The 144,179-nt window shown below is 39.5% G+C and overlaps 2 protein-coding genes across 4 annotated transcripts; one reads left to right on the top strand and one right to left on the bottom strand.

Annotated features, from left to right (window-relative positions):
* Positions 1-57,238: 57,238 nt before the first annotated feature.
* RALGPS2 (Ral GEF with PH domain and SH3 binding motif 2) lies at positions 57,239-143,944 on the bottom strand. 2 transcript variants are annotated; one of them, XM_070939244.1, is made up of 20 exons: positions 143,776-143,944; positions 127,314-127,448; positions 121,663-121,770; positions 119,974-120,024; positions 111,892-111,975; positions 111,407-111,496; positions 109,974-110,066; positions 107,305-107,431; positions 78,809-78,946; positions 78,166-78,256; positions 76,873-76,940; positions 76,500-76,635; positions 74,902-75,053; positions 73,160-73,214; positions 71,310-71,387; positions 68,892-68,997; positions 67,869-67,961; positions 67,167-67,272; positions 64,957-65,048; positions 57,239-58,526 (listed from the first exon to the last, which is right to left on the bottom strand). In XM_070939244.1, exons 2-20 carry the CDS (start codon positions 127,368-127,370, stop codon positions 58,497-58,499), a joined length of 1,755 nt encoding a protein of 584 aa, XP_070795345.1. In that variant the 5' UTR covers positions 127,371-127,448; positions 143,776-143,944; the 3' UTR covers positions 57,239-58,496. The 2 variants fall into 2 exon arrangements, with proteins under 2 accessions (XP_070795345.1, XP_070795346.1); XM_070939245.1 differs by lacking the exon at positions 71,310-71,387.
* On the top strand, positions 81,921-100,780 carry ANGPTL1 (angiopoietin like 1). Of its 2 annotated transcripts, XM_070939242.1 has the most exons (6): positions 81,921-82,206; positions 83,196-83,310; positions 89,711-90,544; positions 94,580-94,773; positions 98,043-98,313; positions 100,397-100,780. In XM_070939242.1, exons 3-6 carry the CDS (start codon positions 89,722-89,724, stop codon positions 100,582-100,584), a joined length of 1,476 nt encoding a protein of 491 aa, XP_070795343.1. In that variant the 5' UTR covers positions 81,921-82,206; positions 83,196-83,310; positions 89,711-89,721; the 3' UTR covers positions 100,585-100,780. The 2 variants fall into 2 exon arrangements, with proteins under 2 accessions (XP_070795343.1, XP_070795344.1); XM_070939243.1 differs by lacking the exon at positions 83,196-83,310.
* Positions 143,945-144,179: the final 235 nt, after the last annotated feature.

Here is a 144,179-nt window from a genome sequence, read left to right as displayed (position 1 = left end):
ACCCTCGTCTCCCAGGAAACACTATCTGTACATACAAAACTAGGTAAAAGTTCATCTTGTTATGTCAGCGCTGGAAGAGAGCCTAATTTGGAACGCTGACACCTATTGTCATTACTGTGTGAACCCTATTTAATTATCTCCATCTCCATTCATCTCCAAAGCCAGCACCCATCTTCTCTCCTGTGCCATGGAAAAGCTTGATATCTTTTTGCACATTTTTGTATTGTCGCATGTTTTATATTCTATATCTATATACTTCTTTTAGGACATGATTATTTTATTTAAGGATTCTGGACTACGATCATAATCCTAATTAGCTTTAGCCATCTAAAAATTATTCCTGGAGAGTTTTTTAATTTTTTTTTTTTTTACATAAGACAAAGGATCAACACACTAATTGATTTTCCACTCATTTTCATACAGTAGCCAAGGACTCAAAGTCGGGTGCTGGATTATATTATAGGGAGCAAACATAATGCCAAAACAAATAGAATTAAAAGCTAAAAATGGGCTTGATATACTTTTTAAAAAAACATCATATCCCTAGCTCTATGTTTCTCAACCTTGGAAGCTTTAAGACGCATGGATTTCAACACAATATCCCTATGTTGGGATGTGCTGTAGAATTCTGGGAGTTAACATCCACCAAGTTGAGAAAGACTGCCCAAGGCACAGTTTGCAGGGCTTTAAATTTTGGAGAAAACTTTCAAGTAGATTTCCCTAGCGTGGTGGTAGCTTTGAATAGTCTCTTATTATCCTCTACCACACATGGCTATGCAACTAAGCTGTAGTCTGGCCCTCTGGAGTGTATCAGATTGGAGAAGGCAGTGCGTGGTCTGCATTTGTTGCACATTTGAACACTGGGAGCTGAATGTTTGAGCTTTGGCCTCTTAAGAGTAGCTTTTGGGTATGTGGGGAGGTGGGAGGGATGCTGGTCTCAAGGGCAATTCAGTTAGAGTCACTTCTGCAATGAAAGAAATGAGCCCCTTAGGATGGGCCTTAAATTACTTTTTATAAAAACAGACTGATCTGAAAGACCTGGGAAAGACTCCTCCTCCTGTCCCTCCCTCTGCTGCAAACCGTCTTAACCTCACCAAAAATCCAAAGTCTGGCAAGAAAGGAGTTGACTATTATAAACATTTAATTGGAAATATAAGTATCACCCCCCCGCCCCTTGCATGGAGGAAGGGAGGAGGGGGAGAGAGAGGGAGGGAGGGAGGGAGGGAGGGAGGAATAGACTTCCTTCCTAATTTGAAGGCTACATTAAAGATAAAAGACTTGCAGGAAAGCAATTTTAAAGTAAAAAGGGGAGGGAGAGAGAAAAAGTCATTGTTCATATTTCTTTGCCACCTGCTTTTAATCATGGAGAAGCTTGAGGCTTATTGTAATGAGAGCAAATTCTAAAGATTTGTCTGAAGGTACGAAAAAAGAATCCAACTCTAAGAGAACTCTGTATGTATATGCTTATATATATATTCCAAGACCACACTTGGAATATTGTATCCCGTTTTGGTCGCCACGATGTAAAAAAGATGTTGAGACTCTAGAAAGTGTGCAGAGAAGAGCAACGAAGATGATTAGGGGACTGGAGAGTAAACCATATAAAGAACAGTTGCTGGAATTGAGTATGTCTAGTTTAATGAAAAGAAGGACTAGGGGTGACATGATAGCAGTGTTCCAATATCTAAGGGTTTGCCACAAAGAAGAGGAGGTCAACCTATTATCCAAAGCTCCTGAAGGCAGGACATGAAGCAATGGATGGAAGTTAATCAAGGAGCGAAGCAACCTAAAGAGAAATTTCCTAAAGAACAATTAATCAGTGGAACAACTCACCTCCAGAAGTTGTAGGTGCTCCAACAATGGATGTTTTAAAAAGGGATTGGACAATCATTTGTCTGAAATGATATAGGGTTTCCTGCCAGAGCAGGGGGTTGGATTAGAACACCTCCAAGCCCTTTCCAACTCTGTTATTTTGTTATATTCTGTTTATTTTCTCATCTTGGGGGCTTGGATCTATGGATAAGTTTGTCATGTTTTGTACTGTTTTTTGGAAGTCCTCATGCTTGTGTGTATGGGGGGTTTACTTCCCCAGAATTAGCTGCAAGCATCTTCTTTTCTCCCTAATTGATTATTTGTATTGTTCCATGACAATACTGGATCTAAACATCTGGTACCCTTCTTGTACAGTTGCTGATTCTGATCATCCTTCTGGTTCTTGAATGTAATTCACACTTAAGATCCAGGATGCAATTCTGGCAAAGTGTGCACTGAATTGTGGTTATTAAAATGGCAAATGAAGGTTGTTTTTGCATGTGACCCATTAACTTTGTTGTAATGAAGCCAGGATTTCTAGCAGCCAACAGATAATTAACTGTGCCAGGCTATAATTAATGGCATTGCTATACATAATAGAGGTGAAAATAAGTTGGTCCTTTGCTAGAACTCCCTTTGAATTCTTTGCATCTTCATTGATTCATGGAAGTGGGGGGAAGCTGGTTATAAAATATATTTTGGTAAACTGTAAAAACACTTTCCCAGTGAATTGGTGTTATCTGCTATGACTTTCTTTAGGACAGTGTTAAGTATAAATGCCCACCATTCACCATCCCAGGTATGATAAGGGTTAACTCTACATCCACCTAGATCCTCCCCTGACCCCTCCTTACCTTAGCTCCGCCTCCCAGGTACTTAAGACATGGTCCAGGAGTCCAGGGGCCACTTCCAGCCAAATACCTGTAAAAGAAACATTGATCAATAAAGAGCATTGGTTCACTGCATCCTGTGTTTGGAGTTATTGGGTAAGATCCTAGAAATCAGTCACAGGTTGGTAGCAGAGGATGGTTTACCCACAACTCACAGAGATGGCAGAATCAAGAACCCAGACAGAGGCAGAGAAAAGAATGGCCACCAGAGCCTACATCAAGCAGATGAAAGAATTGCAGGCTCTCAAAGGTGCCACAGCAAGGACCACCACAACAGAAGGTGATGGAGACTACAACCCGAGTCCACAACCCAGGGATGAAGGGCCAAGAGAAGAAATCTACTACTGCGAAAGGGCAGAGCCACCAAGCAACGAAGAATTCTGATCCACCATCCTGGAGATGATGGAAGCGACTGCCAGCAAAGAGAAACTCATCGTGAAACTCCAAAGCCTAATGGAGCAGCGATGAGCATCCAGCAACAGAGAAAAGAAATCCCCAGCCCGGCAAGAGGAAGGTATCCCCAAGCTGAAGCTCCGGATGTAGAGGATTTCATTTCCGCGCCATGCTCTCGGTGGCCATCTTGGAATGGCCAACAGCCAATGGGAAGCCGAGATTCAAATCGAATGGCGGGAAACAGCGAGAACCCCAACTTCACTGGGGAAGACCCCCAAAACAACACCCAAGCAAGATCGCAAGCCTACGGGGGCTCACCCATCGAGCCCGAAGCAGACGAATCGATCGGAAACCTGGCTGCAGCACTCGGCTCAACACTCAAGCCCCCAGGAGCCAGGAAGAAACAAACCGACGCTCAGCACTCCCAAAAGAGCAGCAGGGTAGCCACCGGAACACTTGCAGCACATCTCAGACACCACGCGGGACAACGCACCCCAAAAAGTACACCCAAGACCCGGCCGCCTGCAGGACTGAATACCTGCAGGATTCGCACTCGCCACCCGCCGCACCAACTTCCCTAGGCCGCGGAATGAGGAGAAGAAACAACGACTCACCAGCCATGCAGCCTCCACCAGGCTTCCTGACCCATCCGGAGGTCCTCCAGCATCGCCCAGGATCCACCGCCGCCGCCGCTACTGTGCCGCCGAATCCGGGAGATCCTCGACTTACGACCGCCGCCGCCGCCACTGTCTCCAGGGATCCTCGACCTGCGACCGCCTCGCCTCCTCGCCTTCTTCCACTCTTTGCCCAAGATGCAGAGGCCCAGCCATGGTATCCGACGTCCAGGGAGGGCTACGGGCCCATCAGGAGCGAGCCCAGCCGCCCACCAGCAGGCCTAGGCCTAGGCCTGAGAGCAGCAACAAGGAGCTCCTCACCAGACGACCTCCGGCGCGAAATGAGCCTCGCGCATGCTCAGTCGCCACCTACAGGAAGAGAAAGGAACATAGAGATAAGTACAAGGAACATAGAGATAAGTCAGTTCAGACTGGCAACAAGCATTCCCCCAGCATATTGCGAGTTCACTCATATAAAGAACCATGGACAGCACCAGACTGTAAGTAACATAACTTTTACTGCTGACAATCACAAATTGAAATTAGATGGGTCCAATCTTTTGGAATGGAACCACCAACTACAAATTGCTTTTCTGAAAGAAAATATGTTGTACTTATTTGATGACCCACCCAAGAAGCCATGGACTTTTGAGATTGACTGTTTGCACCACAGGGCTTACTATCTGTTAATGTCTAGCTTGTCACCCAGCATTTACCCCAGTCTTAGCCGCCACTTAACCGTGGCAGAGATACTACAAAAAATACTTAATTTATTTTACAGTAAGAGTGCAGCCACTACAACCAAAATATCCAGGGAATTTTACTCAGCCAGGCATAAGGCAGGAACACCCATGGGGGAGCATATACTCAAGCTAAACACCACCAGGGCAGAACTCATACAAAGGGGGGAAACCATTTCTGATGATAGCATGAAAAGCATCATCATAAACTCCCTAGACCACAGTTGGGAGAACTTTATCATTCAGCTGGATAGTCTCAACATAGAGCACCTCTCTTTAGAGACATTATCCAACAGGCTGATAGCGGAGGACAGCCTGAGAAGAGAACGCTCATCAAGCCACAGGGAGAGCAGACCAATAAAAAGGGTAGACTTCCAGACCAGGGACCAAGATAAACCAGAATGTTTTAACTGTGGGTCTAGGAATCACTATAGGAGAGATTGCCCCAGAAACCAGAAGGACAGGGACCACAGCTACCGTAGGGAAAGGCAAGGCCACAAACCAGGTTACTCAGACAGGTGCTCCCCAGAAAGCAGATTCAGGTGCAGGGACTCACCCAACCCCAGGGACAGGAGAGGATATAGGGATAGCTCCAGGGATAGTCAGACTGGGTCACTATATGAACTTAGAGACCACCAACACCCAAACACCCAGGCAAAAGGAAGGAACACATGGCTCATTGACTCAGGAGCCACCAACCACACCACCAACAATAGGAGCATACTGGAGGCATTCACGCCTAAGGAATACCACATCAATGTAGCCAACCAGAACAAGGTATTGGTGAAAGGAGAAGGGAGCGCACACATAGATGGAATAGGGAAGATAGAGGGGGTACTATTCATTCCAGAAATACCCCACAATATATTAGCAACACTCAAACTAAGTAAAGACTTGGGCATTGAGACAGCCTTCAGGGAAGGGAAAGCATATATGACCAAAGGAAAGAGAAGTATAGGAAAGATCATCATAGAAGGGGGACTCACCTACTTAGTACCCCAAGAGCACTCAAACACTAACTCAGAAAGTAACGAGAAAGAGACAAGCACGCCCACAGAACATAGAGGGGGTGAAGGAGAACACACTGCAGGAGGCAAACCCACCACAAACACAACACACAAAGGGAAACCACACATTGGCAAACCCATTCATGATGGGTGCGCCTACTTACTACACAGAAAATTAGGCCACGCTAGTTTTCCAACGGTACAAAAGATGAATGAATGCTCAAATGGCTTGCCATTAAAGAACTGTAAAAATTATTTGGAGTGTTCTGTGTGTAAATGTTCGAAAATCAAAACCAAACCAAGGCCCAAGAAGGCCTCCCGCACCACCAACTCAATATTCCAATTAGTTCACATGGACGTGGTGGGACCATGAGACCCTCTATTAAATACAAGAAGAGGTTCTTCCTAACCATAGTCGATGACTATAGCCGTTACGGATTTGTATACATCCTCAACCACAAAAGTGAGGTGTTCCAAAAATTTAAAGAGTTCTACAAAAGGGTAGAAACTCAACATAACATAAAAATAAAACAAATCATGACAGATAGGGGCTCAGTTCCTATCAAGGGACTTCTCCAATTGGACAAAGAAGCACGGGATACTACACTTCTCCTCTTCTCCATTTTCGCCATTCCAGAACGGAGTATTAGAACACAAAAACGGCGTATTACAAACAATGGTAAGGTGCGTCTTAGAAGACGCCGGACTAGGGCAACACTTTTGGGCAGAGGCACTCACATATTCAAACTACACACTGAACAGAGTATGGTCAAGCGTAGTGAACAAAACTCCCTACGAGGTCATGTACAATAGGAAGCCTCAGATAGCACACCTGCACATATTCAGGGTAACTGCAGATGTACACATACCCAAACAGTTAAGGAGAAAAGGGGACAAAGTGTCAAGGAGACTAAGATTCATGGGGTATGAGTCCGGAACCAAAGGTTACAGGTTCATCGACAAAGACAACAGATTTGTCGTGTCCAGATCAGCTGTGTTCCATGAGAACACAAACTGGTCAAGAATACACCTCAATGAGGTACTGCCTGGGCAAGAAACTGATGACAATGCTAGGACCAATAACAAACCAGACACAACCGAAAGCGAGACACACGAGAAACAAAAACCCAAACACAAAAGGGTAAACACCAAAGAATGGAACGAGAACCATCCCATCCTAAAGGTAAAAGTAGATGCACTCACTGAGAGGGAGGCCCAACACATGCACGACTCAGAAACAATACCCAGCAGGCCCATAAGACACAACAGAAACAAAATACCTAAGAGATTCGACGATTACATACTCTCAATACACACAGGCACCACAACACCCAACTCCTACGAGGACATCCTTAAGTTACCACGAGAGGAAAGGGACAGATGGGAGGAGGCCATAGACAAGGAGATGAACAGCCTGAGGGAGTTGAACATGTATACCCCATCCAGAGTGCCAGAAAACAAAGTAGCCATTGGGACTAAATGGGTTTTCAAAGTCAAAGAGCTAGAGGACAATAAGAAACTGTACAAAGCTAGACTAGTAGCACAAGGGTTTGCCCAGAGATACCCTGAGGACTACACTGACACGTACTCACCCACGGTCAGGGCAGAGAGCGTAAAAAGCGCTCTAGTAATAGCCACAATCCTAGGGTTAGAAGTCTACCAGTTCGACGTGCAGACAGCCTACCTCCACGCGAAGCTAGATAAGGAGATCTTTGTCAGGGCACCCCCAGGGAGAAACACACAAGGGGGGAACACGTGGTTGCTGAACAAAAGTCTGTATGGGTTGAAACAGTCCGGTAAGAGGTGGTACGAGTGCCTAGCGAAGATCCTTAAGGACATGGGGTTCACAGCCACCTCCGCCGACCTATGCTTTTTCACCAAGAGAGAGGGCACATCCATAGAGTACGTACTCATCTACGTGGATGACATTTTATATTGTGGTCAGCATAAACAAAATTGCGATGAGTTTGCCAACCAGTTGGGGAAACATTTCGCACTAAAGACTGGGAAAGGTGAACAAATACCTGGGTGTCCAGATTGACAGAACTCAGAAGGGATTCAAGATCTCTCAAAAGGAGAAAATACTGGATCTGTTAATTAAATGCAACATGAAGGAAGCCAAGCCATGTGACACGCCAATACATATTGACTTCCTGAAACACATGAATGAAGAAAGCGAGACCTTCAAGGACAATACCCTCTATAGCTCTGTTGTTGGGTCACTACTGTATATAGCTAATTGGACTAGACCAGACATCCTCCTGGCTGTCAACCTGCTATCCAGACATGTTAGCGATCCAAAGATGTATCACTGGGAGGGGGTAAAACGTGTGCTCAGATATCTAAAACACAGCATGGACGCATGCCTGAATCTAGAACCAGAGATGTCCAAAGAACCCATACTAACCTCCTATGCAGACGCTGACTGGGCAGGCGACACAAAAAGTAGAAAGAGCACATCCGGCTACGTATTCCTCATTAACGGCTGCCCAGTACACTGGTACACCGGAAAACAAAACTTGGTAGCCACCTCCACAGATGAGGCAGAGTACATCTGCCTCTCCAAAACAGCCAATAATCTGACATGGTTTGACGATCTACTTACCAGTATATGGACCGAACCGGCCTACCTGATAGTAATACATAAGGACAACAAAGCAGCCATAGACATATCCATGGCAGAAGCAGTAGGCCAAAGGTCCAGACATATAGACATTAAGCACAAGCATGTCAGAGAATTAACGAACATTGGTTTTATTAAGGCTGTACATTGTGAGACCGCCGAGCAAGCCGCAGACATCCTGACCAAACCTCTACCCAGCAAACAACATGCTTACCTTACGTCTAAATTAGGGGTACGGGTACAGAACACGCAAGCAGGTCCAACTGTTGGGCATTTAGAGGGGGATTTGTTAAGTATAAATGCCCACCATTCACCATCCCAGGTATGATAAGGGTTAACTCTACATCCACCTAGATCCTCCCCTGACCCCTCCTTACCTTAGCTCCGCCTCCCAGGTACTTAAGACATGGTCCAGGAGTCCAGGGGCCACTTCCAGCCAAATACCTGTAAAAGAAACATTGATCAATAAAGAGCATTGGTTCACTGCATCCTGTGTTTGGAGTTATTGGGTAAGATCCTAGAAATCAGTCACAGACAGCCTCATCTAACTATTATGCTTTGTAAGCAACTAAAGGCAATCAACTTTGTAAAATCAGCCATGTTCAAAATATCTGAATTCATGGAAAAATAATCTATAAGAATTAAGTAATTATGATCTGGAAGTAAAGTATTCCTCCTCTTCTTCCTCCTCCTCCCCCCCTCCTCTCATGGTCACGGGGGTCTAAATACTCTACCTGGATTCACAGCATTTCTGAAGTGAAGAACATCTGCTTCCAATCAGACAATCCCACCAGCCTATTAAAACCAAAACCTTATGGGGAGGAAAATAAAATGCTTTATTAAACCTCAAAACTGCAGGACCTTAGACTTCAAATAGGAATTCCATTTACATTCACAAATCCCAAGTCAGCAGACAATAATAATTTTATTTTTTGCCTATAATTAAGTACATCACAAAGTATGCAAGTTATTATGTATCATATGCAAACTAAAATACACTACACAATGAAAATAAAATTGTATCTCAGAATAACAACCCAGCTAAGGGTCTAACTGGAACAATAAATTCAACTAGATACCATACATTCACTTCTTTTAAGGCAAGCAGCAAGGGTACTTCTGTGTATTTAAAAACCCAATTCAAACTGTCCCATTTCTACTAGTTTCATCAAGGAATAAAAGAAGACCCAGTTATATTGATAAATTACAGCAAAAGAGCTATTGGGTGTCCTCTAGAGAAGAACACTGAAATACACAATTTCCCCCCTTTTAAAAATGTTATTAATTCAATTTCTAATTAACTTTTATGCCTTGTATAAACTGTTACTGCTACTACAACTACTACTATTCCTGCTGATATTATTACTAATGAAATGTTGCAAAACAGCCACTTTTATAAAACTGATGCCGGATGCATGCAAACCTGAAGACGTGTTCTTGCAGTGAACAGAAGCAACAATAAGCCCCAAACTTATTGTCATCCAGGCTATGAGAAGTTAATGTAGCAAGAAGATATACTGGAGTATCTGACTGAAAGAACAGAATGTCAAGATAAAGGAGCCTACTGTAAATCAGTAACATGGCTAACAGAAGCCAATGCACCAAGACAAATTTGAGAAAAATGGCAAGATAACAAAACAAATCTCAGTGTGTTGTTTTGGACCGGACGAGAAAAGGACAAATAGGAGGCCCAAGCAACAAATTGCTAGTAGTCTAGCCATGTAGTATCAAGGCATGAAGTCCTTCTTTGATTTTTCAGGGCTCAAGAACCTGCAGATCTGGGCCACTGTCTTAAGTTGGGTATTACAAAGGTTTCTCCCCATATACAAACTGTATTATGGTGAGTTTATTCTCCACCCCTCACCCACCATATCCCTGGTCGTCATAAACCTAGACAACTAACAACCAACCTGGAAATAAAAGAGAGAAGGCATCAACAGATGAGCAAAGTAATCAGGGTAAAAAGCAAAAACCTCAGGCTTTTCCATATCAAGTTTAAGGTGGCATCATGACATCCAGGCTGAAATGCATATCACATTAACAAACATTTCCACAACGTACATCTAAAACAAGTGCAGGGCTGTATTCCTAGCTACCATAATTGTGATGCTGAAACTAAAAAAATGATTAAGGATCCCAGGGAGGAATATAAAGGGTGAACTAAAAGGGAAGAGCAAAGCTTATCCCAAGGAATGCCGGGGGGAACAGAATCAAACAAGAGTGTAACTATTTCAATCTATTTCAATCAGTGGAAAATGTGTGACCAAAAATACAGTTGAAATCAGAAAAGTGCTGTGTAAGGAAACTAAAGTCCTAGTTTAGAAACTAAAACTAGCAATATTTGTTGGTTCAAGGTCTCAAGGGTTGCCAAAAGATAGAAGAACAATCACAGATGTCAGGTGGTTGGCCTTGAGCATTCACATATTTAAAATATGAGTCACTGCAATTTAAAGTTTCATGCAGAAATCCTGTGGAAGGGGTTCTGTCTTCTTATTGTCAGGAAACAAGGCAGAGGTTAAGCGACGGCAATCCTCTCGAGGTTTGAAAAGAAAAAAAGAAAAGAAAGCTGGAAAAAAAAGTGTAGCGGAAGGGGAGTCTGCTAAACTGTCTGTTGACAACTGATCAGCCAGGTAAAAAAGGATAAGAAAGATGGGGTGGGGAGGGCAGGAGAGTAGGAAACAGTGGTGGGTTTTTATTGGTTCACCCCAGTTCGGGCGAACCGGTAGTGGCGATGGTGGGAGGCTCCACCCACCTGCCCGGACATCATCATGGATGCTCTGCGCATGCAGAGAAGGTTCTGCGCATGTGCAGAAGTGCTGCATGTGAGCGAAGCAAGCAAGCACGCATGCGCCCGGTTCTGAACCAGTAGCGAAGGTAAGTGGAACCCACTATTGGTAGGAAAGCGACAGAAAGTATATGAAACTGACAACAACTGTGGACACATATTGTCTTCTCAACCTGATGTTATGTCTTGGCAAGCCGCGAAGTCCGATCAGACGTGTCCAGATATCTGTGACCAAAGCATCAAACCACGTTAGAGAATTACATGCATCTGAAACACAAGCATATTCAGCTTCGGTAGATGAACAAGAAACAAAATTCTGCTTACGCACTTGCCAATAAACAGGACATCCATTTAAGAACATCATATAACCTGAAGTACTTTTACGTGATTTCTTATCACTCGCCCAATCAGTATGTGTTGGTTCTAACAATAATTTCATATGTTTAGTGTGCTTTAGGTATTTCAATAATTTCTTAACACATTGTTGCAAACGGCTTTGCAACAATTCCAGCACCTTTTAAATCTTCACAATCTTAGAGGTAAAGAAATTGCCAAAATCATCTACAGCTTGAAAAGGAAACATCTCACTGCCATTTAGGGAGGATGGTGATTCAATCTTCTGATACCAAGTTTATTCTTCAAAAACTGACATAAGAATTTCCAATAAGGAGCATTAATTGATTGAGGCTCAGAAAATTTACACTGGATATAGTTCTTAGTTTGCACTTACTAGTAGAAAGAGAACATTCAGTTCCTGCTTCCTTTCTTCATCATGCACTTCTTCCACTTTTTCTTATTGATTTTAATTATTTATTGAAAGCATTTATATGGCCACCCAACTTAACAAATGTGACTCTGGTCAGCAGAAAACGAAAATGAACATCAAACAAAAAACTAAACAAAACTAACCATATGTGTAAAATAATAAACTGAGTAGAATAGATGAAAACGTTAGTCAAAAATCTATAGATAGACCTTAGCTGTAGAGTCTCCTGTGTCTTTGCAATGGACTATGAGCTGGTTCCTGGCTATCTTAGACAAAGATGGGTGTGTGCTGCTTTGTAGAGAGCAGCCCCCATTGAAATGGTCCTGTTTGCAATGGTGTGCTGCAGGCAGCTTGCACCAGCTCATGAAACTCAATTATTAAAATTTTAGGAGTTTTGTGAGCTTGTTGAGAGTAGAATTGAGCCATGATGCCTAACACTCTGATCAGCTGTTTGGTGGCTCATGGTGTGGTTTGGTGGCAGCAGTGGAACAGGCACAAAGAGTGGTTGTACCACCGTTTGGGATGCCGCTCAGTAAAGATAAAAGTTCATAAGGAGGGAGAGAGAAAGTTACTCACCTTTGCTTAGGGCTGAGTTAACTGACTGAGCTGGCACTGCCTAGCTAAAAGCCTTCCCTACCATGGTATATATTTTTTTTACTTCATTTCAGTGTTCAAAAAAATCTCCATCTTCCAACACAATTAGCCTATGGAGATCTGTGCTCTGTGTTTTCTTTGACTTCTTTCATTGGTGAAGTATAAATATCCTCTCGGTAAGCCGTTCTTTTGCAGCACATGCCTTTCTGAGATTTCCTTTAACTGATGCTACAAGAACAAGTTGTTCAGACCAGATTCTGCCCATCAACACAATGTATTGTTGAAGTGTTGAGGGGATTGTTTACAAGAGCTGCCAGTTTCACATGGCTCTTCTGGTAAACCCAATGCAAAATGAGAATGTTGCTTTGCTTTCCAGATTCAGGTCTGGAATTGTGAATAGTCAGTTCAAAGTAGGGATAAAGTTAGAACTACCTGGAAGGAGTTGGCTGGGCTTGCATGATACTCTTACTTATGATGACCTTAACCACTATTTTCTTAATTTATCTAATTTCCTGGGTTCACACAACATACTAGAATATAATCTAACAGACAAGTTTTACACACAGGAGCCCTTTGCCCTTGCGAGAGTAGGCAGTGAACAGTAGCCCATTAAAGTGTATGTGTGGCATTTATGTAGAGACACATTGCTTTTAAGGAGAATTTTTTTTAAAAAATAGTACCTAAAGAGTCATCTAGATCAGTGGTTCTTTCTTCTTTCTTTCTTTCTTTCTTTCTTTCTTTCTTTCTTTCTTTCTTTCTTTCTTTCTTTCTTTCTGGAAAAAAAATCCAATGAAGCAAGAGCAGTGGAAGCTTGAGTTCCAAGTTCAAATCCAGGATGCACAAAAATGTTGTAATTGCCAAGGCCCTATGCAAGCAAGCAAAATGGCTCCTTCCTTAGCAAGTTTCCCATGTGCACAACTGAATCAAAGTGGTTCTTAGAATTCAAGTCCAGCTGGCCTCAGTCCTGGAAATGGACACCTGATCAGAGATTCCCCCAGCAAAATAGGGGCCAGAGCTTCAAAATTCACCCAACGTAAGCCAGCCTTGCTGCTGTTGGATTTTGAAGCCAAAGAAGCATCCAAGAGAAGGATTTGGCTTGCCTACTTTGAAGAAAAGCACAGGCTGGAAAAAACAACTGGATTTCCTCCCAGCTGTCTGGGAGGGAATCTCCCAGACAGCTGGAAGTGAAGAGGGGGGAACAATATAGGAGAAGGTGATTTTTGCTCTTGAAATCACTGTCACAGCACTTCTCAGGCTTACAGGGAGGAGACACAAAATGCAAAAAAAAAAAAAAAAATCAAACCGATATGTGAGTTAACTTCTTTTCTTCTTAGTGTAGCCATTTGCAAGATTTAGGCTTTGTGAGGAGGGGAGCAGAGGACCCCAGCTGAGTCACATACATATTGGGTTGTTGTGTTTTTCTTCTTCTTCGTATTTGTGTATGCCCGGTATATAGGTAAAATCTGTCAGTGCCCTTTAGACAAAGTAATCTCTATTACCAAGTTTTCAAAATGTTCTACTATAGTTGGGCAGCTCAATCTTTGAATTTTTAGGTAATAGCCCTGAGCCTTTAAAAAGACACTGTGGGAAGTCTGCTGGTGAAGGTGACTCAGTTAAGTCCTTAGCTTCATACAGGCATAGAGGCATTGATATTACCCACCTCTGTACTTCACCTTTTCTTTAAACAAAATATCCTTACAGTTAGAGATAACCAGCTAGACATAGATACAGTTACAAGTATACATGTCATCAATTTTAACTTTAAAAATACCTAATTCTCTGCTATAGAGTTTCCCAACCATGGCAACTTTAAGACCTGTGGACTTCAACTCGTGACCCGTGTCCCTCCTGGTTAGTACTGGCTTCCCGGGAGGTTACACGAGGCTGGCTCCAGGGAATTATCAACGCTTCATTGAGTGAGGGTCACTTCCCCACCGCCTTGAAAGAGGCGGTGGTGAGGCCTCTCCTCAAGAAGCCTTCCCTGGACCCGGCAGTATTAGCCAACTATCGTCCTGTCTCCAACCTTCGCTTTGTTGCGAAGGTTGTTGAGAGTGTGGTCGCGCGACAGTTTCCACAATTCCTGGAGGAAACATCTTATCTAGATCCGTTCCAGTTGGGTTTCAGGTCTGGGCACAGCATGGAAACGGCATTGGTCGCGTTGGTAGATGATCTCTGGAGGGCTCGGGACAGGGGTTGCTCCTCTGTTCTGGCCCTGTTAGACCTCTCAGCAGCTTTTGATACCATCGACCATGGTATCATGCTGCACCGGTTGGAAGAGTTGGGGATGGGGGGCACCATGTTACGGTGGTTCTCCTCCTTTCTCTCAGACTGGTTGCAGTTCGTGTTGGCAGGGGGGCAGAGGTCGACCTCGAGGCCTCTCATTTGTGGAATGCCTCAGGAGTCGGTCCTCTCGCCCCTTCTGTTCAACATTTATGTGAAGCTGCTGGGTGAGATCATCCATGGCTTTGGGGTGAAGTACCATCAGTACGCTGATGACACCCAGCTGTACATCTCCACCCCAGGCCACCCCAACGATGCCCTTGAAGTGATGTCCCAGTGCCTGGAGGCCATGCAGATCTGGATGGGGAGGAACAGGCTCAAGCTCAACCCTTCCAAGACTGAGTGGCTGTGGCTCCCGGCATCCCGATATAATCAGTTGACTCCATCACTGACTATTGGGGGCGAGTCTTCCGCCCCCGCAGAGAGGGCACGCAATCTGGGAGTCCTCCTGGATTCGCAGCTGTCCTTGGAGGAACATCTGATGGCTGTAGCCAGGGAGACCTTTTGTCAGGTTCGCCTGATTCGCCAGTTGCGGCCCTTTCTTGATCGGGATTCCCTGTGCACAGTCACTCATGCCCTTGTCACCTCGCGCCTGGACTACTGCAACGCTCTCTACATGGGGCTCCCCTTGAGGAGCACCCGGAGGCTCCAACTGGTCCAGAATGCGGCCGCGTGGGTAATTACAGGAGCCGCTTGGCGGTCCCACATAACACCACTCCTGCGTGAGCTGCACTGGCTCCCAGTGGTCTTTCGGGTGCGCTTCAAGGTGTTGGTTACCACCTTTAAAGCGCTCCATGGCATAGGACCTAGTTATCTTCGAGACCGCCTGCTGCTACCGACGACCTCCCACCGATCTCTGCACTCCCACAGAGAGGGCCTCCTTGGGGTGCCATCAGCCAAACAATGTAGGCTGGTGACCCCCAGCGGGAGGGCCTTCTCTGTGGGTGCACCTACCCTCTGGAATCAGCTGCCCCCAGAGATAAGGAGAATCCAAGACCTCGGTGCCTTCCGCCGTGCCCTTAAAACTTTCTTTTTCCAGCAAGCCGGGCTGGCTTAACATATTTTTAAATATTTTTTAATTTTTAATTGGTCTGTTATCTTAAATTGGGGCCAAATTAATATATATTAATTAATATATATCCTTTTAACTGTTTTTAATGTTAATATTGTATGTTTTTTATCTGGCTGTACACCGCCCTGAATCCCTTGGGAGAAGGTGCAGTATATAGATTCGAGATAAATAAATAAAATAAAATAAAACTCTCAGAATTCCCCAGCCAGCATGACTGCCTGGAGAATTTTGGAAGCTGAAGTCCACAGGTCTTAAAGTTGCCAAGGTTGGGAAACCCTGTTCTACTACAACACAATGGTGATTCAGCCTGAAGACCAGAAAGTAAAGTTCATGTTATCCAAGCCACTGTGGGAAATTATGCACAATTAAAAGTTTTTTTTGTTTTTTTCAAAAACCAGGGTTAGCAACATAGGTGGTACTTTCCTGATCTAACATATCAAGAATGTGGAATCACTGTTAAAGCAGTGTGGGAGAACAGAAATGTTAGCTGTTTCTTCAGAGCTGAATTTGGGCATGAGGCCATTAAGAGTCCTTCCCTTGTAAGAGCAGGAAATTCAGTGCATACAGTTTTCTGTCCCCCTGGACTTCATGTTTCTACAGGTGCTTCCATTCCATTGTGTAGCTCCTGTTTCTTTCAAGGGGGTTTGGCCTAATTAAAAAGCCAACCCAGAGTCACTGTATCAGTGAGATGGGCAGCATAGACATTTAATGAATAAATAATCTATTCTTTGGAAGTGATAGTTTAGCTTTTCAGATAAAGTTTTGTGATTCCAGTACACATTCCCTCAGGTTTGTAAAACCTCTGCAAAGGAGAAAGAGGCCACAACATTCCTGGTGGAATACACTCAAATTGTGGAATTTCCCCCTCCTCTCCAGAGCAGTCTTTATCGGCCAGGTGCTATCCAGATGTGCCTGAGAAAATTTATGAGCTGTAAGTCAACACATCTGGACATATCAGGTTAAGGAAGACTGCTCGGCTCATGTCCTTTGCCTCACTGTTATGTATTTATCTGCTGCCTCTTGCTAGTCAGTGATGTGGAACAGAGATTTGGCAAAATACATGCCGTTATAATGGCCAGGCTTGAGTAAATTGCTTTGCTTTGCGTGTTATGGAAAGAGTAGAGGAAATTAAATGCACACTTACCAGTTTTAATGGCAACCATGTTTTTAAATAACACAGAATTCCATCCTTATAAATGTTTTTCCCCTTAATGATTTGCAGAGAATGAGTTAGCAGTTGAATATTTCCCCTCATTTCTCTTGCTACTAATGCAACGCTCTCCCCAGGGATTTTCATTTTCATTTTTATTTTCATTTTATTAGATTTCTATACCGCCCTACTCCCGAAGGACTCAGGGCGGTGCACAGCCAAACAATAAAAACACATACAATACAAAATTTAAAAAATAGAATAAAATCAAATTAAATAATTTTGGCCCCGACAAATTTAAAACCCCAAACTTTTAAAACCAATTTAAAATTGAATATATAAATACTAAAAGATATTTAAAATTTTAAAAATCTTTATAAAAGAGGGGGAAAATTAGGCCAGGCCGGCCTGGTGAAATAGTAAGGTCTTTAAGGCGCGGCGGAAGGTGCGCAGATCCGGAATCCTCCGTATCTCTGGGGGGAGCTCGTTCCAGATAGTAGGTGCCCCCTCAGAGAAGGCTCTGATGATGGGACATCCACTTCCCTGCTAACCTGGTTTAGCATAATGCTAGCAGAGTGCCTCCAAGTTGCAGCTGAATGGCATTCAAAGGGGTTGTGGCTGGGTTTTGCCCTCTTATGCTTATGCAGAGATTCTAGACTAATTCCCTGTTTGACTCTTCCCCTGGCTCAGAGAGTTTCTCACTGACAGTACAACAATGTTAATTGGTGACAGTTAGGAAGAATCTCACCATACTAAAACAATATATTTTTGAGCAGCAGAACTTGTGTTGCTGTTATTGTTACAACATCTTGTTTGAGAGTTCTATGGCTGATTCTTTATGCATCTTTTTCTCAACTAGATTGTTCTCTAATTAGCATTTTTGGAGAAGTAAATTGATAAATAGACCTCTGATAAATAGACCATTTAAACTGCTTCTCTGCAATGCTCATAACAGCTTAACTCTACCTTGGTTTAAGAAAATCTGGATTGAAACACTTCAGCCACAATGTGCAAGGCATTTGGTTCAGACTGCAAGCTATCCTATCTTCCCATTGGACATTTCCTGCTGCAGTGCCCTTCTTTTGTACACATACATGCACACATATACTCTCTCACACAAACAAAGACATTATAAACAGTTATAAACATAATGTATAATGTTATAAACAGCTCTTTTTTAGCCTTAGACATAATATTACCCCTCTCTTATGGATACCATGTCCACTTCTTTCTCTTTACTTTATTTCAACAACTTCAGAGGCTTGGTTGGAAGCTCTTAGCTTGAGGAATGATGAATCAGCTCATCATATTTCCTATTTTACCCTAAAATATTTAATGTACTAATTAATAATGTATCAGATGCAGGAGTAAGTATGCCTGGAGTAAGAATAAGAATCCCATATATGGGAAACCTGGGATAAGAATTCCATAAGTATATGGAAAACTCCCAACCCCCATTTTCTGAAATACGTTTTCAATACAGCCAAAAAAAGGGGGCATCAGGAGACATCTTGATATGATGGTCTGATCATTCATCAGAAAGGATTCAAGGAACTGGGCAACTCCTTAAAATCAGATGTAGGTAGGTGCGCCAAATCCTTTGTTTAAAACCTTAGATTTTAAACAAAGAAATAGTCCAAGTATGTCTGTATAAAATAACGAAACAAGCCGTGTGTGTAAATAATTGAGAAAAAAGGATTAAAAAACCCCTTCCTCAGTTAGCGACTTAAGACATAAACGTCAAATTAGAAAAATGCATGTTGACAATTACATATTTATAAACATTTAGTTGCAGAAGGAGAATCCAATCCTTCAAAATGAGTGGGGGGGAAAACAGTCTTTGGAGTGCTTCCAATTAGGATTAGCACTCTGCTGTCTCATTCACTAAATTTGATTGGGGGAAATATCACCATTCTCATTTAATTCCTCTTACATCCTCACCTCATCTTTTTCTTACCACAGAAAATTTATTAAGGATGGAATGGCTGCATGATAGCAATAGCACTTAGACTTATATACCACTCCATAGTGCTTTACAACACCTTCTGAGCAGTTTGCAATGTCAGCATATTGTCCCCAACAATCTGGATCCTCATTTTACTGACCTCGGAAGGATGAAAGGCTGAGTTAACCTTGAGCCGGTCAGAATCGAACTCCTGGCAGTGGACAAAGTTACCTTGCAATACTGCATTCTAATCGCTGCACCACCACAAGTCTTTTGACTTTTGCGTCCATCCTTCATCCACTGTCCCTATTGCACAACATGCTTAATTACGGGATTGGACCTATCGTGTGAACTTCCAGATAGGGCCAGTCAACCCAGCCAATGGATCAGGAGAGAACTGTTCCCAAACTCAGACTTTAGTGATTATGGAAATCTCCCCTCTCACCCCAGTGTGGTGTAAATTACTTACCTCAAAGTTAACAGTTTGGTTTGATACCTATAACCATAAAAAGATCCACAGTGGAAACAAACCTTGGAGATTCCCTAAAAAAAGACTTTGTTAGGTGGAGATTTTGGTTTTATATATCTCTAGTAGTGGTTGCAGTATCTGTCCTGGCAGAAATAAAAAACAAAACAAAACAAAGTAATAGTAGAAATAATAACTTCCTGGCCTCCTTCAGAGAGGCAGAGAGGACTAAAACATGACTACCAGCTAACAGAACCAGTTATCCCTGTTGGTGTTCTCTTTCTGTAATAGTAGACTAGAGCCATATTTGCCAGCTGTGTCCCTTCAAAGATGGTCCAGTGGCTTCCACAGCACACAACTGATTTGGTGCAGATTTTTCTCTTCTCTCCGCTACTGAAACATGCTTCTGCATGGATTTTTCTAAGAGATTTCAGAATATCGTAGAGTGTTGTTGGATTGTTTGATCTGAGAAGAAGAACAAATCTGGTCACCCTTTCTCCAGCCCATCAAATGATCTTTCCTCTCTCTTAGATAGAGCACAGACATGAGGTATGGCAACCTAGCATGTATTCACAAATTGTAGGCATGTTAGAATTGGATGGCAGTGTGATCTATCCTCCATTTTGACAAGATTCAGATTTCAGTTATAAGTAATCCCCAATATGTTGTGAAGCCCTATGAAGCTTTGAAAGTACTCTGATCATGACACACAAGCTGTAATGGACTGAAAAGAATGGGTCCCATTTATACATACGGTAATAGACAACCATACACTTGCCTCTGTTACTCTTCTTTCAAGGACATGCAGCTTTCTTACTTATCTACTGACTAAAAATATATTTTAATGAATGGGTAGCAGGGATGTGCAAAACACAGAGTTCTACTTTCAACTTTGAATGCACAGATCCTTATTTTCCAGAAATAACACTTCTGAAACATCATAAACTACTTCCAGAGGATTTACTTCTTACGATCAACCAGCCCAAGAATCACAGAATCAATGCATTTGAAGAAAACCAAAGAACATAGTTGGTTTTACCTATAAGTATAAGGTAGAAAACAGTTGTACATTAATGATTTCTTCACATAGTATTTGCCTGGTGCATGAAAGGCTTTTTATCATTCCTGAATAGGGTATCTCTCTATTCTTTATTTTCTCTGTGCAATTATCTCTTGCTTTATCTTATGTCTATCCTGTTTTTGTCCTTTGGTTCTCATGCCATCATCCCTCCCCCAGCTCCATTGTTTCCTCTTCATGTTTGTAGTTTACTTAATTGATTTTATTGTCCTGATCCTGTGTGTGTGTGTGTGTGGGTATAACACATTTATATACAATATGTACACACACTCACACATATACATAAAAAACACACAGCAGCTAGGAGAAATCTCCAGATTTCCTTTCAGATACAGTTGACAACCGTTGGCTGGTAAGACTGAGAAACTGGATATTCCACTGGATTTTTCTTTGTGTGTCTAATATTCATATTTTCTCTGTTTTGGAAGGCATGGATCATAATCAATTCATCACTCTCTTCCTTTCAGGTACCATTGGCATTCATGTTTGTACCAAGTTAAACAGGGATACTGTATAATAAATAAATGGGAAATCATATTGGATATTTATTATTTATGCCTGCTGGCTCAGTGGTCCTCAACCTTTCTGGCTTGGTTGACCAGTGGGGGTGGGTAGGGAGAGGGGATGGTTCTGTGTGAGCGGCAGGCTCATGCGCTCACATGCCCAGTTCCATTTGCCTAAGCAATGGGGGTGGATGTCCGTTGGTCACACAAATGGAGGTTCATGTGTGTGAGTGTGTGTGCCCACCATGTGTGCAAGTGAAGTTGCATGTTGGAGAGCCCTGTGCTGGATAATAGAGAAAGCCAAAGAATACCACAAAGCAGTCAGTAAGTCATCACTGATTATAGAAAGGCCATTTGTTGTATTAACAATATTAAGCTGTGGACTGTGCTGAGGAAAATGGGAATCTCAGAAAATCATCCTCATGTGAAACCTATACACAGATCGGGAAGTCACAGTATGGACAGTATGTAATGAAATAGAACGGCTCTAGGTTTGTGCAGCTTAGAGAAGCTGCAGTGAGATAAGGCTGTATCCCCGTATTTATTTAACTTGTATGCAGGATATATAGAGAGGGAAGCTGGATCAGAAGATGAGTGTGGTTTTAAAATTGGGCAAAAAAAAAATCAATAACCTATGCTGAGGACAAATTGAAAATGCAAGCTCCAGTAAAGAAAGTCTATGAATACAGTGAAAAAAAATCAGATTAAAATTAAATATATAGAAGACCAAACCAATGACAACAGGCAGAACAACCAAGCCTTGGAACTAACAGTGAAGATAACTTCTGCCTTTAGGTTGACAATCAACAGTGAAGGAAGCAGCAGTCGAGAAATATGCCACAGATTAGCACTTGGCAGAATAGTAACAAAGGCCTGTGAAAAGATGTTCAGATACTGTGAAGTTATGTCTATACTTACAAAGACGATAATCACACAGACTATGACTTCCTCTGCTACATACAATGGAAGCAAAAGCTGAATTTTGAAGAAGCAGGATAGAAGGAATATTTAGTATTGGAGAAGACTCCAGAGAATAGCATGGATAGCCAAGAAAACAAACAAAAGGATCGTCAAACAAATCCACTCAGAGTTCTCACTGTAGACATAATGATCAAGTTCAAATTACTTGGCACATTATATGAAGACTCTCTTTCTTACAGACATAATGCTGGAAAAAGTGGAAGGAAAGAGAAGAGGGATGACTAGCTGCAAGGTGGGGAAGTCCTGAAGGACCAGGCTGTGGATAGATCATCCTGGAGAAAACCTATCTTTCTGGTCACTAAGAGTCAACACCAACTTGATGGCACATAATCAATATTTATATATTTAATAAATTCAATTTTTCATTTCTCTCTTCAAACTATCAGCCTTCCACAACCACCTTATCTCTGGTTTATTTAAGAAATCTCACTTCTCCCACAATAACTAAAACAGGGAAAAAACCAACACCAAATCAGACATCTACACTAGCTTCCCCAGCACAATAAAAAACTATAGACATGATGTTAACCTCAGACAAAGAAAAAGTTTCCACGGCACTTAATATACAAAATATACACTCAATACTAGCTATGATCCAGGAGGGGATGAATAAGACACAGGAAACAATAGCGAACAATCATGAAGAGACGAAGAAGAACCATGAGGAATTGAAATTGGACGTAGGACAAATAAACGATAACATAAAAAAAATGGATGACAAGATCGAGAGAATCCAACAAAACATTGCAAAAAATGAAGAACGGATCCAAAATATAGAAACAAAAATGGACCTAGCGGACAAAAAGATTGATAATATGGAACAAAATCAAATGGAATTAAACAGGGAATTAGAAGAGTCAATTACCCACTTGGAATTAGAAAAGGCAGCATTCTTTTTACGATTTCAAAACATTGAGGAAACTAAGGGAGAAGACTTAAGAGATCTGATGATGAGTATATTAGCGGAGACCACCCAAAAGGAGAAAAACGAGATCAGTAGGGAAATCGATGAAATATACAGGGCCCATACAAATTATGCCCGTAGGAACAGATTACCTAAAGAGATCCATGTCAGATTTGCACGTAAAACAGTAAAGGAAGAGATCTACACACTAATGAGAGAGGAAAAGATTTGTTATAAAGGAAAGAAAATAATCACCCTAAAACAGATCCCAAGACGAATAAGGGAGCACAGAAAAAAATATAATTTCTTAACAGCTCCATTGAATCAACATAAAATAATATTTCGTTGGTTGGTGCCGGAAGGGATTCTAGTATCCTGGGAAGACAAGAAATACAAAATTGATACGATAGAGAAGGCACAAGAATTTTTCGACACTCACTTTACATTAGAGGAGGAACAGGAAACTAGGCATGATTCAGAAAATACGAACCAAGATCACCCAACAGAGGGAACGAAAAAAGAACAGGAAGAGAAGAAACGTATTGAAAGGGAGAAGATGGAGAGAGAAGGGGCCAGGGGGAAAACCCAAATGAAAACAAGGAACAAAGGCAAACTTAAATTGACATACAGATAAGTAAGGAAAAATGGGACAAGAAACAAAATTGATTTCAATCAACATAAACGGACTCAATCTACCAACTAAAAGAACACATATTTTTTTTAAATTACAAAAATTAGACATAGACATTATTAACTTACAAGAAGTACACATTAAAAAACACCATCAACAGTTATTAGAAAACAGAAGATTAGGTACATTATTCACCTCATTATCAGATCAAAAAAAAAAAAGGTATCGCAGTATATATCAAAAATCACATCCAAGCAAAACAAATTTATGCAGACGGAGATGGCAGGATATTAATGATAGATATCAAGAAGGAAGCCCAAAATATACTGCTAATATCAATTTATGCACCGAACGGGAACAAAAAAAAAAATACTTCAAAAAAATACACAACAAAATCAAAGAATTGGATTACGAACACATATGTATGGTAGGGGATTACAACGCGATCGTAGATATGGATTATGACTATCAAAGTAATGAAAAAAATAAATCTAGGAAGAAGACACTCCCCAAGTGTCTTGGGTCATTAAAGACATGACCCAAGAATTTCAATTGAAAGACGCTTGGAGGGAATTGAATAAAACTAAAAAACAATATACCTACTATTCGAATCCCCACCAATCCTGGTCCAGGCTAGACATGGCCTGGATGACCACAGAGTTAAGAGAGAATATCAAAGAGATTGAAATTACACCGAATGTATGGGCAGATCATAGTCCTATAATGATAGTTTGGAAAGGCCAACAAAAAAGGGGAAGATGGATGATGGACAGAGAGATCATTAATGATAAGGAATACATTGAAATGATAAAGAAAGAGATGGACATATTTTTTCAAATAAACAAGAATGAACAAACATCACTGCAAATTTTATGGGACACCACAAAAGCATATATAAGAGGATTAACAATCTCTTACAAAGAGAAGAATAATAGAGAGAAGCAGCAAAGAAGAAATAATTTATTGATAGATCTTGAGAAACATGAAGCAGAATTATAGAAAGATCCTAATAGAAAAGAGGCTAAAGAAAAAATAAACCTCATTAAACATGAAATAAACTTAATAACAACAGCAGAAATAGCGAGGAAAATTAAAATGACAAAACAAAACCAATTTGAATATGCCAATAAAACAGGACGGTGGTTGGCCTATAAATTAAAGAAAGAAAAGGAAAAAAGACTAATATATCAATTACAAGACGAACAAGGGCAAATGCAACATACAAATGAGGAAAAGAAACAAATTGCTAAGAGTTTTTATCAGGAATTATATGCACAGGAAGGAATCCATATAGAGAAAGTTAAAGAGTATATAAATAAAACCAATATTCAAGAAATAAATGAAATCCAAAGAGATCTATTGAACAGACAAATATCGATGTTAAAGTTAATTGAAGCAAGGAAGAAACAGAATAACAATGAAACACCAGGTCCAGATGGCATTCCGGCGGAATTTTACAAAATAGAAAATCAGTCAATAGATAACATCTTACTACTGGTCCTGAATGAAGCAATTCTAGAAGCCAAAATCCCAAAATCATGGACAGACGATTATCACACTGATACCCAAGGAAGACTCAGACTCCACCCAAATTAAAAATTACAGACCCATATTGCTTCTGAACATCGACTATAAACTATTTACATCAATTATGGCACAGAGAATGAAGAATCTTATTGTTGATTATATCCACCCAGATCAAAATGGTTTCATTCCAAATAGACAGATAAAAAACAATACAAGAACAATAACTGACGTTCTGGAATACTTCGAGCAAAAATCAGATGAACAAATGGCCTTACAAAAGGCGTTTGATAACCTTAATTGGACATTCTTAATATTACAATTAGAAAAAATGGGAACAGGCGACAAATTTTTAAATATGATTAAAACAATATACTCCAATCAATTAGTGAAAATATGGATAAACGGAGAGATAACAGACCAATTCAAAATATCTAAGGGGGTGAGACAAGGATGTCCTCTATCCCCTATATTATTTATATTAGCATTGGAAACATTGTTGAACGAAATTAGGAATGATAAGGATATAAAAGGTTTAAGAACAAAAAACCAAGAGTACAAATTACATGCGTTCGCCGACAATGTAGTATTCATTTTAGAACGCCCAAAACAATCAGGAATAAAACTATTAAGGAAAATAGAACAATACGGCGAAGTGGCAGGACTGAAAATTAATAGACAGAAAACAAAATTATTAACAAAAAATTTGACGAAAACACAGGAGAAAGAATTAGAAGAGACGTTAGAAATACAAACAACAACCAAAATAAAATACCTTGGAATTTGGCTCACCAATAAAGTTTCAACTCTTAAAGAAGATAATTACAAGAAACTGGCCAAACAAATTCAAAAGGACTTAGAGGTATGGAGTAAACTGAGACTATCATTTTTAGGTAAAATCGCCTTGATCAAAATGACAGTCCTACCAAAAATATTATATTTATTTAGAACAATACCAATAAATCCAGGAAAATCATATTTCAAAGACCTTGACAAAATGATCTTAAAATACATATGGCAAGGAAAGAGAGCTAGGATTAAATTGAAACATCTGCAAGATACCAGAGAGAGGGGTGGTCTAGGATTACCGGACTAGCTAACTTACTATAATGCAACAGCATTAACTTGGATAAAGGACTGGATAACACTAAAAAACAAACGCATGTTAGCATTAGAAGGATTCGATCTCTTAAAAGGATGGCACGCATTCTTATGGGAGGAAAAACCCAGGTAACATGAACATTTTAGGAGACATTATATTAGAGATGCATTGGCAAAAATCTGGATGGAAATAAGGAGAAAACATTACGACAAAATCCCAAGATGGATATCAACCATGGAAGCCCAAATTTACCCGAATACAATGGATATAGATAAAATGAAAACATATGATGAATTGTTGAATACAAAAGGAGAAATGAAATCAAGAGAAGAGCTCAGATAGCAAGGTACAGACATTGATTGGTGGCCGTACCTACAGATAAAATCAAGATATAAAATGGATAGGGAAAAATTTGGAATCCAAAAAGAATGAAATGAATTAGACAAAATTATACTGCAATCTGACGATAAATTAATAACCAAAATATATAATTATTTATTAAAATACAAATTAGAGGAAGAAGTAGTGAAGGAAAATATGATTACGTGGGCCAAGAATTTTGGATACAATATCAAATTAGAAAATTGGGAGAGAATATGGAAAGTAAACACCAAATTGACAATGTCCGTACCTTACAAAGAAAACACATACAAGATGTTCTACAGGTCATGCAATAGAAAATATAAGTATAGAACAAAAAACAGAGGTGATTACTTATAAAGAGCTTCTTTTTTTGGAAAAGGGGTAAGTTGCAATTGAAATCTTTAGATGTATTAAAAGAAGAAGGGATAATTTATACTTGGTTTCAGTATGGTCAGCTACAAGCTAGATGGAGGGGAGATCAAAAAATTGGTGTCATGCAAAATGAGGAAAATCTGGTGAAACACATTAGAAATCAAAGTTAGATGCATATTAAAAGGTTGTATAACACTTTATTGGAAATAGATTCAGAAACAGAATTGGTTAAGGATTGTATGATAAAATGGGCACAAAATTTTCAGGAACCCGTGATGATGGAAACATGGGAAAAGATTTGGGTTAGAAATGTTAAATTTACGCAAGCACAAAATTTGAGAGAGAATTTTTATAAAATGTTTTATAGATGGCACTTAGATCCTAAAAAATTATCATGTATGTACTCGAATTTGCAAGCTAAATGTTGGAGATGTGAATGTGATGATGCAACCTATTATCATATATGGTGGACTTGTAAGAAAATCAAGGCATTTTGGATAAAAATTTGGTGGGTGATGCAGAACATTTTGAAAAAAAGGTTGAAATTTACTCCTCAATTGTTTTTATTGGGTATAACGACGGATTGTACAGTATTAGAGACTAAATTGGTTTTGAACTTAATATCAGCAGCCAGGCTGTTGGTAGCGCAATACTGGAAGAAGGACTCTCTTCCTACTATTGAAGAGTGGATACTGAAAGTAATGAACTTAGCAGAAATGGAGAAAATTTCAGCGTATTTGAAGGACTATACACAAGAAAGATACATATCGGAATGGAGAAGATGGATTGATTATATTCAAAATAAGTATCAGACAAGAAAATATCAAATAGCTTATGAATGAATGTTAAGTATTAGAAGTATTATGTTATCTATAGTGGAGTTAAGGTTTCAGGAGGGGATATAGTAGTCTAAGGATAGATAGGTTAATTTAGCTTTTGATTGTTAACTGAAATACCTTGTATTTTGCTCTGGGAAGTCTGGGGGGGGGAGGGGGGATGACGGGAGGGAAAGGGTGGGGGGAATATTGGGGGGAAAAATCTTTTTTTTTTTGTAAAACTTTTCAATAATAAAAAAAAAAGATGTTCTACAGGTGGCACCTCCCCCCTGCATGTCTGGCAAAGATGTTCCCAAACACCACACAGAACTGTTGGAAATGTAAAACACACAAAGGGACCTATTACCACATGTGGTGGTCATGGTCAAAGGTTAAAACATTCTGGAAAATGATCCAAAAACAGTTGGAAGAAATTACTACACAGAAAGTGCCTCTTTGACCAGAAACTTATTTATTAAGAATATTGACAAAAGACTACAAAAAAGAAGTATAATATTTGATAATACACATTCTTACAGCAGCCAGAATTACTTTCGCACAAATGTGGAAATTGGAAGACACGCCATCAGAAGAGAGAACAATACAAAAAACATTGGAATGTGCGGAGATGGACAGACTTACCAAAGAAATTCAAGAAAAAGAAGACTCAGATTACTATTTGATTTGGCAAAAATGGTACGATTGGTTAGAGAAAAAGAAGATGAAATAAGGGAATACCACTCAAGGACACAAAAATGAGGAACCAAAATTAATGTCATTACATAAATATTGTTATATAATGAAGGATATATATATATATATATATATATATATATATATATATATATATATATATATATACAGAGAGAGAGAGAGAGAGAGAGAGAGAGAGAGAGAGAGAGAGAGAGAGAGAGAGATGGATATACAAATTACCGATGTAGCTCCATTCACAAAGCTCAAGTTGCATGACTTGATTTTAGTGTACAGTTTGTTTATGTATAGTTTGTTAGGATATTTCCTGAATTTTTGTTGTTGTTGTTTCCATGAACATTGCAGCAAAGGAACTTAGGTCTGAAACTCCAAAACTGGAAGAAACTATATATCACATAGTATATTGTCTCTAAAATGAAGTTCAAAACCAAACTCTTAATTAGCTGAATGAAACATTTAAATACATATAACATTCACAGTCAGTCCTATAAAGCCATTTCTTAAGTTTTCTTACAATGTCTGAGGTATACTTAGCCATAATCTGAAGTCAAGATTTGAGATAGTTAGGAACTACTGTACAAGCGAAGTTGATGTGGTTATCTATAATGCTAAATGAACCACGAATAGCACTTTCTGATTGTTTAGAGAAGCTGAACCAGACTGGTCAAGCAGCAGGCACATGAACTGGGCCATTGTCAGCAAATGCTGACCAGGAGGGAAAGGTCAGTACTTGGTAACAGCATAAATGGTTCTGCTAAATCACATAATCACAGCAATGACATGAAGCCAGCTTCAGCCTGTTACTAATTTCCTATTTACATAAATCATTGCTGGAATATAAAGGAGGCCCAAGTACTGCAATCAGGGAGCAAAGATGAAAAGAGACAAGGAAGCGTAAAAGACCAGCAAGACAGTTCTTGTGTTGTTTCACTCTAATTATGAGCTACCTCTAGGAATTAGCTTTGAATGCTCATTATGCACAGGCAAATAAGTTTACCATTGAACTGTCAACTCTGTCTTGTTTATCTGTCAGCCTGATTCACCACTGATGTGTCAGTGAGCAAACTAAGAGGGTACAGTTAGTTGGCAGTGTAGGGGAAGCGTATGGGTGCCAACTGGCCTGCGGCTTTGAAATCCTCTCAGGGATATGGAGGCAGCCCTTCAGTTCTTAAGAAAAGATGAACAGATCAAGGGAGTCGGTGTTATGTTGGAAGCCCCACCAGCTCATGCTGTAACTTCCATGTAACTTCCACACATCTTAAAGTTGCTGAGATTGAGAAACATGGCCATAGGCAAACAAATCTCAAAAGGTCTCCTCCTCGTCTCTGGGCCACAAACATCTCTCCCTTCTAATTTACTCAAATCCCACTTCCTGCAATAGCCGCTTCATTCTGCCTAATGGCAGGAAGAGCCCTGCATGACACTCCTAAGAACACAGAGGGAGGCAAAAAGAAGAAGAAAAGAGTATGTATTCTTGGCCTCTTTACCAAGCAGTACTGCTAGTATTGCTGTGGACTCTTTCTCAAGTAGAAACAGAGTACATTCACTTGTATTTTTGTATTGTCTCACAGAATGGAAGAAAAGCATATTAAAGTAGTTTTCTGGGTGTACCCTGAGGAAGAGAAGGCAAGCTGAGATTTATCACATCTGGGCTGCAAAACTCCAGTTGACCACTAGGTAGAAGCAAAGTGGCAAAGAGGTACACACCAGCTGTGTGAAAGTTTCTAGCTCCCGTTCGCTAGAATTAGGGGTGCAACTGGAGGAGTGGTCAAATTACATCTGAAGAACTGTTCCAGTGGTGGGTTTCAAATTTTTTTATACTGGTTCTGTGGGCGTGGCTTGGTGGGTGTGGCAGGGGAAGGGTACTGTAAAATCTCCATTCCCTCCCCAATCCAGGGGAAGGTTACTGCAAAATCCCCATTTACTCCTGATTAGCTGGGACTTGGGAGGCAGAGAATAGATGAGGGCGGGGCCAGTCAGAATTTTTACTACCGGTTCTCAACTACTCAACTACTCAAAATCTCTGCTACCAGTTCTCCAGAACTGGTCAGAACCTGCTGAAACCCACCTCTGAACTGTTCGCTTCCTCAGAATGTCCTTTTACCCTTGCTGATATTTTTATATATTTACAAAAAGCAAACACAACAAAGGCTTCTATCAACGAAAGCTTTTTTTCTACCATCTGAACTAAGAATAGGTGATCCTTCCCCTAAAACCTTATACTGATTGAGCAGATGTGAATGCTGTCTGTCAAGGAGTGAGCTTGAGATTTTCGGATGAACCTGTATAACTGATGGTGCTGCTTGAACACAGTCCATTTGGCTGCAGGGGCTGCGGTGCCTGGAAGAAAACTGGATCTGCCACCCTAAGCAAAAGTGGCTGCATATCTTTAGGTAAGTCAGTTAAGATTCAGCACAGGACACTGGAATGCGCTTGTGGAATATAAATCAAGCAGCAGGGAAAGTCTGGAAACATGACAAATCTTTTGGCTGGAGAATCTCCTAATTTTAAAGACCCAGAGAAGAAAAGGCCAGGTTTTGGCATGGGGGTGGTGGAAGAAGGAAACTAAGCAGGCTTTGAAAGGAAAAAGGCAGATGGAATTTAATGTTCTTGGAAGCTAGCCCTGGATCAGGGACTCCCCAGTGTGGGCATTGCTCCCCTGCCTTGAAAGAGCATTGAGAAAAATACTGGAATCAGTTGAGCACGTTGTTCAACCATTTTGTGGACTATTCCAAGCAGAAATTCAACCACAAAACAAAAACAAACCATACAGTATTTTTTTCTTGGCTTGGAACAAGAGGATCAAGGGTGATTTCATGCTGGACTGTAGCTTCAGTGGATATAATGTTAGGCCCAACAAGGGAACGGGGACTTGGAAATGGTTCTAGCTTTGGTGAGGCTTCAGACACTTTGGTCTTATGGGAACCATATACAAAGGACCACAAAGGTTACTAACTTGCTATGGGAAGAGTAGCATTTGTGTATCTGTGTTTACTATATGAAAAGAGAGGACTTCTCCTCTATGGACAGGAGGGAAATCAAAGTGATTTTGGCTGCTAGAAGAACTGTTAACTAACGCCTTCATACTGGAACAGGCTGGTACATTAACATTAACACTCCATAGCCTGCAGACTTAAAAGATTGTCTCCATCAATCACACAAGTATGGACATGTTGGCAGGAAGAGAAAATTGATGTTGGAGATTCTTTATACTGGAGGTGGGCAGCCTTTTGGTGGCTAAAGGTCACATTAATTGCTTCAGGAAAGCTTAGGAGAAATCAGTTATATGGGAAACTCTATCTGGAAAAAGAATCTGTTAAAGTTAGTTTAGGCTTATCCTATAATTTTTATATACTACCCTCCTCAAAATGTCAGAGGCCACATAGGATTTGGGGACTGAGCATTTGTCACTCTTGAAGATTCTCAGTCATCCAGGTCATAGTTATCCCAAAGGTGCTTTTTCAAGAGGCAACTGGACTTTCTGTTTTTTCTTAGAAGACATTTTGCTTCTCATCCAAGAACCTGTCACTCTTGTTGCATTAAAAAGCACCATTATGTCAAACTCACGATGACATGTTGTCATGTGACGTATTGCAACTTTCTCCCCTTCACTAAACTGGGGGTGGGTGTGGCCAGTATGTGACGCATCCGGGCCGCGAGTTTGACACCCCTGCTCTAGATCAACTAATGAACAACTGTAGATAAATTTCATTAACCATATAAGACTTGAACTCCTTGATGTAAAACTATAACTGGGGGGATTCCAGACCACCTTGATCTATTATGGTCTGTCTGGGCCCGATCCCATCTAACTTAATGCACTTAAAGAGTAACATCTGAAAAACTGCATTGCTTTCTCTTCTCACAAATGGATCTCTCTGATGCATTCATATATCAAGTGTCCTTTTAAATTAAATCTGGAGGATTAAAATTCACAAGTGACATTAATATAGTTAAAGCGAAGTTATTTTCATAAAAAACAAGGCATGACAGCTGAAGAGCTTCAGGCATTCTCAAAAAAGAAATTAGCTGGCACTATTGATTTCTTCTAAGCCAGAAGAGAATTTTGAGATTAGTTCAAGAGATCATCATGCTTCTGGAATAAGATTCACACTAAATTCAACCCAATGAGTCTCCAGAATTAGTTCCAGCCTTCATATATATCTGATTTTAAATTGCTGAGCTCCAGGACTGCAATGACTAGCTATTGGCAAATGGTAGAGTTTATTGAAGGTGATTTTGTAAAATAACAATTACATCTAGGGTGCACATTTTTTTCTTTTTATCCTTTAGTGAAATGAGGACGCTGACCTTCTGCATTTATCAGCCAAAAGACTCAAATACAGAAAGCCCCCTATTGGCACTTGCGCAACATCTGCCTGAGAATTTTAACATTGATTTCTTATGGAAAGCTAAATGGATTGCTGAATGCCCAGACATACATAGGAAGACATATAAATGACCCCACAAAAAAGGTGCCAGGCTTTGACCTGTCATACCACCAATGGACAATCCTGAATAGGATTTGCACTTCGCATGGCATCTGCCAGGACTCTCTGTATAAATGGGGCATAATATCCTCCCCTCAGTGTGACTGTGAGGTCCCACATTGAACTGTAGATCACATGGTGATCAGTTGTAAGCTAAGGGCCTATACCAGTCCAATATCTGATTTTTTCTTCTTCATATAAACAATGCTGTGCTTCAATTGTTAGATGGTATTTGAACACAGATCTTTTTAACTTTTATATTTTACTGTGTGTTTATTAATCTATCACTTAGGGGTGTACTCACTATTTTACATTGTAGCCAAGTGTCATTTCTTCAGTGTTGTCACATGAAAAGATATACTTAAATATTTGCAAAATGTAAGGCGGTGTACTCACTTCTGTGACATATTGTATATTGCTAGTCCAGTGGTGGGATTCAATTTTTTTAACAACCGGTTATGTGGGCGTGGCTTAGTTGGGGGTGTGGCTTGGTGGTCATGTGACTGGGTGGGTGTGCTTAGCTGGTCATGTGACTGGGTAGGTGTGGCTAGCTGGTCATGTGACCGGGTGGGCGTGGCTATGTGCATAGGGACTACTCAGAGGGCTGAAAAAAGTCATTTCTGACTGGTCTTTGCACTTTTGACCGGTCCTCGCACTTATGACCATCCTCACATTTATGCCTGTTGCGGCATTCTTAACAACTGTGTCAGTCATTTCACCACTACTTCTCTTCACCATGGTGACAAGATAGGGCGCAAAACGTAAAATGTGAGGACAGTCATAAGTTCAAGGACTGGTCAAAAGTGTGAGGACCGGTCAAAAATAACTTTTTCAGCCCTCTGAGTAGTCCATATGCACATAGGGACTACCAGAGGGCTGAAAAAAGTGATTTCTGACAGGTCCTCGCACTTTTGACCGGTCATCATTTATGCTCATTGCGGCATTCTTAATTAAATTAATTAAATAAAAATGGCCTACTGGAGCAGTCGGATGCAGTCCGAGGCGGGCGTTCGGGCCAGCTGCAGGGCAAGGTGATACAACCGGGGTAGGTAGGCCGCTGCTGCCCAGGTGGGAGATGGGCACAGGCCTACAGGGCTGGCTGCAGGGTGAAGCGATCGGATGGAGTAGGTCAGGGGTCTGCAACCTTAAATACTCAACCTTAAACACATGTAAACACTTAAACACAACCTTAAACCTCGGTGGGCATTGCCAACACCATATCACTTACTCCCACCCAGGTTTTGTGGCTCCCAGTATTTTCTTTTAAACAGGTATCTCTCGGTGTCTCATCTCTCTCATCTTTCTTTCTTCCCTTCATCTCTCTTTCTCCCCCCCTTTCTCTCCTTCATTTTTCTTTCTCCCCCTTTCTCTCCTTCATTTCTTTCTCTCCATCTTTCTCCCTCCCCCTTTCTCCCCTTCATCTCTTTCCCCCTTCTCTCCATTTCTCTTTCTCCCATTTCTCTCCTTCATTTCTCTTTCTCCCCCATCTCTTTTTCCTCTCCCCCTTTCTCCCCTTCATCTCTTTCCCCCCTACTCTCCTTCATTTCTTTTTCGCCCATTTCTCCTTCATTTCTCTTTCTCTCCATCTTTCTCCCTCCCCCTTTCTCCCCTTCATCTTTCCCTCCTACTCTCCTTCATTTCTCTTTCTCCCCCCATTTCTCTCCTTCATTTCACTTTCTTTCTGTTTGGGCAGCGGCGGCAGCGAACCTACCTCACCATCGGGTCGCCCTCGGCTTGGAGGCGGCACCTTAAGGCTGCGCCCCACTGCGTGTGTGCCTGCAGCCGGCTCTTGTTACTCTTACTGAGCTTCACAATGGGGCAGACGGCGCCCCTCCTCCTCCTGGAGCCCATTACGATCCGGAGCTTCAGCTGCAGCCTGGGCAGCCAGTGTTCCATGGCAGAGAAAAGTCGTGTGTCTCCCCCAGCACCTGGATGGGCTAGGGAAGGGGTGGGCAATTGTGGCTCTTTTACAACCTGTGGATTTCAACTCCCAGAATTCCTGAGACAGCCAAACTGTCTCAGGAATTCTGGAAGTTGAAGTCCACAGGTTGTAAAAGAGCCACAATTGCCCATTCCTGGCTAGGGTAGGTTGGCGCCGCGCAGGTGGGAGGCGGGGCGGGGCAAGAGGCGGACGGGCCAGCAATTTAACAAACGGTTCGGTGTGGTGCGAGGCCAATAAAATTACAAAAAAACACCGAACCGTTTGTTAAATTGCTGGCTCACCTGACCCTCTCCCACCACTATTTATTGGCAATAAATAGTGGTGCAGAGGGGCTGGGAAGGGGCAGGGTGAGCCAGCAATTTAACAAACGGTTCAGCCGAACCGCCTAGAACCGGCAGAATCCCACACTGTGCTAGTCCATGTATGATATACCATACACTAAATAAAAAATAGCGAAAAGGGAAAACCTGACAACTAAGCAGAGACTTCAAATCCAGGGTGCTCTTAAGCACCAGTGAGTTCCATTTTGTGGGGCAGTCATCACATGACTTGCACTAGGAATATGGTCAATGAAACATATTGTGTACAAAAAATTAAAAATAATGTTTGCTTAGATGTCGGTCTCAATATTGTCTGATTAAAAAAGCAAAAACTTGGCTGCACTGCCGTCATGCTACAGATTCAACATACAATGAGTGCCCTGCTGAGGGTATGAATAGTATGTGAGGGTTGAGATAGGTCTTTTGTGACCTTATTTGTCCCAATGTCTATTCTGTCTATTCTATATATATTCTATACAATTCCTCTGGGAGGAAAAGACTATGAGGCTCCTATTTTATCCCCAGCAAAAGAGGTCAATATGGATAGCAATGAGGAATGCAGTAACACTTTCTTTCTGGGGGGAGAAGGGAAGGGTGATTGTGAATCTCTTCCCTCCACTTTGTACTCCAAGTGAATGCAGTCTTGAACAGCTGATCAGTGGGTTACAGATAGTCCTCCACCTATTACCACAATTGAGCCCAACATTTCTGTTGCTAGAAAAGACAGTTGTTTAGTGAGTTTTGTCCCATTGTATGATCTTTTCTTTTTGCCACAGTCACAGAATCACTGCAGTTAAGTTAGTAATATAGTTGTTAACAGAATCTGGATTCCCTATTGATTTTGCTTTTCAGAAGGTCGCAAAAGGTAATTACATGACCCCGTGACACTGCAGTCATAATAAATGCATGCTGGTTGCCAAGCATCCAATTTTGATTATGTGACCATGGGGATGCTGCAAAGGTCAAAAAACAGTCATAAGTCACTTTCTCAGTGCCATTGAATTTCAAGTGGTCACTAAATGGATGGTTGCAAGATGAGGGCTACCTGTACATGGAAATATGTAGAAGAAGAAAATGGATGTATTCCTTTTCCTGGCTGTCACCTGAATTTTGGGGGCTGGGAGATTTCTCCCCCTATTTTCCACCATTTCCATCGTTCCCCTTGGCATTATACCTATCTCAGACTGGTTGCCGTTTATGGACTCGCTGGCACTGAAATCCTGGCTCATATTCATCAGAGCCCTTCCCCCTGCCGTGGAGGGGGACTGTAAATTGTGTTGGGAGCTTATGGGGAGCCGGTACACTTCTTCCATCCCACCGGCAGAGGGGACTGTCCATCATACCAGCCACCGTGAGAGGTTGGTCTTGGTTTTTTGTGCCCCTCGAGCGGAGTCGGTATGGTATTATCTGCACGTCACCAGTAAAGGGGACTGAACATCAGACCAACCACCGTGAGAGGGTGGTTGAGGACCATGAGACCAGCCACTGTGAGAGGGTGGCTATGGACTTTAACCCCTTATGCTGAACTGATATTGCAAAGGTTCACTACTTCCATCTCACCAGTAGAGGGGACTGACCATCAGACCAATCACTGTGAGAGGGTGGTTGGATTGTATCCCCCTTGAACTGTGTCGACTTGGCAAGAGATCCTTCCCACTGTGGTGAGGGGACAGTGGACTTTGGACCTCGGATCTTGGATGCCCCCATTTTATTTGCTCCCTTTTGGACCTCTTATTTTCCATCTGACCCTTGGGACATGGTCACTCATCCTCTGTGGCAAGATGTATTCGGCAGCTGAGCTTCTTGTTCTGCGAGACTCCCCCCTCTCGCAGGATTGGCCCTCCACTCTATCAAGGGCCTACCTCGATGACGGATTTTGGAATCCCGAGATGTGGCATGCGGCGAAGAGGGGGTTGAGGGGTTTTTTAAAATTGTCATTTGCCAATCTTTTAAGGGGTTTTGGGAGGGGGAAGGGTTGTTTGGCAAAGGATAGGGAGGGTGATTTGTTGGGGAGGGGACCAGGCCCGGCACAGGGTCGCGCTAGGGGAGGTGCGGAGCGGGGATCGGAGGGGGTTGGTGTTGGTAGGGAAGAGGGCGATGTCATCAGGACCGTGGGTGGGAGGGGCAGGTATGGTGGGAGCAGGGGGCCATATCATGTTGTGGGGGCACGTATCCGCTGTCTCCAAGCGGTGACATGCTCCGGCTCCCAATGCTCTTCTCGTTCCCTGGGTTGTCCGGAGTCTCAGAGCCTGGGTCTTAGGCTGATGCTGTGCAACGCCAGGTCCGTGGTTAATAAAGCCCCCCTCATTTGTGAGCTGATTCAGGAGGGGGGAGCGGACCTGGCGGGTATTACTGAGACCTGGCTGGGCCTGGAGGGGGGGGGTCCCCCTCGTAGAAATGTGCCCACCGGGTTTCCGCGCATTTCATCAGCCGAGGGCCCAGGGTAGGGGTGGGGGGGGTGGCGGTTATTGTAAAGGAAGGTCTTGATCCTAGGGAGGCCACTGTACCTCAGATAGCCGGTTGTGAGTCTCTCCTTGTGAAGTGGGGCCATGAGAGGCAGATGGGCCTGCTGGTTACGTACCTGGCTCCTTGCTACGTGGCAGCGACCCTGCCCGAGCTCCTCAATGTTATAGCCGGGTTGGTGGTTGATACCCCCAGGCTTTTAGTCATGGGAGATTTCAACCTGCCGTCCACCGGCGAAGCATCTGAGGTGGCTCGGGAGTTCATGGCTTCCATGACGGCCATGGACCTGACCCAGTTAATTCAGGGCCCCACTCACATAGGAGGAAACATGCTGGACTTGGTTTTCGTCTCTGATCAGTGGTTGAATGGCTTAGATACAGGGGATATAGTTATTGAACCCTTGTCATGGTCAGACCATTCTCTCCTTAGACTTGACTTCCTGACCGCTATGCCCCACCGCAGGGAGGCAGAACCGATCAGGTGGTTCTGCCGCAGGTGCCTGATGGATCCTGATAGGTTCCGAATGGAGCTTGGGCCATTTCCTGAGACTGTGGCGCACGACTCGACGGAAGACCTGGTGGCCGCCTGGGATAGGGCGGCCGCTGGTGCTTTAGATCGGGTCGTGCCTTTGTGGCCTCTGACCCGGCGCCGAATCTGCCCAGCTCCTTGGTTCTCCGAGGAGCTGAGGGGGATGAAACGCCGGAAAAGACGCCTAGAGAGTGGTTGGAGGGCCAGTCGCTCCGAATCTGACCGTACACTAGTGAGGTCTTATATCAAGACCTACTTAGTGGCGATAAAGGCGGCGAAGTGTCATTACTTTTCCGCTCTTATCGCGTCGGCAGAAAATCGCCCAGCTGCCTTGTTTAGGGTGACTCGCTCCCTTCTCCATCTGGGAGCGCGGGAAGACCCTTGCAAGGTCGTGCTGAGGATTTTGCGCATTATCTGCACGATAAAGTCACTCAAATTTGGGAAGGCTTGGACTCTGACTGGGTAGGTACAGGCGGGTTGTCCGAGGTCTGTCTTGAGACGGTTATCTGGGATGAGTTTGACCCTGTGACTCCCGAGGACGTGGACAGGATGCTGGGGAGGTTGAACGCAACCACATGTTTATTGGACCCGTGTCCCTCCTGGTTGGTGCTGGCTACCCGGGAGGTTACACGAGGCTGGTTCCAGAGGATTATAAATGCTTCCTTGAGTGAGGGGTTCTTGCCTCCCGCCTTGAAAGAGGCAGTGGTGAGGCCCCTCCTCAAGAAGCCCTCTCTGGACCCAGCTGTTTTAGCAAATTATCGTCCAGTTTCCAACCTTCGCTTCTTGGCAAAGGTTGTTGAGAGTGTGGTTGCGCAACAGCTCCCGCAGTACCTGGATGAAACCGTCTATCTAGATCCGTTCCAGTCCGGCTTCAGGCCCGGGTACAGCACGGAAACGGCATTGGTCGCATTGGTTGATGATCTCTGGAGGGCTCGGGACAGAGGTTGCTCCTCTGTTCTGGTCCTATTAGATCTCTCAGCGGCTTTTGATACCATCGACCATAGTATCATGCTGCGCCGGTTGGAGGGGTTGGGAGTGGGAGGCACTGTTTTACGGTGGTTCTCCTCCTATCTCTCCGACTTGTCGCAGTCTGTGTTGGCTGGAGGGCAGAGGTCGACCTCAAGGCACTTGGTTTGTGGGGTGCCACAAGGGTCGGTCCTCTCGCCTCTCCTGTTCAACATTTATGTGAAGCCGCTGGGTGAGATCATCCGTGGTTTTGGGGTGCAGTGCCATCTGTACGCTGATGACACCCAGCTGTACATCTCCACCCCAGACCACCCCAACGATGCCCTTGAAGTGATGTCCCGGTGCCTGGAGGCCGTGTGGGTCTGGATGGGGAGGAAAAGGCTCCGACTCAATCCCTCCAAGACTGAGTGGCTGTGGATGCCGGCGTCCCGATATAGTCAGCTGGTGCCATTGCTGACTATTGGGGGCGAGACATTGGCCCCCACGGGGAGGGCGCGTAAGTTGGGTGTCCTCCTGGACGCACGGCTGTCTTTAGAAGAGCATATGACGGCCGTGGCCAGGGGGGCTTTCTATCAGGTTCGCCTGATACGCCAGTTGCGCCCCTTTCTGGATCGGGACTCCCTATGCACGGTCACTCATGCCCTCGTTACTTCCCGCCTCGACTACTGCAACGCTCTCTACATGGGGCTCCCCTTGAGGAGCACTCGGAGGCTCCAACTGGTGCAGAATGCGGCCGCGTGGGTACTTATGGGGGCGACATGGCGCTCCCACGTGACACCTCTCCTGCGCGAGCTGCATTGGCTTCCAGTGGTCTTCCGAGTGCGCTTCAAGGTGCTGGTTCTCATCTTCAAAGCGCTCCATGGCTTAGGACCCGGTTATTTACGAGACCACCTCCTGCCTCCGATAACCTCCCACCGGCCAACACGCTCCCACAGAGAGGGTCTCCTCAGGGTGCCGTCTGTCAGGCAATGTCGGCTGGCGACCCCCCCGGGGAAGAGCCTTCTCTGTGGGGGCACCCGCCCTCTGGAATGAGCTATCCCCAGGGATACGACTAATCCCGGACCTCCGGACCTTCCGCCGGGCCCTGAAGACTTTTTTATTTCAGCAAGCCGGACTGGGTTAAAAATTTTAATTGGGTGAATTTTATGGGTAAGGGGTTTTAAATTGGAGAAGCTAAAGATAATTTAATTTTGTTTTAATTGTATTTTAATATTTGTATTGTGTGTTTTAATTTTGGCTGTTCACCGCCCCGAGTCCTTCGGGAGAGGGGGCGGTATAAAAATTAAATAAATAAATAAATAAATAATAATAAATAAATAAATTTGAGTTGCCCATAGGCTCTCTGTACCAACCCCAACCCCAATCACCATTTCTTAATCCCCATTGTTGCCATATCTCTTCATTCCTCTATTTCCCTCTCTTCACCACTTCTTCCCTGATGTTCTTGTCTATTCCTTACCATCCTGGCAGGCTCCCCTCTCTCCCCTCATATCTGCAAGAAGTCAATAAACTTCCTTTAGAAAAAACTAGGTTGCTAAAGGTAAGCCTCCAAAGGTAACACTCAGCAGGGACCTACAGAGAGATCTTTATTCCGTTGGGTGTTCTTGACAGAAAATTTTTCAGAGCTTTATTCTTCCACTTTCTAAATCAACAACCAACACCTAAACAAAGCTTGTGTATGACAACGCTTGGAGAAATTGCTGCCAGTAATATATACACCTTTATATTTCATTCTTGGTTAAAGTATTGGACTATTCCAAAAGCTGTTGTAAAATGTTGGACTGGAAAGATAAAAGAGTTGATGGGTATAATATAGGAAACAAAGTCAATTTTAATACCATCTTCAACTTTCCTAATAGTTATTCTTTGACAATTAGTTGAATGCAGGTACCACAAACTAATGGACATTCACAGACACTGAAGAATGACAAGGGGAACACCTTCAGATTTATTCACATATTATTTATATCCTGCATTTATTATTTTTGTAAATAACAAAAGTTATCTAAGCTGCCTAATGCTTCCTCCTCCTTCTCTTACTGTCCCCACAACAATAACTACACTGTGAGGTGATTTGGCTAAGAGAGAGTGACTGGCCCAAAGTCACTAAGCTGGCTTTTGTGCCTAAGGCGGGACTAGAACTCACAGTCTCCCAGTTTCTAGCCTGGAGCTTTAACCACTAGATCCAACTGGCTCTGAACTGATACTGATGCTAAACTGGAGGCCAGCAAATTGTCGGGTTCTGACAATCCTTATGTATCTTTGGCAGATGAAAGAATAGCAGCACAAGCAGCTTGATTTAAGCAAAGCATTGTTTAGGAAATGTTTTCTGGCTTCCATGGCAGCAAACTTGTTTTAATAGGTACCAGACTTCCATGGCTCATCCAGTAATTAATACATTTCTTCTTCACAAAGTGTTATGTTGATCCCCAACCCAGGAGCTAAAACTTCAGTTATGAGTATTAATCTTTCTCATGCTGCGTGGCATCCAAAAGGTACATTGACTGAGCCAAGCATCACTGCTTTAATTTAAGCCCCTACTTTTAATGGCATGTCACTGATTGGCAGTGTAATTAGATGACTAAGTCTTTGGAAATGGCAGAGTGTTTTGTTTTAATCAGTAGCTCGTGTGTCTCTTGGCCAAACTACTGTTCCTTTTGCCTTTGCTCTGTCATATGTAATATGTGGATAATGCAATAAACAAACAACGCTAGCCAGTCTTGCCAGGCCCCGTTCCTTCTGCTGCCTGACAAATACGTCTTTTCCCCCCCTCCCCGCTATATGAAATATTTCAGGGCATGCTACTCTGCCTAGATGGAGGGACAAATGGCTTAATTTACTAACAGCTCTTCCTTGTTTGTGTCAGTTATCAGCCCGTGAAACACTTTTATCTTCTATGAAAATGGTCTGCAGAAGGGATACTGTGAAATGGAATGATGGTGATCTGTGAGATGTTTTATCAGTACTATTCTAATAGGGTGTTTGCACTGCTTTTCATTAAGAGCCATCGCATAGCTCCCCCCTCCCCCCAAAAAAGGTTGACAAAGACACACTGCTCAATTTCAGGATAAAAGTTCTATAGCTAAGTAGGATTTTCAAAGAAGTCACAAAAAGTTAATTATATTGAGAAAGAGGATAGAAGGTTGTTCTTCATTCTCCCAACAGATTATCCTTAATATAAAATTACAATCAGAATAGCATAAGCATGAGAGAAAATTCTCACTTATGGCCATAGCAATGCAGATTTTAATGCAACATTGGTCAGCTATATAATTATGGTTCAATATTATACTATCAGCACAGTTGCATGGAAAATTTTGTAAGACTCTGTACGTAGAAAAATAGTAATACTAAAAAACGACCTCATAAACTCTTGTAAAGAACTATTAATATCTCTTCTAATCTCATTTCCAGGATGAATTGAATTTTATATTCAATTTTTCTTGGACATAAGGATGCTACGATAATTCACCGCTGCAAAGTTTGTTTTTGCAGCTTCTAAAACTTGCACATTGTTGATAGCAAAACAGAGTAAGCATGAATAAGTGTGTGTGTATGAGTATCTGTGCTTAGACTATTCTGTAGGTTTTATTTAGTAAGTCTAATTTTGTGTTTCACTGACCTGTAATGAAAAAATTGATTTGTATAGTAAATAAAAACTAGCCACTAGTAGTGAGATTCTTTGAGATGAGACCAATAGGCCATTTAATATTTGAATCAGGCAAAATTTCAAAAATGCAAGAACCCACAGGCATGGTTGCTCTGTCTAAAAAGTTGGCAGTGTCTGATTGAGACAAATGGGACAAAGGTTGAGTGTGAAAGTTTATGCACTCATTTAGACATTATCATACACAACTTTTTAGTCCGTCTAGCATATTGTCAGTCTTAATAAGCCACTTTGTGAAATTCCAGCCCTGATCTCTGGCATAAGTCAGTAGAGAAGAAAAGAAGGTGTCATAATTTTGGTTGTCAAAACAACTGTGACAAACCAGTCAGTTCTTGTTTAGCAAATTGTGCTGTTTCTGCATGAAGAACCCAGACTATCTGATGCATATTATAACTTTTTGGCTGTTAAACACAGCATATTCATAGTTGGTTTAACTATCAATCTCTACTTAAACCTTTCTATGTTGTTTCCATCCATCTATGCATTGCTTTTTCACATAATCTTATTTTTCTGTATCCTTTTTCTTGACATTCATGACATTTTAACATTGAGACATGGTTCTTGCTTAGAACATATCTTTAACTGTATTTATAAATTCCTTTTAACATTTTCAATTAATCATATTTATCCTTATTCTTTTCCTTAACATTTTAACGTTAAAGCATAGTTCTTGCATCAAGCATATCTTTACATGTATTAATTAATTTCTTTTAACATTCTTAATTTCTATAAAAATCTCCCTTTTATTATTACAATCCATCTTTACTTTATTTCTAATCACATTATCTTCATTTTCTCACCTACAAACATATATTTCCTTCCATTTTCCAAGTTTTTAATTTTGTTCTCCATAAATCAAATTAATTCTCTTTTCTTATTTTTATTCCGGATATGATGTATCAGATCTTTTTCTTTTGAGGCTGCGCTTAATCCTTCTATTCCCGCGCCAGCATTTAAGTTATTTTTATTTCAACTGTAGGAGTTCCATTGTAGATTTCTTTTCTTTTCACCATAATCAAGCCGCCTGCATACAGGAAAGAAAAATCCTCCTCCACAGAGTTCAGTAATTTTTATCTGTAAAGCTCAGTTTCCCATAACAAAGGGAAGTTATAAAGTTCCTCTTTACCCCAGATGGTGTCTCTCTATAATCCATATTTTCCATTAGTCATGCAAGACTCCATTTTATTTATTATTATATAACCATCCAATTTATTTCTTCTTCTTTTAATTAAAAAAGTATCAAATCTTCTTTTTGCTTTTTAAAATCCAAATCCAATTCAAATTTTAAAGTGTTTAGTCTTTTAACCATATCTCCAGATTAATTCTCTTAGTTCTGTTTCAAAATTAGTTGTTTCTTGGGTCTTTGTCTCTTTAAAGTTGTAGTTTTAAAATTTTTTCCAAAGCCCCTTTGTTGCATAGCCGCTGTTTTAGGCTAGGGGTCTTCTAATTATTAGTAATGCTCCAAACGTTGTTGCAAGCCTGGGCTGTTGTCACTCACCCGGCTTCAAAGAGCTCCATTTTTCTCCGCTTTCCTCCAGCACTTTTCTTGCCTGGTTGTCCCAGCTTCGTGGCAACCGCCATGGCTGCCGCCCCCCCCGCCGATTCAGAGAGGGTTCCCTCCGACCTCCGAGAAACTTGCCTGTTTCTCTCGGTCATCCGAGGCGCCTCTCTTCTTCCCCCATCTCTGCAAGATGGGTTCGGTCCAAAGACCCATCGGTGGCGGTTCGGCAGCCGGGTTTTCGCGGGACTCATCAGAGCCCGCTATTTCCCCAACTGTCTCGCTGCATCGCCAAACCGGAAGTGGCCAAATATTTTGTTTGATTTATTCATAAATGAAACAGCGTATCTTTTGTGTATTGTGAATATTCCAGAGTCACATTAGTATCTATCATTTCTATTATCTTATATCCAGGTAGCCCTTGACTTACAACCATTTGTTTAGTGATCGTTCGAGGTTACAACAGAACTGAAAAAAACAACTCATGACCCTTTTTCACATTTACGTTGTAGCATTCCCATAGCCATGTGATCAAAATTCGGATGCTTGACAACTGGTTCATATTTATGACAGTTGCAGTGTCCTGGGGTCATGTTATCACCTTTTGTAACCTTCTGACAAGCAAAGCCAATGAGAAAGCCAGGTTCACTTAACAAACATGTTATTAATTTAACAACTGCAGTGATTCATTTAACAACTGTGCCAAGACAGGTCATTAAATGGGGAAAACTCACTTAACGAGTCTTGCTTAGCAACAGAAATTTGGGGTTCAATTGGGGTTGTAAGTTAAGAACTACCTGTATAAAGTTCTTCCAATTGCTTTATAGACATTTTTTCTCCATTTCCTCCTTGTCCTTCAACTTATTTGTAGGCAGAAGGTTTTTTTCTATTTACTTCCCTTCCTTCAATGGACCAGTGTCATTTATTTTTGAGTTCAATAACTAATAGATAGGAATAACTGCGTAAATATTTTATTTTAAATTTGTGCTAATTCACAGGTGAAAATTTCACTATATAAAACACTCCCCAGAATCTGAACAGAATGGTGATTTTTCCATGTCTTCCACATTCTCTATGCTCTCATAATATATAGCAAATATGGTCTTTCAAATTTTACCTCTGTAATTATGCACAAGGTAGTGATTGAGCGTTGGTCTTACCTGATATGCCACTTCTAGTCACTAGGAAACACCGGTCACTAAAGGGTTACAACCTAGCCAGTAGCTCTAGGACTGAGTCCACCAACAAAAGAAGCCCCGCCTCTTCCTGTATCCAGTTTGAGACGAGGATGAAAGGTAGACTGTCGTGTCTGTAAAAAATAAAGGAAAGGTAAAAAAAATCCAGGACCCACCCCCCTCCGTCAACAGCCAAAAGCCAGCACGAGAGGTGCCGGACCAATTGGGAGGGGGTGACCGGCGTTTCTTAGTGACTAGAAGTGGCGTATCAGGTAAGACCAATGCTCATTCTCAGTCACGGAGGAAACGCCGGTCACTAAAGGGATATACCAAAGCCTGTGTACCTATTGGGAGGGAGAAGGCCGGCGCCTCTCCTGGTCCTGGGAAGATACCCGCTGCAGCACACGTCTTCCAAAGGAGGCTTCCGCCGATGCATAAACATCCAACCGGTAATGCCGGATAAATGGAGATGGAGACGTCCAAGTAGCGGCTCGGCAGACCTCCTCGAGTGAAGCTTGGGTAGACCAGGCAGCTGAAGTAGCCGCACTCCTGGTAGAGTAGGCTGTAACACCACGAGGCACTGGCAACGATTGAGCTTCGTAAGCTAAAGAAATGGAAGCCCTGAGCCATCGACCCAAGGTAGTAGAAGAAACCTTTGACCCCATGGACTGGGGTTGGAAAGACACAAAGATAGCCTTGGAGCGACGAAAGGAAGAAGTCCTGGAGATATAAACCTTGAGAGCCCGACGAACATCAAGCTTGTGCCACACCTTCTCCAAGCGATGACGGGGAGAAGGACAGAAGTTGGGAAGAATGATCTCTTGAGAACGATGAAAAGCTGAATTGGTCTTTGGAATAAAAGCTGGATCCAATCACAAAACTACTCGATCAGCATGAATAATACAGAGATCCTGGCGAACTGAGAGGGCAGCCAACTCCGAGATCCTCCTAGCCGAGGTGATAGCTACTAGAAAGGCTGCCTTAAAAGACAAGAACTTCAGCGAGACTTCCCGGAGAGGTTCAAAAGGAGGACCAGTAAGAGCTAACAGAACCTTATTCAGGTCCCAGGTGGGAAACCGATGAACAGTCGGAGGACGTAGATTGGCCACGCCTCTGAGGAATGAACGGATGAGAGGATGAGTGGACACAGACTCAGCGGTGCTGCAGGTGAGGATAGATGAGATGGCAGAGATTTGCCTCCGGAGGGTATTGGGAAAAAGCCCCGATTTGAAGCCATCTTGAAGGAAGCCCAGGATGTCAAGAATGGAAGTAGCAGTAGGAAGGACCTTCTTACGGCGACACCAGGCAGAGAAGGCCATCCAAGTGGCATTGTAAATATGGTTTGTTGATCCTCGACGAGAGGCTGGATCATAGAAATTATTTCCGAAGGCACCCTGGCTGAGGACAGGAGGAACTGCTCAACCTCCAGACGGTCAGCCGGAGCCACTGAGGGTCTGGATGAGCTAGACGGCCCTGCCACAGAGATATTTTGTTGGCCGGGATCTGCCAATGGGGAGCAACAGAGAGAGCCATCAGATCTGCAAACCACGGTTGTCTGGGCCAGAAGGGAGCCAGAAGGATGAGCTCGGCTTGTTCCTGCAACAGCTTCCTGATGACCTTGGAGATGAGGGGAAGAGGTGGGAAAGCATAGAGAAGAAGACCACAAGGCCACAGGCTGATCAAGGCATCCACAGCTTCAGCTCCCGGGACAGGAAATCTCATGTAAAACCTCGGAAGCTGGTGGTTGGATTCGGACGCGAAGAGGTCCACTGCTGGAAGGCCGAAGCGATGCACGATGTCCTGGAACAGAAGTGGATCGAGGCTCCACTCCATCTGGTCCACCACCGAGCGACTGAGAGCGTCCGCCTGAACATTTGCTGACCTTGAGATGTGAGAGGCGTGAATGGATGCCAAGTGACTCTCCACCCACCTGAAGAGATGAGATGCCTCCCTCATGAGAGCCTTGGAGCGGGTCCCTCCTTGCCGGTTGATGTGGGCCTTGGCAGCTACATTGTCTGTTCTGATCAAGACATCCAGACCTCGAAGGAGAGGAGCGAACTTGCGAAGAGCTCGGAAGATGGCTCCGAGCTCCAAGATGTTGATGTGAAGTCCCCTCTCCTGGACCAACCACTGCCCTTGGGCCAGCTGAGACCCCAGGTGAGCCCCCCCCATCCGAAGAGGCTCGCGTCCGTGGTGATGCTCACGCGCTGAGGCACTCTGAACAGGCATCCCTGAGCAAGAGCCGGAGAGGTCCACCATGCCAAGGACCGGAGAACTTGAGGAGTCAAGGGGACTCTGGCCTCTGACGTGCTCCTGCGAGACCGTTGAAACGGAAGTAAAAACCATTGAAGTTCCCGGCTATGAAACCGAGGCCAGGGAGTGATCCCGAAGGCAGAAACCATTTTCCCTAGCAAGTGGGAAAGCCCCAGGAGGGAAAAAGAGCGAGAGGCCTTAACCTGACCTACCAGCTCAACAATGCTGTCCTGACGATCCTGAGAAAGGGAAACCTGCAACCTGACAGAATCAATAACAGCTCCTAAATGCTGAATGCACGTGGAGGGAACTAGGTTGCTTTTAGAACGATTAACCAAAAAACCATGGGATTGCAGGGTCTGAAGAGTGACCTGAATATCCTCATTACCCCTAACCTCAGAACTAGACAAAATAAGAATATCATCTAGATAAAACAAAACTCTAACAGGAAAAGTTCTCATATGGCCCGATAAGGCAGCCATGATCTTTGTAAAGACCCTAGGAGCTGAGGAAAGGCCAAAGGGAAGGGCTCTATACTGATAATGCCTACCCCGATAACAAAAACGGAGGTATTTCCGATGGTCCGGAAAAATGGGCAGATGGAGATAAGCCTCCGTCAAGTCGATGGAAGACAAAAAATCACCTGGACGGATAGAAAGGAGAATGGTCTGGAGGGATTCCATCTTGAACCGACGATAGACTATATATCGGTTCAAGGATTTAAGATCCAATATGGCCCTCCAGCCTCCTGAAGCCTTGGGAACTAGAAACAAACGGGAATAAAATCCCTGGCCAACTTCCCCTAGGGGAACACATTGAACAGCCCTAATCTCCAAAAGATGTTGAATAGCCTCATCTAGCAGAACCCTCTTGGACCTGACATGTGAGACAGGGCACCTGACAAACAAATCAGGAGGAACAGAAGAGAACTCAAGGGTCAACCCAAACCTAATAGTATGTCTAATCCAGGGGTCTGAAACTGAACAATCCCATTGGTCAGCAAAAAATGCTAACCTACCTCCAATTAAGGAGTCAGGGATAGGTAAAGGAGAACTAACGGGATCTGCGAAAGGGACGCCCCCTACCCTCCCCGAAGGGTCTGCGGGGAGGGAAACGGGACCCCTGCCTGACCTGGAAATCCTGCTGTTGTCCGCCCCTGGGCTGAGAGTACCGCTGAGGCCTGGACTGGAAGGAAGAGAAGTCGGAGCGAAAGGAATGGCTTCGAAAGGAACCCTGCTGACGAGGATCAGATCTTCTCGATAAGGCGGGCAGAATCTTGCGATGATCCTTCGTCTCGATGAGGAGTGGATCCAAGGCTGGGCCGAAGAGATTGTTCCCCGAGAGAGGAGCTGATGCCAGTCTCCACTTGTTCCGAACATCTGCCTGCCACTGACGAAGCCACAGAAGCCTACGAGAAGTGACTGAAGCCCCGATAGCCTTAGCTGAAAACCTTGCCGCATTCAGAGTAGCATCAGCAGAGAACTCAACAGCAGCTAGGATCTTGTTGATGTCCTGGTGAGATCGCATATCAGAAGGAGGCAGCCTTTCCTGTAGTTGGCGAAGCCAAAGGATGGAGGCCCTGTTAAAAAAGGAAGCGGCCGAGGAGGCCTGAATGGACCAAGCTGAGGCCTGGTCCTTGACCAAGGAGCGTTCAAACTTCTTATCTTCAGGGCGCAGGAATTCCTCTGACGGACCAGTAAGAGGAGATGCAGAAGAGAGGGCGACAACGGGAGCATCTACAGAAGGAACTTGAAGAATATTAGCAAAATCAGATGCCATATTATAAAATCTTTTATCTAGACCATTGGGAACAGGGCCAGAACTAGGAGAAGACCACTGTCTTTGAACGACATCAGAAAACAGCTTGGGAGCTGGAACGACCTCTGCACGAATGGAAGGTTCCTAAAATAATAATGATGAAGAGGGATGCTGAGAAGAGGATGTAGAAGCCCCTTGAGAGGAAGGAGTAGAAGAAATTCCCAGGCCACTAACATTTTGAGCTTTAAATAAAAGGGATCTGAATAATTGAGGCTTGAAAAGACCAATGAAGGAAGGCTGGTCTGGTTCAAGGCCTTCATCATCCGAGAGATCTTGATCAGGGGCAATTTCCCCCTCAGACAGGGAACCTTGACTTGCATTTTCTGGGGAAGCCACCCTTTCTTCACATAGCACAGGATCAGCAACGACCTGGGCCCTCACAGAACGACTCTGCTGACTCACATAATTGGAGGCCTCAGAAGAGGCCCTTTGCTGAAGGCCTTCAGCAATACCCTGCCTAATTGAAACAGAAATAAGTTCAGCTAGGGCAGGAGTTAAACTCACAGGAGCCTCAGCCCCCTGAATGCTGGATTGGGCTTGAGCCACAGGAAATTCTTGCCTTGGGGGGGCCTGAATAGAAACAATTGGAGATAGAGGCCTAGCAGCAGGAAAAACTGAAGAAGCATCAGCAGCCACATTCTCACCCAGAGTAGACTGATCAGGAGAAAAATCATGTTCAATTTGAATTTGGGAAGAAGGAACAGCCACATTGGAAATGGGGAGGGCAGGAGATTTAGAAGGCCCCACAGAAGGAGATGAAACTCTAGAGGCCTCTGAAGCAGCTTTTTGAAAGGCCTTTTCCATGGCCTTATGCCTCCTGGTCTCTTCTCTTGATGATGCAGCAATATTAGCATTCTTGGAGTGAGTGGATCTAGTAGAAACTCTGGCTGCCTTGGGAGGAACAGGATCCCCTGAGGAACTTTCTTTAGGATCAGAAGAATGGCCCCTTTTTCCTTTGCTTTGGGATTTATTGCTCCTAGCATCAGCCATGTTAGAGCAGAAATTTACTTTTACAGCTCAGAATAAATGCAAAGGATAGAAATCACCCTTAAATGCACCCACAGGGGATAATTGGTGTTTCAGGTAACTCACTGCGCCAGGAGAGAAGCAGAGTAGAATCCAGGAGCCAGGAAGATTACTCAGGAGGCAGGAAATGGCCGCTAGCCAAAGGGCTTAAAAGTGCGGCAAAATTGGGCGCGGAAAAGCCTTCGCGCCAGAAATCTGCAGCCACAATTCTCCAAACAGCGGCAGGAGGCAGGGAAACCTCTCCAAAAGCCTCAAAATCCTCTGAAAGAGCTGCAAATAGTAGCGGCAGTGCAAAACGCACGTGGGTGCTGCTGCGGCGCTGCTCAGGGCCGCCGGAGCGTTTCTAGCGCTCCCCAGCTGATTCCAATTAAGTTTAGCCGCTTTTGAAGAAAACGCCAGCAATCTGAGCAGAAATGAGCAAACTAAGTAGAAATAAGCCAGCAATGGCCAAATAAACTCCCCCACGAAGAGTTAATGAGAGAGAGACACGACTGTCCTCTACCGGACCGAGTCGAAAAACTGGATACAGGAAGAGGCGGGGCTTCTTTTGTTGGTGGACTCGGTCCTAGAGCTACTGGCTAGGTTGTAACCCTTTAGTGACCGGCATTTCCTCCGTGACTGAGAAGCACCTGAGAGCATTATCACAGCTGAAACTCTTGTGCTGCACCAACAATGCAAACAATGTGTAAAATGTGAACACACCAATGGCTAAGAAACCAAAGAGACTTTACTTAATAAATCATCTACCTTGACAATTAAAAACATGAAACGCTAATAAATTTCCATCAACCCCTTAGTAATAAGAGTTGTGTAGGTCAACTTGGGAGTGGATTTCTGCAAGGCAGTCTACATGGATCTGCCTTTGAAGACCATCTGGAAACTGTATCTGGGTAGAATGTGACAGTGCAGGTAGTTACGGGTGCACCTTGGTACTTCCACGTTAACCTTACTCAGGGAGCTGTACAGGCTTCCAGATGGAATTCAAAATGCTGGTCCTAGAAAGCCTTCCATGGCACAGGGCCAAGTTATTTACAAACTGCCTCTCCCTGGTTGTTTCTATATGTCTCACTAGGTCCAACAAAAGAGGCATGCTGTGAGTCCTTTCAATTGAAAATGTCAGCTTATGGGATTTTGGAAGTGTGCCTCTTGCAGTACCTACCTTCTGGAACACTGGATCTGACCCTGCTGGCCTTCTGAAAAGCACTAAATACCTGGATTGTTCCAGGGTTGGGGATTTAGATGGCCTATTGATTGATGTCTAATTATTGTCTTGCTGAGTTTATCCTTGGGATCACTGTTATTTTTTAATTTTTGCTAATGTTTTTATTGTTTTAGTGTGGTATTATCTTCCCAGACTCACATTTCTGAGATTAACTATCACATAAATTATTTAAATATATTATTAAATAGCTAGTAGAGGAGGGGCCCTTGGTGCTTTCTGAATTTGGTTGCTTTCTTGAAGATGTTTCACTACCCAAACTAAGTAACATCATCAGTGCTGATATTACCAGTTTGGGTAATGAAAACAACCAAACTCAGAGAGTATCAAAGATTCCTCATTTCAACTCTGAGCTACAAATATTCTCCTTTATCGGTAGCTAGTAGATCTTCAACAACCTGTTTCACAAGTTCCACCAAATCTTTGACCAACAAACTCTTTGAAACACTATTGAAATCTGGACAGTTGTTACTTTGTTATAACTCATAGAAACATACAGTAGAACCTCTGGTCATGACCATAATTCGTTCCATAACATTGGTCGCAAACCAATTTGGTCGTGACCTGAACCTAATTTTGGAAATTTGGTGCTTACCAAAAAAATGGGGCGGAAGGGGAAATTGGCTGTGGGGAAAAAAAAGTGAATTTTTTGGTCGGAACCCGATTTGGTTGTGGTCAGAAGCGTTCGTGACCAGGGCTTCTACTGTACATGTTTTTTCAAGATGTGGTATATATGAAAGAAAATGTTACTTGGCAATAGTATAAACTGATAATTGGATCCAGGGCACAAACACATACATCCTCCCCCCACCCCTGATTTAGAATAGTATAATGTAATTTCTTGGGGCTGTTCTTGATGATTATTTGGAACTAAAGGAATACCTCTTTTGTTCTCAACAAGAGTTCTTAGGGGATAACCATATTAAATTAAGATTCTATTTAGAGTAGTTTTTAAATACAATCTCTTTTTTTAAAAACTCCTTTTGTTGGTGGACTTCTTTTTGTTGCAGAGTCCTTTCAAATTGGATACACAGGGTATAAACATTCTGAATAAATACAGTCTGGGATTAATACAGTGGGTTGCTATGATCACTGAAACCCCTTCTTGGAAGAATGCTTTGTTGAAAGACTCTTGTAGCTTCTCTGAACTCTATCTATCCTTTTGGAAACACTACTCTGCCGTTGTTCAAATATCCCAAAATCACACTCTTAAAATCTTGCTTCCAGAGTTTTCAGATTTTATGGCTGCAATACTTTCAGTAGGATTTTATAGACTTTTTCAACCATACTATTATACATGCCAAGTTTTAAAGTGCATTGTTATAAATAAGAATACTTTTTTTCTTCAACAATTGGCAATATTATACTTCCATATTACTTTCCACTGTTCTGAAAACTACCACATGACAGCCAAATTCCAGTTGATCAGACATGTCATGCCATTTGAGAAAATATGGCTCCATCTTTAAGATCTGCTGCAACACAGTATGATTATGCAAAAAACAATGCACAGAAACCAAATTTTAAGTAATTTATTTCAGTAGGAAAAAATCCATTTTAAGTTCATACATTAAGCTATCTTGAAACAGCTTATGTAAACACACAGTTCAAACATACACACGTGGTAAAATATTTAAAAAAACTAGGAAAAAAGGACAAGGAACAGCTAAACTGCACATCACTCATAGAGGTCATAGTGCATTTACCTCCATCAAAATAGTGTTTGAGGTCAAATGGAGGAAAATATACTAAAATGGCTTGTGTGTAGCATAATGTAGACTTTGCATGTTTTTACATATGTGAAGTTCTTAAGGATGTGAATAACTATAAATTATGTTATTATTAAGAGATATAAAAAGACAAGATTTCACTAAAATCCCCCTTTTCCACATCTTCTAATACGTTTATGGTAAAGTAAGCCCATTAAATAGTAATAAAAATAAATATTTTTTTCAGGGAAAGAAGGTGCCGATTTGTCCACTGCAAAAAAGAGGCTTTGGACACATTTCATTTTAGATTTTCAATGACACCCGAACTCAAGAAACATGTTGATATGTCTGCAGCTTTGTTTCAGAAAGTTGTGAAAAATCTTAGACTATAATATACTTTCATACTCTTCACTATAGTCTGTGTATGGTCCAGTATCTTTGCAAAAGACTTAACTCTTGCTATTTAAGTTGCATTCAATTATAAATCCTGTTGTTCAGTTCTCCTCTATCATATATGTGGAAAAATTTAACCTAGAGAGCTAATAGTCATGGCCTTCAGAATTTAAATTCAAAATTCAGATATTACACAGTTTAGAAAGAAATATATTAACTCCTCATGTATAACTGATTCTTAAAAAACTGGTTTCTATCTTGCAGTTTCAAAATGGATTTTTACAAAATTAATTAAATGATTCAGTGAAATTTGCACTTCTAGGGCAAGATCTTGCATTGGTGATGATGGTGAGAGGAGGGTCTGAAGGAATACTTGAGGCATCCGTTGCCTAGTCCTGTTGCCTAGGACACATATAGAGGAGTTTATGCAAAAGTGTGAACTGGCTCACAAATGCACAATATATTCATTGTATAAAACCAATGAACTGAAACTTATTCAAATTATGAGGGTTTTTTACTGGGTCTACTAAAAATAAAGCTTGACTTTCAAAACAGAAATAAGCAAAGAAAAATTAAGCTTTTCTACTGGCTGAACAAATCCAGTTATTTAATTGGAGTTTCTGCAAAGCCTAATTTACATGAGTAGTGGAATGCATAGAAATAATACTTGGTGGACTGCCACCTTGGTCTTTCAAACTGGTAATTAAGGCACTGGCAAAAATCTTATACAGATATAAAAGGCTCATCTCATGATGAGCAGGAAATGTTACACTCCTCTGAATGAATATTCTGTTTGTGTCTTATTTTTAAATGTAAATTTTAAGGTTGGATACAGGCCATTTTTAAATGGGAAAAGAGAGTGACTCAAAACTCCCCAAACCTAGGCAGATAGACTTTTCAGAGAAAGTAAAAATGATTCTTTACTTCAAATTTTAGTGTCTTCAAGTTTTCATAAAATATAATATTCCAAATTAGAAAATTAAGATTTAAGAATGCTAACAACTGAAAAAAGCAATACGCATAAAAATATGAGGAAGAAAGATGCAACTTGAGCCACTTGATGCTTGCATAACAAGGAAACCTAATTTGCCACATATTTGGTTGGACACAAAGGTATAGAAATATGCCACAAAATTAGGAAGAAATCCAAAAAGTCCACTTAACCCTATTTGAAAATAGAATGTCTATAACAATATCTAGAGTAAATGTTTATGATTCAAATACAATTTAGATGAACTTTTCATTTCATCTAATATGTTCTGAAAAGCAGCTTCATCCATGTCTTTAGTGTATATAGAAAAGTGTGTGTGGATCATTTGTGCGTGAAGCAGTGCAAGTTACAATTTCATTACAAGGAAAATCATCTCGGCTGAGATTTGACAAAGTAGTCTGACAGTATTATTCAACCAGCTTCATGTGGGCCAACTGAAATCTGAGAAACTGCTATCAACTTTTCAGAATAATGAGTAGTGAGATATTCAGAACCCATGACCCCTGCATTTTATAAAAATGAGAGGAAATTAGAAAGTTGATTAACTAAGGCTCAGTTGGGCATATGCAATAGAGATTCTTCATTTACAGTATGCAAGATGAAAAAGCACTGTCTGTGTGTGTGTGTGTGTGTGTGTGTGTGTGTGTGTGCATGTGTGTGCATGTATGAAATGAAGACATATAAGGCATTCTACAGTTGAACCGACCAGATTAGTGTTTCTTGTAACAGATCTTGCCTTTTAGAATTAAACATTTCTTGCAACTTGATTTGTATTTAGATGAAATATTAAAATATATTTTAGTGAAATATGTCTTTATATACCAAAAATCCAGTGTTTTTTGTTATAGTAAAAGTGGAACGTTCTATTTTCTATTAATTATTATAAAAACAATCCCTGATAGTATTAGCTCAATTATTTAGAAGAAACTTCTACTACCAAGCAAAATGCTTCATTCATACTCAAACAGCATTTAGATTTTCTGATGCATATTTTAATTATTATTAAAGCATATTATTAATAGTATGAACTGTAAAATTTTACATTACTGAGATTTAACTGATGAATGAAGCAAATTGTTAGAAATTAAATAGATCTTTTTACAAGTGCAACCTTTAAAACTACCATAAAATCTGGAATGGTTCAAGGTTTGAAAGTTATTTTCAAATAGATTAAATCAAAACAAATAAATACAAAAACTGCAAAATGTGTATGAGAAAGCCAAAAGCTGTAAAAGTATGATACTCCTATTTGCTATTTACAGGAAATAGGCTAAGTAAAGCTTTTAAACAGATGTATTTATATTTAAGTTGAAATTTTTACTACTTTTTGCTGTTTTTAGTATTTAGTCTATTGGGCAAAAACAAGTTTCCAACCTGGTTTTGAGCTGATACATGTGCCTACTTTTGTGTGTGTGCTCCCTTTCCAAACCATCCATTTTCTTTTGAGAAACATTTTGACGTAATGAATTAGTTGTGACAATATTATATAAGTTTCAAAAATGATGTATCTCAGAAAATGTGTATGATGTTCAGTGATCTGAATCAAATATTATAAATGTTCAAAAGTACTCATTCCACATGCTAAAGCTAACTATATTAGACATCATATGAAAAACTGGCATGAGTTGACCTTTTCTCTTTCAAAACTCTATACCTAATTAAGTTGTCATTTGCAGTTGCATCTTTCTACTCATAAGAATGGTGATCAATTGTATAAGTCTATCTACACAATTCTTTTTCTTCCGCACTTTTTTAGAACAAATTCCACAGGATTCCATTCCACAACATTAAAAAATGGGATGCTTTTTTTAAACTCTGAAAAGTGGAAATTAAATTGTGCAAACTCTATATAGTAATACTGCTGGCTATAAAGATGTTCCCATGAAACATCCTGTGTCATTTATTGGCAGATGTGTAAACTAAGCAAGTCAAGAACATGCAGGTCTCCTTTTATAACAAATACCACTAGAAGGTCAGAACTGAGTATTAATTCCCCAAGAATCCAAAATTTAAATATGAACTTTTTGGCAGGAACAAAGAAACAAATTTTAAAAGTGGATAATTTTAATGTCCCCATTTTTTTTTCATTGTACTTTGCATAAAAGTTTTATGTCAACCTTATTATTTCCTTCTGTGGACAGCTGCCATGTCTGCCTATCCTACTAGCAGGAAAAAGCCTTTTAGAAAACATATCCTTTAGACACATGAACCAATGACATTCTACACACATATGAATTTGAGTTACTCTTTATAATTTCAGTCTATATATATATATATATATATATATATATGTAGCTCTTTGGTTATTCGGGTCTTCTCCCACGTAAAATTGGAAGTGTCTTGGCGACGTTTCGACGAAGTCTCATTCGTCATCTTCAGGCTGGTGTTCTCGGCTTCGTGCACGAAGCCGAGAACACCAGCCTGAAGATGACGAATGAGACTTCGTCGAAACGTCGCCAAGACACTTCCAATTTTACGTGGGAGAAGACCCGAATAACCAAAGAGCTACATACAAACACCCGCGAAAACCTGAGAAAACATATATATATATATATATATTTATATATATATTCATATTCTTATTAATTGGGCTATAGCACTGAAGCACTGATTCCAACTGACTTTGTTTTCTTGTGATCAAAATTATTACCATGTGAAGGCTCTGAAATTGTCTAGTTCAAAGTATCATGCTATCATAGTAACAAAGACAAATTTCAGAGCATGAGTTTCTTTACAAATTATCTCATGTGGTGGTAGGCTGTTTTTTAAAAGAAATATGTGAAATGACAACCTATCTTTTCTTATACTAAACTAAACCTACTTGTAATTAATCCCACCAGTGGCTTATCTTTTTACTTGCAGATTTTTCTGATTTTGTAGGTGGTGACTTTTGCAAACTATACACAAATAAATTTATGCTACAGAGATATGGTTTCCAGCTCTGATATAACAGAAATGAAAAATTTCTAATCCCAATCATGTGCTTCTTCTACAAAAAGGAAAATATAAGGTTTTCATCTGTAAAACAATATTTAATAGGCAGCAATAAAGATTTTCAGGGGTAAACTTGCTTGTGGAAAAGCATACAATGTGTATGTAAACTGTTTCTTGGAGAAATGAGGGTGTTATGTCTGAAAATATGTTGAGATTAAATTCTCAGTTCTGACCTCCTGATGTTTCCCAGAGCTTCCTTGAAACCAAGGAACCAACCAAGATCTTTCTCTCTCTCTCTCTCTCAAAAAAAGAATGAATATATTGGCTGTTGGGTCACTTGCAGAAAAGAAAAACCTCATGTAGTATCAAATTCTGCAAAGTCAGTGCTTTATAAAAAGAAGATAAATTTGCATATATTACAGTTGTTACATTCTAAGCTAAACTAATTATACCGTGTCCCCAATTAGCTGAGCACAAGAGCTAATACAGAGGGACACAGATATAAGCTGCATATTTTTCAAGAAAACACAGGCTATCCCCTTGCACAAACACCCCTTGAAACACCCTTAAGTTTCAGATATACTCCTTTTACAACAAGAAAAGCTGCAAAAAGCAGGGCTTTAAAATTAAAATGTAACAAAGTAAACACAAATACAAACTAGCTACAACCTACTTAACCTAAGCACAGCACCATCAGAGGTTTTACACACACACACACACACACACAAATTTGGTGTTTCATGTTGGATAACCTTTCATTCTTTAAGGCAGTGGTTTCCACAAGTCAGTTCAGAGAATATTGAATAGCAGCAAGCCTCACGGTAGTTCATGTCACATTCCATTCCCTGAAATCTTAGTGCTTTTATTCAGAACTTCCTAGTCAGAAGTATAGCTGGCATGCCTTCAACAGGACTTCTCAAACCATGAAATAGCATTCAAAAGTGGATGAAGCAAATTCTTGGATCAAATTCTGCAGTAGCTGGTCACTCAAAAGTCATTAAATTGGCAGGAACCTATTAACAGAAGAAATAATTTTGTAAAGAAAATTAGAGGTATAACTTAGGTTCAAGTTTAGAAATAAAATCCTAGTTTCCTGTTATGCAATCAAATAGAGACAAAATTGAGATTCATATGCTGCTTCCAAATGCACTAAATTTATAGAAATACACTTTTTTCACGAATAGCTTGAGAATTAGGCAAGATCGGTAACTAACCTTTGGTTCTTGCTTATTTTCAAACTGCTCTTTTAAAAACAAATTATAGTTCTCATAGTTAAAACCAAAAACAGATGCTTCCAATCTCTTTCCATTAGTACACAAAAGAGGGGAGGTGAATGAGAGAACCCTTGAATGAAGACCTAATGGTTCTTATTTTGTTTGTCATAAAACTATACTCAAATTGCTCTTCAAAGGCTCCTCAGCCAGGCTATGGAAGAAATCAAGCCACAGAATTCAATCCTGGACTTGATATTCAGGAACATTTTTTTATTATCATCCGGAAGATCATTAAACTGGAGGGAATATTTCAGATGTAAATTTGGGAGATTAAGGAGTCAAACTGAAAATAATAAATGGAAATGTAACATTCCTTTCAAAAATAAAATGTACATATATGTATAGGATAGAGAATACTTGGCAATAGTATATGCAAAAAGGGAATTTTGCGAATTAAGTAGATCACAAGTTGAATGCTAGGAGATGATGTGGCTGCAAAAAAGGAAATATAATCTTAGGCTGCATCAATATAGTAAGGTTATTTCCAAAGAGTAGGATATTATAGTTCTATTCTGTTCCATTCTAATCAGATAATTATACCCAATGTTTAGTTACGGACTTTCTGTTTAAATAAGGAAAGCTTTCAGAGAAAGGCAGCAAAAATCAGTAGACTGGAAACTACGTTAAGGAGAGACTGAGATAACTTGATAGTTTTACTGTTAAGAGAATATTAGGGGGATATAATAAACTCAGGTATTTTAGGATATTTCACATAATGGGGGGGGGGAAATCCACTAAGGTCAGAGCCGAGCCTGGCACGGGGCAACGGTTTGGAGGGTGCAGGACGAGGGATTGGGGAGGGGATGGAGGGCTATACCAATGAGGGGTGTACCATCAGCACGGTGGATGGGACGGGCAGATATGGCGGGAGCAGGAGACCAGATCACATGTCGGGGGTGCGCACTCGCTGTTTGAGAGCTATTGCGCGCCCCGGTCTCCAAGGCTCCCCTCGGATACTAGGTGGCTCAGATACTCAGGACCTGGGCCTTCGGCTGATGCTGTGCAATGCCAGGTCCGTGGTAAATAAGGCCCCCCTCATTCACGATCTTATACAGGAGGGGGGAGCGGACCTGGCGGGTATTACGGAGACCTGGTTGGGCCCGGAGGGAGGGGTCCCTCTGGTTGAGATGTGCCCACCAGGCTTCAGAGCATTCCATCAGCCGAGGGCCCAGGGGAGGGGCAGGGGGTGGCGGTTATTATTAACGAAGGTCTTAGTCCGAGGGAGACCACTGTGCCACAGATTGCCGGATGTGAATCCCTCTTTGTGAGATTGGATCATGGGGTTCAGATGGGCTTGTTGCTTGCATACCTGGCTCCCTGCCGCGCGGCAATGGCCCTGCCCGAGCTCCTCGACGTGATAGCCATGGTGGCAGTTGATACACCCAGGCTTATGGTCATGGGTGATTTCAACTTGCCGTCCATCGGTGAAACGTCTGAGACGGCTCGGGAGTTCATGGCTTCCATGACGGCCATGGACGTGACCCAACTAGTTCATGGCCCCACCCACAGGGGGACACACACTCTGGACTTGATTTTTGTCTCTGGCCAGTGGTTGAGTGATCTTATTATAGGGGATATAGACAAGGAACCCTTGTCATGGTCAGATCACTCGCTCCTTCGCCTGGACCTTCGAACCGCTACACCCTGCCGCAGGGAGGCGGAGCCAATAAGATGGGTCCGCCCCAGGCGCCTGATGGATCCTGATAGGTTCCAGATGGAGCTTGGGCCATTTCCTGAGGATCTAGCACATGACTCGGCTGAGGACCTGGTAGCCGCCTGGGATCGGGCGGCTGGTGGGGCCTTGGACCGAGTCGTGCCTTTGCGGCCTCTGACCCGGTGCCGATCCCGCGCAGCTCCTTGGTTTACTGAGGAACTGAGGGAAATGAAGCGCCGGAAAAGACGCCTGGAGAGCGGTTGGAGGGCCAGTCTCGCTGAATCTGATCGAACACTGGTAAGGTCGCATATTAAGACCTACCTAGTGGCGATAAAGACGGCAAAGTTTAATTACTTTTCCGCCTCTATTGCGTCATCAGGGAATCGTCCGGCTGCCCTGTTTAGGGTGACCCGCTCCCTGCTCCATCCGGGAGTGCGGGAGGATCCCCTGGAAGGCAGGGTGGAGGATTTCGGACAATACCTGTATGACAAAATCGCTCAGATCCAGGGGGATTTGGACTCTGACTGGGTAGATCAGGGCAGGGTGACAAGGAATAGTCTTGAGAATGTTATCTGGGAGGAGTTTGATGCTGTGACTCCCGATGATGTGGACAGGATTTTGGGGAGACTTAGTACGGCCACATGTTTACTGGACCCGTGTCCCTCCTGGTTGGTACTGGCTTCCCGGGAGGTTACACGAGGCTGGCTCCAGGGTGTTATCAACGCTTCGTTGAGTGAGGGTTACTTCCCCGCTGCCTTGAAAGAGGCAGTGGTGAGGCCTCTCCTCAAGAAGCCGTCCCTGGATCCGGCAATATTGGCCAACTATCGTCCTGTCTCCAATCTTCGCTTCATGGCGAAGGTTGTTGAGAGTGTGGTCGCGCAACAGTTTCCACAATTCCTGGAGGAAACATCTTATCTAGATCCGTTCCAGTCGGGTTTCAGGTCTGGGCACAGCACGGAAACGGCATTGGTCGCGTTGGTTGATGATCTCTGGAGGGCTCGGGACAGGGGTTGCTCCTCTGTTCTGGTCCTGTTAGACCTCTCAGTGGCTTTTGATACCATCGACCATGGTATCATGCTGCACCGGCTGGAAGAGTTGGGGATGGGGGGCACTGTATTGCGGTGGTTCTCCTCCTTTCTCTCCGACCGGTCGCAGTTTGTGTTGGCAGGGGGACAGAGGTTGACCTCGAGGCCTCTCGTCTGTGGAGTGCCGCAGGGATCGGTCCTCTCGCCCCTTCTGTTCAACATTTATGTGAAGCCGCTGGGCGAGATCATCCGTGGCTTCGGGGTGAGATACCATCAGTACGCTGATGACACCCAGCTGTACATCTCCACCCCAGGCCACCCCAATGATGCCCTTGATGTGACGTCTCAGTGCCTGGAGGCTGTGCGGATCTGGATGGGGAGGAACAGGCTCAAGCTCAACCCTTCCAAGACTGAGTGGCTGTGGCTCCCGGCATCCCGATATAGTCAGTTGACTCCATCACTGACTATTGGGGGCGAGTCCTTGGCCCCCACAGAAACGGCTCGCAATCTGGGAGTCCTCCTGGATATGCAGCTGTCCTTGGAGAAACATCTGACGGCTGTAACCAGGGGGACCTTTTATCAGGTTCGCCTGATTCGCCAGTTGCGGCCCTTTCTTGATCGGGATTCCCTGTGCACAGTCACTCACGCCCTCGTCACCTCTCGTCTTGACTACTGCAACACTCTCTACATGGGGCTCCCCTTGAGGGGCACCCGGAGGCTCCAGCTGGTCCAGAACGCAGCAGCGCGGGTAGTGATGGGAGCAGCATGGCGCTCCCATGTAACACTGCTCCTGCACGAGCTGCACTGGCTCCCGGTGGTCTTCCGGGTGCGCTTCAAGGTGTTGGTTATCACCTTTAAAGCGCTCCATGGCATAGGGCCTAGCTATCTTCGAGAACGCCTGCTGCTACCGACGACCTCCCAGCGACCCGTGCGCTCCCACAGAGAGGGCCTCCTCAGGGTGCCATCAGCCAAACAATGTAGGCTGGTGACCCCCAGGGGGAGAGCCTTCTCTGTGGGGGCACCTACCCTCTGGAATCAGCTGCCCCCAGAGATAAGGAGAATCCAAGACCTCAGTGCCTTCCGCCGTGCCCTTAAAACCCACTTTTTCCAGCAAGCCGGGCTGGCTTAGGAATAAATTTTTTTAAATTTTTAGATGTTTAATTGGTTTGTGGTTTTTTAAATTTTGGGCCAAATTTATATAGATTTTAATTGTTTTTAATATTTGTATTTCATGTTTTTAATTCTGGCTGTGCACCGCCCTGAGTCCTCAGGGAGAAGGGCGGTATATAAATTGAAAAATAAAATAAAATAAAATAAATAAATAAAGTCATAGCCTGTTATCCATCATGCCATTATTCAGGTCACAAGACAGCTATTTTAAATTACAGGAAGGCAGACTCTAGTTGAACGTTAGGAAAATATTCCTGATAATAAGGGCAATTCAAAAGTGGGAAGAGTTATCCATGGAGGTAATAGATTCCCTTTTACTGGATGTATTTAGGCAGAAGCTGGATATTTCTGTTGGGAAAGATTTTGTTTGGAGTCCTACAATTATGCTTCTTTTAATTAAGACAGTAAAAGAGGCAATCAGGTCAATATGATTTCAGAAACTGCTCCAGCTGCATCATCCTATCCATCCTGCACAGAACTATTATTATCAAATATTCTGTGGAAGAGATCTCCAAAAAGAGAGTCCAAAGCTTGCTCCATTTGGACTATTCTATTCCCCACAGAGCCATTTGTCACAATGGAAATTATTATTATTTATTTATTAGGTATCTGAATCTTCCCAGACTTTAGGTGGCTTATAACAATTAAAAATTAAAACACTGATAATGGAATATAAATATGAAACATTCACCTCACTAGATACAATGAATATACAAAATAAATGTAAATGGAATTAACCTATTAAACGTCAAACAGCTTCCAAAAAGGCTGATTTTAATAAACTTTTGGAAGCCATCAACAAAATAGTCAACTAGACTAAAAAGCACCTTTGGGTTAGCCATGATCTGGATCAGGGGTGTCAAACTGGCACCCTGGATGTATCATGCGCAAGCCACACCCACTCCAGCTCTGCAAAGGCAAAAAAGTCACAATATGTCATGTGATGTTATGTGACGCAATAGAGTTTGACATCTGTGATCTGGATGATTGAGAATCTCCAAAGACAACAATATAGTCAGTTTTCTTTCCAGGGGACAGCTGTCATGGCTAAAAAATATTATGGATTCATTTTTTGGGGAGGGAGAGGAAGAGGACAGATTTATCTACCCTCACTTCACTTTAGAGATGTCCATTTCAGATTGAAGAAGGTGATCCTGAAAGTATCTACATGCAAGTTTGTAAGTTAAAGCACACAATTTGAATTGCACTTGGAAACCTATTGTAGCCAACCTAAGGCTTGTGATGTAGATGTAATTTGCCTGTAGCAAATGAGTGCCAACAACTGCAGTTTCTGGGTCCTCTAAAGATGGCCCACATAGAAGAGACTGTAAAACTCTAAATGAGTGTTCATAAGAGCATGTTATTTTAGCTAGATTCTACTGCTTCAGCACATAACCAAAGTGGGCAAAGGCCAACAGCCTCTATCTGTAAATCTAGCAGTAGCCAAGAGGAACTCCAAGTCGAGTGCTTCTCCCTCTAGAGACAACTCTAGAGCAAAAAGAGAAATGCAATGAATAAATAGCAACTTTGTCTTGCATGGATTCAACTATAATCTGTTTTGTTTCCACCCAATTCCAAACATGTTCCAGGAGTTAGATGAAGTGGGATCCCTTGATGAGCCCAGGGTAGCAATATAAATCTCAGTATCATCAGCATATAGATGTTACTGTACCACAAACGAATGAATGATCTCTTCCAGGAGTTTCATATACATGTTGAAGGGGAGAGCCCATTGAACTTTGCTGTATCCCATGTAAGCAATCACTGGATTGACCTTTCTTCCTCCTCAATCATTGATTAGAACTATCTATTCAGGAAAGATAAGAATCTGAAACAATGCCTCCAATCCCCCACCCCCTTTACAGGTAGTCTAGAATACTATAGGTTGATAGTATCAAAGCCTGCTAAGAAACTAAAGGACCAAGAGGTGAGTGGTCACTCATCTAGTCCCCAACAAGGTAATAAATTACAATGACTAATATACGTATCTTGGATTTAAACTGAAACTGAAAGAGTCCTAGAAGCCGCTTCTAAGACATTTGGCAGCTGAATTCCCACCATTCAACAGTCTTCCCTCAAAAGGGAAGGATGGAGACAGGATGATAGATGTAAAACACAGCTGAATCCAAACAGAGATTCTTAAGGAAGCAGTGTGCAATTGCTTGCTAATCCAAAAGAACCCTCAACCCAGCCCTACCACCATTGAGCTGGGACAGAGTAATACAACAATACACACATTTTTTGTATCTTGTGAGGAACCACTTTATATTCAGGTCTTAATGGCAACTAAAGCATCGCTTCATAATTCTTGCTCTCTCACCTGTTGTCTGTTGCTTTGGCAAGCAGCACTCAGATGCTTGAACCACAGCATTGCATTCATTCTGTTACCAGCTTGAAACTTGTATGAATTCCCTGAATGACAAAATGAAGAATTTTCCATTAAAAATTAAAACCATCTCGTACTGTCAATTAAACACTAAAACAAAACCACTAGTGTGTGGAATTCAATCATATGCTTCCACTGACAGAATTTATTGGTTATTTTCACCTGAACACTGTCAAAGTCCCCTTGGCAGAGTCCCCTAACTTTCTGGAGCAAATCTTGTAGCCATTTCTTTGACCTATCATACAAATATATATATCTAGCAACAGGCACTACCAGTATTTTTAATATATGATAAAATATGTACTCATAAAGCCAATCAAGATTTTTTTCTGAGAGAGAAGCAGGGGTGAAATGCTCCCGGTTTGGACCGGATTGCGCGATCCGGTAGCGATGGCGGCGGGTGGTTTGGAGAACTGGTAGCAAAAATCCCTGCCCCCCTCCCCTCTGCATGCCCAGCTGAACTGCGCGATCATCAGAGGCTTTTTTAAAAATACTTTTAAAAGCATTTTTTCTTCGGCCGAAAAAATGCTTTTAAAAGTAAAAAAAAAAAAAAGCTTCTGATGATCGTGTGGCTCAGCTGGGATCATCAGACCCTTTTAAAAGCATTTTTTCTACAACCTCTTTGGCCAAAGAGGTTGTAAAAAAATGCTTTTAAAAGGCTCTGACTATCAGGCAACTCAGCTGGGATCGTCAGAGCCTTTTAAAAGCATTTTTTTAAACAACTTCTTCAGCCGAAGAGGTTGTAGAAAAAATGCTTTTAAAAGTAAAAAAAAAAAAAAAAAAGTTGGCCACGCCCACCCAGTCACATTACTCCCTCCCACCAAGCCACACCCACAGAACTGGTAGTAACAAATTTTACATTTCACCACTGGAGAAAAGTATAGAATTTTAAACATATGTCCAATATTTGTTTCATGGAATGAGCCTAGAAGATTTATTTTATTTGTACAATTTTATTTGCAGTATAAAGTCATCTCCATCACAAATTATTCACTTATAAGATAACTTCTCACTTATCTGCTAAGAAGGCAAAATCCACCTAAGACTCATCTTCCTGGCATATAAAGTTTCTGAGCTGCTATAATAATATTCCAGGCCAGCATTTTTCCATTTTGACCATTTAGGTCAGATGGCTTATTAAACTAAAAACTAACCTCACACTGCTTACATTCTGAATTCCTTTCACCACAACTATGGGGGACTTAAGATAGATGTTTCTTTTCAAAGAAGGTAATTTGATTAAAACATTGAAATGACTTTCCAGCAACAGATTAATAAATATCTATTAATGGTTAATGTAATTCTTTTTAGTCCCATCTTCACGAATTAGAGCCCCATTCACTTTGCTACATCACAGCTCAATAATACAATTAAACCCTGAAGGATTTTGTATTACACTAATATAACTACAGGAATCCTTGATTTATGATAAAAAATGGGACTGAAATTTCCTTTGTAATTCATGGTGGTTGTAATGGAATGATTTTGTGACAATTTTTATGGTGGACATTAAGCAAATCACAGTGATTGAATGAATCACATAGGCGTTTTTAGTTGGCAACAAAGGACACAAATAATGATCACATATTTGCAGGATGTTGCAACTGGTCGTACACATGAGCAGGATGTGAGCCGGATGTCAAGTGTCCGAATTGCAATCATGTAACAGTGGGGGTGCTGCGACAGTTATAAGTGCAAATAAATGTTATAAGTCATTTTTTTCAGAAGCTGTGATAATTTTGAACTATCTTAAAATGAAAATTGAAGACTATAACTGATTTAACAAATAATCGCAGGGAAATTTTCTTTTAACAGTTAATAACAACCACTGATGTCCAATAACAGGTAAGAGGTATCCTTTAAATGCCAAATGATTGTTCAAGCTACAAATGAAAAATCCAGACAATATTCATTGTTCCTCTTCAAAACTGAATTTAGTATTATTAGTAAAATGGGTTAATACTGAATTTCAATTTGGAGGAGAGCATTGAATACTTTCTGGACTGATTTGCTGAACAGACTTTGACCATTTGGGGGGCAAAATCTGCTAATGTCCAATTTGGACGAAGGTGAATACTGCAGTGTTTTTTATTTCTAAAAACAATTAAATCAAGAATTTACTACTAGTAACTAATGTTACTGACCTTTTTCAGAATCTGTGAGTAAGAAAAGATCCGGATGATCTGGATCATCAGCCATCATAACCATCCAACCCACTACTGACACATTCTTACTTGGTGTAGATTTGAACTAAGAGTAGGAGTGGGGGGAACATCAATGAAAAGAAAATAAGAACAAAAAGGGTACAGCAATATTTGCATTAAAAATAATGGCTGCAACAAAAAGAGCAGAATTGACCTGCTGGCTTTTGTAATACAAAACAGATTAAGTAAACTCAAAAGGGATACACTATTTTATATATCCCAGAGTTAATGTGGGACTTGATCCACAAACAGGGGTGTCACATAAGCAAGTTTTATGTCAATTATGGAAAAACCTTTTCTCTTTGAATCTCCTTATCTAGGCAGAAAGTTGCTATTTTTCCATGCACAGAAAAATGGAACTGAATTTATAAAGCTTCTTGTACAGATTCTAGATATGGACCTTTCTGCAGCAATAACAGCAGGAATTTGGAATTAGTTTTAAAAATTGCTACAACTTGCTTGCAGCAAAGCTCAAAGTTAAAACAGAGGAAGCAAATGAATGACATATTTTGACAATATGAAGTTTATAGAACGATGGTAGCTCAGAGCTGCAAAATATGCAGCATTCACACTGAAAGGCTGAAAAAAATCCTTCTGCCAAAAACTATCCCTCTCAGCTAAAAGCAAGAATACAGTACACACATGTTTTCTCTCTGTAGCCTTCAAAGACTTTGCAGCATAGTAGAAAAGCTGTGTTCCACATAGAGCCACCCAGTATTTGGTCCAAGAAGCTACCTATATGATTAGAAAATCACACGGTTAATAAATTCAAAATGTATCTTCCATTGTATCTTAATTTTGTATATATTTAACTCCTATTCATTTTACACATTAACTCAGCAGAATGAGACTTTTAGAATATTGTTAGCTGTAATCCACATTATATACTCTAATATAACATTTTGTGCTGTGATGATGTGGAAGGTTCCCAAACAAATGTAAATCTAACATCCAAGACTCCAAAATTAAAAGCTATTTCCTGGACATGAACTACTGTCAGTCTCAGTATTTTTCAACACCATTCACAGGAAGTACATTAGAGGGGTAGCCGCACAGATTACCATATTTTTTAGAGTATAAAACACTCTGAAAAATTGCACCTACCTTTTTTGGGGAGGAAAACAAGAAAAAAAATTCTGCCTCTATCTCCCAGTAATTAGCCTCCTTGCAGCAAACAGCCCATTTCAATTTCAGCTTCAGCACAGCCTGATTAGCAGAAGCAGCTGATTGTCAGTTGGAGTGGCCTCCCAAAGATCAGTTGTTTCAGGCTGCAAGGATTGCCATAGCCTAATGCTGCCTCTGTGTGCCCAATTTTCTGGGGGGCTGGTGGGTGGGCGGGGCTACATTTGGTGTATATGACGCATCCAAATTTTAAATTCTTACCCTCTTTTATGGGGGGAAAAGTGTGTCTTATACTCCGAAAAATACAGTATTTGAGTAAGTCACAAGATATCTTGCCACAAGATATTGTATTTTATACGTTATATATCCTGTTTTCCGATCAACTGACTTCCAAATACTTACTTAATAACCTACTGATGTGTACGTAATTCAAATACTTGAGCAATCATTGGTGATCTAATTAAAATGAATGATTTAAAATATTTTTTGAAACAGGAAAAGCCAATTTTGAAAACATTTCAAATGATTTATTTAATAACTTACTGTTGGTTTCTTCCCCTCTTTCAACAAAGTTTTTCTTCTAAGAACCCCTTGAATAGTAACGGCTCCTGGATACAAATGAACAGCTAAATCTTCAGACTCTGCAGAACTAAAAAAAAAAAAAAGCAAATGTAAAGTATGGGGAGGTACTGTGTATTTCAACATAAATTCTTGAAGCATCACTAATATTATCTGTGGTTTCCGAAACAAAATACTAACATTTTAATTATTGGATTTAGTTATGGAAAGATATCAACTTTTAGAAAGATTATATATTTTACTTGCACAGTACGACTTTCACTTTAACAATTAATTTATGAATAACTATAACTTTCACTATTATATATTATGACAAGAGCTACAAATAATTTTAATTGACAAAAAAGCTGGAATCAGCTCCACTTTAAAAACTCCTTTCCTTTTATTTTAAATAGTTCTTTCCAGACTTTTCCAGATCTGCTAAAAATATTGATTTTATAGTAGTCACTTGAGTTAATGAAAAAAAATATAAAAAGAAAACAAAGAAAATCAGCAAGAGTTTAATACATGCACAATACCATACCAAGATATTTAAAAGCAATAACAGAAGCAGCAGGAAAGCAGAAAAGCTGGCCCCAGAGCTGTTAAATAAAGCTGTTGTAAGATAGGTTGTGTTCTAACAAGTGAGTAGCTGACCAACTTTTAATGACAGGAAATATTTGACTGCACAAGTGTTTGTGTAACTGCATACCAAGCAACTTATGTGGCATAGCCATCACTCCCTAGAGACAGACTAAGAAAGTAAAAATTTCTGAAACATCTTGGAGAATTTCTTCCATACATCTTTCAACTATTTAGCATATAAACTAAGAAAGATGACAAACTGAACTTTCTAGACCTTCAAAAGTTAACAAATGCGTGTCTACATTACATCAGATTGTAACACTTATTTGACGCTAAATTGTGGATAGGTGCTGAAGAATGTAAAAATGCTTTATTTATTTATTTATTTATTTATTTATTTATTTATTAATTAATTATTTATTTATTTATTTAGATTTTTATATCGCCCTTCTCCCACTGGACTCAGGGTGGTGAACAGCCAAGACTAAAAACATCGCATACAAAATTTAAATTTTTTTTAAAAAGAATTAAATTTTGGCCCAATAAATTTAAAACACCCCAACTAAAATCAATTAACAATTAAAAATATCTAAGGGGGGGGGGGCGTTAAGCCAGCCCGGCTTGATGAAATAAATTTTTAAGGGCACGGTGAAAAGCACGGAGATCTGGGATCCTACGTATCTCCGGGGCTAGGTCGTTCCAGAGGGAAGGTGCTGCCATAGAGAAGGCCTTCCCCCTGGGGGTCGCCAGCCGACATTGTCTGGCCGATGGCACCCTTGATGTGAATGTAAGTGCTTCTCATAAAATGTTATTCAAAGCAACTTTAAGGCAAGGAAATTCTTGCATAGCATTGCTAAGAAACCAAAATGAAGGGAACCCCTATTTATTTTATGATATTATTACTGCAACTTTAAAAAAAAAAAAACAGTCTTTTTTGCTGAAAGGCACTTTGGCACAGAGACTCATCTTCAGTGACATACAGTAGTTTTTGTCTTCTAATAAAAACTGCCAAAGATATTTTGGAGAGGTGTGAGAATAAGCAAGGATGGGGAATGGGAACTGAAATTGGGGGACTTGGCCATACCTGTTACCCCACATCTTTCTGCCTCTCTGGAAATAATGGGCATCTGATTTACAATTTATATGGCTCAGGATAAAAAGAAAAAGCAACATCTTAACTCTCACTCAATCTTCAAAGTTCAAGCATTACTCTTGCTATCCAATTACTTCCAGTACCATCAAGTATCATAAATGATGCTTTAGAGCCGTGATGGTGAACCTGTGGCACGCAGGGCCCTTTCTAATGGCATGCGAGCCATTGCCCCAGTTCAGCTCCTCCGTGCATGCACCTCCCGCTGGCCAGCTGGTCTTTGGGTCTCTGCTGTGCATGTGTGGGGGGTGGAGCATGTGCAGGGGCCGCACGTGCCTATGTGGAGGGGCAGGGTGCATGCGGGAGGTGCATACACATTGCATGTTGGGGGTTTGGGTGCGTGTGTGCACTTTAAGCACTCGGTCCGGAAAAGGTTAGCCATCACTGCTTTAGAGGGTTTTTTTTTAAAGTAGAGAGCCAAGTATTTTTACATTTTTAAATGTTTAAAATAACATTAATAAATTAGATATGCAGATTAAAATGAGCAGTCATAGACTGTGAAGATATGATTAAATTTTAAGATAGAAATCCTGTTTTGATAGATGTGATATGTCAAGAGAGTATCAAGATAGTTAGAAAGAACAGGAGTGTCAGATTAGATCCACTTCACAAATCAGTCACCAACACCAGAGGAAAGTGTCTGGCCCTTGAATACAAGGGATTGGTACCTGCTGCCCTTCATGTGGCTCCAATAGCCATTTCGTGCTATTCTTGTCACCGGACCAAGAGAATGGTATAATCTGTTCCTGTTGGATTCCATTATAAATGGTATGGGTTACATTTTTTAAATTCATAGTCATCATTTGTTAGAACACTATAACAAGCTTTCCTTCCTGCTACATTGCTACTTCTTCTTGTTCATGTATTTCATGTTTTCAAAAGATCTCTTATTTGAACACCACATGTTCTCGGTGTGAACACATATAACAATAGAATATTCTTCCTGGCATCCCAATGAATGATTAGACAATTAACATCAGCAGTTAAAACAAGACATTTCTAAAAGCCAAGTGATCAGGAGCAATATAATATGAGAACATTAACATAATATGTTAATGTCATAATATGAGAGCAATTAGAATATGAGAACATTCACTCTTATAGTGGTTTAGCAGTGTATCTTGGCTTTTTCTTCTGAATAAATGTAGGGATTATATGGTGCATACAGGGATGTGTGAGTGGCTGATGCGGCATGAGTGCAGAACTACTGGATGTGAGAATTGGGGGGGGCGCTTATTCCAGTGATTTACAATATTCTCTGCTGGCTTCCCCAATAACTTTCTGGGGAAGTCAGCAGGGAAGGTTGCAAATGGTGATTATATATGACAGTGGGGTACTTGGCTATTGTAAGTGCAAATGAGTTGCCATGCACCCAGATTGTGATGATGTTCTGGAACACCCAGAACTCTGAGGATCGATTGTAACTCCATTCATTCAGAACCGTCATAACTTGGATTTGTCACTGACCAAATGATTGTACGTCAAGAACTACCTCTATTTATGTGTGTTTCTGGTGAGACCAGTCTATCAGGGCAACCTGCTCTACCCAAATATGGGACGAAGCATACTGCTTCTGCTTTCACCTTTCAGCCCCAATCCAGGAGCCTTCGCAGGCACTCTATTTTGTGTGAAATTTAAATTTACCTTTATTTCTTTGTTGGTAAATGTATACCTCTATTTATATTCATGGAACTATTGTTTTATGCATATTATTGAGCAAAATGCATTAAGTTACTGGCCTGAAAACAGACAATCTAAGCCATGGAAGAAAAAGAATATGAACAGTTCATCCTGCAGAAGAAAAACCTTTAGTTTTATAAAATCAACTATGATTCTATTAGCTTGTTATGTCTACTAGTACTTCATTTGTACTGAACTGGGACCTGCATAAGCACCTCAAATCATTAGTAGTGCTTTATCAAATGATCAATGTATTTCACCTGAAAGCTGCTGCAATGATATACTGTACAAAATAAAAGTAATTTTATAAAAACAATACTAGATTTATAGCATGTTTTTATATAAGTCAAATATATACATTCATTAAGACAGAAAAGTCAGTGGTCTACTGTTCTAAATTGGTCAGGTTGATGAACAGTCTTGCTGTTCTAGGAGCAGCTCAGGACAACTGTCACTTGGGTTTTACTCTAAGCCTAGACTATAAATAGGAGCTTCAGCTTTGGGAAGCTTATTTCAACATTCTCCCAGCTAGTTATAAGTTGATGATAAACCACTCATATAAGGTGCATATGTTCCCTCTGAGCAAATTTGTTACAAAACAGGATTCTTGGACCACTGCTAAATTATTAATGATAATACACTCTCCAGAAAACTTGCATGATTGAACTATTTTAGCCATTATTTTGTCTTACATATATAATCCATGTGTAGGAAAAGCAGAGCCTTCATTAAAAGCATTATACCAGAAATATTTGGTATGCTTTTCTATGTGGAAATGTAAAACTGTCATATGTTAAATACACATTTGAACAATATAAAATATATTGACTTCTCTTACCTTTCAAATGCTGGCCAAGAAGTTTCTTCACTAAGCTCTGAACCATCACTGCTACCTAAAATTGGAATAAGTGAATCAATTTAAAAACACCATAATTCTATGATTTGCCAAGCCTGAAAAATGTTTCTTAAAAACTTGTAAAAATTACCCATAATAAAACTGTCTCAAATGCAATGACATTAGTTTAAAAAGAAAACACCTTATTTCGGGGAGCTTTGTTTATGACATTATTTTAACTGTGTATACTAGTTTTTATGTTCAATTTCTCTCTCCCCGCTTAACTGTTAGAACTCGCTTAAATATGAATAGTTTAATTGCCTAATATAATTTAATTGCATTATATTAAATGAATATGTATATAGTATTTGTTCTTTGTTTAGTACATTTGTGCTTCTTCTTTCATTATGTTTGTGTCTCTGTATGTATGAAAGAAATGAAGTAGAACAATAACAATTTAGCACCATCTTCTGGAATTAGCCAACCAAACACAAGAAAAACCTCTAAAAAGCAGTGCCACCATCTCCCTTTTCTGAGCAGATGGCCCAGAAGGATAGCATGAAATTTGTCACAGTGGAATGAGTGAGATTATATTGGTGAACATCCTGGTCTGAAAGGAAGCAGGTTGTCTTAAAAAGTGCTGCTGGGTGGCATTCAGCATGTAGATAAGGGAGGCAAAAGACTTCAATTTTGCCACCTGAATCACCATTGTGTGAACTAACTTAGGCTTGTACTAGGATTCAGCCATTCAAGATTGTTCTTTCTCCAGCTGTCTCTTAGGCATCTTTTCTACTGGTTCACCACCCTAAATTCTTCAGTGTTTTAAAAAGCTGCACCACATCTGCATGCAAGGGCAGACAGCTATGATGCAATCTATCTACGGCATTGAATGTCCTATTAAACAAATGTGTAACCAGTGACTTGGATGAACTGATTACCAGATCCCTGTGAAATTTCCCAGGAGCCTCTGAATACCCATAGGTAGATGCTGGGGTGGAAAGTTAAATGAGTCCTTTCCCAGCACAGGAAGAGAATGCTATACATAACTCTGTAGCAATCAGAAAGTGATCTGTCCTTGACAAAAGATGAGTTCAACATCTTCACACTTTCATATCACAATGAATTTGTGTTGAAACAAAAACTAGATCTAATGTGTGTCCTTTCACGTCCTTGAAAATGTTGCTTTGTTCTCGTTTGTAATAAAGATTGCTACAAATATCTGAAAGACTCTAGCCAAATGAAAATTAGTAGCCTAGCTAAGCCATGCTAAGTCAATTTGTAAGTAAGTAAGTCAATGGACTGATATTTATGCCAAGTTATGATCAGTGAACCTGTCAGTTGATGGGCATTTTAGTTAACTTTCACTGCAAAGGATACTGCGAAACTGGCCATTCCTTTCCCACTTGCTTTTTCTAAGCATTTTTATTCCCTCCTCATACTTTTATGTGGGTGTGGAAAATGTAGACCTAACCCAGAGACTCTTTTTGCATGAGGCTTTTATAGAACTTTATACTAGACATTGAAAAGATAGTAAATCCTGAGTAATTTTACAACATGGGAGGTTTTAATCCCCAAATCACCAGGACACTAACTCTGTAGTGTGCAGTGTAGTGTAGTTTATTTGGGGATAAGGCCTATGCATGACCCTTAAATAATATGGAAGAGAGGTAGCATATAAATATAATGAAGAAAATACAAGTTTGAATTTCAAGACACTTTTTTTACTGATTGAGATAAAATCTCACCTATTGAAATTCCGCTGGAAAGGGTGGAGCTCTCTGCCTGCCCCCGTAATGGAGCATGTGGTTCCATGACACTATCATCTAAAAGATGTCTTGGTCCTGCATTTGGGAATGTTGCACTTTTAAATTCTGCTGTGTTCATTTTATGAATGAAACTAGAAAAATAGTAAAATACATAATAATTGATCACATTTTTAAAGCATTAAATATAACATAGTACCAAAAGTATATTTAATAATAGATCAGACCTCAATAATCAAATCCAAAAAAAGACTAAATAAATAAATAAAGGCAAAAAGAGTTTAAAATGTTAAATGTTCACAAGAATATATAATTTTATAATAGATATGAAAGAAACAGGCATAGATGAGTTACATTTAATATTTTTGTACTAAAATTCTACAATGCCTGCTGCTTTTTTCTATGTATATGTACATTATACTTTTATAAACAATGGGCAAATATTTATGAACATGGACAATTAAAGAATGGATTCCAATATTACATTAGAAGTGGACATGGAAGAATGAAAATGTTATTAGGAAATTATGTACACTACCAATGTTTAAGTATTGATTTTTCTTTACCACAAGCAGCCTAAATAGAGATTGCCATCCACATTCACAATCATAAAATGATTTGCAAGCAAGATGGTTTGTACTTTGCAATTTAATTCCTAAATTTTGGGAATGTTTAAATATGAGGATTAACTGCATTTCTTTTTTTTTTTTCTTTTTTCTTTTGCTCAAGGCAAGAGGATGATCACTAGTAAGTGACTGGTGCACCATTGGAAGAACTGAAGGACCAAGTTCATTTTGGAGAAAATCTATCCCTGTGTTTGCTAAAATCTGACATTGAATTGGTGGGGCATAATCAATCAATGTATGAACAATCAGGTTCAGTATATAAATCAATAGGAAACCAGGGTTTTTCAGTTCAATGATTGTAACTATGATTTAGCAAAACATTATTTTGTTAAAATAAACAAACAGAAACGAGCATTTTGTTGCCTTGTACCTAATTTGTTTTGTTTTCTGAAAACAGAAAGGAACCGTTTAGATCACTGAGTTAACCTGCTAATCCAATTTCCTATTCAAAGTTCTAACAATACACAGAGGTATAAAGCAAAGGAAATTAAAACAAAATAGAAAAATATTCTAACCGAACAAGTAATATTACTTTATGATGGTAGCAATTATGTATAGCTCAAGGTTGGCATATTGCATTGTTAGACTCTTCTCTGTTTTTGACAGTTTCTCTGTTTTGGGGTTCCAACAATGCCATGATTGCATTGTCTGTCTGCAAATCTGAGTTTGGCTTGTTTAATAAATTATTTAATAATCCTGAGTTATCATGATGTACAAATTCAGCCATTACTTTATCTATAAGATATATATATCTTTACTTATCTTTATCTTGAATTTACTTGTTTAAAAAAGGTATATGTATAGTAAGCTATATAAACAACCTAATACATGCACTGCATGAAAAGTCAATGGCAAAGAAGATACTTAGTTCATATACATGGATTTTTAAATAACAATAATTCAGAGTATCATGGATTTAAATAAAAGAAACTGAAACTCAAATGAAATGCTAACTTGTATCCCAAACTGTGACACTTTCTATGCCCATGAGGCATCAGTTTTCTAGGAGATGGAGGAGTTGGTGGTAGCAATGCTCCTTCAGCAGTAGCATTCTTTCGCACCGTTTGGGGAGAAACACCCACTTCAGGGCCTGGAAAAAAATACATAAAAAAGAGTAGAGCAAAGAGCAAATTTGTTATTATAATTCTTCAAAATCTTCGAAATAATTTCAGAAGTGCATATACAGATTTTAGCTATTTCTCTGTCTTTTTAGCTTATTTAAAAGTTTGCTTAAATTAGGCTTTCTGTTTAACAGTTTTTATGATTATTAGAAGAAAATAGAAATACTGGGGAGTAGAATCAGAACATTTTATTGTTTAATACTTACCAACTAAATCTTCACGTGATGCAGTGGCACGTGGGGTACTGGTCCCAGGTTCTATTTTTAATGAAAGTCTGTGTTAAGAAACAAAAAAAGATTTTGCTAATAGAAAATTCAGGCTGCTACACTTACTTTCATTTTTTAGGAGTTCCTACTAGGAATCTATCAATAAATCATTTGAGCCAGATTGGTGGTGGCTAATGTGTTGACTAGAAACAAGGAGACTATGACTTTGAAACCTCCCTTAATTATAGAAGTGTCTAGATGACCTTGGGCAGTCACTCTATCTCAGCCCGATACATATCATAGGGTTGTTGTTGTGGGGAAAGTAGAAGGCAGGAGTGTTAGGTATGTTAACCACCTTGAGTTACAGACATACACACAAGAAAAGGTGAGATAAAAATATAATAATTAGCTTCCCAAAGTAGCATCAAACCATGAGTTAGGTGGAGTATAAATTAAGAAAATAAAATAAAATAGTAACCATTATCATAATTTGATAGATTTAAATTATAAAAAACCTCATTAAAGTAAGATACAAAATACCTATTTTTCATTAAAAAAAATACATGTGACGTGCTATTTAAAAACACTGTGATTTCCTGGAAACTTTCTTCCACTCTGTATATTAATTTAAAGAAAAGAACAAAACAGTTGCACATATAACTACTGCATGACAATTAATCTTAGTTTTTAAAAAGGCCAGTATGGATTTATATAATGAATACCAAATACCGCAGTTAATAACAGAATAATTGGGAGGGAAGATGATTAAGAATAGGGGTATATAATAAATAATTCGTAATACATTAAGATTGTCTTAGATCCTGAATAACTATTGATTCTTATTCATCTGTTAGATTTATATCCCATCTTTCCTATTGGAACTCAAAGGTCTTACATGGGAATCTCCTCAAAAACCCCGTATTGCAGGTTGGGTGGAGAGAGTTACTGCTCACCCAGTAAATTTCAATGGATGAGTTTCCTCATTCCTAGTTCAGTGCCTAAACTACTACAGGGGTTTCTGTTTGTTATTCTTTTTATTCATTTGTTTTTAATATTTACAGCCAAGGGTTATGTTCTAGGAAAGAAAGAGAAAGAAAGTAAAAGGAAAAAAAAAAAAAGGAAGAGCAAGAAAGTATTCATGAAAAATGAAAGCCTATAACTAGAAATGTCCTAAAACTTTGAAATATTTATAAAAGAAGACTACAAGTACTTTTTTTTGTTCTTTATGAAAATTGCTCTAAAACAAAAAATTTAATAATGAATACATTGTAATTGACCAGTTTTTATACTTACTTATAATTATCATCTTCCACAAACTTCTGAAGTTCCTCTATATACTGAACAGAATTCAGGTACTTTTGAACATGAGGCAACACAGGAATATCTAAATAGTAATTAATATACATGGAGAGCAATTATTTCATTGGCAGCCATTAAGATCTATGTATTTTTATATGGCATGATTTCATATCAATGTTAACTATTATTATTATATTACCTTCCTCCCCCCACCCCCCAAAAGCAGGCATTTAGATAGTAGATAAATTAATAAAAAGGAAGGTTCTTATTGAGAGATTACTTTATTTGAAATAGGCTTAGTCAAAATTAAGGGGGTGGTTTCAAAGACCTTTTTGAATAATAGAAAGCTTACTGTATCGAAGATTGTTAAATTATTTTTATTTTTAAAAAGTGAATGCTAAATTGAGAAAAGTCCTTTTTTTTCTTTGAAAGAATTTAGTAAACAAATATTACCATTTACATTTGTTGAAAGAGATATATTTTAAGATATACTCTTCATATCTTGAATTATTTTTTAAAGTATCTCATCACCACCTTTAATCAAAGGTGAAATTTGAGCAAGCCTCAATTAATATTCAAGCAATTTTATTCACTGGTTGCACATAATGCTATAATATAAATACATGGTATAACTTACCATATTCACAAGATTGCTGTAAGTCTGAAATTATTCTAAGAATATTATTCATTAAGTTTGATCTCTGCTCATTTTCCAGAATACTTCCTGTTGATGGATATGCTGAGTCAATATATGTCAAGTCTGAGAGATAAATACCTGAAGATGAATTAAATATTTTTTTATCATATAGAGCATTGAAAAAGTTAGATAGATCTTGCTTACTGACTGCCTCATTTAGCGACTGTTACACTTGTGAAGGAAACCCCCAGCTTTGTGATCAATCCTCTCATTTATGATCATTGCGGTATTTTGCAATCATGTGATCATCATTTGGGAGCTTAGCAAAAAGAAGTTGAGAAGTTGAAGTCTTGCAGTCACATGATTTTTAGTTTAGCAGTTATGGCACTTAGTAATGGTTTTGCTGATCCCAACTGTGGTTCTAAGAGAGGACTACCTGTAGTTCAAATCAAATAACATCACAGCCTTCCGGTTCTGCTTCAGATAGCATTTGGACTTTGAAGACATGTCACGAACCTGAAACGTTCAACTCTGGCCTTCCATATAAAAGTTTTATATTTCAAACTGTATCTAAAATATATTTGCAATTCAACAAAATATTTAATTAATGCACCAATTATATTTTAAAATTCAACTGCTAGATGTCTAAATTATTATTATTATTATTATTATTATTATTATTATTATTATTATTATTATTATTATTATTATTATTATTATTATTATTATTTCTATACCGCCCTTCTCCTGCGGGACTCAGGGCGGTGTACAGCCAAGATAAAACATTGCATATAAAATTTAAAAACAATTTAAAAAACAATTAAATAATTTCGGCCCAAGATATTAAAAACAACCCAATTAAAACCAAATTCAATTAAAACTGAGAGGATGGGATCAAGCCAGCCCAGCTAGATGGAATAGGTGTGTTTTCAGGGCCCGACAAAAAGTCCGGAGGTCTGATATCGTGCGTATCTCAGGGGGTAAGTCATTCCAGAGGGCGGGTGCTGCCACAGAGAAGGCTCTCCCCCTGGGGGTCGCCAGCCGACACTGGCCGACGGCACCCTGAGGAGGCCCTCTCTGTGCGAGCGAACCGGTCGGTGGGAGGCTATTGGCGGCAGAAGGCGGTCTCGCAGATAACCCGGCCTGAGCCATGGAGCGCTTTAAAGGTGGTCACCAACACCTTGAAGCGCACCCGGAAGACCACAGGAAGCCAGTGCAGCTCGCGCAGGAGAGGTGTCATATGTGAGCGCCCCGTCGCTCCCATAATCCCCCGCGCGGCCGCATTCTGGACTAACTGTAGCCTCCGGGTGCACCCCAAGGGGAGCCCCATGTAGAGAGCATTGCAGTAGTCCAGGCGGGAAGTGACGAGTGCTTGAGTGACCATGCGTAGGGAGTCCCGATCCAGAAAGGGGCGCAACTGGCGTATCAGGCGAACCTGATAAAAGGCCCCCCTGGCCACGGCCGTCATGTGCTCTTCTAAAGACAGCCGTGGATCGAGGAGGACGCCTAAGTTGCGAGCCCTCTCCGTGGGGGCCAGTGATTCGCCCCCAATAGCCAGCGATGGCACCAGCTGGCTATATCGGGACGCCGGAAGCCACAGCCACTCGGTCTTGGAAGGGTTGAGTCGGAGCCTGTTTCTCCCCATCCAGGCCCGCACGGCCTCCAGGCACTGGGACATCACTTCAAGGGCATCGTTGTGGTGGCCTGGGGTGGAGATGTACAGCTGATGTACATCTCCATAAATGATTATCATTTGTTCTTTGTATTCAATTATATAAACTTTATATTTGTAATAGCATCATGCAAGATTGACAAGGAAAAAATGAAATAGAAATAAGTGGTTCTCTTAAACATATTCTTAGCAAAGGTTTAACTAGTTGTGTTCCCACATTGTTGATAAGATATGCTACCAGATCAATCCTAGGTGTTGTCTGCTCGAGACAAAAAGCTAACTGGCAGAGCATTAAATTGTTTGAAGTTGTAAGTAAGAAATAATTAGATATTATTTATGCTCTCTGTCCCTTAAGAAAAGTATAAAAATGAGACAAAAGCCGTCACCAAACATCAAGTTGATCTAAAATCCTAAGAATAAAAAGTGTCATGAAATGGGCAATTTTAGTGGGTCTGTTTACTGTCATTCCTGGAGTTTCTGGTCAGTCTAAGAGAAATGGGTTGGTGCCGTTCTTTCTCTGTAACTCTCTTAGTATTTATTCAATAAACACCCCCCCCTCTCTTTTGCATTTCAGCCTGGTTTGAGCTAATTAAATCCTAAATAATCTATTGGCTTCTAAATGGCCACTGAGTGACAACAGAATATGTAATCAGGAAAACACTGGCTAGTATTTGTGTTTGCCTGATTGTTGGTAACTGGTGTTATTGAACTGAGATGGGAATAATAAAATAAAATGACCATTTCTCATTCTACTATTAAAAATATCTGGGTTTTTGACTAAATAAATATTTAATAAACAGTTAGAAATCAATACATTATTCACCTACATAAAAAAGTGATTTGATTGTTTTTTTCTTGGACCAATCACAAAGTCTTTTCTTTAATATGCTATGTAACTTAAGAGTTAATAGCTTTAATGTCTTATTTTGTCAATGTTTTTTTAAACATTATTGCTATAACAACTGCTTCTCATTAAATAAACTTAAAAAAGAATTCAATAGGACATTCTGGTTTGCATTCTTCAGAATAATAATTGAACACACATAAATCCACAAATCTTCTGTTCCTTTCCTTCGCGGAAACAGAAAAGTGGATATATCAGTCTGAAAGAATCTCTCCTCTAAAGTAAGCTCACTATGGTAACAGCTAAAGGCAACTTTGAGCAACCAAGTAACAATGCTTTGCAATTACAGTACAGCGCCTAAATTCTTTATAGTTTCCTCATCTGCTGTTTGCTTTCCATTCAACTAGTAAACAGTATCTCCTTGTTCATACTGTGATTCCAACTCTTTATCCTCTCCTAATTTCAATTCTACTCCAAAGGCCTTGGATAGGAAGTCCTTTGGTCTCCCTCTCTCTTTCTTCCCCCCTCCCTTTCTTCAATTACCTCATACATGGGCTGGCAGTTTCTAGTCTAGGCATGCATTTGTTTAAGAAACACACCCAAGTGTAGTGTGCTGTGCTGTATATGGAAGCAAGTTCAGCTGTTGCTGGTTAGTGCAGTTCAGTTCAGAATGAAATGAAGGAGCTAGAAAACCATCTTTTCTGTTGCAGAAGGAAATTATTTAGATAAGTCTTTCTTTAAGCTAAAAGTGAGGGATATGTATTTGGATATAAACAAAATAACATAGAACTGTGCTAGCCAACTGTATTGGCACCAGGAGGAGGAAATATACAGAAAAAGCCTCTGAAGTTTTACCCTCTTTCAGAAAAGAGACATCAGAAGGTTAGTATCTATACATTTTCTTTGCTGTCAATATGCATGCATTTTCCCCCTATATTGGATAAGGATGAGATTGCTGTCACTATATACACATAGTTTAGAATTTATTGTACTCCATTGATTTTTATGATACTCCATTATAGAAAGTCATCAAAATACTATTAGTTGCATGCTGAGGGAAGAAGGTGTGGGGAGAGGATCTTCTTTTACACATTCTTTCCCCAAGCATAATTAGGGGGAAAAGAACCCACTGTAATAAAGCTTCCATGGTGAAATTGTTTTTAATGTTTTTGTTTTAGTTTAATGTTTAAAACTTTTTCTTAATAAAGAAAAAACTAGCAAGTCAGCAACTCTCAAGACTATTTCAGGCATATCTATTATTAGCATGAAAATCTGTAATTTAAATCTTCATTTAATTTTGTTCTATTCATGTACTAATATTGAGCCCCAAATTTTTGATCAAAAAATCATTCCATTTGTACTTGGAATAAACATGTATCCACCATACATGGTAGATTTAGATAATTTTAAGATTCAGTTATCTCTTTGCTGCTATAGGAACTCAAAAATTGCTAAATTAGCTTGCAAAAGAAAGTTAACCCAATATAATGTACTAATTATCTTGGCTCAAAGTTAGAGCCCATGATTGTTGAATACAATAATTTTTATTGTACCTAATAAAGAACAATACAAATACTGAAGTTTTCTTTGGCACAAAACCATTACCTTCTATGTTACACTGAGGTATATTGCTTATACATGTTCAGTTCTAAAAGCATTTTTTGCTCTTTCAGAGAGTAATGTTATATTAGACTAATATATGCACTGAACAGTTATTCTCAAGTTCTAATTTAAAAAGTTTGTTAAGCAAAAAGCAACAAAGTTCAGGATCTTATTAGAACACTTAACTGTGGAATCTAAGTTGCTGGAATCTATGGCACTCTTTTGCAACCTGGTGCGCTCTGGATTTTTTAAACTACATCTTTTGTCAGACCCAGCCAACATAGAAAACAACCAAATTGGAAGGTGGCAAAATATCCAGAGGACATCATTTGAAGCATCTGGTGTAGAATCACTGATATTCATGTATTGTATTTACCACTCTAGGTAAGAACTAAGGCAATAGTATTTCATTTTAACAATGAATGTATCAAAAATAATTTCAGAACTTTAATTTTATCAGTTTTTAACTAACTAAAATAAAGTATTAGATTGTTCTTCTGTACAATATAAAAGTTTTTATTTTGCTAATTATGTAATTTTTTAAAAATGACATTTTTATAAATAAATCTGAGTACTACTATCAGTTCATAGAAATTCTGTAGTTACAGTACACATTTTCAATCTACAATTTATTCAGTTCCGTATTATATGTGATTGTTTTCAAGACAATCAAGAGATGCATCATTTTAATGCTATATAAAAATAATGAGAAATGTACATATGAAATCAAATTGAGTGTTGTTCATCCTTTCGTTTAACATCTTATCCACAACTAAGGTTCTTGTATTTCCAAAGAAAATCAAATAACACATACTTTTTGTGCTGAAGTTGAAATATGTTAATATGTCTCTCATATTTTTTTCATTATCGCACCAACCTATTTTTATTAGGATCAATTTAAATAGAACAATTGTACTATATTAATACATTTTGAACAAATACCTTTTTGCCAACTATTTTAATAAGATTGGGTTGTTGCGTATTACTAACTCAATATTAGCAATGAATGACATTTTTAAAAAAATGGAAAAATAAAATCAATCCAATAAAGTAATTAAAGATACAAAATATTTATGGTATTCTAATCAAAGAGGTACTGAAAATAGCAAAGCATCTGTTTATGTTACTAAATTAAGAAAGTAATACATGTACGCATAAGCAATTGCTTGTTTTGCTTTGTTTTTACATTGTGTTTTAATTATCTCAAGACATAAAGGATGGAAACTTGAGAAACTATTACACATAAATTTCCTCAAACACAAAGAATATCAAAATATCTACAAGCAGTAGATTAAAAATATTTTTTAAAAATAATTCTGGAAAATTTATTCACAAATTGAGAAAATTTGCAATTTCTCTCAAGATGGCATGTTTAAGAAAGACTTTGCTTATGGAGGGCAAAATCACTTTATGTTTAAGGCCATGTGAAAAAAGAGAGCAAAATACCTTTCTTGGGAAAAACTTGTCCCACATACAGGTACTATGGCCAACAAAAAAGCACTGTCTGATAGCTTCTACTTGCAGAGAGATATGGGTTGAAGCCAATGCTGATTTATGCTAATTAAAAGATCACATGAACAAACATTCTTCTGGGTACCAATGAGAGCACAGCTTAAATCTGTGGCATCTATGGTAGCTGAATCTCAGAAATGAATTCAATCTTCAAAATATTTCTTATCTAAAAACAAACTATAAGCATACATTATTTTGTATAACTTGTCTGGAAGCTGGAAATGAGTTTAAATTGTTTCATGCTCAGAGGTAGATTCAATTTTTAATTTCTCAGAGAAAAATACTCAAACTAATATAGGAAATTTTTTAAAAAGCCCATTCTTAAATGATTATTTGTTTTTTTTTACCAATTATTGATTACTAATCTTCATTCACATCTATAGAGTAACTAACAAACTACAATCATTTCAAAGATTTCACTTTGCTACCACTTTAGAAAATAAGGAACACACAGTGGACTCCAGTAAGATATAGAAACAAACAGATTACCAATAATGTGGAACATTATGTTAAGATTCTCTTGCAAACAGTTAGAAATAGGTATCACTCCTTTCCATATCCAATTATTTTAATCATACAAAACATGAAAGCTAAGACAGACTATACACATTAACTCACTGCTTTTAGTAGCTGACCTTTTTAATGTACAGAAGAACATGTTTGCATGTTATGCATATGAATTAAATATTTGGAAAAGCAGACTATTCAATATGAACATTTCCTCTGCATTTGTAGAAAAATGTAATTTTATTGCTTTTAGTACATTGTTCCATGCAAAACTAAACTGTCACTCACAAATAATATTCAGCTGTAATAATATATGTTTCTTATTTAGCCATTTATTCCCCTCTCCCAAAAATGCAGCCCAGATGTTTAAACCAGGCTCTTCTAAGCAGAATTAATAATTACAATAAGGAGGAGATAGACCAGTTAACTCTGGGAAGAAAGTTCAAAAATCATTTTATGGCAAAATGGCTCACATGAAATGAGGTTTCACATGAACCTGAAATAATTGTTTCTGAAACAAATAGCTTTTTAAAAAATAAAAGCCAACGAACAACAAATTACAGCCATAGGATTTGAATTAGTCAGTGCAGTTGTTTCAGTTGCATAATCTCGTACCTGGTTCCAGGAAGCTGCACTATTATTTGATATTAATAAAATTTCTATTTTTACATGAAGTGCATTACACCGTAATACCGTAATTTCTAAATAATGAATCTATGGCACAAATCATTCTGCCAAAGTCTGCTAGAAAGAGAAATACACAAAGCTTAGGTGAGCAGAGTCTTAATGGATACTAAAGACAAGGGTACATTCATTGACATTAGTGGGCTATTATCATGGTTCACAATAATGGAAGGAGAAAGCAGCAGTCTAGGACAGTCACAGAGAATTATCAAATTTAAATGAATTCAATGCTCCAGGGTAGGTGAGTTATATTCCAAGGTATTAACCCCCCCCCACCCAGCAAAACTAATTGCAGAAGTGCTAACTGCAAAACAGATAGTCCTTGACTTATGACTGGTAGTTTAATGACCATAGCCATGACAGCCATGGAATAGGCATAAAACAACACACTGTCCTCCCCCCAGGGTGGTGCATTTTGGGTACCTGGCAATCTGTTTGTATTTATGACTGATTGCCAAATACCCTGTGATTATATGACTGTCATTTGCAATCTTCTCTGCTGGTTTTCCCAGAAAGTCAATGGGGAAGCTAACAGAGAAAGTTGCAAACAGGGGTGGAAGATTTGAGGCCCATTCTCACACTATGCTGACGGATTTCCCCTTCCATCTGTACAAATCTGGAGCTCAAAAACACTACCAAAATCAGCATTCAGAAGGGCCCTTACATTCAGTATTTCCAAAGTGGAGGAGAAAATGCTAACAAATACCATCACTCTCACAATGGTTAGGAAGACCCTTCTCCATACAATTTGAATAATGAGCCTTCTGAACCATAATGAGAATGGGGCCCACATGCAGGATAGAGCAAGTTGAGTGTAAGGCAAGTAGACAAGTATATTGGGGCGGGGAAAAGGTCTCTGTGTTGGTGGGCCTAGCTAGCTGACACCTCGTAACCCAGGGTAACTTTCTATGTGCCAGTGGGCTCTGGATCTCCTAGGAAAAGGGTGTCAAACTCAAGGCCTGCGGGCCAGATCCAGCCTGCGATGAGGTCGGATCTGGCCCATGCGACCATCCTAGAAACTGTAAGGGACTTTTGCCCGGCCCACACCATTCTGGTGTGCATGCACACAAGTGGTGGGTGCACAGGCCCAGTTCTCTGCCGCCGCATGCAGGGCAACAAAAGTAGTCTGTGGGACTATGGTAAAAAAAAAAATAATTCAGATTTGCGAAGCTGGAAGGTCTGAACTATTTTTTTTACCATAGTCCCACAGACTACTTTTGTTGCCCTGAACACAGTGGCGGCGAATGGAACTGGAAAGCAGGTTAGTGAAGAGATGTAGCTGCCCTGGGGTATGTGTGACGGTTTGGCATGGGTGGCCTGGCTGAAGGGCCCTCAAGTAAGTCGGTGTGGGGCAAGTGGGGCAGCTCTGCACTCCCTGCCTTGCTTCATCCTCCACCCCCTTACCGCCTCGCTTCGTTCTTTGCCACTACTTCTCCTTGCTCGCCGCTGTAACAGAGCAGGAGGCTGAGCAACGCACTGGTGCAGTGGCCACAAAGCAAGCTGGTGGGGGGTGGAGGACGAAGCAAGGTGCACCATGCAGCCAGGCCATGAACATCCTGCCTTGTCTTGCAGAAGCTCCAGCAGCCCCGTCCAGGACCCATGTGCGTCGCTCATCCTCTTGCTCCATTGCAGCGGTGAGCAAGGAGAAGTGGCAATGAATGAAGCAAGATGGGGGGTGGAGGACGAAGCAGTGCAGGCTGCTGAGAACAATTTGTTCAAACATCTGCTTTTGGCGCCGCTCAGTTTCCTATCCCACCCCCGCCAAACTGGTCTGGTGGGGGGAGATTGCCTTCAGCCTTCTCCACTACACCGTGAACAGAGGTTGAACATCTCCCAAGCCTCACCGCTGAAGGCAATCCCCCCCCCACCAGACCAGACCAGGTTGGCGAGAGTGGGGTGGGAAACCGAGTGGCGCCAAAAGCAGCTGAAGGCACACCGGCTGTAGCTGCCCCCACCGGAGACCCCTGGATTCCCTCCCCAAACCCACCTGGTCCCCACAGGCACCACCCACACGAGCGATGTCAAGCTGGCCATGCCTCAAGGCCACCCCCAGTTGGCCACGCCCACCCCACCCATGCCCCTCCCCCCCAGAGGACAACCACAATGCTGATCTGGCCCACAATGAAATAGAGTTTGATGCAATTTAGTTGCACTATGACTCCAGTGAACTGAATATAGATACCTGCCTTTCACACATTTTCTTTGCTGTGGTTAGCGTTACTGATAATATCACTACAATGTAAGAGTAATAGGTGAGACCGTTGGCACTGAAAAAAAAGACCAACACTATCTATAGCAAAAAGGAAGGATGAAATGATGTAAGAGAGAAAGGAATTAATTATTGCAAAATCGTTTTTTTCCTTGCTAAAATACTAGTTTTATGCATCAGTATAGGATAATGCTAGGGGTAGGGTGATGAGTATATCTTTACACTGGGTAAACAGTTAAAATACAACTGAATACTAGGAAGAATTTTACTTATGCTGATAGAGATGGAACATTTCACTTAATGTTGTTTGAAGATCATTTCAAAGAACAGCACTTTCACTGGAAAGCAAATCTCCACTATATCTTAAAAGGGAGCTAAATTATATCTTGTGTAAATTTAAATGCAAACAAGCAATTTTCATTTGGCATTACTTTTTGTATACAGAAAAAAAAACTAACAAGAACATAGTCTATTTGCAGTGAAGTTACCGTTTGAAATGTTCATCTGAAGTAGGCAAAATAATATTTAATACTGTTTGAAACTATTTTTACAGTAAAAAACCCCACAATCATTGCCAGATAAAAATAACTTGAATAATTAAGATGTAGAATAATTTATAGACTACATGACAGAATCTAATCTACCATAATTGCAATATCTGAGGTTAATAATTTTAACAATGGTATAAATATAACACAATTTTTACAAGATATTTTGGCATTCATTTTTTTAAATGCACTGCCCTTTAAATACATATAAAAGATCAATTCTTTGAATTCAAATAGTTATTTAGATGAAAATAATTTCAAAAAAGTTACTATGCAAATACCTGTCCATCTCCATATTCCTAAACTCTTCAAATATACAGCCTGTAGTACAGTAACCATTTTATATGGTAATATCCTATTATACACAGCAGCAGTAAAGTTCCTGTACCAAATTAGACAGGAGTTAGTGAAATGTTTTCCCACTGAATTACCTATTGTGTTTGTTCATGTCACTCAGAGTTTTCATACTGTAATATAGGATTACCTCATGCTAATGAGACACAAGTAGGAGAATGGATGGAGGAGGGAGCTTATTTATAACCTGAAAATATTCATGCTTGGTCTTTAATATGGAAACTAAACTTATTTTTTACAAGGTTACATTTTGTCATTCAAGATGAGTATTGCAAAATGTAAGATGATAAATCAATAGAGTTGCTAGTTATGTTATCCAATATTAGTAATTGTATGCATTATATCCTGATACCATCCTATAGTATTCAACTTATCCAACTGTTGTGACTTTAATTGATTTCTAATACTAAGATATTAAATGTTTCTGCTTTCCATACTTCTGCTAATTATAATAGTATAGCGAATAGGAGAGAATTAAAGCCTGAAGGACTGACAAACAATCTTTCTATAATTTTTGACGTGGCTTATTTTTATACTGATGCAGTCTTGGCAATACCTAAAATTGCCCCATTATATCAGCCCATCCTATCTGGACAGGTAGGGAAGGCGTGTCCCAGACCTTGTCAGTTAAAAAACTATGACTGTGACTGGCAAGCTCCTGGATTCAGCATTTTTTTTTGCTATTGCCCCCGCCCTTTGGAACATTCTCCTCTGAGAGGAGAGACAGGCTCCCACTGTCCAGGCCTTTCGGAAATATCTAAAGACCTGACCCTGCTGTCTTGCATGGGGCTCACAAAGGACTATGCAGCTGTGGGGCTAATTAGCACCCTGAAGGTCTTCCCTTTGCCATTTAACTTTTTAATGCTGAATTTTAATTAGTATTTTATTTCTATACCACTCAAGAGTCCCTCTGCAAGGAAGATGGGCAGTTTCTATATTTGATAAATAACATGTATTTTTCTCCATTTAGTTCAATTGAAAATGAAGACAGTCCCATGGATTTGGAGTTTCTTAATAATGCTATTATCAAATGGATATTATACAGTAGAGACTACGCTTAAAAAATCCTTTCCTAAACGAAATCCACGTTCTACAGAACAGGGTGAGGAAGGGAAAAAGTGTGGCTACACATTTATTGTTCCAGAACAAAAAATAACTGGACCAATTTGTGTCAACACTAAAGGCCCAAGTCCAGGAAACAAAAAAGATGAAATTACTAGAATGAATATTGAGAATTTGAAAGAAGTATTATTCAAGCAAAAGCGAGAGATTGATCTCTTGCAATTAGTGGTGGATGTGGATGGAAATATAGTAAATGAAGTAAAATTGCTGAGAAAAGAGAGTCGTAACATGAATTCACGTGTTACTCAGCTGTATATGCAGCTCTTGCATGAGATAATTCGCAAACGAGACAATTCACTAGAGCTTTCCCAGCTGGAAAACAAAATCCTCAATGTTACAACTGAAATGTTGAAGATGGCATCAAGGTACAGAGAGCTTGAAATAAAATACGCAGCGCTAACTGACCTTGTAAATAATCAATCAGTCATAATCACACTTCTGGAAGAACAATGTCTGCGAATATTCTCACGGCAAGATGCACATGGTTCACCGCCACTAGTTCCAGTGGTGCCTCATCACATTCCTAATAATCCACATTACAACCCTACACTGCTCGGAAGTAATGAAATTCAGAGAGATCCAGGTTATCCTAGAGAGAGAGATGTAAGGCCACCCCATGATCCAGTTACTTCTCCTACAAAAAGTCCTTTCAAGATTCCACCATTAACTTTAATAAATGAAGGTAAGCCTTTTCTTTTTAATTTGAACATTTCTAACAAATACATGTTTAAAACCTTTGTGATTTTTACCTAATATATCAAAACTTTTAAAAGCACCATCTATATGAAAACTATATAAGTAGCATTCTGAGCAATGAATCTAACATTTTTTTATAATGTTAAGGGAGACTAAGGAAGGCTCTCGTCTCCTTTATTTCCTTAAACTTGTCTAGCAATTTCAAGCAGTTACTTTTTTGCTGCTCTTAGGCAATACTATTAGTAGATCTGGGCTGTAAAGATCTGACGATCAATAGATGGCAGCAAGTTTATATATATCATTTTACTGTCATCTAACGGTTCTCTGGATTTTTATCAGAACAGCCCTATCCCAGTCTAGTATTTAAGCATTTCCACAAAAATAGAAGGGTTGTGTTTGATATATTTATGTGTGCAGGGAATGCCCTCTTGTGGCTATAAGTTTTTATAACAATTGAATCTTTATTTTGGTATCAGGCTGACATAAAGTAATAATATAGAAACTGTGAAAACAATTACAACATAAAACATATATCTAATACCTGTAAGGACAATAACTATAAAGCTAAAAGATGTAATGGTAACAGCTATTAGTCTTATACAAATCAAACCCTTAGCCTTCTAGAAAGTTAAAGTAGATTTTAGCTTTATGTGGTTATTAACTGCCCAAGGAGCTGCTGATTGTTCTACAGAGGAATTATTGAGTCTGTCATCTGCACCTCTATAACTGTCTGGTTTGGCTCTGCAACCAAACAAGACAGACACAGACTTCAACAGATAATTAGAACTGCAGAAAAAACAATTGCTACCTACCTGCCTTCCATTGAGGACCTGAATACTGCACGAGTCAAAAAGACGGCTGTAAAAATATCTACAGACCCCTCACATCCTGGACATAAATTGTTTCAACTTCTATCCTCAAAACCATATTATGCTTTCAATCTATTTGTTTTCCTACAGTAACAAAAACTAAATTTATTTTAAAGATTAAAGCCACAAATAGAGTAGTTCTTGATGGAAAAAAAAACTGAAATAGTAGCTTAAATCTTATCTAAGTCCTTTATTGCACTATTTGCAAGTTTGTTGTCAATGAAATTATTTTTTCTTGCCTGTTACTTTCTTCTAGAGTGAATCTCTTATTTGTCACAGCTAGCCACTTCGAAAGAATTCAAACAAGAATAAACAACAAACTATTCAAAATAAATAGCTGATATAAAGAATAATTTAGAAGGCAAAATGAATAATAAAATGAAAACAAAGAACCAAATAAAATGCTAGATCTAAAAAACAAAGGAACACAACTAGTAGTCATTTAACTCCATAGTGTTTAGATTTACACAGTAAATATTAATGAATGAGGCTACACAATACAGTATAAATCGTTCAGGCATAGCTGCCACTTCTGTGGGCATAAACCCTACAGAATTTCAGCATACAGAACTTGGTTAACCAATCATATACAAGAGTCATGTTAATGAAAAGGGCACACAATATAGATGTGGTGTCTGAAAACACAAGTAAAGTGATTTTGGAGTGAGTAGAGATATGAAAGGATAAACTAGGAGAAAATGAAGGGGGTAGCAGTTATCAGCAATCTACTGACATGGATCAGAGGCACAATACAAATAAAATTCTCTGTTTTTTGTCATCCTCTAAACCAGGAGTGTCAAACTAGCATCGTAATGTGATGTATTGTGACTTTTTTCCCCTTCGCTAAACCAGGCGTGGGCGGCACATGACACATCTGGCCTGCGGGCTGCAAGTTTGACACCCCTGCTCTTAACTCTTTGTAACTCTATGTGTTAGTATATAGAGTATGTTATATAGTTCATACATTCTTAGGGATGTTAATTAAAACTTTGTAGAAGTGTTTCTTGACAAGCTGATAAAATTATAAAGCAGTAAGCGAAGGGTCTTCCTGATATTTGATATAATTAAATTTGTTGCTGGAAGAATTAAATTTGTTGCTGGATGTTTTTAAAAATAATGTGATTAAAAAGCTGCTCAGGAGTGATTATATAAACATTATAATCACAGTTTATTGATTATACAATAAACACAGTTTATTCTTTTTATAGCACTCAGAATTCATAACAAACCTCTTCAGAGTCGTAACAAAATTTTACAATTCAGATTGAGATCCTTTACAGGGTTATAGGGTATGTTCGACAGAAGGCTAGATAATCCTCTGTTGGGGATAGTTTAAATGGAATTTATGCACTATACAGGAAGGTGGAATCAATAGTGCATATACATCTCAACTCTGATATTTAATCTTAAATTTCTGGAGTAGATCAAATCATTTGTCTTTTTTTTTTTTTTTTTACTTTAGAAGCCAATATATACAATGCTATGCAAATGCTGTGTTCCTATATTGAGTTTTCTATTTTCTCTACAAAGGAATCTTTGTCTTGCTTTGGTGTGATTCTTTGTTTCTTTAATTCTGTTCCACATTATCATAAACTAAAGAATTTTCAAATTCTTCTTCTAAATGTTCCCCTAATACTTTGTCTTCCAAATACTTTTTTTTTAAAAGTTAGAAACCCCTCAACCTGCAACCCCTCGTTGCAGCAATATGCCCCATTTTTAAAATCTTACATCATTTGTGTAATGTTTCAACCTTGCACTCTGGATTTTAGAAATAAAGGGAAAAGTTAACTATCCTTTACCTTTTTTTTTTAAACTAAAGGAAGGTTTTCCATAGTACAGGAGACTGAATAGAATTATCTTCAAGTAATGTTCATGAACTGGACATTCCAATTCTTTATTCCATAACTCCCCTACTCTTATATGTCTAAATCAATATATTCCATCAACTATTGTATTGTATATTTTATTTTGTTTAAAACATTTTGTATATTAGGCGCAGTTGTGTAGCACTAAAGGCTGGTGTTTCAAGTGTATCTGTTAATGTTATAACAATTGGAGCGCTATGTAAGTCCAATACATACATACATACATACATACATACATGATTTTAACTGAACACATTAACAAACTACACATTTTGAAAAATCATATTTGTTACATCTCTTTAAATAATTAATGTCATAATATTAAGTGCTCTAAGATATACATCCCACATTCCATCCACATGCTCAAGAAAAGAATGTTTTTACTGTTTTCAAGTTTAGATTCTCCCAAACAAGAACTGATGTGTACTGCATACAATAATTTCCTAAAAGTAACGTAAAAGAAGAATGCCAATCATTTTTGGACCCCAATACCTGCCTATTTTTGACAACTGTCATATATGCCAATTCCAATATGGCCCATGAAATCAAACTTTCAGTAACTAAAACTCATTCATTCACATAAGAAAGAAAATATACTTTACAGCAGGGATTTTTAAATTGTCAGTTATGACTGCACAAAGTATAGTTTATTTTTAAGCCTATCACATCTGTGCATGCTGTCAAAACTAACTTCTGTTTTGATTGGACAAGTTTACTATGCCTGACCACACAAAGTCCAGAACAAAACTTAGAATGAGTTTTGAGAAATAAGTAAATCCAGAAGTATATACTGTATTTGAAATAAAAAATGGGCAGACTCCCTCTTGTTTGAAACAAATGCAAAATCCTAAAGTAAAGCAGTTATTTTGAGATATCCAAGGTAATAAATAATGATTTAATCTTGGATATATTTTATTATTTAAAATAATAAATGTAATAGAATGAGTCATAGAGTACAGATATAATTATATTAATTTACTAAGCTTGAAATACTGCATATAAATTGTTAATTTTTAAAACACATTTAAGATTATATTTAATTAACAGTTATTTCACTTCTAAATTGTTATGAATGAATATATATATTATTAGCAATCATGTCAATATTAGTAATCTTCAAGAAGTTTGAAAATGCTAATTATACAAGTTGTCAAGGAACAGTATGTAAAAAGGAAACAATGTCTGTTACCAAAGAAAACATAATGGTATTTAATGTCTCTTTTATACATATCAGTATACTAGTGAAAAACAATGGATATTTTAAAAATGCTAAATTGTTTTCAAAAGGCCCATTCAAAGACTGTCATCAAGCCAAACAAACCGGCTATTCCAGCAGTGGGATTTATATGATCAAGACTGAAAACAGTCATGGACCAGTGCAGTTATGGTGTGAGAACAGCCTTGATCCTGGGGGCTGGACAGTTATTCAAAAAAGAACAGATGGTTCAGTGAACTTCTTCACAAACTGGGACAATTATAAGGTAATCATAAAAAAATATCCAGGGGGCAATTTACAATGCACTGTTAGTACAGTTAGTCATTTACTTACAACCACAATTGAGCACAGCATTTCTGTTGTTAAGTGAGACATTTGTTAAATGTATTTTACCCCAATTAATGACCTTTCTTACCACAGTTGTTAAATGAATCACTGCAGTTGATAAATTAGTAATCTGGTTAAGTGACTCTGTCTTCCCCATTGACTTTCTTGTCGGAAGATTGCAAAATGTGATCATATGACCTTGGGACACAGCAAAGGTCATAAATATGAACCAGTTGCCAAGCATCTGAATTTTGATCAAATGATCATGGGGATGCTTCAAAGCAGTGGTGAAATCCAATTTTTTTTACTACTAGTTCTCTGGGCGTGGCTTGGTGGGCATGGTGTGGCTTGGTGGGCGTGGCAGGGGAAGGATACCGCAAAATCTTCATTCCCACCCCACTCTGGGGCCAGCCAGAGGTGGTATTTGCCAGTTCTCTGAACTACTCAAAATTTCCGCTACCGGTTCTCCAGAACCTGTCAGAACCTGCTGGATTTCACCCCTGCTTCAAAGGTTGTAACTGTGAAAAATGGTCATAAATCACTTTTTTCAGTGTTGTTGTAACTTTGAATAGTCACTAAATGAACTGTTGTAAATCGAGGACTACCTGTATAAACTTTCTTCATTTTGTTACTCTCTCAATTTGCTGGATTACAACTTTCCTATTAATGACCACAATTTGTGAGATTCCAATATATATGCAAAGCACCAGGAACCAGACAGCTAGCATATATGTAAAGAAAAATAAAATCTATGTGGAATTATTTAAAGGTATGCCCACATAGGATAATTTTCTGTGCCTAGTTTAGCAATTGCATAGAAAGCATCAAAGATGTGGCACTTCATATAATGTACAAATCATTACTGTATAAACTATTCTTACTTCTCCTTCCTGCTAATTTTATGAAAATCAATATTGTGATTCTTTGAGTAGTGTCTTACTTCTTGATTCTGTTAAGGAGAATTATTTATTGTAAATTTCATACAAATAAATAAAGGATTGGATTTGTTTCAGATCACAATCCTGAACAGAACGATCTGGGAAAATATGCACAGGATTATGTTGTTAACTGGGCATGAGAGTTTTAAATTATCATTAACAAATTATGCTTTTATTTTACAACTCTTCTTTGTCTACAACAGGGGTGTCAAACTGAAGGTCAGATCCAGTCCATGCGGCCATCCTAGAAACTGTAATGGGTGGGCCCACATCACTTCGGCCCGGCCCATGCCACCCCTGCATGCATGTGCACCGGAGGTGGCGGGCGCACACGTGCACAGGCCCAGTTTGCTGCCGCATGCAGGGCACAAAAGTAGTCTGTGGGACTACAGTAAAAAAATAGTTCAGACCTTCCAACATCATGAGGTCTTTTCTTTTTTTTTTCTCGTGTGAAATTGGAAGTTCTGAACTAATTTTTTTACCGCACTTCCACAGACTACTTTTGTTGCTCTGCATGTGGCAGCGGTGAACAGAGCTGGAAAGCAGGTTAGTGAAAGGATGTAGCTTCCCTGGGTGAGGTGGGGGTGACAGTTTGGCATGGATGGCCTGGCTAAAAGGCCCTCAGGTAAGCCGGTGTGGGGCTCCGCACCTCCTGCCTTGCTTCATCCTCCACTACCCCCCACCACCTCACTTTGTTCTTCTTTGTTCTTCGCCACTTCTTCCCTCTTTCTCTCTCCCAACAGAGTTGGATCAGATCACTCTCTTGCTCTCCCTCCCTCTCTGCGGTGGCAGTGGCGGCACTTTAGTGCCTGGCCAGCAGGGCGCTTCTCACTTGGCCGCTTTCCCTATTTCTTCTCCCTGCTCTTCCTCAAGACAAAAGCTGCACTTTTCATCTGTCCATTGCAGCACAGCAGCCAGGATTTACTTTGACAGTGGTGGGGCTTGGGGGATGGTCAATCCCCATTCATGGCACAGTGGAGAAGGTGGAATGCAATCCCCCATACCACATCAGACCAGCCTGGCAGGGGTGGGATTAGAAACCAAGCGACACCAAAAGCAGCTGAAGACATACCGCTATAGCTGCCCCGCTCCCTGCCTTGCTTCACCTCATCCCATGGGATGAGCATCCCGCCCCATTCATCGGAGACCCCTGGATTCCCTCCCCAACCCCGCTCAGCTCCCACTGGTCACTCCCAGGCCACTCCCACCCTAGCCACACAGCTCGTCCCGCCCCTGGAGGACAACCACAATGCTGATCCAGCTCTCAATGAAATTGAGTTTGACACCCCTGGTCTACAACTAACTGTTTAAATGACATTGTGAAAAAGCCTCTTCTCCTTAGAATGGAAAAAGTATTCTTCTAAGAAGGACTTTGTAGTTTGCTATCAAAAAGTAATGTACAAAATGTTGCTAGCATATATACATTAGACATGGGAGAACAAAGGGCAAGTTGTGAAGATGCTACAAGAAATAAACAATTTATCTGGAGCAGAGCATGCTAAGAAATACTCCTAGAAAATGGATTGGCTGCAAGAAAAAAGGAAGTGCAAAGCAAAAATACTGGCTGGATTCTCTTTCATATTCAAATTCACCTTCATTAATTAATAATTTTATCACTATTTTCCATTCATAAATCAAACACAGTGAATTTTCTTCATGATGACTTCCCAATGCTTAATTACAAAAATCATATTTACTATTTAATATAATTTCCCACCCATTTACCTGCTAATCTATTTTAATTTATTAAAATGATTTTAATCAAATCATTTTTCCATGACTGATATAATACAAATATTTTTACTACTACTAATTCTAACAATACTAAGAATTCTCCCTCAACCAGTATGGACAGGCTATAATTTCTCACAATCAGTGGTTACTGGGTGGATGCATAAAAGTTAATTAATTTGCTTTTAGATCTTGAGGTATCTGTTAGTAAATTGGGAGCACGCTGCTTCATTGTCAGAATCCAGTGGTGAACAAAATTCTAGAAACCACACTTAAGTCTCACACTTGCATAATGTTTCACGCCCTCTCTATCTTCACACCCTCTCTATCAAAGAGATGGAGAGAAGATGATAATCAATGTGTCTATCTGTGAACTTTCCCCAAATCAGTATTTATGGTCAAAGGTGAATTAATTATTAGATTTTTCCTTAATACTTTTAGAGCATCAAAGATATATCTATGATATATTGATTATATATTAAAATCTTCTATATGAGAAATGGAAGGCAATTTATTCAACTTTCTGCTTTGTTTACAGAAAGGGTTTGGAAACGTTGCTGGGGAATACTGGCTCGGACTGGAAAATATTTACTTGCTCTCCAATCAGGATAATTATAGACTTCTGATTGAATTAGAAGATTGGAGTAATAAGAAAGTCTATGCAGAATACAGCAGTTTTCGATTGGAGCCAGAGAGTGAATATTATCGACTACGTTTAGGCACATATCAAGGGAATGCTGGTGATTCCATGATATGGCACAATGGAAAACAATTTACAACACTGGACAGAGACAGAGATATGCACACAGGTAAGAATTAGTACTGTTTAGATCTACATACTTATTCTGGTTAAACTGAGGAAATAATTTGATGAAACACTGGGAAGATAAAGGACTTTGCAAAATAGTACTCTGTTTAACATAAAAATATCTTCAATTAGAATGATCCATAGACATGTACAAGTAACTTGTATCCTACTTTTGGCAATAAAAAAAACATATGCTTAGATTTAGGATTTACATTAAAGGTAAATACTGGGTGAAAAAGCCTTTTTCTCATGGGAAAGTAACTGTTCTGACTATGTGAAAAAGGCAAAAGATTCATTTGATCTGTAGAGAAACCAGAGTATTGGATCTCGAAAAAATTTCTGGGTAGGGAGTGTGATTTCTACTTAAAGTTATTTCTTTCAGAAAAGGATTAAAAACTATCTTCCAAGTCTTCAGGTTCCACGTTTTGTGCTACTAATTATACAATGCACTGCACCATTAGGTTTGGAACTTCTTATAACATTTTATTATTATTATATCTGTCCTTGATTTTTTAGAACTTATTTTACTTACTATTTTTCTGTTTTATATGTATGTGTAAGCAACAGTTCTGCCATTGGTTATTTTATTGCATCTAGCTCAGTGGTGAAATCCTCTGCGGATTGCTACCAGTTTGCTGCCCGGGCATGTGCGGTGTGTGCCAAACCCATGCTGCATATGTGCATGCACAGTGCGCACCAAACACATGCTGTGTACACATGCGCAGTGCATGTCAAACACTCTGCACATGCACGCATGTGCAGTGCATGCCAAATGCACACTGTGTGTGCACGCAAGCATAGTGCACGCCAAATGCACACTTTGCACGGAAAAAGGAGACTTAACAAGGTAAGTAGAACAGCGAGTGGGGGGAACAGCTATGCCACATGATTTAGATTTGCTAGAAAGCAGGATTTCCTGCTTTCTAGCAAATATAAATTGCGCAGCACAGCTGATCATCGGAAATACCAGTTCGGATGAACTGGTAGTTTTTTTTTTACTACTTTTATCACTAGCTTTTATCACTACCGGTTCGCCCGAACCAGTGCAAACCGGTAACATTTCACCCCTGATCTAGCTGTAATAAATTGATTGGCTGTGTAAAAGTATATCATACTCAACACAATATATAAAACTATACAGAAAATAAGCTTTCTGGTGATCTGATTTTCCTGAAGATTTGGTTTAATTCTTTGAACTTATAAAGAATTGCAGATGCTTATACAGAATTGCGCTTTGTAATATTGAGTTTAATTCAATAATCAAAAGTAACTTTGCAACTGTTAATAGCCAAAGAATATATTATATGATTTTAATTTTACCTAAATGCTAAAGATACTTTACAGATCATTTAGTTGATCATAAAACTTGCTCTACTTTTAAAGAATTATGGAAAAATAATTCCATTATTTTCTATTTTTATCTAATACTTGTCCTCTATAAGTAGGACAAAACAACTTATAGAGACTGATAGAACAAATACACATGTATTCATTAGGAGCATTCCTTTCTTTTCTCAAAATATAATTACCAGATATAATAAATTCCTCCTTATTTGAAAATGACAATAAGCTTCCATAAAATAAATGGAACATAGGAATCATTATCCCTTAGTACCTATACAATGCATTGGAGAATTCTATTCCAGCACATTCACTAGCTGTTAAGTTCTATTCCATTTCTTGTTTGTGCTACCTCACTAAGTTATTTTACTTAATTGACACAACTGCTTTTTTTCTCTTGCTACTTCTTTTCATTTTAATGGCTCATTCGCCTTCCCTCTATGCTAAATACTATAATGAGAATGATGGAGACAAATATTTGAAGAGGGAATTACTTGAAGGTTTTTTGTAATTGTTTTCCTCATTAAGATAAAAATTACTTCATCTGAACCAACAGGTCTTCATTAAAATTAGGATTTTATAAGTACAGTTGGATGATTCTCTAAAATAGTAACAATAGTGTCCATGGCCAAACACTGGAGATAAATCTGTTAACAAGCTGGCTTTTATATTAAGTAAATTACAAAGAATATGTTTTGTGATGTGATGTGAAATGTATCTTAATGTTTTGCTTTTATCTGCAGGAAATTGTGCCCACTTTCATAAAGGAGGTTGGTGGTACAATGCTTGTGCTCATTCTAATCTCAATGGAGTATGGTATAGAGGAGGACACTACAGAAGCAAACATCAGGATGGGATTTTTTGGGCCGAATACAGAGGAGGTTCATATTCACTGAAAGCAGTTCAGATGATGATTAGACCTATTGATTAAGACTACAAAAATGTTTTTTAAAAAATAATCCTTGAGTTTGATGCAGATGTCATTTTTCAAGATCTTTGGAGAACTCTACCAAGTATTTTTTTTAAATCCTCACTATATTATATATGTTACCATAATTATATACATTTTAATTACAGAGCAAAACTGAAGGCTGCATTTAAAATAATTCTGTATTCATATCAGATATGAATATTAACTGCAGCTATTAAACTTACCAGTTTTTCAAGATCAGGAGGATAAATTAATAGATGTAAAATGACTACATTTTAAAGCTCAAGTATGAAACATTTTTCTTATGTGTTAAATAGCTAAATCAATTCATTCTCATATGATTAAAACTATTTCAGTTTTTATTTCAGAGACCTGAATGTTAAAAAAAAACTGTTTTAGAGATCCTTATAGACGAGACAAAAGAATTGGAGAGAAACTCTAGTTTTGCAAGTGTATTTTGCATCAAATAAAGTACTATCATTTCATTATGGCAATTGTTACTAGATAGTCCTCGAATTACAATGGCAATCGGTTCAGGAATTTCCATCACTAGACGATGCGATAATAAAGTATGGTGTCATGTGACTACATATTTTAAAATGGCAATTCCCGCAGTTCCCTGCCATCATTAAGTGAGGATCATGAGTCCTTAAGCGAGCAGCTCCTTGTAACTTCCTGCTGGCTTACAACAACCAAAGTCAGTGGGAAGTGCTATTAGCCATAATTCAGTGTCTGACTCCAACCATGAATCTGGTAATGTTGTTCCAGCTGGCCTGTGCTTCAGAACCGTCCGACTCAGGAACCAGTAAGCCAAGATTCAATTATGGCTGATGTGTCACAGGTATCTCCTGTTCCCAAGTCCCAGATCTAGGCTCATACAGAAGTGAGCAAAGCAACATTTCTCTATGAGGCTTCTAATGAAACAAAGGGCAAAGCATGAGTAATTGCAGTCAGCAGGTTACAGACAGATTTGATTAGTTCCTGAGCTTGCAAGTCCTTGTTGGAAACAACCATTTGGCTATCCAGCTCTTGAACCATGTTTCTGCTTCTTGCTTGTGACTCTTGGCCTTTGGACTGGCTGACTGCCCAATTTGGCATCCTGGATCTTTTGGAACATCTCTGGACTATGCTGTTATTTCTTTGACTGTATTTGGCTCCCTTCAGGCAAGCATTCTTTATTGGGCATTTGAATTTCATTTCTGTCTGCTACTATCTGCCTAAACAGCAGTGAATATTCCTGCTTCTACAGTACTCTGTTTTTGCCTGTGTGTCAGCAACCTTAAAAAAGAACAGGAAGCTGACCTGAGGTTGCAAATTCCAGGCAGCTTGCAAGCAGATAGGCAGGTAAGTGGCTGCTGCTGGATGGAAGGAGATGTGCGAGTGGTAAGGGAGGCATAGTGCAAGTGTGGAGGGGCTTGGGATGGCAGCTGCTGGAAGAGATGATAAGGGAGCCACAGCAAGGGTGGGGAAGAGCTTGGGGTGGCAGCTGCTGCTTGGGAGAAGGGGCACAAGTGGCAAGGACACACCATATGACGGCTGAGAGTCCCAGGGAGGGTCTGCCAGAGTGTGCAGATGGCTGTTGAGGTGCAAGTACAGAGAGGCTGGGAGACAGTGCACTGGTGAGGCTTACCCAAACAAGTTGTGACCTTCTCTGCCAACTTCCCTGTTGATGTTGCTTATGGGAAGCAGGCAGAAGGTCACATATAAAGATCATATGACCTCAGGGTGCTGCAACTTAACTTTGTTAAGAGCCAATTGGATCCCCTAAATCCGTGATGGCGAACCTGTGGCACACGTGCCACAGGTGGCACGCGGAGCCATAACGGTGGGCACGCGAGCGTTGCCCTAGCTCAGCTCTGGCGCGCATGCACACGCCAGCCAGCTGATTTTTGGGCCTTCCGGGCCCACCAGAAGTTGGGAAACAGGCTGTTTCCAGCCTTTGGAGGGCCTCTGGGGAAGGGAAGGCCCGTTTTTTGCTCTCCCCAGGCTCCGGAGGCTTTCTAGGTCCTACTGGAAGTCAGCAAACAGACTGTTTCCAGCCTCCAGAGGGCTTTCGGGGGGGGGGGGGGAAGGCCGTTTTTGCCCTCCCTAGGCTCCAAGAAAGCCTCTGAAGCCTGGGGAGGGCAAAAAATGGGCCTATCGGGCCGACCATGCCATTGTGTGCCAAAAGTGGGGTGATCTTGGTGGGGTCACGTGGGCATGTGCAGGGGGTGGGGTGCATTGAATTATGGGTGTGGGCACGTGCACGCGTGACCCCCCTGCGCTCCTCCCACTTTTGGCATGCAACAGCAAAAAGGTTAGCCATCATTGCCCTAAATCATGATTCCATTATCAGGAGGGTGCTGGGATGGCCAGACATTAAACGTCTAGTTGTAACCATCATTTTTTCAGTGCTATCATAACTCTGAATAATCACTAAACAAGTGGTCATCGTTAATTGTGGACTATCTGTATTTTACAGCACAATTTTCTTAAGACATGGAAATCCTACTTCCTCTGGATCAGAAAGTACACATTATTTTGAAAGACAAATCCAAAATTGGTAGCACTGGTACAGTGGTGGATTGCTACCGGTTCGCCCCGGATCGGGTGAACTGGTAGCGGTGGCAGTGGGAGGCTCTGCCTACCCGCCCAAATGCTTCTGCACATGCGCAGAAGCATTGCGCACAAGCGCCCACGAGCAAACCGGTAGCGACAGGTTTTGAAACCCGCCCCTGCATTGCTACAACACTGTACATTACTGTACATTAGACAAATGTTATTAATCCTATGTTACAAATTGGAATTAAGATTTAAGAAACAAAGTTATGTAATTAAAGAATGAACTATTTCAGGAGTTACAAACTGCTTAATTTATATTTTTAATAAAGTTCAATGTACTAGACATGTTCTGTGAAATTGATTTCAGTAGTATTTAATGACTGAATAATGTGTTAAAAATATGTTATAGTTAGAATTAAAGTAAACTGAGACACTATGTGACTGGACTAATAACTGTTTTTATGATAGTTGTAAAGAATATACCATCTATTAGTTTTAAAATATTCAAAATAGTCCAGTACTACGTTCCAGGCAATGGGGGACCTCCAAAATAGTATTTCCAATCTCTTAAAAGCTGCTATTTAATTCAGCAAATCACACAGCCAAATAGTTTTTGTAAAAAAAAAATTTTTTTTTGACTCAACTCTCCTAAATATTAAATACCTAAATATTAAATATCATTTGTAATGGTAAGATTGATTACATTAGATGTTTTTATATTCATTTTAGTGTATAGGTAGTTCTTTTACAACCACAACTGGAACCAGTATTTTGGTCGTAAGTTGTTGTGGTTGTAAATTAAGACAAATGTGACCGGACTGAATTTTACAACTGTTTTTATGACAGCTGTAAAATAAGTTACAGCAATGCTGGAAGCATTGTTAGAGACCCCACATACCGACTTCATGGTCTGTTTCTGTTGCTCCCCTCTGGGAGGAGGTTTCCAAGTATTTATAGCAGGTCTACCAGATTCTGTAACAGTTTTGTTCCTTATGCCATCTGCCTTGTAAATTCGCAGGATTCTTTTTTTCGCCATGTATATTTATACATTCGAACTAGACTGTGGTTTTTCTTTGTGTCATATACTAGTATATGTGTGGGTAGGTGAGTATATGCCTAATGGTTATCTTTTGAGAGCTGAATGCAATGAAATTTCATTTTAATGTATGCTAATTAGTGTACATTTAAAGTGACAATAAAGACTATTCTATTCCATTCCACTCCATTCCATTCCTCTCCACTCTATTCCTCTCCTTAATCACATCTGCTCATCCCATCAGCAGGGATGAGCAAATGTGAGTTCTGGGTCCCATCCACAAAGGAATATTATCTTACCTGGCAGGACCCAAGAGGAAAGCCTTTTCTGCCACGGCACCCACCCTTTGGAACATCATTTTCCTTGAGGTCAGGCTGGCCTCAACCTTGCTGGTCTTCCTGAAGGGCCTGAAAACATGATTTTGCCTTCTGGCCTGGGAATTTTGTAATGTGAATATAGAGCCTGCAAAGTCATCCTGATTGTGTAATGGTATGCTACTTAGGGAACATTCAGATAAGAGACAGCATAGTCCACAGCTGAATATGGGCAGAACAAGACCCTGTCCAAGTTCTCAGGACATAAGAGTGACAGTGGGAGATTTTTACTTTTAGAGCGGCTATATATACGTATAAATACTCTCACTCACTAATACTCTTATGGTTGTTCTTCCTGTCCTTCTGTCCTCTATCTTTTCTAGTTCATGGTCAACAAATTCTGATTTTTTCTAGCAATTCCCATTTAATTTGCTTTACAAATAATGTTAAAATGTTACTTATTTAGGGATTTTGTGTAGATACCTTTCACTGTACAATCATCTCTTTGGCAGTCTGCAGACTACATGGCTTACCAAGTTTCATTTAAATCTTAAAGGAAGGCATAAATGAGGGAAAGTCTTGAGGGGGGGTTAGTAGCAATTTTACTATTATTGCTAAGGGCATATCTTTCACTTGAGAATTACTGGAAAATATCTCCTTCTTAGTAAGAAATTCAGAAGAGTTCATCCATCCAATATTTATATACACAATTTGATAATGTATCAAATTATGGCAATTAAATGGCAATTTGAATACCATTTAAACTTATCTCTAATCTTATTTGCTATCCTTTTTTGGTATCTTTTGAAAAGTTTTCCAGATCATGATTAGAGTGAACTATCCATAGATTGAATAAAGCAATGTATCTACTTGACTGAAGCAACTGAGGCAAATATGTGATTGAATCAGTAGTGGGTTCCACTTACCTTCGCTACCAGTTCAAAACTGTGAGCGAGCGCACGCTCGCTTCGCTCATGGTGCTTCTGCACATGTGTAGAATCTTCTGCGCATGCACAGAGCATCCATGATGATATCCAGGCGGGCGGGTGGAGCCTCTCACCACCGCCACTACCGGTTCGCCTGAACCGGGGCGAACCGGTAGAAACCCATCACTGGATTGAATGGTTTTATACTATACTATACTATACTATACTATACTATACTATACTATACTATACTATACTAAATCTATAGATTAATTACTATATTATATGCAACTACCTAAAATACACAATAGTAATATAGTAATACTTTTCTATCTTTATTTTCATGTTTGGCAAATCCATTTATTTCAAGGGTGAAATGCTACCAGTTTGCTCCGGTTCAGGCGAATCGGTAGTGATAAAAATTAATGGTTCGGCTGAACGGGTAGTAAAAGAAAGCTACCAGTTCGGTTGAACCGGTAGTTTAAAAAAGCTACTGGTTCCTCCGAACTGGTATTTCTGATGATCAGCTGTGCCGCGCGGGTTAGCTTTGCTAGAAAGCAGGAAATTCTGCTTTCTAGCAAAGCTAAATCGCGTGGCACAGCTGATCCCCCCCTCGCTGTTCTACTTACCTTCCCAAGCCTCCTTTTGGCATGTACTGCGCATGTGTGCATGCATGTGCGCTTGGCACGCACTGTGCATGCATACACACAGCGTGTGTTTGGCACACAGCGTGCATGCGCGGCCAGCAAACTGGTAGCAAACCAGTGCAGATTTCACCACTGATTTACTTGTTCATCAAAAGTGTAAATATGTCCTCAGCACTGTAGAAAAACATTGCTATTGGAGGCAAGAAGTGTGGCTTCAATGGGAATCCACAGTGTTTCAAGTTCAAAATATTCTGAATTTGAAACACTGTGTACATCCCAAGTATGTTTTGCATTTTCCATATTTACTGAAAGATTTTTCAAGATGTGCCAACGTATTCCTTGACTTATAGTGCCCTGCTAAAGTTCAATTGCAGCAAAACACCTCTCAAGGGCAGAGATCAATAAATTTCATGAATATTGGCTATTTCTCCAAGTAATTTTTGGCTATCCTTGTTGCCAGAAGGAAGAACGATTCAAAAATGTAAGTCCATATGCCCATTTTGCACAGAGGACAAAAATGGTATTTTTGTACAGTTTTTGGTTAGGAAATCTGAAAACAAAGACTGGATGTTTTTATTTTGAGAGTGATTGTTGCTGGTTGCCCCCCCCTCCCCCTTGTTTGAAGCAACATGAAATTTCTAAAATGAGGTAATGAACTAAGCTGGGCTCTTTTAAAATAATCAATGACTGCCAGGATAATAGCAGTAATGATGATGACAACAAGAGGGATGAGGTGAATTGACCTTGTTTTTTTTCTTTTTCAAGTACTGAAATTCAATAAAAATTAAAATATTACTCCTGAATTCTTAGCATGCCCATTGTAATGTACAATTCTTCAAAAGAAAAAGTATTTTGCACATAATTTATATTTTAAAAAAGACTTTAAAAGATATTAAATGCAAATTTATGATAATTATGAAATCGAGACATTTGCAATCACAACCCAAAGCACTCTGTTTGAGAACACAGATTCTGTAAATAACCAAGAAAACCTCAGCTGGCGAGGCTGCCTTAGCCCTCAAGCAGATAGCCTGATCATCAGCAGCCTCTGTAGGCTGGTCAAGGGTCAAATGTCTGACTAAAGCAGCTTTGCAACACAAGCTTTATTATGTTGCTTTATATTGAACAGAGAATGAATTTTAAACTTAAGTCACAAGATATTCTCTTTAAACAGAAACAGCTGTTAAGTTCACAGACTGCAGCCAATATCAGTATTTTAACAGATTAACTAAAAAAATTTAAAGTATTTGTCTTACCTAAATAAGGAATACAAGGAGTCATCTTCAAGCTACTAATATAGTCTCTAAGTCTTTTATAATTGTCCTCTTTGCTCATTATGTATTCCAGTTTGTCAAAAGAAGCTTTGTCTTTTCGGCTCAGTAACTTTTGGGAAAATAAAGAACAGAAAACTATTACTGTAAAAGCTATCCTTTTATATTCATGTGTTTAATAGTTATTTTATATGACAAAATGAGATGCTTAAAAGTCTACAATTGACCAACAAGAAAACGTTTAGAACAGACATTTAATCTGTTAGAAGACAAACATCAAGGCCAAATTACCCTTCATATTAAATCCCTAGTATTCTGATGGTGATTTTTAAAATAAATTAAAAAAGTAGCAATAGATATAAAATTTATCCATTTTTTTAAAAAAATGTTTATTCATTCTCTCTTAATAAAGTAGTCATAACAGAGTCAAAATACAGTGCACACTTCAAAGTCAAAAATCATAAACTGCCATTAGATAATGTGTCAAAGACCCCAAAACATCAAAGTTCAAGGAGGAAAAATTACTGCCTTAGATACTGAATATATCAGAATCTAATGAAGACTCCTAACTGAAGAAAAGGTGGAAGGAAGCCATATGAATTATCTAATAAACAATTATCTAACAATTATGTCTTCTCTTTATAGTCCTCTGCACTGCTTTTCATATATTTCCAGAAAATCTTCCAATCTTTCAAAATGTATTTTCAGAAAGATAGCTTTGTTTTCCTCTAGATAGAAATAGCAATAGCCTTATTTTTTTTTTATTTTTTTTTTTGCTTTAATTTATATGCCGCCCTTCTCTGGAGACTCAGGGAGGCTTACAATGCGTTAAGCAATAGCCTTCATACTTTTTGTATATTTATACAAAGTCAGCTTATTGCCCCCACAATCTGGGTCCTCATTTCACCTACCTTTGAAAGGATGGAAGGCTGAGTCAACCTTGAGCCTGGTGAGATTTGAACTTGCAGTAATTGCAAGCAGATGTTAATAACAGTGCTTTAGTCCACTGTACTACAGGCTCTTATATAGGCTATTATACTAGACAGTATATATTAGATTTATATACTGCTTCATAATTCTTTACAGCACTCTCTAAGTGGTTTTACAGAGTCAGTATATTGCCCCCCAAAATCTGGGTTCTCATTTTATCGACCTCGGCTGAGTCAATCTTCAGCTGGTCAGGATTGAACTGTTGGTACAGTCAGCAGAGTTAGCCTGCAGTACTGCATTCTAACCACTGCGCCACCACTGCTATTGGTATCATCTAGTGCAGGGGTGTCAAACTTGCGGTCCGTGAGCCGGTTGCATCATGTGCTGGCGCCGTCCCCACCCAGTTTAGCGAAGGGGGGAAAAGTCCCGATACATCACGTGATGACGCTATGACGACGTGAGTTTGACACCCCTGATCTAGTGCTAGAGGCCTTTGAAAGAATGGAGTATTTATTTGAGGCTGAAATTATGCCTCAGATAAGCAGCAGAACCATTCACTAAGCACCACTACCTTTCAAGCCTTTAGTTCCTAACCATGTCAATAAACAAGTACCACTTGTAATTTTCCTGTAGGATTTCTGGGGAAGAAATGGCATCTTCAGGATGACTCTGTGAAGAATGGAACTGACAACCTTAGTTGTATGAAAAACCAGCAAGTAGACTGGCTCTTCGATACCTCCTCTCTGGACAAAGAAAGGACTTAAGATCACCTATAAGTGCTCCAGACAGTTGCTTCTCACAAGCAGACTGCAAGCTAGAAGTTTCTGGCAAGTTTAGAGCTCAGGGAGACAAGGGAATAGCCATCTTGCTCAAACCACAGTTGGTGCCTTTCAAAGAATACTTTTTTTTCTAATCACTTTTGCAAACTGCTTGGTAACTCTGTTCAGACACTAGAAACCCTTGGATCAACAGGTTCCAATAGCTGGTGAGTTTCTTCAGTCCTCAGCAAAAAAACTTTTAAATACAAGCTTAAGGACTTTAAAAATTATTATGTTTAATATAGGGTGATTAAAATTTTGACTTTACAAAGTTACAAATGTATTAAGGGTCCAGATTAATTTGAAATAAATTATAAAGATTTTTTTTCCATGGAAAAATATTTTTGATTTGAATCCTAAAAAAAGCGTAAGGTAATTTAAGAATTGGACACTACAGATAACTAAAAATTTCAATTAAAGGAGAACACTCAAACTGGTTTTGGGATGAAGCAAAATATTCTAATATACTGAAGAATACTTTTAAACACTAAACCTAGAAGTTAACTGTAAGAGTGTTTGCCTCTATAGAATGACTATCTAAAAGATGTTATGGAAGTGGAATAAGTTTTACCTGACAAAATGGAGACTGATTTGAAATTGGAATTAAAATAACAGGCTACAAGAATAATACGAAAAAGATGCTACAGTGGATATACAAAAGAAACTGATTAATGTTGCAATAATTAAAAGGGTTAAACAAATAGCAAGTCAAGAAAGTGACCTGGATAATTTTCTTATATTGAATAAACAAAAGAAGCTTGTTAAAGCTTTGAAGAATTTTATAAGAAGGGACGTTTCTTTATACCAAAGATACCTGTAGAATTCACTGGCTATGTCTGCTCCTTGTATAATTAATGTTTTGTTATTTATTAATAAAAAAGCAATTATTTAATGTAATTCACTCACCGCCCATGTTTTAGTCAACCTGAAGATGGGGGCACTTTGCAATCCAGAAACCACAGCCATAAGAGCATGTAAATTATTTAGTTCATAAAGTTTCTGAAGACAAGAATAGAAATGGAAGCTCAATATCAGGTAATTATTTACTATTAAATCATAAACGTCTGAACAATTTTCTAAGAATGCAGTGCAATAAAAAATGGATACAACCAAACAATAACCGATAATTCAGCCAAAATAAAACTGCCAAAGAATTTTAAAACTGAAGTGAATTATAAAGCTTTACAATTATTCTGTTTTATACAATCTAGATTAGGTTGGATCCAAAGCAGAAACTTTCAAATGCTTTCTCTCTTTGCCTGACCTTAGGTTCTATAAATAATATTCTTTTGAGGATTAAGAGAATCTGCTGATATATTTTTTGATAGAGGGGAAAAAGAAGTACAAAAGAAACACTGAGAGCGGAACAGAAAGCAACTCTACTAATTATTCAACAATCACTTCCTCTCCCCTCATCCTTTTGCTGCAACCCATTCTATCACAAGGATTCCCAAAACATTTGAGGGTGTTGGGTCTGGAGAAGTCTAGATTCTTTTTATGTCCCTCTGTAGCTATCTAAATGTGATTTTTGTGTGTAACCTAGCTTGGCCTGGGGCAAAATGAACAACTACCACTTCTTTAACTAGGTTAAGAAATCAGCAACACACTTCTTTAAATATAAAATTAAGGTTAGTATTACTTAGAACAGAGAAACTGGGGAAAAAATTAACACAGAAATATAGTATATAGAAGCATGTGCCTGCCATAGTCCAGCTGTTGACTTAACTACGGTTCCCAGTTTAACATCTCCACCAAATTGTGTCTATTGATAAAATATACATGATATCACTAGAATTAAAATTACATATTTCTATTAGAACCCTGATAAAAATATCTAAATCTGAAATTGTTGCAAATAGAAAATAAATTTTAAAATTCCAGCAAATGAAAGTATAAAACCAAGTAAAATAAAATATTATTTTGGTGACTGATATGAGCAAATGTTAATATTGTTCATGACTTCATCAACAAATATTTGTTGTTTGTACTATGTGCTCAAGAGAAACATGCAACCAGTAAATGAAAACTTTTAATACATTATTCAAAAGATAGGAGCCAGAAAATCTTGTATACTTTTTAACATACACTTATTTACAAAGGTAATTAATTTGTGATTGATTCAACATACGTACTGCCAGTTTCAGAGGAACAGTTTCACTAGCAATATCATAATCTACTTCTGCAACTTTCAAACAATAATGAAGAATCATTACATATGTTGTAATTTCTATAACTGATTAACAATAATAATTTATCATAACTAAATGGAACCAAAATTGTAATAGGTTTTTGAAATGGAGTTTTAAAGTTTAAAACTGTTTCCAAAAATATTTTCTTACCTTAGCAGTTTTGATATAGTGGCTTAGGACTTCAGCTCTTATTTTCAATGTCTGTGCATGAAGAATCTCTCTAACTACCCAAAAGCTTACCTGAAAACAAAAGATCTACATTAAAATATATACAAAATGGAAGTGGTGGTAGAGCTAATAAAAATGTGAATACTGAAATAATCAATCAAAAATTTTCACATTATAAAATCACTTTGTCACTTTAAAAGATGCAAATTACTCCATTAGAGTGAATACTTCACTCCTGTGAATTCAATTAGCATAGATTCATTCTATTCATTCAGATAGATGGGGATGTTTACTCTTATTTTTGTTATGCAACCTCACTGAGGGAAGGGGCAGAGGTGGGAGAGGAGAGTATAGAGATATCCCTGCCTTTAACAGAAGTTAAGATTTTAACAAACAAACAAAAAATCATACGGTTTTATTAATTGCACCATTTAATTATGATGTATACAGTTAGTCTCAAAACTTACATGGTTGAATCTTCTTGTAAAAGCAACTGCGTTTGGTGCTGAACTATATTTTTCCTTTTTATTCCAACCACAGCTTGACAGTTCCTAGATAAACAATGAAAGAAATAATTTAACGTTAGTGTTCAGACTGCAAAGCAAAACATGATTTAAAATTCTATTTATATTCTTCCTTATACACATCCTGATAAGGCTGATGTACTAGATATAAATATTAATTCTGAGTATGGTTTTGTAAAAGTACTATGAATTCTAACATAATTTGAACAACGCTATGCCTTAAGCAATGTGTGAATCTCTGAATCTTCAGAAGCATTTCATTTGCAATTTCTGTTGAATAGTATTCTAAACTGAGATAGGTATATAAATGAAAGTGTGAAATCTGAACTATCTTGTATATCCTTTTTAATGTTTAAATTTGTCTAATTGTATACATTTTCACTAAAATTCGCAAGTTACGAGAACCAGAAATAAGTACCGTATTTTTTGGAGTATAAAATGCACCGGAGTACAAGACGCACCTACCTTTTTTGGTGAGGAAAAGAAGAAAAAGAAATCTCCCTCTGCCTCTGAGCTTTTTTGCCTGGTTGCAACAAACAGCAAACAGCCTGCTTTACTTTTATTTTCGTTTTCAGCATAGCGTGATTAGCACAAGGGGAAAAAAATCTGCTCCAGCAATTTACCTCTTTGCAGCAAGCAGCAGAGCCCGCACAAAACAGCTGAGAGTCGGGAGGCCCATCAAATCAACTTGTGCTAATTAGGCTGTGCTGAAGCTGAAAGGAGCTGTTTTTTCTTGCTGTTTGCTTGCAAGGAGGTAATTGCTGTGAGGCAGAGGCCAAAGGGTGGGGGCCAGTGGGTGGGCGGGACTACATTCGGTGTATAAAATGCACCTAAATTTTCACCCCCTTTTAGGGGGGAAAAAGGTGCATCTTATACCCCGAAAAATACAGTACTATTCTCTAATGTATTCAGGCAAACTATGTTAGTAAATACGCAATATTATTAGTTTGATTCCATTATAACAAGCCACAAATTGCTGCTTTCTGTATGAACCTTGTGTTCTCATTCTTATGATTTTGATTTTAAAAAAAGGGAGTTTTCAGTAACATACTAATTGTGTAAAGATAGCCCCATTCAGACATTATGTAAACTGGAGTATTTACCTGTAGGGACTCCATTGCAGAATCATCCCTTATCAATGTCATTGAAATGATGTTGGCTTTCCTGCAGCATTCATGAATTTAGCACAGATTATTGCACAGACTGTCTGTACCCTAGCTCATGTGAAATATAATGAAAATGCTCTCCTTTGTGCTGAACACATGAATAACTTCAAAGGACCTCAAACATCACTGGAGCAACACTGAGTCGGGAGTTATCCAGTGTGCTCACCTGATCAGTGTTCCAGATTCATAATGCCTGAATGATCTAGAGTTTGTCTGCAATCCAGAACTGGAAACACTCTTCAAACTAGGAAGGACAAGATAAAATAAGGAGAGAATTGGGGGAAAATCTTGAAGAACTGCAAGAAGAGAGTAAGATCACTGAAAGAAGACAGAAGCTTGTTGAAGAACTGTTTATCTGCCAATACTTAAACATGAAGTACCATTACAGGTAGTCTTCGACTTACAACCATTTGTTTAGTGATCATTTCAAGTAATGGCACAGGAAAAAAATGACTTTTGACCATTTTTCACACTTATGACAATTGCAACATCCCCACTGTCACGTGATCAAAATTCAGATGCTTGACAACTGACATATATTTATGACAGTTTCAGTATCTCAGGGTCACATTATCACCTTTTGCAACCTTCTGACAAGTAAAGTCAATGGAGAAGCTAGATTCACTTAACAACCGTGTTGCTAATAACTGCAATGATTCACTGAACAACTGTGGTAAGAAAGGTTGTAAAATGGGGTAAAACTCACCTTATCAATTGTCTTGGTTAGCAATGGAAATTTTGGGCTCAATTGCGGGCACAAGTCGAAGATTACCTGTACTCTTTTAAGTAGCCTATATTAAGTAGCCTATATTATCTCCTGAAGGGTAGAGCATGTAACAAGACTTATCTTATGTGAGAAAGTTATCAGATGTATCCATGAAAAGTTTGAATGTCAAATTAGAATTGTCCTGGTATAGTACCTAAAAGTTACAATTCCATTACACAAAATAATCTGCTTCTATTCTGGTAAAAAGCAACTGTGTACAGTATTAGATTTGAAAATCGAAGACTGGATCCCAAAATCAGCAAGAATTCAAAATATGGTAACATTTTTATGTTTTAGCAAAATGTTTTTTTAAAATATTTGTCTTATGTCAAAAAATCTTAATATCCGATTTTATAATAACTTTTAAGTATCTGTAAATCTGACAAGATTGTTCTTTCTGTTCTCAAATAATTGATAGTGAGTTTCTATAGGCGAAATTTTATATTAGATGTACACAAAGGATAAATTCAGTTTTTTAACATTAATCTCAAGATGAATAGCTATATAAATCAACTGAATAAACAAGCAAACATTCTAAAGAAATAATTTTAATCATTTGCATTGTTTATCAATAGCTTTCAATGGGGAACTACATTATTTCCTGATAGTCTGAATTAATGTTGGAAAATGGCTCAATTCAATATCTTGAACTTCTTAAAAATCAGGAGAATTGCAGAAAGCAAGCTACAAAGTTACGTTCATGCATATCAGATAATGGTATTACCAAATGACATTATTTAAAACACCTAATACAAATATTTTGGAACAATAATTTTTACTTCAGCAGATCTTTGAATGAAGAAAAGAAGCAGGGAAAGTAAGAATCAATTTGTGTTCTCTCTTCAACTGACCAATAGGAAAGAGCAAAAAAGACATTTGATGGGGTTCATAGACAAGCTGGTCCTACTGCAAGAACAAATTCCTTCATCTCCATTGAATGCAAAAAGGAAATAAGGTTGGTAACACTTCAACCTCCCAATCCACTTTTCTAGAATATATTATATCAATTTGTCTGACGTTTGTAAAAATTGTAAGCAGTTGATATAAACAGACAGCAATTTTCCAAACCTGTTCTGTCCCCGTCTCACACATGCACCCCCACAGACAGGCAACAGTTAAAGTACTCAGCCGACAACAGTTTATCTGGTATCAGAATTGGCAGCAACTTAGTGGCTGGGTGCCAGGTATTCTTTACTCACGAGGGGGGAGTTTCTCCCTTCGTCCGGGAACAAAGCCAATACACAATAATCAACAAAGTCCAGTAAATACAAAGAAGGTCGTCCGATATCCGTTTTTTGCTTGTCACAGAGCTGAACCGGCCACCACACCCTCTTTTATACCTTGTGGGGTGTGGTCCAATGACTCAGCCTAATCCCTGGCACGCCTCTTCTTCTGTTGCATGCGCTTATCTCTGCGACGCTGCCGAGGATCCAGCCAAGACTCATCTTCCTCATTACTGTCCACCTGTGGCTGCGTGGACGTGCTTGGCCCCGGGTCTATCTCTTGACCTTCGGCGGACACCGAAGGCATTGCCAGAGAGGAGGGTCCTGGAGAGGGAGGCCTTGCCAACTCCTCTCCTTCACTCTCGGAGTCCTCTTCTGCCGATAACACAGGCTCAGGTAACGGAGCCACAACAAAACCACCATTGCTTGGTTGGTTTAAAAATACTAATGTTAATTGTGATTGCGAAAAGACAAGCATGCCAGCTATTTTATAATCACTTTATAAGCCACTTCCAGTAGCTAAAACCATTGTTGCATATTGCTATAATGGTTTGAGTGGAGAACATGGCAAAATGTCATGTTGGGTACCAGGAATAGGAGGCTGAAAACTGTCTCTGTGTGTGTTAGAGCAGGGGTCCCCAATGTTTCGGACCTCAGGGACCACTAAATTCATAATTTTAAATCCCACGGACCACTAATATCATTTGACTAATGACCGGTTGGGTGGGCGTGGCTAGGTGGTCATGTGACTGGGTGGGCGTGGCCAACTTGATGTCACTTACATTGAGGGGCGCCGCGCTGGCCTCTGCTCACCCCTCTCCTGCCAGCCACTCCTCACCTCCCCATCCAGGCCCCAACAGGAAGCAGTTGTTGGAACTAAGCAGCCACCACGAGAAAAAGTTGGCAAAACAGCTGGCTCAGTTCAAATTGGATCTGACTGAGAAGGAGGCTCAGCAGAAGCACCTCACTGAGGACTATGAACATAGACTTTCCAAGCAGAGGAAAGACCTGCAGGAGTGCCAAGGCCAGATACTGGTGCCTGGAGGCTCAGTGGGCTGAGATGGTCAGCCAGTTCCAAGCCATGATGCAGTCCCACTGGAACAAGGCCCTCCAGCTCTTTGCCACCAGCGGCACTTTCCTCCACTTTTTGCCCAAAGCCCTGCATCAGGAGGCTGAAGCAGACCCCAAGTCGGAATTTCTTCCCCCCCTCCAACCCACACAAAAAGACCCCGAAGGGGGACACTCAATGCAGCAACACAAATGTTCATTGCATGTATCTGTCCCAGTGGCCATAGTTTGAGGACTCCTGATTTAGTGCAATATTAAAAAATGCAAATAATTTTTTTGCGGACCACCAAAATTTTCTCGCGGACCACCAGTGGTCCATGGACCACCAGTTGGTGACCACTGTGTTAGAGAGATAGTCCTGAAGGAGTCAAAAATCACCTAATCCTCCAACTCCACAGAAAAAGAAAAGAAACTACTTGGAGCTCCCTCCAATGCCCAGTCATCACCTGGGTTGCTACAGGAAACATGTCAGAAACATGTTTCAGAAAACAAGAACAGCCCAGATCAACTCTGGGTGTCTTGTAAAGTGGAATCAGCATCATTAAGGTGGTATATATTTTCTTGCCATATGCATAAAGCAAAATAAGTGATTGCTATGAAGGTCTTTGAAGTTGTAAGTCACCTTGTAATTTAAACAGCTATGGATAAAATGCGACATTGGTAAACAATTTCTCATCCTTTGTTTTTATATTAAGATATTCAGTGTTTCTCACCCTACATTAAAAAAATAAACCTCTTGTCAATGTTAACTTTTTTTCTCCCAAAAGTATAAAGAACATGCTAGACTGCAAACTTTGTGGCAGATAAATCCTAAAAGAATTATGTTATTTAGTTTACATCACATCATTTTATATGAAAAGATTCTGAAAAAGATTGGATTAAAATGTATTTTTTTGGATAAATTATGAGATTTGCCTTCTTCATAAAATCCACTTTCAATCTAAAATCACTCCCTAAGATCAACCCTTAGGAAAATTGGCATAAAAGTCTTATCAGTGATCTTGCCTTTTTTTTTTTACATCACTAGAGAAATGGAATTAATAAAACATAGAAAAGAATGTGATTTTAGTAAGAGATGTTTCTGCATGAATCAAGGAATGGATGTAGTAAAAGAAAAATGGTTTGCAAAGATTATAAAGGTATGGAAGGGTATGATGAGTGGGATTGATTTAAATTAAGTTTAGATTCTCTTTTTCTGTTGTGTAATTTCTTTTTCTAACTGTATCTTATTCTTTTGGAGTTCTGCATGCTTTTTATGCTACAAGAGAACATTGTTATGTACATGCATGTATTTATATTGTAAAGAATAGCAAATGTTGTTTACTTGAAAAATTATTTACTGTTACCCACAATTATTTGTCAACTTTTTTATATTGCCTGACTTCCAGCAACTTTGGGCAGTTCACAAAACAGTAAAATAATATTATGAGAAAGAACAAAAGGTAGCACAAACCGGGCAGTTATTTCTGATGCAAGAACAGCAATCTTCAGAATATTAATAACTAATAACTAATTTAATTAATAACTAATTACATTAGCTAAAACTTTTACATAACTGCCCAGGCTCACAACCAAAAAAGAAAACATCTGTCTACATATAACCTGATTCCTTGCCATATAGGGCTTTAAAGGTGCTTGAAATGCAGAAGGTAAAATTTCTGGCAAGGACATAGCATGCTAGATGTGAAATGGCATTACAGCTGAAACTGGTAGCAGTAGGACTTTTAACAGCTTTTTAAATATTAAGAACCTTGGGAACAGCAAGTTTGATGGCATTCTCTGGCTAAGTTTCCTTCTATACTTTTAAGTATGACTTTGAGGATTTTGCAGCTTTGGGAATAAATGGCAAAAAGATTAGGCTAGATATAGATATTATTTCTTATAACCTTTAGTGGACTTTTGCTAATCAGAAGTGAATGATGTTTTAAGAATTTGTCTATAGATAAGTGATGACATATAGGATAAACTGTTGTACTTTAAGAGAAAATGACCAGTTATTCAAATTTATATTTATTGAGTCGAAGGAGGTTATTACATTTTTATACATGTAGTCCTCAACTTACAACAGTTTACTTAGTGACTGAAGTTATGACACTGAAAAAAGTAACTTATGGCCATTTTTCAGACTTATGACTGTTGCAGCATCCTCATGGTTATGTGCCCTTGAAGTGATGTCCCGGTGCCTGGAGGCCGTACGGATCTGGATGGGGAGGAACAGGCTCAGGCTCAACCCATCCAAGACCGAGTGGCTGTGGTTCCGACGTCCCGATATAGCCAGTTGACGCCATCACTGACTATTGGGGGCGAATCATTGGCCCCCACGGAGAGGGCTCGCAACTTGGGCGTCCTCCTGGATTCACGGCTGTCTTTAGAAGAGCACTTGACGGCCGTGACCGGGAGGATTTTTTATCAGGTCCGCCTGATTCGCCAGTTGCGTCCCTTTCTGGATCGGGACTCGTTACGCACGGTCACTCATGCCCTCGTCACCTCCCGCCTGGACTATTGTAATGTTCTCTACATGGGGCTCCCCTTGAGGAGCACCCGGAGGCTCCAACTGGCGCAGAGTGCGGCCGCGCGGGTGGTAATGGGAGCGACATGGCGCTCCCATGTAACACCTCTCCTGCGTGAGCTGCACTGGCTCCTGGTGGTCTTCCGGGTGCGCTTCAAGGTTTTGGTTACCACCTTTAAAGCGCTCCATGGCTTAGGGCCTGGTTATTTACGGGACCGCCTACTACCACCAATAGCCTCCCACCGGCCAGTACGCTCTCATAGAGAGGGACTCCTCCGGGTGCCGTCAGCCAAACAGTGTCGACTGGCGGCCCCTAGGGGGAGAGCCTTCTCTGTGGGGGCACCTACCATCTGGAATGAGCTCCCCCCGGAGATACGGAGGATCCCGGATCTGCGCTCCTTCCGCCGTGCTGTGAAGACCTTTTTATTCCATCAAGCGGGCTTGGCCTGATCTCTTCCCTTTTTAAATATGTAAATTTTAATCTGTTTTTAAATTATTGGGGTATTTTAATTTGTCTGGGCCAAAAAGTTTAATTTGATTTTATCGGGTTTTTAAATTTTGTGTATTTATGTATTTTATTGTTGGCTGTTCACCGCCCTGAGTCCTTCGGGAGTAGGGCGGTATACAAATCAAATAAAATAAATAAATAAATAAATAAATTTACATTAGGATGCTTGACAACTGACTTACATTTATGACTATTGCAGGGTCCCTGGGTCATATGATCACTATTTGCAACCTTCTGAGAAGCAAAGTCAATGGGGAAACCAGATTCACTTAACAATCAGGTTACTATTTACTAATTTAACAACTGCACTGATTCACTTAACAAATGTGTCAAGAAAATCATAAAATGGAGCAAAACCCACCAAATTTCTCACTTAGCAACATAAATGTTGGGCTCAATTGTGGTTGTAAATTGAGGATTTATCTCTATTTCTTTTTTTTTAATATCCTTATTTTCTTTCTTTATTCTTTCTTTAATTATTGCTATAATTATATTTAAAATTAATTTCTGGACTATGCCATGCTAATATTTTCTATACTATACTACCTACCCACCTAATATAATCTATAAGAATATTTAAGAAGCAAAAATACATTTAATTATTACATTATGTTTTACTTATCTAGCCATTCAGATGTCAATCATTAAAACTATTAAAGCAAAAGGAAAGTACATTCTATATGCATCTATCATATATTAAAAGTAAATGAAATATGGAAATCATCATAATAAAACTGGAATTTGTTTTCTATCAAATTATTTTAAGTTTTCTATGAAATACTCACCTCTGGTTGAATAGCTTTAAATACAGGAATATCCATGAGTGTAATCTGGCCCTTAAATCAAAGTTATAAGAAAATTAAAATTATGTTCCTTATTTCACAACTCAGTTCATTTGATTATTTAATGCTAGAACAATTCCTAGCAAAATGATGTTTCCTTACATATATCAGTGATTACAATTACCATTCTAGGGTAAGGAAGAAATCAGAGCAGTACTGAAAAAAAAATTCAGGAAAGCATTCCTTAATAGAAGCAGTTTAGATGCTGACAATTCAAAAAAGAAGGTATAACTTAATTTCACAATATCCATAGTGATCAGCCAGAATTATTAATACTAGTTACTATTAGAATTACTGTACTAAGAATTCTAGTTGATTGGGAACACATTTTGTTGTGGATTGCATTCATTTCCATTCAATTGCTACCACCCGTTAAGACTATAAAGAAATCTAACATATTATAATCAGGAATGTTTGCTTGTAAATTAGAAACACAGAGAGGATTTTGTTCTTATCTTAGAAATCTTGGCATCTTAATTACTACATCAAACCAACTCCCCATTAATATATTAATATATTTCAAAACAATATTTGTATTTTCACTTGGCATTTTCTTTTTCAATTTTACAGGATAGTCACTTTCTGTGAGGAATTAGTTTTGCAGAATAATCCCTCTAAGAATGGAATTGTGATGGGCTTCACCCCAAGTAAATGAATCTGATCACAAACAGTTCCCTTTGGTAAATATTCTTTTATTTGTAGGTAACTACCATAGAAGCTCAAACTGAGCTCCTGTTTATGACACTTACCCTGTGTTCTGAATGCTTTAGACATTGCTCACTAAGAAATCACTATGGACTGCAGTGTTCATAAATAAATGGAAGCAATTATGAATGTATTTACTATTTTGAAGTATATCTGATTTCGGCCACAAAATTCTAAGCTGAAGAAATTAAATTCTCACATGCATATAAGAGAGAATTCTCACAGTAATTTTCCTGCAATATTTTAAATCCTAAAAAAGGAAGCTTGATTTGTAGTTCAAAAAACAAACCCTAAAAGCCACAAATTATTTTTTTTTTCCGGCAAGGTAAAAATATAACATTATTTAAATACAATGCTATAAATAATGCACAAGACCAATTGAAATGGTAGAGATTGAGAATTAGGAATATATTTTACTCAATTCTCAACACAGCAGAAACTATACAAAAATTGTTAGCATCCAGGCTAACATAAAAGAATTTCCCATTCCATTCAGAATGCTCTTTGAATCTCAAAAATACTTTTGGAGAAGAATGGTGTACATTCTGCCTATGTAAATCTGGATACAAGTCATTTTCTTTTTTTAAAAAAAAGGGGGGTGTATATAGTAATGTTGGTATCCTTAAAGTAGTTAATAAAAATAGTTTTAGTTTTGATTTGAAAGTCTATATTAATTTTAATTCTACCTAATAGTCAATTGTGATAGAGAACAGCATTGATAAAGAGAGAAAATTATCTTCCCATATAGAGTATTACTAACAGTTTCTCTTAATGCAGTGTATAGGAGACTTCTGTATGATTCTTCATTCCTCTGATACAGAGTACCCCAAACCCTCTTTTAACTCTCTTGAAGAAACCAATATGTTACAATTTGCTAAAAGTAGGGCAAAAGGATTATTAAATTAGGAACATTAGTTAATTACTTACTGCATATTCCTCAGGTGTAACTTTCAGAACATCAAAAACTACTGCATCAAAACTTTTCTTCAATTCAGTAGAACCTTTGTCACTCAATGATTCTGAGCTGCTACTCTTCTGTCCAAGAAGAAATAAGTTATTTCAGTACAAAAATGTTTTTAAAGGAGTTCCTAAGTGGTTTTTAGGAGAGATTACTTGCATATTATTGTATCTATTCAGTGGCAAATTAAAAATTGCCTAGCAATTTGTTAACTTTTGTCCCCGAAAGAGATATTAAGAACCACTACATGTATAGACTAAAGTGCTAGGCAAAGATCAGAGACCTAGATTCAAGTTCACATTAAGCTAGATAAACTAACTTGATAGCTTTGGGTCAGTCACTATTCTATTTCACACCATTTTTTATATGAACATAACACTGGAAAAATAAATGATACCCAATTAAATCTCTGACCTCAGGCCAGCCATTTGAGATTGTCAAGGTTTGGTCCCAGTGCCTGGAAGTTGTGTAAGTTTGGATGGGGAGGAACAGTTCCTGCTTAAAGAGCATGCAGAAGTCAGCTGTGGTCATGAAGGACTCCATACAATTCAATCTGTGCACTAAATCCAGGGATCCTTCAGATAGTCACTCATGCCCCTGTTAAGTTATGGCTTGACTATGTGATGTATTATATAAGGGGGAAATCCTTGAAGACCATCTGGAAGCTTCAACTAGTTCAGAATGTGGCAATGTTAGTGATGGGCATGCCTTGGTGTGCTCGTATAACAGCTCTGTTTCATGAGCTGCATTGGTTGCCAGTTTCTTTCAAGTTGTGATTCAAGAGTTGGTCATCACCTATAAACTCCTACATGGCATAGAACCTAGTTACAGGTAATCCTCAAGAAACGACAGACCACTTAAATAGGGGTTCAAAGTTACGCACCCAAAACTACACATGACCTGTTTCAAAGTTATGACAGCTGCAATCCCCCCAGTCATTCATATTAAGCCACTTGCTGCAACACATCACCTCACTTCCCCCATCCCACCCTGAGGGGACTCACAGTGCTCGGGCCTGCTTTCTATGCCTCCTGGAAGCAACTGCCATTTTCAGAGCCCTGAGAATTCCTTGGTGGAAATGGCAGCTACTTTTAGAGTTTTCTGCACCAATCAGCTGGCCATTGGGAGGCTGCAAAGCTCTCCTGCCTCTTGCTAGGACTTGGGAAGTCAGCCCCTGAATAAAAAGCGGCAGATTTAGGATGAGCTTCCCCAAATATTTCTCTTACTTAACCCCCCGCTCCCCAGAAAGCCATTTTTTTCAATAAACAAAATGAAACAAAAGAAGCTGGGAGGGACAGATTTGTTGATCTCCCCTCCCCATTTAGGTGCTAAAAATAAAGACTCTGCCTCTGCTTTCCAATCTCTACCCCTTTAAAAAAATTTACCTGGACTCCAACTGAAGAGTAGAGAAACAAAGCAAGCAAGGAAAGAAAATTTTTCTGCAGCTTTTTTTCTTGAACTGGAGAAAAAAAATCATCTCCAAAAGTAAGCTAACTAGTGCAACAAAATAGAGAATACTGGGTCTTTGCAAACTTTAGCTATCTGTCTAACTGCCTCTAGAGCAGCGGTTCTCAACCTGGGGGTCGCGACTCCTTTGGGGGTCGAACGGCCATTTCACAGGGGTCGCCAAAGCCCTCTCTCGTCCCCCCCACGCCTTCACTCACCCTCACTCTCTGCTCTGTTGGATCGCCGGCTGTTCGCTTACCCTGCCCACCCCCAATCTATTGCTGCCTCCTGAGTCCCAGCTGATGGCTAGAGGAAAAAAAACTGTTTAAATTCTTGCCGCGGGGCTTCAAAGGGCCACCCTATAGCCAGTGGTGGGATTCTGCCGGAACCGTTTGTTAAATTGCTGGCTTGCCCCGCCCCTCCACACCACTATTTATTGCCAATAAATAGTGGTGGGCGAGGGGCGGGCGAGCCAGCAATTTAACAAATGGTTCAGTGTTTTTTTGTAATTTTATTGGCCCACGGAGCTTCAGCATAGGCTAATTAGCCCTTGATTAGATCGGCTCCCGACTCTCAGATGATTTGTCTCAGCTGTTTTGCTCAGGGCTCTGCTGCTTCCTTGCAAAGAGTCCTGGAGCAGATTTTTTTTCCCCTAGCTATGCTGAAAAACGAAACTGAAACTGCTTTGCTGTTGCTGCAAAGTTGGAAAATTAGGCAGGCAGATTTCTTTTCTTTTTCCTCACCAAAAAAGGTAGGTGCAAACAATGGGAAATTTAGGGAAAAAGAGGAGAGTTCAAGATTTTAAAACACAAAAGAAAAAAAGCTCTATTTAACTAGGGAATTGTAATAATTGAGATAGTATTAATTGTATATTCCTGAAAGCAGAAATGGTTAAGTTGTGGTTCGGAGGAATATATGGGGGAAATTATTTGGTTTATTATTATTAGTAAATATAATTAATTGATTTGTAAGAAATTGGATTGCATGGAAATAATTGGAATATTCATGTTCATATTGATTAATATACAAAAAAGATAGTTATATAACTAATTAATTTATATTAAAATGTTGAATTTATATTAAACAACTGTAATATTACATAATTAACCAATGTGAGGATGGATATAAAAATAGATGACAATGGGAAGGGGTATAATATAGAATAGAAGGGAAAAATTGAATTTGATTAACATTAGAGATGAGGATGAAGGGTAATATTGGTTTTTTACAAAAATAGATGAGGAATAAATATGGCAAAAAGGAAATATAGAAATTGTAAATTTAATTGAAATGACTAAACACTATTTAAATTTGTGAACCGGCCAAATACTCTGTTCAAAGAAAATACATTGTATGTTTGTATGTGTGTTTCTAATTATTGCTATTTATTCATATTTGTTCTCTTTTATTCTTTAAAGTTTAACAATTCATTCTTTATCTTAATATCTTTATATTTTGGGGGGGTTGGCTTTCTTCCCTTTCATCTTTTTTATTGTACAGCAATCTTTCTCCTCAAACCTACCACCTCTCTCTTTTCTTTCCTTCTTACTTTCTCTTCCTCCCCCTCTTCTTCTCCTCCGTACTTCCTCTTCCTTTCTCCTTCTCCTCCTCTCTTCCTCCCTTTCTTACCCTCACTCCTACTCTAATTTCCCTTCCCTTCCTTCATCCCTCTCTATTGCTGTATGCTTTTATGCATATGGACTACTCAGAGGGCTGAAAAAGTTATTTCTGACTGGTCCTCGCACTTTTGACCAGTCCTCGAACTTACGACTGTCCTCACATTTTACGTTTTTGCCCTATCTTGTCACCATGGTGAAGAGAAGCAGTTGTGAAATGAGTGACACGGTTGTTAAGAATGCTGCACGGGCATAAATGTGAAGATGGTCATAAGTGTGAGGACCAGTCAAAAGTGCGAGGATCTGTTAGAAATGACTTTTTTCAGCCCTCTGAGTAGTCCCTATACACATAGCCATGGCCACCAGGTCACATGACCAGCTAGCCATGCCCACCCAGTCACATGACCTCCAAGCCACGCCCACAAAATAAGCCACACCCACAGACCCCCCTGGTTGGGGGTCACCACAACATGAGGAACTGTATTAATGGGTCGCGGCATTAGGAAGGTTGAGAACCACTGCTCTAGAGGCAATCTACAGTCTAGCCTTTAAGTCCTCCCAGGATCTCCCCCATCCCTGAGCTCCATTGAACAATCTATGCATTCATTTAATAAATGCACTGGAGAGAGCAGGTCTGGCTGGTAGTTTCTTGAGGCAGTTCATTTAATGCTGTCCCAACTTCCAACCCCAATGGGCAGACTGCATTACAGTTGTAACCTGAGGATTACCTATACTTGAGGAACTGCCCATCACCCATAATATTGCTCAGCTGATTTGATCTTTTAGGATTGATATGTTCTGGATTTGTTTGAATTATCTATTGGGACTTTGGAAGTGCATCATCTCTATAGAAGCACCTGTATTATTCTAGAATAATGTTCCCACCAAAGTTTGGATGGCCCCTACTCTGCTGTTGTTTAGAAGAGATGTGAAGACCTGGCTCTTCACCCAGGCCTTAGGCAAAGTAGAGAGAGAGACTTCTTGCTTTATTCTATCTGGTTTGTCATTCTTGCCATCTTTTATCTTTTATTGGTATTATAATTTCTGTGAGCCTCCAAGAGTAATTAAAAGTTGGGCAGCATATAAATTTAATAAATTGTTAAAGAAATGCTATAGATGCCGTCTTGAAGGTAGAACTGAATTCTACTGAATGTACAGAAATGTAAAATGCAATACTAAAAATCAAATTAGTGGAATTAAACTAGTAAAAACCTTTTGAAATCTCTAATTCTTTTATCAAGCTAATCAAAACATATTATACAAGTCTTATAAAACAGCAGTCCCAACTTTTCTGGCTTTGCGGACCGGCGGGGTGGGGGTGGGGAAAGGGGATAGTTCTGCATAAATGGTGGGTGAGCGTGTGTGTGCAGCTCCATTCATTTGTGCAAGTGGCAGGCACACATGCCAAATGGAGCTGTGTGTTCTTGCTTGAATGTTCGCCCAGGCCATGGCCTGGTAGTAAGCTGCAGCCTGGGGGCTGGGGATCCTTGTTATAAAAGAGCCATGCTCTTCTCTCCTCTCTTTCCCTTCACATAAATTGCAAATTCAACTTGCACAAAGAATCAAATCAATAACAACACTCCTTTTTGGTAAAAAACCATTAACATGCAGACATATTATTGATACAATCACTGTCTCTTGATTGTTGAGATAGTTTTCCTATTAGTGACTATTGTGTCACATTTTTACTATTTTTGATTATCAATGGGCAAATTATTCACCTAAATTGTCAAATGCTATCTGATAACTTCTAGTAGGTAACTCTGAATATTTCAAAATAAAATAATGTTTCAAATGGGATCAAACAATATTTTCAGTTATGTAATTTTCATTTTATTATATACATCCCCCCAAATCTAATCAGTGAAATAACAAGAGGTACAGTCAGAAGACATGGCTCTCTTAGTTGCAAAGAACAGTACTGTATAATCATTTTAAAAACAAAACAAAGATGTCCATATAGGTAATCCTTGGTTAACAACTGGTTGCCTGGCAACTATTTCAAGTTACAATGGACCTGCCAAAACATACTTATGATCTGGTTCTGGAGTTCTGGTCGCTGTACTCCTCCTATGGTCGCATGAATGAATTTTTGGCGCTTGGCAAAACCAGTTCATGTTTATGGCTGTTTGTAGCGCTTCATGTCATTTGTCCATGATTTTGGGCATTTTTTGCCACTTTATGGTGTTTATTTCCAGTTACTGACAAAAATGCCCATTGGATAAAATGGATTTAACAACTACAGATTTCACTTAATGACCATTGCAAAAAAAGTATAAAACTGGGCATAGTCACATGGTTTAATTTTTGAACCACTGTCAAAATTTACAACCATAATTTTAGTTTCAATTACGGCCATATTCAAGGACTACCTGGATTGTTCTTTGCTTACATATTTTATACTGTAAATATGCCTTATAGTTTTCTAGCATATAGGAATTCTCTACATAACATAATATTTAAATTTCCCCCCCTTCTGTACTGCATTATATATGATTATTAAGGACTTATTCTGTTATTGTTTAAGTTGACTGCATAAGACATTATTTCTTCCTTACCTCTGAAGCAGTAGCTACAATATTAATATTACTGGTCTGTCCGTTCATTAGGGCCATACTGTTTGCACCATTGGCCTTCTGCCCTACATTTGCAGAAGTGGCTTTATTCGTTCACGTTCACCCAAGTTATCATTCCTTAAAAGAGAAAAGTAATGTTAAGGATGCATATGCCTCATAATACAGCTCAACATACTTTTGCTAATAGCAAAACTATCAAAAAAATCTAATTTAATGCAAAATACAATGGAATAAAAATTTTACATTGTATCATTATATCAACTATAATTCATTTAAATCCTTGGGAACTTTAATCAGAACAAACAGCAGCAAATTCAAACTAACAGTACATTACTTTAATGACCATCTGAGTCCAGTAAACAAGAAAAATATTACATGTCTAGTTGGTGCTGTTATTACAAATGCTAATATATTTTATTTATCTACATTTGATGTTTATACTGTTTAAGAGACTTAAATATCTACAGCATTAGTGCTTCTGAGTATTTAATTAATTTATTTTAAAATAGTTCTTCAGCACTATATTACTCAAACATATTCTTTGTCTTGTCTTGAGCATTTTCTCCATCTTTTCTACAGTGGAATTTCTATAGCAAGTGGCTATCAAGGAGGACAAATACGGAAAATGCTTCTCTGTACTACAAAGTTTATTAGCATTTTTCATATTGGACACAGTAGATTTGATCAGGTTAAAACTCATTTTAGAGCTGAGGATTCAGTTTTGGAGAATGTAGTACTTCCAACTGTTTCTAGTATTAGATCTAGTTTCTTTCCATTTTGGATAAGTGGGCTGGATAAGATATTGATGGATATCTTGACTCTACAGGAGCAGTACTAGGCATTGGAGATATGGAAGTAAATAGAAGACAGGACATGATAGGAGAACTGTACAAAATGAGAGTAAATGCAGTGGTCCTTAAAAGTTTGTAAACTGAATTTTCAATATTTCTACACTCAGGTAGTCATCAACTTACAACCATAATGGAACCTACCAATCATAGTCATAAGTCGTGACAGTCAAGTTGGGTCACTCATGTAACCTGATTTTTTGCAGTGGTCATTAAATGAATGCCATGGTTATTAAGTGAATCAAAGGTCTACAGTAGATAGGTTTTGCTGAAAGCCAGAATTAATGCTGCTTTTTGGAAAAAAACTGTTGTAAAACACTGCCATGTAACTGCAGGACTCTACTAACTGCTGAAAATGCAGGCCGGGGGAGGGAGCTGACAGAACTTTGGGACTAAGCCTTAAGTACCCCTAGAGAGGTCTGCGGTAATTTGAACAGTCGTTAAGCAACCAGTCATAAGTCAGGGACTACCTGTAAATATGACTGAAAAATGTGATTTGTTCTTTACACAAGACTTAAAATTAGATAAAGAGAATCTATTTAAACAAATAAAAAAAACTTATTCATTTATTTATTGACAAAAATGAACCAAACCACATACTTAAAACAATATAATATAATGAGAAACTTACAATTTAAAACAACTTAATATAAACAGAAATTTAAAATTCAATAAATGTTGGAGCAGAAAGAACTTTGTGCCAAAGCAATGGCCTAAGCAATGAAACTCATTAAAAAAGTTTGGGAGGTGCAGGATGGACATTTGCCATTTTTTTCCTAGCAGTTTTTCCGTTATACAGTAGCTGCAAGGGGAAGACAACTACGCGTAATCAGAAGTGCTAGCTTCCAGATTTATGAAATTTAAAGACTATTAAGGATATAAAGGAATGAAAGTTAAGGATCTGTTTTGCCCTCTCTTGATTTTACAGTATTGTACAGGTAGTCCTTGACTTACAACCATTTGTTTAGTGATCATTCAAAGATACAACAGCACTAAAACAGTGACTTATGACCAATTCTCACACTTTTAATCATTGCATCATCTCCATGGTCACATGATCAAAATTTGGGTGCTTGGCAACTGGCATATAGTTACGACGTTTGCAGCATCCAGGACAGAGGTGGGTTTCAGCAGGTTCTGACCAGTTCTGGAGAACCGGTAGCGGAAATTTTGAATAGTTCAGAGAACTGGTAGTAAAAATTCTGACTGGCCCCACCCTCATCTATTCTCTGCCTCCCAAATCCCAGGTGATCGGGAGGAAATGGGGATTTTGCAGTATCCTTCCCCTGGTGTGGGATGGGAATGGAGATTTTACAGTTTGTTCCCCTGCCACACCCACCAAGCCACACCCACCAAGCCATGCTACGCCCACCAAGCCATACCTACAGAACTGGTAGTAAAAATTTTTGAAACCCACCACTGATCCAGGTGTCATGTGATCAACATTTGCAGCCTTCCCAGTTGGTTTCTGACTAGTTAGAGTTAAAGTTAAAGGGGGGAAACAATTTGCTTAACCACCACATGATTCACTTAACTGCAGTGATTCGCTTAACAATCTTGGCATGATTCACTTAACAACTGCTTTATTTAGCAGTGGATATGTTGGGCTCAATTGTGGTCATAAGTCGAGGACTATGTGTATTGTTATCAACTTTCAAACATATTTTTACATATATGTATATTGCACACTAATCTCTATTCTGAAGGAAGAATAATTCCAAAATATTCAACATAAATATACTATTAAATTAATAGCAAGTAATTCTTTAAGACTGGGAAAGTCTGATTATATGCAAAGTTCAAAATAAAAATATCTCCCATTAATGATGTATACCGCATCTTGAACCCTTGACAATTCAGGGAGCTTAATTTAGCAGATTTTTCTTAAGTTTTAAAAAAATCTGTAATGTTTGATACAGGGGAGGAAGCTATGATTCCAACGCCTCCAAAGGCGTTGAAAGTTACAAGGTATGTGTTTGGTGAAAGAATGACGCTAGTGAGGATAAGATAAAAATGTATTTTTGCTTTCTGAGACATAGTTCTAAGGCATAAAATAGTTTTTCAATTGTTTATTGCAAAAAGACAAAAGAAATTGGCATGAACATTGACAACTTGCTAACAATGTAGACTGAGCATTATGGGTAGCCCATCCTTGCATCTTGAAATGTTGCAATAAACATGAAAGAAACAAACATGAAGCTGCTTTTAATAAGGGAAAGAATATGGAGCATATCTAAATAATATGTCTGGATGTAAATCCTATAATCAAGCTCTCTGGTTCAAGAATAAAGGAATTTAATCAATCAGCACTAACAATAGAAGATTAAATTAATATACAAAATGTTAGTTATACAGATAATCCTTGGTTAACTACAGTAACTGGGACTGGTTTTCCCATTACTGAGCTATGCTTGTAAAGTGTATAAGGCATACAGTTGTAAATCAGCCCAAAAGAAGGTGGCACAAAAGGCCCCAACTGGGCATGTAGGGCCAGGTGGTAGGGGCAGCTAGCATCAGCAGGCAGCCAAAAGGGGAGATATTAGGGAAAGATGGGCAGATGGTGGGATTCAACAAGAGGCACTCCTTTATTTTACTGAGACTTGGGACTGGGAGATACCAAGCTAGGATTTACTTGAATTGGGATGGGTCCTTACCTAATGGCTAGTAGGATTTGGTTAATGACAGTAATGGGGACTGCTGAGATTACCATCACTAAGTGATGGGGAATAAGAATCTGTTCATAAAGCCTTAAAATAAAATAGAATTAGTTCATCTAGTAGTGTTTCCTATCTAGTTAATCTGGGACGGCTGACGTCAGTATTGCAAGTCTGAAAGTACAAATTTCCTGCAAGTGCTTTTAATTCCTTGATCCACTAAGTCAGGTTACCTATCTGAAACAGAAATCAAACGGAAATGGCTGTTTGATGACTTGTCGGGAAACGGGCTGTTTCCGGCCTCCGGAGGGCTTGCAGGGGGGTGGGAAAGGCCATTTTTGCCCTTCCCAGGCTCCTAGAAAGGCTCTGGAGCCTGGAGAGAGCGAAAAACGGGCCTTCTGGTTCCACCGGAAGTCGGAAAACAGGCCGTTTCCATCTTCTGGAGGGCTTCCGGGGGTGTGGGGAAGGCGGTTTTCACCCTCCCCAGGCTCCTAGAAAGGCTCTGGAGCCTGGAGAGAGCGAAAAACGGGCCTTCTGGTCCCACCGGAAGTCAGAAAACAGGCCGTTTCCATCTTCTGGAGGGCTTCCGGGGATGTGGGGAAGGCGGTTTTCACCCTCCCCAGGCTCCTAGAAAGGCTCTGGAGCCTGGAGAGAGCGAAAAACGGGCCTTCTGGACCCACCGGAAGTCGGAAAACAGGCCGTTTCCATCTTCTGGAGGGCTTCCGGGGGTGTGGGGAAGGCGGTTTTCACCCTCCCCAGGCTCCTAGAAAGCCTCTGGAACCTGGGGAGAGCGAAAAACAGGCCTTTCCCACCACCCCCCGGGGCCCTCTGGAGGCCGGAAACAGCCTGTTTCCTAACTTCCAGTGGGCCTGGAAGGCCAGAAAATCAGGTAGCTGGCGCCAGAGCTGAACTAGGGTAACACTTGTATGCCCATCGATATGGCTCCACGTGCCACCTGTGGCACGTGTGCCATAGGTTTGCCATCATGGCACTAGACCAAACTGGCCCTCCATTAAGATTATTTGGGACCACAAACATTGAAATTTATCCAACAAAATGGGTGGAATTTGTCCAAATAGAAAATAGTAGAATTCTATCTATTGGTCAAATTATTAACTTGACCTTTTTTGGCTAAACTCAAGCCATAAAATCACATTGGATACAATCCTTGGGCATATAAAATGCTCTGATAAATTTACTTTGCATCACTTCCATTGACCTATAGATAGGGACCTAACCAAGTATCATAAAGTAGCTGAGCTGGAGATTTAGCTGTGAATACTTTGAAAATTGCAATGATATATTCTCCACCTTTAACATGAAAAGAAAAACTATTTGAGCTTTTACCAAAGAATCACTCCCTGACCTCATTACACCTAGATGATCAAAATGGATAGGCCCATATTAAAACCATGTTCGTTAGCTCACCAAGCTTTGATCTAAGATGGTTAGATCAAATCATCAAGCAAAGAATCTGTTCTTGCCTCATTCATTTTTTGGGTATAACAGCGGAATGTAATTAATTCGTAACACATAATTCAGGGACTAAATATAGAAGGTTCACAAAACATAAATGTTTGATACTGTACATCAAGTTGCTTCTCTTCATTCTACTTTACTTTAAATATCCTGCTTTGTACTTTAGTTTTATAAATGTTTTACCATAACAATCTATTTTTTATTCTAAGCTGTGAGGAAAGTATGACCATATTTACTTAGTTAAAGGAGAATGACTTGGCTTAAAAAATGCATCTCAAATGCATTTTAAAAAAGATTGAGCTAAATAACCTTGCTGTATTGGAGGCATCAAACTTTGGAGAAAAAAGGCATGTGCTTAAGTATTCCTAAAAGAAAGATGTAAAAGTTTGTTTCTGGCATTCATATAAATTGTGACAGGGAAAAAATGTACTGCAAATACTAAGTCTGATCAATATTGCATATTGATATTTGGATTTAAGTTGTGTGTAAAAGTCCTGGACCCTTAAAGGCTTCTAAAAGTGCATTAATCCATTGTAATTCTGCTTTTCATATTTACATTCTAATACATAAAGAAGAAAATCTATTAAGCCCTTTTCAGTTAAGATTCTGTCAGTGTATGAGAGTTCATGAATTGGAATCGACATGGTAACAGGTCAGCCAATGGGGTCTGTTTGGTGATCCAGATGGCTCGGAGCCCGGGTGTGGTTTAGCTTGACTGATTTGTATATAAGAGTCGCTTTGTCCTTGAATATAGCCTCTGTATTATATAGCTTCTGTATATTGATTCTGTACTTCTGGGTTCTGAGTTCTGGTTCTGGCTTCTACTGCATGGGTATTGTATACATGCATCATGCTTTATATTACTGTATATAAAGAAGTTTCTTTTATACATGAATCCTGCTGAATTATTTGCTTGTGTGCTGGTTGGATTGCTGCAAACACTAACAGATTCTTCTTTGTTATTTTCATCTCTCCAGAAATGTTGATCAGTCCTTTGAATTTAACTACTTGAATGCCAAAACAAGACTACTCTCCAAAGGCTTTTTGGTATTTTTAAAAGGATTTCACTTAGAGTTTCTATCCCTAGGATACTGGGCAAGTTCTACAACTTCAATTGAGTTCTTATTTTATGCTATAATTTTATCTCAGTTATTTTGCAATTACAAGTTTTTATTAAAATGTTTTGCACTCGTGCTTTGAAATGTCATTTGGTTATTAATTTTGAAGATACCAACTGTGCTTTCAAGAGTAGAAAACAAGTTTCAGTATTAAAAAAAACACTAAATCTAGTGTGAGGTGATGTAGAGCTAATTTTGAGAATGCAAAAGAATGAGTGGGACTTTGTGAAAAGAATCCTGAGAAGAGCGTGAGGATAAACTAATATAAACCTGTGGACTGGCAATATGGAAAACTATTGTAGTCTAAGGATTATACAGACATGTTTTGTTTTCTCCTTCATATTAAGAAAATTCTAGAAATTTAGATCTCATTCTCAGCTAATCTGTTTGCTTTTCTCTCTTGCTTGCTGAATAAAGAGAAAGGGGGAGGGGGGAATCTTCACACAGCTGCAAAGCTTTCCTTATCTGGAAAGTTCTCAGATTTTTGTTCCCATCCCAGATCAGTCAAGGTCAGATCCTGCAGCCTTGTGACCACAGAAGGAGAGCCTTCTGGAGTCTTTTTAATATAAACCCTGAAATTGCCTTCTGCATAGGCTTGAGTGTTCATTGTTGTGTACTAGGGCCTTTGGAATGTCTCTGCTACTGTCAAAAGAGGGCTCCAAGCAGCTGAAGGGAGAGCATCCTGTTTGAAGTGTTATGCTTTTATATTTCTGATAATATCTAGCTGCTAAAGTTATTAATAAAGTTTAAAATCTCCTTACTTTTGTTCATTATCTCTGGATCCTCAAAGCACCAATTGTCTGGCCGCTTCCTAACACTTGGCAAAACACCCTACTTCGATTTTGGTTAGATTCTGTTACCTCTGCTGTGTCTGTATCTTGATCTTGATTACCTCAAATGGCTAACATTTTCTAATAAACACTATACTCTTTATATACTCATTCTTCAGATAAATAGTATCTAACTTTCATCACCATTTAATGTCAAATATTCAGTGGGAACCGTCTATTTCATAGTGTAACCTCTCTCACGCTTACATGGTGATTTGCAACCAGGAAATTCAAGTAACAAGTTTAAACATATGCACCCAGAGCTAAATTTTAAAAAGTATTGTTAGACAACAATAATGTACTATTAAAAGACATAAATCGAAAGGAGATCGTATCATCAATAATATGTACTGCTGTACAGGTGGCCCTTTGCTAACAGCTTCTTCAGGGACTGTTCTAACTAACGACAGCATTGAATGAGTGATACTTGTGACCATTCTGCAAAAGTTCCAGCTATTGCAGCAAACTTGCAGTCATATAATTGTGATCTGGCACTTGGGCAACTGATAGTTGCAGTATCCTGCAATCACTGATTGAGATTTGTGACCTTCCCTGCAGGTTTCCCACAAACAAAGTCAATGGGGAACTGGCAGGAAGTCAGAAGTCCCAGTAATGTAAGGTCCTCACTTAGTGACCAATGGTAATTTGCTTAACAATGGTAAACTGCTATTGGAACTGCTGTGGTTAAGCAGCATGGTCACATATCATCACATTTTACATCTGTATTGCTTAGCCACAGAAATTCTGATACCATATTATGCGAGGACGAAAACAATTTAGATATACTCAATATATAAATGTATTTCATGGAAGTTTTGTTTTTTTAAAAAACTAGATTTGGGCTCTTTTCTATTTGAAGCTTATAATGTATAATAGTAGAGTTGGGATAAAATGGGAAACCTCTGTACTCAGAAGCCTACAGACAACTATTGCAGTGGCCATAATGTAAATTCATATATTTTAATGGAACTGGTTAGATACAACCAGACTCCTATTTTTTTTACCACTGTAGACTAATCTAGTTCTCCCTCTTACATAGTTCAATATATTTTATTTCTTATGGCCAGAATTCTGAATTTTAAATAAGAGTACAAAACAAAACAAAAAAATCACTCCCCAAGTTACCTAGGACCTTAAAGATCAAATAAGAAAATGCTACAGAAATGCTAATATAAAGCTAGTGAGAAACATTTGCTATTCAGTCATGGTTTGTACATAGCATTACATTTCAAAAAGATTCTGAGTAATTTAAAGTATAATCGATAAGAATGAAAGTGGTACAGAACACTAAAAACCATTTTTTCTCTATGAGAAAAAGATGCCTATAAATGCATATAGAAAAAATGTTACAAAAATGAGAAGAGAAAAAAATACTGCATATGTATTTAAAGTAAAATATAGCTTCTATGAATGTAGCCAAAGAATGCAAGAAATAATTAAACTTCAAAGAGACAGAAGAAATGTGATTTTGATGAAAAGTTTAAAAAAAAATGGTAATGAGTTACTAAGTAAGGAGCCTATAATAGAATGGAACAGATGTGATGAAAAGATCTGGAATGAAAGTGAATCGATGGAATGCTGGAAGAAATTTTGGAGCTTTCTATTATATCAATTGTTAATATGTTTAATACTAGTTTCAAAGAAAAAAAATGGAAAGTCCTAAATGCTGTGAAAATGTTTGTTAAATTATCAAAGACCAAAGAACAGCAAAACTACAATGTAAACCAAGAAAAATTAACAGATTAGGAAAATGGAATTGACAAACAATAAACACTGGTAACATTATACATAGTAAAAATGTTAAAAATGGAAAAATGGCGAATATAGATAGTAAAATTGGAGATATGCTAATACATGAACATGATTTGTTCAGGGAGTAGCTGGGCGATGGTTTAATATGTGCATGAAGACTGCAATTCTTTTTGAAATCTGAAGAATGTTACTTTTCTCCTACACTAAGGGAAAGTTAGTAAAAGTGAAAGCAAAAAAACCCCAATTTAGGGGAATTAAAATGTGCCTGAAAAATATTTAGCAGAAATTTGAAAGAGAATAGAAAATAATGAGCAAAAATTGGGAAGAACATAATTAGTATGTTTTATCCAAGACAGGATGCTTTCCAAACAAATAGTTTAGAATTTTTATAATCCCTTATTGCTGACTTGTTTGGGTTGAATTTACAAAAAATACAATTAAAATGTCTAGAAAAGTCAGGTGTTATTTATCCATTAAGTACAACTGTTCAATGAAGGAATACAAAGAAAAATACTGATAATCCACGTTCTAGTGAAGAGGAGCTCACCATTATTTTGCATTAATATAAATGTGAAATTCTTGGTGCTCTCCAAGTTTGGTTGCTTGCTTATAGATGTTTTCATTATCCACTGTAAGCATTATACATAATCTATGTAAGCAAAGAATCAAGCTTAGAGAGTATAAAGAACTTTATAGGCCAATCATGGAATGGAATCAGGGTGGATAAAAATCAATGATTTTTTTAAAAAAATCAAAAAAATCAGATTTTTTAAAAATTTAAATCGGATTTTTTTGATTTAAATCGGATTTTTTAAAATAAAATGCTTTTTGAGGAAAATATATTACCATCCAAAGGTTATTCCATCATGAAATAAAGATTAGTTTTTTAATTATGTAGAATAAGGCTGTATATGTTTAATTTTTTTGGTAAATAAATCCCATTAATCCATTCACAAGATCATGTTCTTCCAGAGGTTTTTGTAAGATTATTGGGCAGTTTCTCTGCCTACAAGATATTATCATAGATGCTTGGTTTACTTTTGCAGTTCTCAAAACTGAATTTGACTCAGCAGAGATCACATGCCTCTTCTTCACAGCAAAAATGTTATAACATGAACAGAGTTGAGAAAAAGACCTCATTTGCTGAACCTCTTAGCCAAAGACTTAAGTGTTCCAGAAATAAAGACTAATGTTGTTGAAATTGCTAAATACTTCCGTAACAATCATTTTGCTGCAGCAGCTCTGAAAAGGATGGGTGGAACCAAGCTTCTCTTGAGGACTCAGGACGGTGTACAGCCAAGATAAAAAACATAGAATACAAATATTAAAAAACATTTAAAAATATATATAAATTTTGGCCTGAAAGTTAAGAAATCACAGACTGATTAAAAGAATTTAAAAATTTCTTAAGCCAACCCAGCTTGCTGGAAAAGATGGGTTTTAAGGGAGCGACGGAAGGCATTGAGGTCATGGATTCTCCTTATCTCCGGGGGCAACTGATTCCAGAGGGTGGGAGCCCCCACCAAGAAGGCCCTCCCCCTGGGGGTCACCAGCCTACATTGTTTGGCTGATAGCACCCTGAGGAGGCCCTCTCTGTGGGAGCGCATGGGTCGATGGGAGGTCGTCGGTAGCAGCAGGCGGTCTCGCAGATAGCTAGGCCCTATGCCATGGAGCGCTTTAAAGGTGATAACCAACACCTTGAAGCGCACCCGGAAGACCACTGGGAGCCAGTGCAGCTCGCGCAGGAGCGGTGTTACATGGAAGCGCCATGTTGCTCCCATCACTACCCGCACTGCTGCATTCTGGACCAGCTGGAGCCTCCGGGTGCTCTTCAAGGGGAGCCCCATGTAGAGAGCATTGCAGTAGTCAAGACGAGAGGTGACGAGGGCGTGAGTGACTGTGCACAAGGAATCCCGATCGAGAAAGGGCCGCAACTGGCGAATCAGGCGAACCTGATAAAATGTCCCCCTGGTAACAGCCGTCAGATGTTCCTCCAAAGACAGCTGCCTATCCAGGACGACTCCCAGATTGCGAGCCCTTTCAGTGGGGGCCAAAGACTCGCCCCCAATAGTCAGTGATGGAGTCAACTGACTATATCGGGATGCCGGGAGCCACAGCCACTCAGTCTTTGAAGGGTTGAGCTTGAGCCTGTTCCTCCCCATCCAGATCCGCACAGCCTCCAGGCACTGGGACATCACTTCAAGGGTATCGTTGGGGTGGCCTGGGGTGGAGATGTACAGCTGGGTGTCATCAGCGTACTGATGGTATCTCACTCCAAAGCCACGGATGATCTCACCCAGCGGCTTCACATAAATGTTGAACAGAAGGGGCGAGAGGACCGATCCCTGCGGCACTCCACAGATGAGAGGCCTCGAGGTCGACCTCTGCCCCCCTGCCAACACAAACTGCAACCGGTCGGAGAGAAAGGAGAAGAACCACCGCAACACAGTGCCTCCCACCCCCAACTCTTCCAGCCGGTGCAGCATAATACCATGGTCGATGGTATCAAAAGCCGCTGAGAGATCTAATAACAACCCCTGTCCCGAGCCCTCCAGAGATCATCCACCAACGCGACCAATGCCGTTTCCGTGCTGTGCCCAGACCTGAAACCCGACTGGAACGGATCTAGATAGGATGTTTCCTCCAGGAATTGCGGAAACTGTTGCGTGACCACACTCTCAACAACCTTCGCAATGAAGCGAAGGTTGGAGACAGGAGGATAGTTAGCCAATATTGCCGGATCCAGGGACGGCTTCTTGAGGAGAGGCCTCACCACTGCCTCTTTCAGGGCAGCGGGGAAGTGACCCTCACTCAACGAAGCATTAATGACGCCCTGGAGCCAGCCTCGTGTAACCTCCCGTAACCTCCCGCCAGTACCAACCAGGAGGGACACGGGTCCAATAAACATGTGGCCGCACTAAGTCTCCCCAAAATCCTGTCCACATCATCGGGAGTCATAGCATCAAACTCCTCCCAGATAACATTCTCAAGACTGTTCCTCGTCACCCTGCCCTGATCTACCCAGTCAGAGTCCAAATCCCCCCGGATCTGAGCGATTTTGTCATACAGGTATTGTCCGAAATCCTCCACCCTGCCTTCTAAGGGATCCTCCTGCACTCCCGGATGGAGCAGGGAGCGGGTCACCCTAAACAGGGCGGCCGGATGATTCCCTGATGACGCAATAGAGGCGGAAAAGTAGTTAGACTTTGCCGTCTTTATCGTCACTAGGTAGGCCTTAATATGCGACCTTACCAGTGTTCGGTCAGATTCAGCGAGACTGGCCCTCCAACCGCTCAAGATGTTAGATGGAACTCTGTGGTGGACTGTTTTGAGCAGTATATCAAGAACTGGCCTATTCTGATGACAGTTTGTGAAGAAAATCGAGATCAAATAGATGGCACTGTCACGGCCAAAATCCTCAACATTGGGCTTAAGAGAAATGTTGAACATATGCTGAGCATCCTGAAACCCATCTCTGAAGCTTTAAACAAAATACAGAAAAATAGCTGTTTTATTGCTGATGCTGTTGAAATTTGGAAGGAACTGAGTGAACACTTAAAAACAGAACTACACATGGACAGAATTAAATTACAAGCATTAAAAAAACGAATGGGACAAGTACTGTCTCCAGCTCATTTTTTGGCAAATATTGTCAATATCCAGTATCAGGGTCAAAACTTAAGTGCTGAGGAAGAGGAGTTAGCTATGACATGGGTATCCAGCAATCATCCATCTGTAATGCCAACTATAATAAACTTCAAAGCTAAGGGGGAACCATTCAAGAAATATATGTTTGCTAAAGATATTTTAAAGGAAGTCACACCAGTGAACTGGTGGAAGTCACTTAAGCACTTGGATTTAGAGACTGTTCAAGTAATGATTTAACTTTTAACAGCAGTAGCTTCTTCTGCAGTGTTGAAAGAATATTCTCTTCCTTTGGACTCATTCATTCTAAATTGAGAAATCGTTTGGGACCCGATAAAGCAGGAAAGCTTGTTTTTCTTTTCCAGATTATGAACAAAGAAGAAGATGAAGATGACGAGTGAGCTACAGAGGACAATATTTAAATTTTTCATGTGTAGGCTGGGCTGACAGTCTAAGTTTCTTAATATATATATATTTTGTTTAGCCAAATTAGTTAACAAACATGGATGTTTGTTTAAGCAAATAACATATGTTGTAATGTTATTGTTTCAGTTGAATAAATCTAAATTGTTATTATTAAAGTAATGATTATTTTTCTCCTTCCTAAGTACAACAGAAAAGTTGTCCAAATATGAATGATTAACCTATTAAACTGAGGATAAAAAAACTAATATGAAAAGTTGTTATTCTAAAAATCTTCATCTACTTGCATATTAAAGTTATACCAGCAAGAATTAGTCTTTATGTAGAAAACTATGATTTAAATCAAGCCTTACTGACTAGTGATTTAAATCATGATTTAAATCAGTTTGATTTAAATCAAATCCACCCTGAATGGAATGAATATAAAATGGCACTGGTATATAAATTGCTTCTTTAAGGCTGGAGTATTCTTTTTCCCTTTGATGATAAAATGCTGATATTTTATTGAAAGAGAATATTTTGTGAACAAATAGCATTATATCCGTTCAGGGCAACTGACATCAAGTATCAATAAAGGAGAATATTTGTATCTCAGGGTTGAAATAGGTATCCTTGGTGCTCTCTGACCTCTAACATCAAATATATCAAAATGTTCCTTCCCAAATCCTATTGCAGGAGATGACCAGGCTGAACCTGAGGGAGGGGGTCAAAAGCTTCGTAAGTAACAAGTCTCTGCGCCCCTGCCAGAAATCTAAGTCCACCTACCTTGAATAGTTTTTTTTATCTCCTGCTCATTTCCCTTGACCATTAGTTGGTCAGATTTTTGTAGAGAGCTTAAGCTTGCAATAAATCTTTATACTCATTTGAACTGCCTGAATTTCCTGATTTCACTGGCGTTTGACACCTATCTGATTTATTCACCAAATTGCAGGAATTAACAGAATCACTTTACCACCTTCAAGGAAAATTCTGGCAAATTACAACAGATTAATTTTTCTTAGGGTTCCTTCCTGCACACTAGAATAAAATAAGATCAGGGGAATGTTTAAATTTTTCTAATGTTTAATTTCTCATATTTATTATTTTTCTAAATAATTCAAGACAGCAAATATACCTAATACTCTTTGCTCCTATTTTCCCCACAACAACCCTCTATACAAATTACTACATACAGTGCCCTGGAATTATACCTAGTAAAAAGCAACTCAAAAATTACACTAAAGGATTCTCTGGAAGTCTACCTCTTCCAACTGCTAAGATATCAGTGAATTATAACTGACTATAAAATATCAGCAACTACCCACATTTACAATACACTATGTCTTTGGAGTGGGAGAACGTTTGGCTCTCATTTAAAAGGCAAAAGAAGCACTTAGAAATACTGGCAGCTTCCATGACCTTGGACTTTGGTTAAAAATATTTTTTAAAAAACTAACCATGATTTCATCTAAACATTTTAATAACCTTAACCTCTAGGTAGCATGATAAATACTTCACAATACTGGTATGAATAAACCCCAATAGTTACTCTATAATTGAGTTCTCAGAGATTCTAGGCCAAGGTTAAGTCTCCAGATATATGCAGCCTGCTATACCTCTCTGTTTCCCCAAAAACCTTCCTCTAAGTATATACTTCTCCTCTGCCTACTGCTTTACTTTTCCCTTGGTTTTCAGAGCATTTTCCTTCTAGAATCCTATTTTTCCCTCCCATCTGCGGCTCTATTTTTTTCATTGCCTACCTATTTTCTTTTATTCTAATGTTTTCTTTTATTTGTATCCTTTTCATGTATTTATAATTATGTTTACACTTGTATCTGTCATAAAATACATGCTTAATGAAATAAATAAAATTAAAAAAATAGTACTTTGATGTTTCTTGCGGAATTTTCCACTCTTGTATCTGTGTATTTCTTCCCTCTTCCTGACTTTCCATATTTTTTATTCTGATTTTTCAGTTGGTTCCTACTTTTTCATTATATCCAAAATGATACTTTCTCTCCTTCCTATCCATTCTGGGTTTCTTCTCACTATAGATTCAAATTGCTTTACCTCTCCCCCTTTTCTTGTTTTAAACCATTGCACATATTTTCTCCTATTACAAGAACTACCCTTGTCCCCCTTTTCTCAATCTTTTTTCTGTTGTCTGTTTTCTCAGCATTGAGGAACTCTTGTTTCCTCAATGTATAATCTCAGTCCCATCTCACCATCTACTGGAGGCCAAACAAACTACAGCATTTTATTTTTTTACTTTGCAAAAGGGTGAAGATGGAGAGAGGTCTAACAGTATTTATGTATTGAAAACAAAACAATTATATATACAAATGTCCCTTCTTACTTTGGAAGTGCAACTCTCAATAAGTCATGAAGCATTTAATGTGCTAATTGAACCAAGGCAAATTGCATACTCTTGATTTAGGACAAATTGGGGTTAGTTTGTTCTGTTTATTGCATTAAGGCAACAAGGGTGGCTAGTTTATGGAACAAGTTGTGTATATTTATGAAATTAGAATATCTCAATAATACCCAAGTCAAATTAAATACACACTAATATGTGGGACAAAACCAACCTCTGATTGGAAGATTGGAGCTTAAGTCAAATTAGAGGCTTCCCTTCTCTGAACATAACAGATGAGGTTTCTAGCCCTAATAGAAATTTTGGCTCATAATATGATGGCATTAGAGGAGGGTGGAAAATAAAAACATCTGAAGAACCACCTGAAATACCAGACTATGTAGGACCCATACTAATTAAAAGGTTGCAAGCTATCTCAAGCTTACAAAACCAGGATCCTATGTTAACCCATCAAGCCATGTATTATGTAAAGGATTCTAAACACATGAATTAATATATTTACATTTTTACATATAAATAGCCGAATACTCCACTTCTGTGGCAAAACTAAACATCTAACAGGGCAGTTCTAGAAGTAGCAGTAGCAGCAAAAAAAAAAAAAAAAAAAAAAAGAGGGGGGGAACACGGTGAAGTATGTGGCTTCTTTAAAGGGGACAGGCTGTGTCCGAGAAAATCACGAAGCAGAAATTGTGCTTTAAAACGCAACACACGTCCCAAACAGTCACAGGTGCAAGAGACAGAAATAGGTGTGTCACAAAGAGAGCACAAATAAGGAATGCGCTGTACTGCTAGTAACCTTAAGTGAAAGTATATCAGAGAAGCATCTGGCTTTTTAAATACTATCAGCATAAAGAAAGGCTTGTTGCATGCCTCAGGGTAAAATCGAAGCTTCCCGTTGCGGTCTGGATCCGAAGTCGCATCTTCTGCAGCTCGACAGAGTTCACGTCAAAACTCAACGGCCCTAAAAGCATTTCTGAAGATTCCCCCCCCCCCCCCAACAGTATGAAAGCGGGCACTCCTTGGTCTGGAAGGCGTCAAACGGAGGAGCCGCGTCTGGGCTGCCGGGAACGGCGTCCGGGGCGGCTGAGAGAGGCGCCCTTTTTCCCACCGACCCCCCGCCTAGCCCGGCAGGCGAGCCGAAACATGCCGGCTGGAGAAGTGTAAAGCCCGGGGCGGGCGGGGAAGAAAGAGAAGCGCCAAGAGCACCGAGTGGCGCCTCAGCCTTCCTCGGGGAGCCCGGCCAGCGCCGAGGGCCTTGCGGAGCCTCTCGCCCAGCCGGCAAAAGCAGACTCTCGACCACCCGCCAAAGCCCCCATCTCTTGCCCGCAGCTCCTTCGCTCACCTGCCGAGGAGGGAAGGGCGAGCGGGCGCCGGAGAAGAGGCAGTAAAAGGCAGCAACGGCTGGCCCAATCGCCGCCCAGCTCCCGACTTTCCTCCGCCGCTTCGGCTGCTCTCATTCAGTACCGGGAGCCGCTTAGCGGAGGTAGGGGAGGAATCTCTCCCTCCACACACGCGCGCCGCTCAGGATGGCAGGGGAGGGAAGGCAAGAAGGGCGCATGCGCCCACCATTCTCCTCTCCTGGAATTCGGCTTGCTGGAAAAAAAAAAAAAGCGCGCAGGCGCCGACCGCTCGAGCTCCAATGCGAGTGTAGAGAGGCCTAAAATCGAAGGCGAGAACAAGTGACAGCCTTTGACCGCATTGCGGGGGGGAGGGCTCGATTGGCCGTCGCTGAGACCTCCGTCTTTC

This window comes from Pituophis catenifer, unplaced genomic scaffold (genome assembly GCF_029215685.1).
Source record: "Pituophis catenifer annectens isolate HBS135680 unplaced genomic scaffold, rPitCat1.0.hap2 SCAF_3, whole genome shotgun sequence".
Classification (NCBI taxonomy): domain Eukaryota; kingdom Metazoa; phylum Chordata; class Lepidosauria; order Squamata; family Colubridae; genus Pituophis; species Pituophis catenifer.
Note: the sequence above shows the minus strand (reverse complement) of the source record. Positions and strands in the feature narration are given on the sequence as shown.

Excerpts from the sequence above, each read along its gene's own strand:
- ANGPTL1 (XM_070939243.1), top strand. The coding sequence starts at position 89,722 with ATGAAGACAGTCCCATGGATTTGGAGTTTCTTAATAATGCTATTATCA. Across the intron at positions 90,545-94,579 it reads ATTAACTTTAATAAATGAAG|GCCCATTCAAAGACTGTCAT; the intron begins GTAAGCCTTTTC and ends TGTTTTCAAAAG. Across the intron at positions 94,774-98,042 it reads CAAACTGGGACAATTATAAG|AAAGGGTTTGGAAACGTTGC; the intron begins GTAATCATAAAA and ends CTTTGTTTACAG.
- RALGPS2 (XM_070939244.1), bottom strand. The coding sequence starts at position 127,370 with ATGGCCCTAATGAACGGACAGACCAGTAATATTAATATTGTAGCTACT. Across the intron at positions 111,497-111,891 it reads TTACAAGAAGATTCAACCAT|GTAAGCTTTTGGGTAGTTAG; the intron begins GTAAGTTTTGAG and ends TTTTGTTTTCAG. Across the intron at positions 78,947-107,304 it reads TCCTTGTATTCCTTATTTAG|GTATTTATCTCTCAGACTTG; the intron begins GTAAGACAAATA and ends ATTCATCTTCAG.